Genomic DNA, 103,247 nt, shown 5'->3' on the forward strand with positions numbered 1-103,247 from the left:
AAAAAGGTGACAAAATCCATTAAGTCTGTGAACATAGTAAACAAAATATAGGGAAAAAATGGTGATAAAAAAATTAAGTCCCTAACCCTAAAAAAAATAGGAAGAAAATGGGTGAGAAAATTGAAATCCAAAAACATAGTAAAAAAATAGGAAGAAAATGGCACAGAAAAATATAAGTCCAAAAACATAGTAAAACAATAAGAAGAAAATGAGTAAGAAAATCTAAGTCCAGAAACATAGTAAAAAAATAGGAAGAAAATGAGTAAGAAAATCAAAGTCCAGAAACATAGTAAAAAAATAGGAAGAAAATGGCAGAGAAAAATTTAAGTCCAAAAACATAGTAAAAAAATAGGAAGAAAATGGCAGAGAAAATATAAGTCCAAAAACATAGTAAAAAAATAGGAAGAAAATGGCAGAGAAAAATCTAAGTACAAAAACATAGTAAAAAAATAGAAAGAAAATGAGTAAGAAAAATCAAAGTCCAGAAACATAGTAAAAAAAAAAGGAAGAAAATAGCAGAGAAAAATCTAAGTACAAAAACATAGTAAAAAAATAGAAAGAAAATGAGTAAGAAAATCTAAGTCCAGAAACATAGTAAAAAAATAGGAAGAAAATGAGTAAGAAAATCAAAGTCCAGAAACATAGTAAAAAAATAGGAAGAAAATGGCAGAGAAAAATTTAAGTCCAAAAACATAGTAAAAAAATAGGAAGAAAATGGCAGAGAAAATATAAGTACAAAACATAGCCAAATAGGAAGAAAATGGGTGAAAAAATCTAAGTCCCAAAACATAGTAACAAAAATAGGAAGAAAATGGGTGAAAACATCAAAGTCCAGAAACATAGTGAAAAAATAGGACAAAATCTGGTGACAAAAAAACTAAGTCGAAAAGAATAGGGAAAAAATAGTAAAAAATAGGTAAAAAATAGGAAGAAAATGGCAGAAAAAAATCCAAGTCCAAAAACATAGTAAAAAAATAGGAAGAAAATGGCAGAGAAAATATAAGTCCAAAAACATAGTAAAAAAATAGGAAGAAAATGGCAGAGAAAAATCTAAGTACAAAAACATAGTAAAAAAATAGAAAGAAAATGAGTAAGAAAAATCAAAGTCCAGAAACATAGTAAAAAAAAAAGGAAGAAAATGGCAGAGAAAAATCTAAGTACAAAAACATAGTAAAAAAATAGAAAGAAAATGAGTAAGAAAATCTAAGTCCAGAAACATAGTAAAAAAATAGGAAGAAAATGAGTAAGAAAATCAAAGTCCAGAAACATAGTAAAAAAATAGGAAGAAAATGGCAGAGAAAAATTTAAGTCCAAAAACATAGTAAAAAAATAGGAAGAAAATGGCAGAGAAAATATAAGTACAAAACATAGCCAAATAGGAAGAAAATGGGTGAAACAGGGCAAAGTCCAGAAACAAAGTGAAAATATAGGACGAAATCTGGTGACAAAAAATCTAAGTCGAAAAGAATAGGGAAAAAATAGTAAGAAATAGGTTAAAAATAAGAAGAAAATGGCAGAAAAAATCTAAGTCCCAAAACATAGTAAAAAAATAGGAAGAAAATGGGTGAAAACATCAAAGTCCAGAAACATAGTGAAAAAATAGGACAAAATCTGGTGACAAAAAAACTAAGTCGAAAAGAATAGGGAAAAAATAGTAAAAAATAGGTAAAAAATAGGAAGAAAATGGCAGAAAAAAATCCAAGTCCAAAAACATAGTAAAAAAATAGGAAGAAATAGGTAAAAAATAGTTATCAAACCACCAATTCCTAGAAATAGAAAAAAAATAGGCTGTCATATGCTATTTTTAATCTATTTTTAATAAAAAATAGTGTTTAAATAGGGTACATTCACATAAAAATAGGAAATAAATAGTAAAAAATAGGAAAAAAATATATTTTTCCAGAGCCCATTTTGACTAGGGTAACTATGAATGTGTGTATGATCCAAGCTGGGTTTGCGATGGTATCGATGATTGCGATAACAGCGAGGATGAATTTAACTGCACAGGTAAGATTGAAATTGTTTAAAATCACAGTAGGGGAAGGCGGGGTAAGTTGAGCATAGGGGTAAGTTGATCCACCCCCTCTAAGCCATTTATGAATGAGTCAAACATTGTGGTGGCGCCATCTATAGATGAAATATTGCATATCCCCACACCCTGCCATATTGCTTTTTAGATTGAAACAGAAACCAACGTTGCAGAGGGAAAAATCTGATTTTCTGCCATAAAAGTGAATAGGTGTGAATGAGGTAAGTGTACTTTTCTTCCATATGCAGCATAGATATAATATGGATACATGATGACAATTGTTAGTCCATTTATGGGTCTCCATGCTTGTCATAGCCTTTTACACAATGAATGCATAGAAAATGTGTGTATGTGGTGATATCTCAGAAAGTTCAGACTGGGGTAAGTTGAGCCAGACCCTATGGGGCAAGTTGAGCCATGGCTCAACTTACCCCGTAGGGTCTGACCAACTTACTAAATATTGTTGGATGAGTATTACAAAACAATTTGCATTGTATTTTGGAATTTAGAATTGAATAACAATGTTTTGAGATGGACTTTGTACTAAACATATATTTTATATCCATTATTATCTTTCAGAAGCACATGAGAAATGCGTAACTACAAGCGAAAGACGAATCGAGGACAAACTCCCCGCGATGTTATGGAACGAGCGGCTGATGCTGTTGCTGGCGGAAAGAGTGTGCGGAGTGCAGCTAAGGACTTTGCCATTGATCGAATGACGCTGAAACGTTATATTGAAAGGAGAGATGGACAACAAGGGACTGCCTATGCACCCGTCGCCTTGCGGCATCAGGTGTTTTCTCCTGACATGGAGACAGATTTGGGAGATCATGTGAAACAGTTATCAGATATGTTTCATGGTCTGTCAGTGAACAGGTGCTGTACATTGGCATATGAGTTTGCAAAACAAAACAATGTTGACGTGCCAGCCAGCTGGGACCGTGAGAAAAAGGCAGGCCAGGATTGGTGGTTAGGCTTCAAGAAGCGACAAAACCTGGCAATAAGGCATCCAGAGGCCACATCTTTAGGACGTGCCACTGCGTTCAACCGACCAGTTGTTGATAAGTTCTTTGACAATCTTGCCCGGGTGATGGACAAATACAAGTTTTCACCAAGTGAAATCTACAACACAGACGAAACTGGGTGCACCACAGTTCAAAAGCCTGCTGCTGTTGTGACCGAGAAGGGGAAAAAACAGGTCGGCGCAATCACCTCTGCTGAACGTGGGGAACTGGTAACCGTTGTGTACACTGTGAGTGCAATTGGCTCAGTCGTGCCTCCTTTATTCATCTTTCCAAGAGTAAACTATAGAGAACACTTTGTTAGAGGGGGGCCAACTCAGTGCATAGGCAGATCAACCCGTAGTGGCTGGATAAATCAGGAGACATTCGTGGAATACCTCAATCACATCATCAAGCACACCAGATGTACACCAGAGAGGAAGATTCTCCTGATACTTGACAACCATGACACCCACATTTCTCTTGATGCTGTGGACACTGCAAGATCTCATGGTGTTGTTATGCTAACATTACCACCTCACACGTCACATCGCCTCCAGCCTCTAGATCGATCAGTGTATGGGCCATTGAAGACGGCTTACAACAGAGCCTTGGATGGATGGTTACGTTCTAACCCTGGGAAAACTGTGACTATCTATGAAATTCCAACCCTGGTGAACCAAGCACAAATGCTTGCTGTGACGCCATCGAACATCATTGCAGGCTTTCAAGCGACAGGTATCCATCCATTCAACAGGGACATTTTCAATGACTTAGATTTTGCCCCTGCTGTCCCGACTGACCGTGAGCAAGATGATGCTGCTGCAGATGGCATCGAGGTGAATCCACCCCCTGTAGATGCAAGGCCACCAGGTGAGACTCCTGCTGCTGGTTCTGCCCCTGCTGCCCCGACCGAACGTGAGCGAGATCATGCTGCTGCAGATGGCACCGAGATGAATCAACCCCCTGTAGATGCAAGACCACCAGGTGGTGATGTCCAGCCACAAAGACAGCAAATAGATGGTCTTCAGCCGTCCACCTCCAGGGAACCCAGTCTGAGCAATGTTGTGCCTCGTCCATACGTATCACCATCTGGTGTTCATCCGTTTCCTAAAGCAACAGCAAGAAAGAAGACGAGAGCCGGTCGCAAAAAAGGCAGCACAAAGATTCTGACTGATACCCCAGTTCGCCAAGAGCTTGCAGCCCTATCCGAAAATCGCAAACGGAAGCCATCTGCCAAGAAACCAAAGAGATCCTTGTTCAAAGTTAAAGAGAAGAAGAAATGTCCCCCAAGATCCAAAACCCCTAGTTCCAGTGAGACAGATTGTGATTCAGAAGTTGAGTACGATGACGAATCAGATGTGGACAGTGATGGTGATATGGATATCATTGAAGGTGACTTTGTAGTTGTCAGATGTGCTGGAAAATCAAGATTTTTGCATTACATTGCTCGGGTGGATGTACTGAATGGAGAGGATTGTCAGTTTGAAGGTGTCTTCCTGCAGAAAGTTGCTGGAAAAGTCGGAACTGACCCAGTGTTTGTTCCAAACCCAGATGATAAAGCAGGCTTTGAACTGGAAGACATCTTGCGTAAGCTGCCACAGCCGAAGAGCGTTGGCAGTTCTGCCCGTTGTTCTGGACAGCTTGTGTTCAAAACTGACTTGTCACGTTGGCAGCTTAGTTGACTTGATATCTGACATGTTTAAGAGTTTCAGATGATGAAACCGACATTGATAAGCGAGATATATTGTGCCTTAATTGCCACCGTCCGATTATTGGCCTTTCTGGGTGTACTTGGCACCATTTTGTTTTAATGTGACTTGAAACTGTGGCAGCTGGATTGAATTATAAATGAACACAACTGAGGTGCATTAAAATATTTTGTTAGGTAGTGCACTTTAACTGTTTTTGAGACAGAATAATGGTTTTGTACTTCAATTAGTTTTACTTGGGGTGAAAGATAATTTAAGTATTTTGGACATATGTTTTTGAATATAACTGTTGACTTGAAGCTGTGACAGGGGGGATCTTACCAGTAAACAATGTTGTTTTTTTCTATGAGAGTGTGACTCAATATGTTTGTAACTACTGATTACTAGAACCACGAAGACAAAGTAATCATTTTGTTAAGTGTTGTAGAACATTACCACATTAAATATTTTTCAGGTGAAACAATGATTTTGTACTTCAGTTGTCTTCATTTGGGGCAATGATCAACTTACCCCTGTGTGGCTCAACATACCCCAGAGGGTGGATCAACTTACCCCTCAGGTGGGGCATGTTGAGCCATTTGACCCAAGTTTTTTCGAAGGTCACAGTGACTTTCGGTGTGGGGTTAGAAACTTAAACTAGCTACAAAATGTTTCCCAAGCATTAAATTAGAAGGTAAGCTACTCACTTCTGCAAAATCATCAATCATTTCGGTCCTAACATGCAAATACCAAAAACTGGCTCAACTTACCCCGCCTTCCCCTACTATTATGTAAATTGAATGTTGCATCACTCTTTTGCTCAATGTTGCAACACTGTTTTGTAGAAGGTTACAGCTCACTTATTTTGTATGTTGCAACTCTCTTGTTTTAATGCTGTATCACACTTATGTTAAAGATGGCAAGATTCTTAGGTTGAATATTGCAACACTTTTTCTGTGGAAGATGACAACATTCTTAGGTTGTAAAATGACTAAAATATAGCCGTTGACAAATTAATTTCTTTTATGCTAACCCTTCACCCCACAAAAGCAACAGCTTATTTATGCAATTTGCGTGCTGACATCTGTTCATGTCCTTAAAATCATTGAATACTTTTGGTTTAGGGCAAGTCAATCTGTAATGGGGCGGGGGGGGGGATTAATCTATTGGTAGAGGAAGCTGGTCAACCAAAATTTCTTGGGCCAGTTGGTTCCAACCCACAATTATATTACTTGTGCATTTAGGTTGATTAAATTTTGGCAATGATAAAGCACTTTATCAGTAAGTGATATGATCATGAATTTCTATATTTTCATGTTGACCAGGGTGTGGCAATGACTCTTTCACATGTACTAACAAGAATTACGTTCTGAATTCTCAAACTTGTGACGGTTTCAATGATTGTAATGACTTTTCTGATGAGGAGTATTGTCGTAAGGATACACATTTTTCTTCAGTTGACTTGTTCAATCTTGTGAATTTGAATTGGCATCATCCATTCCAAGTCACGAGGTCCTTTTTTCAAATTTGCAACATAGAATACCGCAAAGTTATAAAAGTCAGGGTTTGTATAAAATCATTAACTTACAAAACAATTGTAATTCATTGCGAAATGTATGTACTTTATATTTTTGCACCCCCTAGCAAACTCGTCCTGCTTCGAGTGTGCATCTAACTTTGAATGTGTGTATGATCCAAGCTGGGTTTGCGATGGTGACTATGATTGCTTTAACGGAGAGGATGAATTTAACTGCACTGGTAAGATTGAAATTGTTTAAAATCACAGTACTATTATGTAAATTGAATGTTGCATCACTCTTTTGCTCAGTTGACTTGTTCAATCTTGTGAATTGGAGATGGCATCATCCATTTCAGTTCAGCTAGAAATATACGAATAAAAACGGACTATAGCAAAACCTTTGTATAAGACTATCTAAAATTATCAAAACTGAAAGCTTTCATCTGGGCCCTCCTTCGTGAACCTTAATATTAACAATAAGAAAAGCTCAATTTTATGACAAATTTGCTCTTTGCCAATCAAATGCGTTGATTCAGTAGCTTATAACAGTTATTGTTATTTGTTATTGATAACAATTTTAATGAAATAGGGCCCAGGTGTGGAGTAAATGATGATTATGAATGAACTGCATCAGTTTAGTTGTTATTGAAGGCAAGGTCGTTATGGAGTGCAATTATTGTATGGAATTCCTTTGCAAATATCATTGTACTTATGATGATGTCTTTGTGCTTAGAATTGATTAGGATATTCGATCTTATTTTACTCTTTGAAAATGAATATTTTACTAGAATTTCCAAGGATCTTTCATCCTGCTTTTGTATAGCTTTTGTATTTCGACTCCCTGGGGAGCATTGCAGCCAGGCATCATTTTACAGACGCTCAAAATGCTGAGCATACTTCATTAACTTTCGCATCCTACCGGGTACCCATTTAACGACTGGGTGGAGTGTGGGAAATTTAGATTAACGTCTTGCCAAAGGACGTTTATGCTGGGCTGGGATTTGAACCCCATACCTTGTGATCTGCAGTTCGATGACTTATCCACTAGACCACAACACCTCTACTACCTTTCTTAACCCTATATAGCCCGGGGGTTTGGGCTTTAGAAGCCCCCCCCCCCCCCTCTACATTTTTCGCAATCATTTTTTAGTGCAAAAAACTCTTGCGCTGAAATTTTATGATTTTTTTCTTCTTCCGGGTCTTGAGCATCTTTTGAAATGAATTTTTCGAAAATCAAACCTCCTGTTACAAAGTCAGCCCCAAAATCACTCATTTTTGTGATTTGTGTAAAAACAAAAGAGATAAAACATTGGTTATTCGGTCTTGTTTATAATTTACCGGTAGGTGTTTGTTTTGGGGGTCAAAATAGTTGAATTATAGTTAAAAATGAAATAAAACAACAAAAACAATAAAATACATGAGTTAAAAAACAAAGAAAACTAGAAATTTAATGCGTCATGGGGACGAATTAGGTGGTCTGTCTTCAATTCTAATGATCATTGAAAGGTCAAAAAGAAAAAAAAGTGAAGAACAAAAATTGTTGGAGACGCCCGGACTCGAACCAGGGACCTTGAGGTCGGAAGTCAAGTGCGTTACCGATATACCAAAACGTTTCCCATAGCGATTACACGTAAACGGAAAATGAAATTCTCAAATCATACGTTGCAAGTGAAATATGAGCATGATCCCGGCATCTGATCGAGAAATAAATAGGACACTTGTGATAGCTTACTGTCTCAGCTACAACATACTCGAAGCTCAGCAAGAACGAAGCAAAAACGACGGGGATATTGCTTGTGAAAGACGGGAATGTAGAATCCAGTTTTGAGAAAAAGTCATGCCCCATAGAGAATACACGCAAAATGTGAAAAATTGACATGCCTCCTTTAATCGCAAAAATACGCCATGATACTTTCGTCAAAATGAAAATTCGTGAATACTGCATTTGTAGAGAATTGTCTCAGCTAAAACATATCAAAAATTGGAATTAAATTGATCAATATTTACAGAGATACAATCAATTTTCCAAAAATATGCTGATGTCATAATATGCATATTGAAATTTTGAGTTCGGAGGCCATTATGATGACGTCATGAGTTAATTAAGGGTCAAATGAGACATGAAATCATATCTCCAATTCATACTCTATCAAAATATGGAGAAAAAAATTGGGTTCACCTTGCATCCTAAAGTGCTACAATGGATTTTGTATAGGCATGTTTTTGCCCATGTATGCTAGGTATTACAAGAGCTCGCACGCACGGAAATTATCTTAAACGGACGCTCATTCCCTTATTAATGGGCAGAAAAAGATGAACAAGGTATCAAAATGCTTTGAAAAATGTGCCAAATATGATGACAGAGAAAATCTGGCGATTCTATGTTGAAAAATACCAGTACGCTTGAAAACGCGCACGCATGCGTGCGAGCGCGTTTTTTTGCAAAATGCTTAAAATGGCCTGAAACATATGCAAAATAAATTTGAGACGATTTGGAGCATTTTTATTTTTTGCGCGCGCGCGTTCTTTGACCTGAAATTGACCGGACGGATATTGACCTTGATCATGATAAATATGAATAAGAAATGCCTTTCCGTTATGAATATATGATCATGAGTTGAAAGAACAAAAAAAAAAAAAAAAATGGCGCCTGGATGACGTCATAAAGACTTGATGACCTTGAAAATGTTCCTGTCATGTCTTATGGCAATGACCTATGACTGTGCCAAAATTGAACGAAATTGACTGAACCGATCTTGAGTTATCATCGGAACAAAAAAGTGTGGAGAAATAAAAATAAATAATAATAATAATAATAATAAGAAAGAAAATTCTGACGAAAGCAATAGGTGATCTGTCGTAAACGACAGACCACCTAATTATCAAAGCAATAGATAACATACGGACTAACCTGGCTATTTCAAATTTGTTTGCTTTATTATTATTCCAAATGAATATATGTAGTAAAAATGAATGTTTAAATATAAAGAATATATGATTTTGGGGTAAAAAGTTAAATATTATGACCTTAGTAGCATAAATTACCATAAATGCAAACATCAGCTTATTTTCATGCAATTTGCATTCAGACAATTATTGCCAAAAGATAATAGCAAGTGAATGAAATACTTCATCACTGCACACACACGTGGGAAGAAAGCGCCTATAGATTTGAATACATTTGCTTGATAAACGACTTTGCATAGTAGGCCTATGATATCGAGCAAATGGCGATGCCTATGTTGTCCTTAGAAACTGTACATTATGCTAAGAATATCTTGTTTTATATACATCTCACATACGCTTTGGTAGGGTATCGTGTAGATTAATTGGGCAAGATTACAAGAAAATCTCTCAGAATAACTTAAGTTATTTTTAGGGGTGAGGTTTCCTTTAATCATCTTAACAGACAAAATTTATCATATTATTGTACATGGGTTTTTTTCTTTACACTACTAAATTTTCAGCAGTGCACCTGACTCTAGGAGAAATGTGTTTGATCTCATCACCAAACTATCCTTCATTATTTCATATCTTACACTTTAAACAAATATTTAAAAATAATTTTCTACATACTCTTAATTAATAGTGTTGAGAAAAGTATGTGTGTGCATATATGTGTGATTGTATATTTCTTTATTCATACTGATTAACAGGCAAAATTGAAATGAAACACGTGCCAGTGTTTTATATTTAAGCAAATAATGCAATATTCTTTTGTTTTCCTAGGTACTACAACCAATGACACGATTTCAGGTATTACTATGATAACTACTCCATTAGTAAACACGTCTTTAAACACTGCACTCAATTATTTCATATATCTTTAGACAAACGTTTTTAAATAATTTTCTACATACTCTTATTTTAGTGTTGAAAAGAGTATGTGTGTGCAAATGTATGTAAGTGTGTGCTATTTTTATGTGCAAATACCCCATGTGTCACCTGTATTTTATAACTATTTTATCTGACCTTCTTTGAACCTAAATGTGCATACCTTATATTAAGCTACATTAAGGGTTGTTGTTGATTTTATTTAGACACGGTAAAAACAAACTTTCAGCACCAAAGGCTGTGTTTCAGTATGTCCGTTTGTATGGTAATACCCAAATGAATTTGACATCAAGATTACCATACACAGGAAAAAATACAATACAATCATATGAGCAAAAATAATGTTGGACATTACGGCAAAGAGCAATTGCAGTAAATAAAAGTAAATGAAATAGATTTTTTTTTAAGAATTTAAATCTATGACTTGAACCAATTTGATGATCTGCATGTTCTTTTTTCATTTAAACAGACAAAATTTATCATCAAATTATTGTACTTGGTTTATTTCTTACACTACTAAAGTTTCAGCGGTTAACCTGACTGTTGGAGAAACGTGGTCAATTTCATCACCAAACTATCCTCATGAGTATCCAAACTACGCCTATTATACTTGGTACATCACGGCTCCATCAAACTACTCTGTGATCATCACATTCATAGCATTTAATCTGGAATCTTGCTGTGACCATCTGAGCATAGGGAATGGTCATACACCTGGGAACTTGGTGGTAAAAATTTTCTCAGGACAAGATATACCAGCGTCTTTGAGGTTTGTGTAAATGTATACATTATTTAATTTGTGCATTTTTAATGCACATGTACTTGCATTTTAACTTGAAGAAGCCATATGAACAAAATAGTGTTTCACCTATACATGTGTCTCTAAATTTGCGCATGTGTGTGTGTTCATGTAACTCAAATGTTCTGTTATGGTGGGTGTGACGTCTCATCCCAACAAATTTTGATATACGTACCAGTACATTAGTTTTTGTTGTGTGTCAGTTTCTATATTAATGCAATTTTGTCATTTTGGTCGGTCCGTTGTCAGTCGGTCTGTCAGACTTTTGTAGGTCTTTTGTCATTGTGATAAGGATATTTCTCTATTAAAGAAAGTAGGTGATCTTGCTCTCAACAGCAACTCACTTTCTCCTGTGCTACAAACTGAAAACCTCTGAGACTCTGATGTTATCTGCCATGTCTCAGATATTTAAAACCATTTTTGCCTGTACGACAGATTATGAGTTGGTGCCAGGAGGTTCCTTCACACTGGAAAAGAAAAGAAAGAAACGATGAAATCATACTTTGGGTAGTCTCTCCCAATGACATCTGATGTGGTTTTGGACCTAACACTGCTCTATGAAACGACCAACTATAATAATATGCAAATCAGGATGGTTTACAGGCAAGCTACAGTTAGATGAGTTTTGGGGTGTTCTTGCAAATGCAAACAAAAATCGAAAGGATTGCTATGACTATGAAATGTGTTTTTTTTTATGATACTACGTCATTGGTGCTGAAGTGTGAAATAACAGTGTATCCAGAACATAGTGAATAATCAGATAGTATGTATTAATATCAGAAAAAGTATTGACACAATTTTGTCTTGTTCTACAGATTGTACAGTTCTAACAGTTGGATGCGATTCACCAGTGACGATTCAGTCACGCATCAGGGATTCCAACTGCAGCTAACAGTGATCCCTAGATCTCTAGGTATGTACACACATCTAGTTTTGGTTTTGGTTTAAGCTCATCTGGCCCGATTGGTGCGATGAGCTAAACAGTATGCAATTGCATTTGGCGTCCATCATCCATCCACAATTTCTAAATGCTTCCTCTTCATAATTTCTCATCCGATTTGGATTCTGTTTGCTTTATGGATAGGGCTGGGTAGGGGGAGTGGAAACTTCTACACAGAATTGTGAAATTTGTATTAATTTTGCATATTCATGCAAATTGATTCAAAGTCACAAAAAACATTTTCTCCTTCATTCATTGACCAACTTTGATTTTTTTTTCTTTTACAGAGCTGAATGAGATCCGCAGAAATTTTTCATATAATTTTGAAAGTTTGCTTTAAAATTGCCCTCCCCCCCCCCCCAAAAAAAAAAAAAATGCAAGAAATTACAAGAAAAACCTTCTTCTCCATAATTCATTGACCAGTTTTAATTTTGTCTGTTTTCTCTAATAGAGCTAAGTTACATACACAAAAATTCTACACAAAATGTTGAAATATTGACTCAAACATCAATTATATTTTTTGCTATTACAGCAGAACCTAGCATAACGCAAAAAACAGCAGAACAGGGATAGAATGACGCTAAAATGCAGCGGAACATAGAATTACGCTGAAATACAGCAAAACGTAGAATGACGCTGATATACAGCAAAACATATAATGAGGCTAAAATACAGCAGAAAATAGAATGATGCTGAAATACAGCGGAACATAAAATGATGCTTAAAAATGCAGCAGAAAATAGAATGATGCTAAAATACAGCAGAACCTAGAATTATGCCAAAATACAGCAGAACCTAGAATTATGCTAAAAAACAGCAGAACCTAGATTTATGCTGAAATACAGCATGAAGTAGAATTATGCCAAAATACAGCAGAACCTAAAATTATGCTAAAAACAGCAGAACCTAGAATTATGCTGAACTACAGCAGGAAGTAGAAATTAGGGTGAAATGCAGCAGAACATAGACAAACAAATCAAGAGAACACAGAATTGCGCTAAAATACAGCAGAACATAAAATTAAACTAAAATATGTAGGATATGATATTTTAGTGTAATATATAGGGGAACCCTGTGTCTGCTCTCCTAATATTTCACTTGAAATCAACAAGATTTGTTACCGTTATATTGTGCTCCCCTTATGCTTGATGTCATTTAATTTCTTATATATATAACTAGATTAAAGATACTATGTCCCTTTTGCAGCCAACATCACATTATGTAGAACGTTGCAGGAATTATGAATATGTCATGAATGTCCTATCTGTGAAATTTAAATGTTAGCAGTGTCCTAGTATTCAAATTATGCAAGGAAACCCATTTACTTTCTAGACTTCCCTGTCAGACACTATTGAGTGACTGACTGACATCTTCTTTTTCTTTGGTAATAATTACATACATAAAATGAGCTGTATAGGTACATTTGTCTACATCAATAACCCACTACTTGTAATGACCAAAATCAAACTGATTGAATGTTTGTGCAGCACCAAACGTAAGACCATTCGGTACAAGGGTCTGAAAATCAGACTATTACTTAGGTGATTGCAATCACTTATGTGGATTCAACAACTAATGGTCGTTATTTTTGTAAAAAAGCAATTTTCAAACCCTTTCGTTTTGAAGGTAGTTCTAAATAAGAATTGTCTTTCAAATGCCGTTGGAATCTAACATTTTTGATTTTTTTTTTTTTGACCTGCAAATTAAATGGGACATAGAACCTTTAAAGTGTGCCACAGGTTTTGTCAAAATTTGTGTAAGAACAATGTCATTTTGACATTGCAAAAAACAAAGGTTCTAATGTCTGCCCACTCATTCACTTTACATTCAGTTCGTAATTTCAACATGAAAATCTGTCTAGGCTTGTGGATAAAAGTACTAAATCGGATATATCTCATTACTCTAGCCACACATTTATTCAAAGAAGTGTTTTGGGTGGTCTTTTAACATTAACTGTTTATGTCCGTTGGGCCGTTCAATACTTTGGATTGAGGGCAAGTCGATTAGATATTACATCTGCATTTAGGTTGATTCAATTTTTATCAGTAGTTGATTTGTTTATGAGTTTCTATATTTTCATTTTGACCAGGGTGTGGCAATGACTCTTTCACATGTATCAACAACAATTGCGTTCTGAATTCTCTAACTTGTGACGGTTACAATGATTGTGGTGACTTTTCTGATGAGGAGTATTGTCGTAAGCATACACATTATTCTTCAGTTGACTCGTATAATCATGTGAATTTGAAAGGGCATCATCCGTTCCAATTGGCGAGAAATAACTATAACGGACGATATCAAAACCTAAATCTAAAATAATCTAAAATTATAAAAACTGAAAGCTTTCAACTGTCTCAACACCTTGGCCCTGTTTCATAAAACTTTTTATCATTAACAAGTAACAAAAACTGTTACAAGCTACTGAAATCGTGGCATTTGATTGGCAGAAAGCAAAATTGGCATAGAAATTTAGCTTTTGTTATTGTTAACAAGATTTATAAAACAGGGCCCAGGTGTTGAGTTAATGATACTTATTAATGTACCTACCAGTTAGATGTTATTGAAGGCAATGGATCACAACAATTGTATTGAATTCCTTTGCAATTTTACTTTTGATGATGTCTTTATGCTTAGAATAGAATACAACACAACACCTCTACTACCTTCCTTTAAGGCATCGGGTAACATTGTTAAATCTGAGAGGCATGGTCCTACGTGTTATCAGTGTCTGTGATATGGTGTAATAATGAAGCCCTGAAAAAATTGCGCTTCAAAATGATCATGAAGTGCCTCAAAAGAGTAAAAATCTTTGAGTGACCGGTTTTACCACACTCATTTTCCCCAATAGACTGTAGTGTTATGAAAACCGTTAGGCAAACACAAAATTTGATTCCGATTTCCAATCATAAATATCTTGATAATGAGACAGGCGACAGGCTTGTAAAAGTCATGGGGTTCCTGACTGACCTATTTATAATTATCATTGCAGCATGAGCTAAATCCAGGATTTTGTTTCAGAATCTGAGACAAAGTTACCCAATCCCTTAATATTATTCAAATCGAAAAATAATCTACTACGATCTTAATCATGTTAAAATGTTGACTATTTCACCTACCCGGTATATAAGTGATTTTCCATTTATGTAGAATGCTGTAATGTAGTGGAATGTGCTATTGTGTACCATTTGAATGATTTCTTAGAGACGACCAAAATATATGACAGATCTACCTATGAATGGTTATTTTCTGCTTAGTTAGACCTGTAAGACTCTTTATCATGTATTCTACCCAAATTTAAACCAACAAGGGATTCATCTTAACTTGAGATTTAGGTTTTCCTTTTGTAAAACGTAATTTCATACTCGGGGTTTGGGATTTGGTTTACTGAATTAGTAAAACACGAAACTACATGTACATGAATATACACATACAACTGTTCATGTTAATTTTCCCCTTCTTATTATGATATTTTCTGTTTATCAAACAGCACCCTGTGTTCCTCTAGAGAATATAGGTGAATGTGGACAATTACCGTATGACAGAACATACTTCTCGAATCAGTATTCTCCAAATTCTCCTCAGGCAGTTCTTTCTTACAATTTTGTGAGTAGCTCCAGTGTGTTTATATCTTATTTCATTCTCTGGATTACACATAAATATTTCTTTACACTTGATAACTAATGTGCTGTAGTAAAGCAATTTTTTTTCAGAAAGAAATTTATGAAGGATGTTATCAGTATTATTACAAAGGAGAAACTTGCATCATAACATCCATGCTGAAAGTGTCCATATAGATTTCCTTCATACAAAAAAGTTGCTTTATGAGATGAACTAAATTTTATACAGGCCAAAACGATTGCATTGAACATACAAAATATATAACAGTAGCAATATGAGGGACTGCGGTGATGCTAGTTGCACAGTTTGTGTCGAACCTCTTTCTTATAATATTGAGTTGTAGTACATGTACCTTTACATTGGGAAACCCCATTTCATTTCATCCATCCTGCATTCATATTGAAAAGGCAATGTTTTGTTTTCTTCTCTATGCTGTTTGGGTCCATGTACTTTTGCTGTACACCTTGCCAATTAAATATTTGTATTTTTAATTACACTGTGCCATGAACCTGGGTTGAAAGGGAAGTCCACCCTGATATTAAGTTGGTTTTAAGAGAAACACGTCAGTGAAAGTTTGTGCAAAAACCAATTAAAAATAACAGAGTTTTTTATTTTTGAAATTGCTATCAATCAAACATAAATTGGTAACCCTGTGACGTATCTTGTGAGCTCTCCTTCCATTTGCCCTGTACTAAAAAACTTTCAAAAATTATATTTTCCCTGAAGAAAATTGTCAATCATACATTCACTCTAGATATAGTTATTGCACATATGTTGTATGGCAACCCATTTAAGAAACAAATGTATGCCGTCATCAATAACTAAGAAAAAAAATGAAACTTTATGAAACTTTCTGTGCCAAGCAAATTGGACAGGAGGTCTCAAGATACATCACAGAACTGCCAATTCATGTTTGATTTATCGCAACATCGCAACTTCAAAATTCAAAAAAATTCTTTAATATTTTTAATCGACTTTTTCTCAAACTCTCTCTTTCTGATCTGTTTCTCTCATTTTTCTGCTTCTATACCAAACCAACTTAATATCAGGGTAGACTTCCCCTTTAAATGTTTAAATCTTTTATCACATTCCTACCACTATTATTTTGAATGAAGATTATACACAGTTTACAAGGTTGTCATCCCAGAGCCATCGACCTTGCATGCAACTTGCTGTTTCCTGAATGCATCCATCAAGGACCTACAAATCGCCCATGCTACTCAGATTGTGTGAATATTACAGCACACTGTAGAGAACTCTTTGAGCAGCACTCGAACATGTCTTGGCCAGTAAACTGCAAAGACTTTACAGATAAAGGGAGAACACCTAATGGTTACTGCCAGGGAGCTACAGGAGGTAGGGATGATCCAACATTTCATTTCATTTATTGGTTCAACCATTTTTTTTAAACAACATTCAGAAATACAAACAATGTTCGAAGGACATATACAAAACATGTTGGACATACAAAGTAAAAATGGTTAGGGAACCCGAGAGAAGCTTAAGCTTTTAAGTGGGGTTCTCTGTACAATAAACAGATAAAATTGTATAACAAAAACCAGATAATAAACTAAGACAAAACTAAACCATAGCACCCGTCGGCATTCACTGGCTATTTTGTTACGCCGCAATAGCCGGCAGCAACTGCTCTGGGCGTTATTTCTTGAAAGATGTAGGGTTAGGGTTGAAATTGGGATTTTACGTCAGGGTTGAGGCTATGATTAGTATAGTGTTGGGTATAGTTTTGAAATCAGGAACTCTTTTAGTTTTATAGACAATAACCATAGAGCAATTATCGCAGAAGCATGTATTGAACAATTTGATAATTTAATATGGTGTCATCTTGTGTAGCACTCATGTTCATCATGCTGTGACGACCCTAGCGCTCCAACTGGTCCAGCGGTTACTTCAAATTCGTATCCTAGCTTGTCATAGATATTGCATGATTACTTCATCAGTAATAGAAAGCCAAATCCAAATCAGGAAATGTTGAATTCTGTTCATTAATTCACACCTTGTCTCTCCCTCTCTCGTTCTCACTCTTTCCTTGTCTCTTTCTCTTCCTGTTCGTTTCCTCCCATCACTATTAAACTATCTCCCATCACTATCTATCTTTCTTAATACTGAAATTCCCACTTTTCTCTCTTTCAACCCATCCCGTCTCCAAACATATAAAATACATTCCTATTATACATATTTAATCGTTCATCATTATTCATTGCATGTTGCTGTCTTCCTTTTACTAATTTGGCACATTACAGTTGACCTTTTATGCACATTTTGTCTAATTTTGTCTTTTAATCAAATTGTATTATTTCTTATGGTGATTTATATAAATACATAATACCAACTTTAAACCATTGTACTTTTCGATATTAGATAAATGTTTCTTAAGTTTTGTAAATTATTTTGCATGACTCCCTTAATACTAGTATAGACCCTATCAAAGATTCATATATCTTTCTTTACAATTTGATTCTATGTTAGACCTGTTCAAAACTGACATCTGTGGTACAAGACCAGCATATAGACAGAAATTTGCCGAAATAGTAGGTGGCGTGGATGCAAATGAAGGCGAATTTCCCTGGATGGTATATTTGAAAGATAACGGATTTGGTTTCTGCGGAGGTACTCTAATCTCTTCCGAATGGGTAGTGACAGCAGCTCACTGTGTGTAAGTTGGACCTTTGCACTTGTTTTCATAAAGCACACCGTACCAGTTATAAGGTAACCAATCAAAGGGCGTACAGCATTATTACCCTGGTCAGTGGATTGATTCTGCGATTTACAGTGCACACTCTTTACTCCGTTTGGAGCATTCCAGTAGGTAACTTTTACAGGCTTGCACATGCTAATCTAAGCACATCCCACTGGGTATCCATCTAACACTTGGATGAAGAGCAGCAATGTAGAGAAAATGCCTCGCTGAAGGACATAGTACCATGCTGGGCCTAAAACCCAGGACCTTTGTATCCCCATTCAAATGTTTAAAATACATATATGACTCCTATTTCATTCAATAATGATTTTTCAATGTTTGCTGTAGAGGTCTAAGGCAGGTTCCTGCAAAATCACAGCAATACTATATTTCCCATCCTACATTTGGTCGTGGACAACTTCAATAGCCCCTTTTCTTAAAGGAATATTCTATATAGAATAAGAAGCTCATGCAATAATTGGTTTGGTATTATTTCCTTAATAACATATTCTAGAATATAGAAAGTATTAATTGTCCTTTTGAAGTACATGTATTGTCTTCATATCACTGTGAGGCTCTAAACAGTATTACAACTGGTGATTGGATGTCCCCTCCTAGATTTAATAATAATTAATTTACGGCTCGAAAAGTATGTAGAAAGAGCAAAAATATTGTAATATACCAGGTAAACAATTTTACAAAATGGAGATATTGTTTTACTTTGATTTCATGAGCAACATACATGTATGGATTGAAGAAAGTTTGGCAGTCTATTATCTTTTGCTTCATAATACAGAACTATCACTTCCGAAACACATCAAATGTTTATCCTTTATACCGTAGATACCATTGCCAATAGAATGGAAATAAACTTCTTTTATCAACAAAGTTGTGATTAGCATTTTTGTCACAATCATTCATGAAAAGAGGTAAGAAAAACTATTCCAACTCTATGGGCAACAGTGTATGTATATGTGTATATATATATATATATATATTTGTATATGAATGTATGTTTATATATAAATATATATATATATACATATACACACATATACATATTTACATACGCTCTTGCCCATACAGTTGGAATGTTCTTTTTCTTACCTCTTTTCTTGAAATGATTGTGACAAAATGCTTGATTCTTGATAGACAAAGAATGTCTTATCACAACTTTATTGATAAATCTGTATGACTTTTCAGATTGATATATATACAGTATACATATATATGTACATATGTGTGTGTGTGTGTGTGTACACATTATGCATATGCATGTATATATGTTTTTGATCATGGAATCAGATTTAATGCACAAATTTTTGTTAAGTGCCTCGTTATTATTACAAATTATTTCATTCACCTGGTACAAAAAATTTTATTTCAAAAGTCGGAATGCGAGTTTCGTGTTGTTCGGTAGGACAAAATATAATAGCTGTGTTCCCACGATGGCAATTTTGGTTGGCGTACGGTTCATGTTTAGAGCTATTTTGGGTAAATATGGGCAACTGAATAAGACTCACTATTTAAAGTTCAAAAGAAATGTTTAAGAATAGCTACCAACTCTCATTATGTAGCACCATCTGCACCTTTTTTTATCCCCTCGCAGACGAAGTCGGAGGGGATAAACGATGTCGTGTGACCGTCCTGTCATAAAAAATCTGGTTTCCGTTCGATAACTTTAGTAACATTGAAATTAATATCGCTAGTGACATTCGTTTGTCTCGCAATGTATAGTCAGCAAGGGATCTGAAAGATCACGACGTTTCGTGTGCCACGTGTAACGTGCTAACACGACTAGAGGGTAGGGTAAGTTGACCGTGCGGATGCTCTCACATGGCACCCTGAGTATCAAAATGATAAGAAATTTGGTCCAGTCTTGGTAAAGTTACCAGCTCTGTATATATGGGACTACACAAACATGTGGCATAAAAATCAGTCACAATTTTTATGATGTTATATGCCATATTTAGAATATCAAGGCATTTGCAGATCCATGCCTTCCAGAGAACATTTTTTTCTCTGATGTTCTTCCACACTTGCAAAATACAATGATAACACTCACAAATTATTGTTCACCTCTTCCCAGAACTCAACCTTCTCTTTAAGGTTCAACATTTTCTGGGGCCCTCAAGTGGGCCCCGGACCTTACACCATAAAGGCTTTAGCACTTTGCGCGTACAATCTGTACATTTCACACCCCCCTTTTGGAAAATCCTGGATCTGCCCCTGGCTTCCGGAAGTTACGCTGATTATAAGACTGGGTCAGTGGAAGGTCGTGTTAACTTGATCGTGGCAAGTTGGTCCGAGCAAGAGGGTATGGACAACTAATGGTGTGAGTTAAATATTTATGGGATATTTACTGCTGCAGGGATTAACTTATGCCAACTAGCAAGCCCCTGTCTTAACATGGCTTATGTTTGGCTAACCTAGAAGCAATTAGTGGATGTAATTCACATTCTGACTATTGAAATACAATTATTTGTAACAGGTGAGTAAAATGATTTGTAACATGGCAGTTAACAAAGAGTTATGAATATTAAACATTTTATTACATTCCCAGAATGTTTATTACTTATCTATTAATGACTCATTTTCAATATTGATTTTTTTTTTTGGTGTGTGTTTCAGTGTTTTTCTTCACTCTGATGATCTCTACGCTATTTGTTTTAACATAATGACTGTGATATTGAACATTTTGATGTTTCAAAACATGTATGTTATGTGTTGTTTTGATGAAAGTGTTGAAATAAACTTTGAACATTATATTTCATGTCCATAGCTCTTCTGGTAGCCGCTATACTGTGGATGAGGTTGTCTTTGGGAATCTCAACATTGAAAGCACTTCACCATATCGCCTCAGCATTACACCCAGTCAAATATTCATTCATCCCGACTATGATTCTTTCACCAATGATGCAGATATAGCACTCATCCAACTCTCTACGCTAGTCAATTACACTGATTACATCAGACCAGCATGTCTTGCAAATTCATCTCAAGAAACCACTGTATACAAGCAATGTATAGTAAGCGGATGGGGAAATACTCAAATTGGTACGTTGTAGCTCAATTTTGGTCTTACAATTTATTTTTTTTTTGGGGGGGGGAGGGGGTAGGCGAGGAGGGGTGGCCATGCAGGCACCTAGTACACTCTTCCAAAATTGTCATAACACAAGGGTCCTCATATTTTAGGGATCCCTTTCAAAACAAAAGTAGGAAAACAAAATTAACATTAACGTTCATTGGGGTCCTCGAACACCTGAGCCAGAAGCTTATAGGAACCGCATCCAGTGTAGGAAAATACAAACAAACAAAAAATTTAAAAATGGAAAATGCTAAAATATTTGGTATAGTAGTGGTTAGAATGAAATAATTCTGATTTCTTCATATTTTTCACTTTTATGCTGTGTATACCGGCAGCTAGTTCACTAAAGAGTGGTTTTGAGGATAGAAATGTAATACATAAATCATGATGCTTGTTGCAAAGATTGCTGGTTTGCGAGGTCTTTTTCTATTATTTTTGTTTCTCTGTGCACGTGTGCAGAGTTGCATTTATGTTTTGTTACCAGACTCGCATTATCAGTAAAACTTGTCATTTTTTATTTGTTTAGTAATGCAAGCATGAATATTATAGTAAACATGTAAATAGATGAAGTGTCACGTTTTCCCCATTTTTAAGTAATCAGATTGACCGAGTTTTCTATCAACCTGATTAATTCTTATTGCATTATGGCTGCAGTTTTGCACAAATTCTATCACAAATCCCATTGGACAGTATCACATCTGGCATTCAAGAAGTTAAAATGGTGAATTTTTTCATATCATATTGTGTAGATGGATATCCAGACCACTTGCAGAAGGCATTCGTGGGTTTGATTAGCAGAATCACCTGTGGAAGTCTACTTGGGATTGAAAGCTTTACAGACAACATGATATGCGCAGGATATGAAAGAGGAGATATAGATACCTGTGACGTTAGTTTTTCCTCTTCTACATTTGATAGTTGAATATTAATTCATTATTTAGATAAAATAGGGTATTTGTTAGAGAGCATACTATTGGCTTGGAAGATATCAACTAGCTGACTCTCAACATTTTGTTATATGTGCATGAGCGTGAACCTTACATGCACAATATGTGTACTAAATTGAATTAGACTCTGAACCTCTCCCTGCATGTATCCATTCATTGCATTATCTTAGCTGTGAACATGTCATTCAAGGGCAACCTGAATATAATCGCCTGACTCCAGATATGAGATCGCAAATACCCCAAATTTTGTATAACAAATAACGCATGCATTGCATCGCTCAATATATAATACCCCCCCCCCCCCCAAATGCAGAATTTCCCAGGCTCATGCCTGTGGCCCCAGTGAAATATAACATCACTTGTGCAATTGTTAATTTGTCAGTGAAAATATTATATTGCATGAATATTGAATGCCAGAGCATGAAATAATAGTATAATATTATATTTTGAAGGGTGATAGTGGTGGTCCTTTAGCATGTGAAGGTCCAGATGGTAGATGGCACCTGGTCGGTGTAACCAGTTGGGGATATGGATGTGCGGAACCAGGAAGTCCAGGAGTGTACGCGAGAGTCTCTGAGCTGTTGCCTTTCATTCTAGGAGTTGTGAAAAGTATGTTTAAGTTCATAAATATCTTGGTATTGAAAGAAATTTAACATATGACAACACAAGCATTTTTTTTTAATGAATGTATCTCAGAAATATATTCTGTAAAGAGAAAGCTCTAATCTGCTCTTTAAAAAAACACCAATGAAGCAACATTGGTTTAATTAAGCAACAATATATGTATAGAAACCCAATTGTTATATGAAAATTAATCATGGAGACACAATTTTTACAATTGGTAAATCTAACTTCGAGACATGTTTAGGTGAATTTATGTAGAGGATAAGTTTTGTGCCCCCTCTATGACTTAAATTTGTTTGATTTTAGTGCAGAATAGATTCTTCCTTATTATTAACAATATATAACTTCACAAAACGTGTAATGCAGAGCGAAGAGAAAACCAAGGATATATGAAATTCCAAATTTTTACATAAATGATTTCAAGTGATCTGTCTATTATCTCATTTGAACAATAAATAATTTCTTTTTATTGCAGATTACGCAGGCAGTGTTCCACCAACATTAGGTATTGTTGTAGTTTCAGCACTTTTATCAATTAATACATTTAAAACCATATAATGCAAACAAATATAAACGTCTTTCCACTTTCTCCAACTCCTTTATTATCTCTTTAAATTCAAGTTATTAATTAGATTGCAGGCTGGTGCAGTGTGGTGGGAATTGGTATATAGGCTAGTCCCTGGTATTTCCTCTTGTGTCGCATACGTAATGATTGGGCACCTAATATTTGACTTAAAATTTGCCAATTTTTTATTAAAATTCCTTTGATGCTTAATGTGATTCTACATGTATTCATTACATTCTTTATGTTCCCACGTCTGCACACTCATTCAATTTACATGTCGCTTTGGGATATGATTCTTGAGTGGAAATTTACCATATCGAGGCTGGTGAATAGAATTGCTAAAATTTTACAGATATGTTTTACTTGTTTTTCACATATATCTCCGAGTCTATATCTATTTATGATAACAGAGACTCAAACAAATTTCTGTTCATTAGTTTTTTTATTTCATAAGAATCAGTTGCACGTATATGTATGCGTAGACATATATAGGCACTCTAGCAATACTATGATTCATGGAATTCTTGATTAAAACTAAAAAGTATCACTACCCTTGATATTTTCTTTTATATACTGCATATGAATATCCAAGGCCTCTGATTGGCCAAAACTGCAGGCATAAAATTTGAAACTGACTGCTGGACAGTGTAGCTAAACAAATATTGAATGCGCACAGTGCATATGTGAACATGCTTTAAATTTCACTAGAAAATGAGACAAATCCCTAAGTGCCATTAAAGGTCTGCATGGGTACAATGTATTCATGGGCATTGCATTGGGGACCCACTAAACACAAGAGTATTTATGCCATTAACAGCAGATACTGGAGATTGGCAATACACATCTTGTAGACTTGAAAGCGATTCTGTTTGTTTTTTTTAATTTAGGACTAATCAAATGTCAGGATACAAATTTTAACAAAAAATACAATTTTAACCAAAAAAAATTTAACAAAAATATTTGGTATTCTCTCTGACGTACTTGTTCCCATCAGCCAAAGTCTTGGAGATAAGGTCCTTGCAGGTTGATAAAACACAGTACCGGCTGTCGAAAATCCTAGCCATAAAGCTAAACTAAAACATGATTTCAACCCTAATCCTAACCTTATGTTCTTGACGAAAATAATCCTGGATCAATCGTCTGTACAGCAGCTGTCGGAGCACAGCACAGCTGAGAGCACAGACAAGATACTGCTGATAGCGCATGCACAAATATATTGAAATTCCAATTTTAAACTACACTCAGCATAACAAGAAAGTGGACACTATTTCTAATTAAGATTTTCTAATAAGTATTGGAAGTATAGTTATATTTATATATCTAAATAAATATATATAGTAATCCTTGTTTAGATGATATGCACTTGGAATTGTACCATTCATGCATGAGTGAGCATAGCCATTTACCAATAAATGAGTTTCTAAAAGAAAATTGCGAAAATGGATCATCGATCCGACCATTCAAATGATGAGCATTTAGATCTTGTAGAATGAAATGTATCAAGAAACTACTAAAAAAATGGGATTTTCTTTCATTCAATTTCTTTATTCATACTGATTACCAGTCACAAGTGAAATGAAACACATTCCTATGTTTTAACAAATAATGCAATATTCTTTTGTTTTCCTAGGTACTACTACGGCCAGTCTAACCAATGACATGATTTCAGGTATTACCATGATAACTACTCCATTGGTAAACACGTCTTAAAACACTGCACTCAACGATTTCATATCTTAAACTTTAGGCAACTGTTTTTAAATAATTTTCTACATACTCTTAATTTAGTGTTTAGGAGAGTATGTGTGTGTAGTCACCTGTATTTTAAAACCATTTTATCTGAGCTTGCTGTGATGTACATTGTTCCTTCTTTAAGCCTAAATGTGCATAATTATACTCTACATTAAGGGTTGTTGTTGATTTCATTTAGACACAGGAAAAACACACTTTCAGCCCCAAAAGCTGTTTTTCAGTATGTTCGTTTTTATGGTATTACACAAATGAATTTGACGACAAAATGACCATACACCTGAAAAATACAATACAAACATATGAACACCGTTAGGCAAACACAAAATTTGATTCCGATTTCCAATCATAAATATCTTGATAATGAGACAGGAGATCGGCTTGTAAAAGTCATGGGGTTCCTGACTGACCTATATATAATTATCATTGCACCATGAGCTAAATCCAGGATTTTGTTTCAGAATCTGAGACAAAGTTACCCAATCCCTTAATATTATTCAAATCGAAAAATAATCTACTACGATCTTAATCATGTTAAAATGTTGACTATTTCACCTACCCGGTATAAGTGATTTTCCATTTATGTAGAATGCTGTAATGTAGTGGAATGTGCTATTGTGTACCATGTGAATGATTTCTTAGAGACGACCAAAATGTATGACAGATCTACCTATGAATGGTTATTTTCTGCTTAGTTAGACCTGTAAGACTCTTTATCATGTATCCTACTCAAATTTAAACCAACAAGGGATTCATCTTAACTTGAGATTTAGGTTTTCTTTTCGTAAACGTAATTTCATACTCAGGGTTTGGGCAACAGCTTATGCAATTTGTGTGCTGACATCTGTTCATGTCCTGAAGATCATTGAATACCTTTGATTTAGGGCAAGTCAATTTGTAATGGGGGGGGGGGAGTGGGGGATTAATCTACTGGTAGAGGAAGCTGGTCAACCAAAATTTCTTGAGCCAGTTGTTGCAACCCCAAATTATATTACTTGTGCATTTAGGTTGATTAAATTTTGGCAATGATAAAGCACCTGTCAGTAAATGATATGATCATGAATTTCTATAGTTTCATGTTGACCAGGGTGTAGCAATGACTCTTTCACATGTACTAACAAGAATTGCATTCTGAATTGTCAAACTTGTGACGGTTTCAATGATCGTGGTGACTTTTCTGATGAGGAGTATTGTCGTAAGCAAACACATGTTTCTTCAGTTGACTTGTTCAATCTTGTGAATTTGAAATGGCATCATCCTTTCCAGGTCACAAGGTCCTTTTTTCAAGTTTGCATCGTAGAGTGCAGCAAAATTTTAAAAGTCTGGGTTTTTATATATTGACTACCAAAACAATTGTAAATCATTGCGACATTTATGTACTTTATATTTTTGCATGCATATGCACTAGTGACTTTTAGTTCAACTGGCATTAACTGTATAAGTGCACTTTATTCCAGCAACCCCCCCAGCAAACTCGATCTGCTTCGAGTGTGCATCTGACTATGAATGTGTGTATGATCCAAGCTGGGTTTGCGATGGTATCGATGATTGCGATAACAGAGAGGATGAATTGAACTGCATAGGTAAGATTGAAATTGTTTAAAATCACAGTACTATTATGTAAATTGAATGTTGCATCACTCTTTTGCTCAGTTGACATGTTCAATCCATACATGCCAACTGTTCAGATTAAAGAGGAACATTCCTCTTTTTGGGAGAAGATAATTATCATTTTAATGCAGGTGTTCCTCTTCCTGTACAAATTTGTCTGTAGTATTGAATAGGAGAGTTAGGATTGTTCCTCTTTTTTTTAAAAATAGCATAATTTGTACAGATTTCTGATTTTCAAATGTTGGCATGTATGTCAATCTTGTGAATTTGAAATGGCATCATCCATTTCAGTTCAGCTAGAAATATACGAATAAAAAACGGACTATAGCAAAACCTTTGTATATGACTATCTAAAATTATCAAAACTAAAAGCTTTCATCTGGGCCCTCCTTTATGAACCTTAATATTAACAATAAGAAAAGCTCAATTTCTACGACAAATTTGCTCTTTGCCAATCAAATGCGTTGATTTCAGTAGCTTATAACAGTTATTGTAATTGATAACAATTTTAATGAAACAGGGCCCGGGTGTGGAGTAAAAAAAATGAATGTTTAAATATGAAGAATATATGATTTTTTGGTAAAACAGTTAAATATTATGACCTTAATTGCATAAATTACCACAAATATGCAAACATCAGCTTATTTCCATGCAATTTGCATTCAGAAAATTATAGCACAAAAGATAATTGCAAGCGAATGAAATACTTCATCATTGCACACACATGTGGGAAGGAAGCGTCTATAGATTTGAATACATTTGCTTGATAAACGACTTTGCATAGTAGGCCTATGATATCGAGCAAATGGCGATGCCTATGTTGTCCTTAGAAACTGTACATTATGCTAAGAATATCTTGTTTTATATACCTCTCACATACACTTTGATGGGGTATCGTGTAGATTAATTGGGCAAGAATACAATAAATCTCTCAGAATAACTTAAGTTATTTTTTGGGGTGAGGTTTCCTTTAATCATTTTAACAGACAAGATTCATCATATTATTGTACATGGGTTTTCTTCTTTACGCTACTAAATTTTCAGCAGTGCACCTGACTCTAGGAGAAATGTGTTTGATCTCATCACCAAACTATCCTTCATTATTTCATATCTTAAACTTTAAACAAATATTTAAAAATAATTTTCTACCTACTCTTAATTAATAGTGTTGAGAAAAGTATGTGTGTGCATATATGTGTGATTGTATATTTCTTTATTCATACTGATTAACAGGCAAAATTGAAATGAAACACATGCCAGTGTTTTATATTTAAGCAAATAATGCAATATTCTTTTGTTTTCCTAGGTACTACAACCAATGACACGATTTCAGGTATTACTATGATAACTACTCCATTAGTAAACACGTCTTTAAACACTGCACTCAATTATTTCATATATCTTTAGACAAACGTTTTTAAATAATTTTCTACATACTCTTATTTTAGTGTTGAAAAGAGTATGTGTGTGCAAATGTATGTAAGTGTGTGCTATTTTTATGTGCAAATACCCCATGTGTCACCTGTATTTTATAACTATTTTATGTGACCTTCTTTGAACCTAAATGTGCATACCTTATATTAAGCTACATTAAGGGTTGTTGTTGATTTTATTTAGACACGGTAAAAACAAACTTTCAGCACCAAAGGCTGTGTTTCAGTATGTCTGTTTGTATGGTAATACCCAAATGAATTTGACATCAAGATTACCATACACAGGAAAAAATACAATACAATCATATGAGCAAAAATAATGTTGGACATTACGGCAAAGAGCAATTGCAGTAAATTAAAGTAAATGAAATAGATTTTGTTTTAAGAATTGAAATCTATGACTTGAACCAATTTGATGATCTGCATGTTCTTTTTTCATTTAAACAGACAAAATTTATCATCAAATTATTGTACTTGGTTTATTTCTTACACTACTAAAGTTGGAGAAACGTGGTCAATTTCATCACCAAACTATCCTCATGAGTATCCAAACTACGCCTATTATACTTGGTACATCACGGCTCCATCAAACTACTCTGTGATCATCACATTCATAACATTTAATCTGGAATCTTGCTGTGACCATCTGAGCATAGGGAATGGTCATACACCTGGGAACTTGGTGGTAAAAACTTTCTCAGGACAAGATATACCAGCGTCTTTGAGGTTTGTGTAAATGTATACATTATTTAATTTGTGCATTTTTAATGCACATGTACTTGCATTTTAACTTGAAGAAGCCATATGAACAAAATAGTGTTTCACCTATACATGTGTCTCTAAATTTGCGCATGTGTGTGTGTTCATGTAACTCAAATGTTCTGTTATGGTGGGTGTGACGTCTCATCCCAACAAATTTTGATATACGTACCAGTACATTAGTTTTTGTTGTGTGTCAGTTTCTATATTAATGCAATTTTGTCATTTTGGTCGGTCCGTTGTCAGTCGGTCTGTCAGACTTTTGTAGGTCTTTTGTCATTGTGATAAGGATATTTCTCTATTAAAGAAAGTAGGTGATCTCGCTCTCAACAGCAACTCACTTTCTCCTGTGCTACAAACTGAAAACCTCTGAGACTCTGATGTTATCTGCCATGTCTCAGATATTTAAAACCATTTTTGCCTGTAAGACAGATTATGAGTTGGTGCCAGGTGGTTCCTTCACACTGGAAAAGAAAAGAAAGAAACGATGAAATCATACTTTGGGTAGTCTCTCCCAATGACATCTGATGTGGTTTTGGACCTAACACTGCTCTATGAAACGACCAACTATAATAATATGCAAATCAGGATGGTTTACAGGCAAGCTACAGTTAGATGAGTTTTGGGGTGTTCTTGCAAATGCAAACAAAAATCGAAAGGATTACTATGACTATGAAATGTTTTTTTTTTTATGATACTACGTCATTGGTGCTGAAGTGTGAAATAACAGTGTATCCAGAACATAGTGAATAATCAGATAGTATGTATTAATATCAGAAAAAGTATTGACACAATTTTGTCTTGTTCTACAGATTGTACAGTTCTAACAGTTGGATGCGATTCACCAGTGACGATTCAGTCACGCATCAGGGATTCCAACTGCAGCTAACAGTGATCCCTAGATCTCTAGGTATGTACACACATCTAGTTTTGGTTTTGGTTTAAGCTCATCTGGCCCGATTGGTGCGATGAGCTAAACAGTATGCAATTGCATTTGGCGTCCATCATCCATCCACAATTTCTAAATGCTTCCTCTTCATAATTTCTCATCCGATTTGGATTCTGTTTGCTTTATGGATAGGGCTGGGTAGGGGGAGTGGAAACTTCTACACAGAATTGTGAAATTTGTATTAATTTTGCATATTCATGCAAATTGATTCAAAGTCACAAAAAACATTTTCTCCTTCATTCATTGACCAACTTTGATTTTTTTTTCTTTTACAGAGCTGAATGAGATCCGCAGAAATTTTTCATATAATTTTGAAAGTTTGCTTTAAAATTGCCCCCCCCCCCCCAAAAAAAAAAAAAAATGCAAGAAATTACAAGAAAAACCTTCTTCTCCATAATTCATTGACCAGTTTTAATTTTGTCTGTTTTCTCTAATAGAGCTAAGTTACATACACAAAAATTCTACACAAAATGTTGAAATATTGACTCAAACATCAATTATATTTTTTGCTATTACAGCAGAACCTAGCATAACGCTAAAAAACAGCAGAACAGGGATAGAATGACGCTAAAATGCAGCGGAACATAGAATTACGCTGAAATACAGCAAAACGTAGAATGACGCTGATATACAGCAAAACATATAATGAGGCTAAAATACAGCAGAAAATAGAATGATGCTGAAATACAGCGGAACATAAAATGATGCTTAAAAATGCAGCAGAAAATAGAATGATGCTAAAATACAGCAGAACCTAGAATTATGCCAAAATACAGCAGAACCTAGAATTATGCTAAAAAACAGCAGAACCTAGATTTATGCTGAAATACAGCATGAAGTAGAATTATGCCAAAATACAGCAGAACCTAAAATTATGCTAAAAACAGCAGAACCTAGAATTATGCTGAACTACAGCAGGAAGTAGAAATTAGGGTGAAATGCAGCAGAACATAGACAAACAAATCAAGAGAACACAGAATTGCGCTAAAATACAGCAGAACATAAAATTAAACTAAAATATGTAGGATATGATATTTTAGTGTAATATATAGGGGAACCCTGTGTCTGCTCTCCTAATATTTCACTTGAAATCAACAAGATTTGTTACCGTTATATTGTGCTCCCCTTATGCTTGATGTCATTTAATTTCTTATATATATAACTAGATTAAAGATACTATGTCCCTTTTGCAGCCAACATCACATTATGTAGAACGTTGCAGGAATTATGAATATGTCATGAAGGTCCTATCTGTGAAATTTAAATGTTAGCAGTGTCCTAGTATTCAAATTATGCAAGGAAACCCATTTACTTTCTAGACTTCCCTGTCAGACACTATTGAGTGACTGACTGACATCTTCTTTTTCTTTGGTAATAATTACATACATAAAATGAGCTGTATAGGTACATTTGTCTACATCAATAACCCACTACTTGTAATGACCAAAATCAAACTGATTGAATGTTTGTGCAGCACCAAACGTAAGACCATTCGGTACAAGGGTCTGAAAATCAGACTATTACTTAGGTGATTGCAATCACTTATGTGGATTCAACAACTAATGGTCGTTATTTTTGTAAAAAAGCAATTTTCAAACCCTTTCGTTTTGAAGGTAGTTCTAAATAAGAATTGTCTTTCAAATGCCGTTGGAATCTAACATTTTTGATTTTTTTTTTTTTTGACCTGCAAATTAAATGGGACATAGAACCTTTAAAGTGTGCCACAGGTTTTGTCAAAATTTGTGTAAGAACAATGTCATTTTGACATTGCAAAAAACAAAGGTTCTAATGTCTGCCCACTCATTCACTTTACATTCAGTTCGTAATTTCGACATGAAAATCTGTCTAGGCTTGTGGATAAAAGTACTAAATCGGATATATCTCATTACTCTAGCCACACATTTATTCAAAGAAGTGTTTTGGGTGGTCTTTTAACATTAACTGTTTATGTCCGTTGGGCCGTTCAATACTTTGGATTGAGGGCAAGTCGATTTGATATTACATCTGCATTTAGGTTGATTCAATTTTTATCAGTAATTGATTTGTTTATGAGTTTCTATATTTTCATTTTGACCAGGGTGCGGCAACGACTCTTTCACATGTATCAACAACAATTGCGTTCTGAATTCTCTAACTTGTGACGGTTACAATGATTGTGGTGACTTTTCTGATGAGGAGTATTGTCGTAAGCATACACATTATTCTTCAGTTGACTCGTATAATCATGTGAATTTGAAAGGGCATCATCCGTTCCAATTGGCGAGAAATAACTATAACGGACGATATCAAAATCTAAATCTAAAATAATCTAAAATTATAAAAACTGAAAGCTTTCAACTGTCTCAACACCTTGGCCCTGTTTCATAAAACTTTTTATCATTTTGTATAGGCATGTTTTTGCCCATGTATGCTAGGTATTACAAGAGCTCGCACGAACGGAAATTATCTTAAACGGACGCTCATTCCCTTATTAATGGGCAGAAAAAGATGAACAAGGTATCAAAATGCTTTGAAAAATGTGCCAAATATGATGACAGAGAAAATCTGGCGATTCTATGTTGAAAAATACCAGTACGCTTGAAAACGCGCACGCATGCGTGCGAGCGCGTTTTTTTGCAAAATGCTTAAAATGGCCTGAAACATATGCAAAATAAATTTGAGACGATTTGGAGCATTTTTTTTTTTGCGCGCGCGCTTACGCGCGGACGTACACATGCGCGCGCGTTCTTTGACCTGAAATTGACCGGACGGATATTGACCTTGATCATGATAAATATGAATAAGAAATGCCTTTCCGTTATGAATATATGATCATGAGTTGAAAGAACAAAAAAACAAAAAAAATGGTGCCTGGATGACGTCATAAAGACTTGATGACCTTGAAAATGTTCCTGTCATGTCTTATGGCAATGACCTATGACTGTGCCAAAATTGAACGAAATTGACTGAACCGATCTTGAGTTATCATCGGAACAAAAAAGTGTGGAGAAATAAAAATAAATAATAATAATAATAATAATAAGAAAGAAAATTCTGACGAAAACAATAGGTGATCTGTCGTAAACGACAGACCACCTAATTATCAAAGCAATAGATAACATACGGACTAACCTGGCTATTTCAAATTTGTTTGCTTTATTATTATTCCAAATGAATATATGTAGTAAAAATGAATGTTTAAATATAAAGAATATATGATTTTGGGGTAAAAAAATTAAATATTATGACCTTAGTAGCATAAATTACCATAAATGCAAACATTAGCTTATTTTCATGCAATTTGCATTCAGACAATTATTTCCAAAAGATAATAGCAAGTGAATGAAATAATTCATCACTGCACACACACGGAAGAAAGCGCCTATAGATTTGAAAACATTTGCTTGATAAACGACTTTGCATAGTAGGCCTATGATATCGAGCAAATGGCGATGCCTATGTTGTCCTTAGAAACTGTACATTATGCTAAGAATATCTTGTTTTATATACCTCTCACATACGCTTTGGTAGGGTATCGTGTAGATTAATTGGGCAAGAATACAATAAAACTCTCAGAATAACTTAAGTTATTTCTTGGGGTGAGGTTTCCTTTAATCATTTTAACAGACAAAATTTATCATATTATTGTACATGGGTTTTCTTCTTTACACTACTAAATTTTCAGCAGTGCACCTGACTCTAGGAGAAATGTGTTTGATCTCATCACCAAACTATCCTTCATTATTTCATATCTTACACTTTAAACAAATATTTAAAAATAATTTTCTACATACTCTTAATGAATAGTGTTGAGAAAAGTATGTGTGTGCATATATGTGTGATTGTATATTTCTTTATTCATACTGATTAACAGGCAAAATTGAAATGAAACACATGCCAGTGTTTTATATTTAAGCAAATAATGCAATATTCTTTTGTTTTCCTAGGTACTACAACCAATGACACGATTTCAGGTATTACTATGATAACTACTCCATTAGTAAACACGTCTTTAAACACTGCACTCAATTATTTCATATATCTTTAGACAAACGTTTTTAAATAATTTTCTACATACTCTTATTTTAGTGTTGAAAAGAGTATGTGTGTGCAAATGTATGTAAGTGTGTGCTATTTTTATGTGCAAATACCCCATGTGTCACCTGTATTTTATAACTATTTTATCTGACCTTCTTTGAACCTAAATGTGCATACCTTATATTAAGCTACATTAAGGGTTGTTGTTGATTTTATTTAGACACGGTAAAAACAAACTTTCAGCACCAAAGGCTGTGTTTCAGTATGTCCGTTTGTATGGTAATACCCAAATGAATTTGACATCAAGATTACCATACACAGGAAAAAATACAATACAATCATATGAGCAAAAATAATGTTGGACATTACGGCAAAGAGCAATTGCAGTAAATAAAAGTAAATGAAATAGATTTTTTTTTAAGAATTGAAATCTATGACTTGAACCAATTTGATGATCTGCATGTTCTTTTTTCATTTAAACAGACAAAATTTATCATCAAATTATTGTACTTGGTTTATTTCTTACACTACTAAAGTTTCAGCGGTTAACTTGACTGTTGGAGAAACGTGGTCAATTTCATCACCAAACTATCCTCATGAGTATCCAAACCACGCCTATAATACTTGGTACATCACGGCTCCATCAAACTACTCTGTGATCATCACATTCATAGCATTTAATCTGGAATCTTGCTGTGACCATCTGAGCATAGGGAATGGTCATACACCTGGGAACTTGGTGGTAAAAACTTTCTCAGGACAAGATATACCAGCGTCTTTGAGGTTTGTGTAAATGTATACATTATTTAATTTGTGCATTTTTAATGCACATGTACTTGCATTTTAACTTGAAGAAGCCATATGAACAAAATAGTGTTTCACCTATACATGTGTCTCTAAATTTGCGCATGTGTGTGTGTTCATGTAACTCAAATGTTCTGTTATGGTGGGTGTGACGTCTCATCCCAACAAATTTTGATATACGTACCAGTACATTAGTTTTTGTTGTGTGTCAGTTTCTATATTAATGCAATTTTGTCATTTTGGTCGGTCCGTTGTCAGTCGGTCTGTCAGACTTTTGTAGGTCTTTTGTCATTGTGATAAGGATATTTCTCTATTAAAGAAAGTAGGTGATCTCGCTCTCAACAGCAACTCACTTTCTCCTGTGCTACAAACTTAAAACCTCTGAGACTCTGATGTTATCTGCCATGTCTCAGATATTTAAAACCATTTTTGCCTGTACGACAGATTATGAGTTGGTGCCAGGAGGTTCCTTCACACTGGAAAAGAAAAGAAAGAAACGATGAAATCATACTTTGGGTAGTCTCTCCCAATGACATCTGATGTGGTTTTGGACCTAACACTGCTCTATGAAACGACCAACTATAATAATATGCAAATCAGGATGGTTTACAGGCAAGCTACAGTTAGATGAGTTTTGGGGTGTTCTTGCAAATGCAAACAAAAATCGAAAGGATTGCTATGACTATGAAATGTGTTTTTTTTTATGATACTACGTCATTGGTGCTGAAGTGTGAAATAACAGTGTATCCAGAACATAGTGAATAATCAGATAGTATGTATTAATATCAGAAAAAGTATTGACACAATTTTGTCTTGTTCTACAGATTGTACAGTTCTAACAGTTGGATGCGATTCACCAGTGACGATTCAGTCACGCATCAGGGATTCCAACTGCAGCTAACAGTGATCCCTAGATCTCTAGGTATGTACACACATCTAGTTTTGGTTTTGGTTTAAGCTCATCTGGCCCGATTGGTGCGATGAGCTAAACAGTATGCAATTGCATTTGGCGTCCATCATCCATCCACAATTTCTAAATGCTTCCTCTTCATAATTTCTCATCCGATTTGGATTCTGTTTGCTTTATGGATAGGGCTGGGTAGGGGGAGTGGAAACTTCTACACAGAATTGTGAAATTTGTATTAATTTTGCATATTCATGCAAATTGATTCAAAGTCACAAAAAACATTTTCTCCTTCATTCATTGACCAACTTTGATTTTTTTTTCTTTTACAGAGCTGAATGAGATCCGCAGAAATTTTTCATATAATTTTGAAAGTTTGCTTTAAAATTGCCCCCCCCCCCCCCCCAAAAAAAAAAAAAAAATGCAAGAAATTACAAGAAAAACCTTCTTCTCCATAATTCATTGACCAGTTTTAATTTTGTCTGTTTTCTCTAATAGAGCTAAGTTACATACACAAAAATTCTACACAAAATGTTGAAATATTGACTCAAACATCAATTATATTTTTTGCTATTACAGCAGAACCTAGCATAACGCTAAAAAACAGCAGAACAGGGATAGAATGACGCTAAAATGCAGCGGAACATAGAATTACGCTGAAATACAGCAAAACGTAGAATGACGCTGATATACAGCAAAACATATAATGAGGCTAAAATACAGCAGAAAATAGAATGATGCTGAAATACAGCGGAACATAAAATGATGCTTAAAAATGCAGCAGAAAATAGAATGATGCTAAAATACAGCAGAACCTAGAATTATGCCAAAATACAGCAGAACCTAGAATTATGCTAAAAAACAGCAGAACCTAGATTTATGCTGAAATACAGCATGAAGTAGAATTATGCCAAAATACAGCAGAACCTAAAATTATGCTAAAAACAGCAGAACCTAGAATTATGCTGAACTACAGCAGGAAGTAGAAATTAGGGTGAAATGCAGCAGAACATAGACAAACAAATCAAGAGAACACAGAATTGCGCTAAAATACAGCAGAACATAAAATTAAACTAAAATATGTAGGATATGATATTTTAGTGTAATATATAGGGGAACCCTGTGTCTGCTCTCCTAATATTTCACTTGAAATCAACAAGATTTGTTACCGTTATATTGTGCTCCCCTTATGCTTGATGTCATTTAATTTCTTATATATATAACTAGATTAAAGATACTATGTCCCTTTTGCAGCCAACATCACATTATGTAGAACGTTGCAGGAATTATGAATATGTCATGAATGTCCTATCTGTGAAATTTAAATGTTAGCAGTGTCCTAGTATTCAAATTATGCAAGGAAACCCATTTACTTTCTAGACTTCCCTGTCAGACACTATTGAGTGACTGACTGACATCTTCTTTTTCTTTGGTAATAATTACATACATAAAATGAGCTGTATAGGTACATTTGTCTACATCAATAACCCACTACTTGTAATGACCAAAATCAAACTGATTGAATGTTTGTGCAGCACCAAACGTAAGACCATTCGGTACAAGGGTCTGAAAATCAGACTATTACTTAGGTGATTGCAATCACTTATGTGGATTCAACAACTAATGGTCGTTATTTTTGTAAAAAAGCAATTTTCAAACCCTTTCGTTTTGAAGGTAGTTCTAAATAAGAATTGTCTTTCAAATGCCGTTGGAATCTAACATTTTTGATTTTTTTTTTTTTTGACCTGCAAATTAAATGGGACATAGAACCTTTAAAGTGTGCCACAGGTTTTGTCAAAATTTGTGTAAGAACAATGTCATTTTGACATTGCAAAAAACAAAGGTTCTAATGTCTGCCCACTCATTCACTTTACATTCAGTTCGTAATTTCGACATGAAAATCTGTCTAGGCTTGTGGATAAAAGTACTAAATCGGATATATCTCATTACTCTAGCCACACATTTATTCAAAGAAGTGTTTTGGGTGGTCTTTTAACATTAACTGTTTATGTCCGTTGGGCCGTTCAATACTTTGGATTGAGGGCAAGTCGATTTGATATTACATCTGCATTTAGGTTGATTCAATTTTTATCAGTAATTGATTTGTTTATGAGTTTCTATATTTTCATTTTGACCAGGGTGCGGCAATGACTCTTTCACATGTATCAACAACAATTGCGTTCTGAATTCTCTAACTTGTGACGGTTACAATGATTGTGGTGACTTTTCTGATGAGGAGTATTGTCGTAAGCATACACATTATTCTTCAGTTGACTCGTATAATCATGTGAATTTGAAAGGGCATCATCCGTTCCAATTGGCGAGAAATAACTATAACGGACGATATCAAAACCTAAATCTAAAATAATCTAAAATTATAAAAACTGAAAGCTTTCAACTGTCTCAACACCTTGGCCCTGTTTCATAAAACTTTTTATCATTAACAAGTAACACTAACTGTTACAAGCTACTGAAATCGTGGCATTTGATTGGCAGAAAGCAAAATTGGCATAGAAATTTAGCTTTTGTTATTGTTAACAAGATTTATAAAACAGGGCCCAGGTGTTGAGTTAATGATACTTATTAATGTACCTACCAGTTAGATGTTATTGAAGGCAATGGATCACAACAATTGTATTGAATTCCCTAGCAATTTTACTTTTGATGATGTCTTTATGCTTAGAATAGAATACAACACAACACCTCTACTACCTTCCTTTAAGGCATCGGGTAACATTGTTAAATCTGAGAGGCATGGTCCTACGTGTTATCAGTGTCTGTGATATGGTGTAATAATGAAGCCCTGAAAAAATTGCGCTTCAAAATGATCATGAAGTGCCTCAAAAGAGTAAAAATCTTTGAGTGACCGGTTTTACCACACTCATTTTCCCCAATAGACTGTAGTGTTATGAAAACCGTTAGGCAAACACAAAATTTGATTGCGATTTCCAATCATAAATATCTTGATAATGAGACAGGCGACAGGCTTGTAAAAGTCATGGGGTTCCTGACTGACCTATTTATAATTATTATTGCAGCATGAGCTAAATCCAGGATTTTGTTACAGAATCTGAGACAAAGTTACCCAATCCCTTAATATTATTCAAATCGAAAAATAATCTACTACGATCTTAATCATGTTAAAATGTTGACTATTTCACCTACCCGGTATATAAGTGATTTTCCATTTATGTAGAATGCTGTAATGTAGTGGAATGTGCTATTGTGTACCATTTGAATGATTTCTTAGAGACGACCAAAATATATGACAGATCTACCTATGAATGGTTATTTTCTGCTTAGTTAGACCTGTAAGACTCTTTATCATGTATTCTACCCAAATTTAAACCAACAAGGGATTCATCTTAACTTGAGATTTAGGTTTTCCTTTTGTAAAACGTAATTTCATACTCGGGGTTTGGGATTTGGTTTACTGAATTAGTAAAACACGAACCTACATGTACATGAATATACACATACAGCTGTTCATGTTAATTTTCCCCTTCTTATTATATGATATTTTCTGTTTATCAAACAGCACCCTGTGTTCCTCTAGAGAATATAGGTGAATGTGGACAATTACCGTATGACAGAACATACTTCTCGAATCAGTATTCTCCAAATTCTCCTCAGGCAGTTCTTTCTTACAATTTTGTGAGTAGCTCCAGTGTGTTTATATCTTATTTCATTCTCTGGATTACACATAAATATTTCTTTACACTCGATAACTAATGTGCTGTAGTAAAGCAATTTTTTTTCAGAAAGAAATTTATGAAGGATGTTATCAGTATTATTACAAAGGAGAAACTTGTATCATAACGTCCATGCTGAAAGTGTCCATATAGATTTCCTTCATACAAAAAAGTTGCTTTATGAGATGAACTAAATTTTATACAGGCCAAAACGATTGCATTGAACATACAAAATATATAACAGTAGCAATATGAGGGACTGCGGTGATGCTAGTTGCACAGTTTGTGTCGAACCTCTTTCTTATAATATTGAGTTGTAGTACATGTACCTTTACATTGGGAAACCCCATTTCATTTCATCCATCCTGCATTCATATTGAAAAGGCAATGTTTTGTTTTCTTCTCTATGCTGTTTGGGTCCATGTATTTTTGCTGTACACCTTGCCAATTAAATATTTGTATTTTTAATTACACTGTGCCATGAACCTGGGTTGAAAGGGAAGTCCACCCTGATATTAAGTTGGTTTTAAGAGAAACACGTCAGTGAAAGTTTGTGCAAAAACCAATTAAAAATAACAGAGTTTTTAATTTTTGAAATTGCTATCAATCAAACATAAATTGGTAACCCTGTGACGTATCTTGTGAGCTCTCCTTCCATTTGCCCTGTACTAAAAAACTTTCAAAAATTATATTTTCCCTGAAGAAAATTGTCAATCATACATTCACTCTAGATATAGTTATTGCACATATGTTGTATGGCAACCCATGTAAGAAACAAATGTATGTCGTCATCAATAACTAAGAAAAAAAATGAAACTTTATGAAACTTTCTGTGCCAAGCAAATTGGACAGGAGGTCTCAAGATACATCACAGAACTGCCAATTCATGTTTGATTTATCGCAACATCGCAACTTCAAAATTCAAAAAAATTCTTTAATATTTTTAATCGACTTTTTCTCAAACTCTCAATTTCTGATCTGTTTCTCTCATTTTTCTGCTTCTATACCAAACCAACTTAATATCAGGGTAGACTTCCCCTTTTAATGTTTAAATCTTTTATCACATTCCTACAACTATTATTTTGAATGAAGATTATACACAGTTTACAAGGTTGTCATCCCAGAGCCATCGACCTTGCATGCAACTTGCTGTTTCCTGAATGCATCCATCAAGGACCTACAAATCGCCCATGCTACTCAGATTGTGTGAATATTACAGCACACTGTAGAGAACTCTTTGAGCAGCACTCAAACATGTCTTGGCCAGTAAACTGCAAAGACTTTACAGATAAAGGGAGAACACCTAATGGTTACTGCCAGGGAGCTACAGGAGGTAGGGATGATCCAACATTTCATTTCATTTATTGATTCAACCATTTTTTAAACAACATTCAGAAATACAAACAATGTTCGAAGGACATATACAAAACATGTTGGACATACAAAGTAAAAATGGTTAGGGAACCCGAGAGAAGCTTAAGCTTGTAAGTGGGGTTCTCTGTACAATAAACAGATAAAATTATATAACAAAAACCAGATAATAAACTAAGACAAAACTAAACCATAGCACCCGTCGGCATTCACTGGCTAATTTGTTACGCCGCAATAGCCGGCAGCAACTGCTCTGGGCGTTATTTCTTGAAAGATGTAGGGTTAGGGTTGAAATTGGGATTTTAGGTCAGGGTTGAGGCTATGATTAGTATAGTGTTGGGTATAGTTTTGAAATCAGGAACTCTTTTAGTTTTATAGACAATAACCATAGAGCAATTATCGCAGAAGCATGTATTGAACAATTTGATAATTTAATATGGTGTCATCTTGTGTAGCACTCATGTTCATCATGCTGTGACGACCCTAGCGCTCCAACTGGTCCAGCGGTTACTTCAAATTCGTATCCTAGCTTGTCATAGATATTGCATGATTACTTCATCAGTAATAGAAAGCCAAATCCAAATCAGGAAATGTTGAATTCTGCTCTTTAATTCACACCTTGTCTCTCCCTCTCTCGTTCTCACTCTTTCCTTGTCTCTTTCTCTTCCTGTTCGTTTCCTCCCATCACTATTAAACTATCTCCCATCACTATCTATCTTTCTTAATATTGAAATTCCCACTTTTCTCTCTTTCAACCCATCCCGTCTCCAAACATATAAAATACATTCCTATTATACATATTTAATCGTTTATCATTATTCATTGCATGTTGCTGTCTTCCTTTTACTAATTTGGCACATTATAGTTGAGTTTTTATGCACATTTTGTCTAATTTTGTCTTTTAATCAAATTGTATTATTTTTTTATGGTGATTTATATAAATACATACAGGTGAATTAAACGGGTACCTCCTTGAAATGCTAGAGCGCCGTATGACAGCCGTGCTAAAGCCAGGGTAATAATCGGGAGCGCCAGGAGGGTCAAATCTGACTGACATGAGCGCTATACAAGAACCCACTATTATTATTATTATTATTATTATACTACCAACTTTAAACCATTGTACTTTTCGATATTAGATAAGTGTTTCTTCAGTTTTGTAATTTTTTTTGCATGACTCCCTTAATACTGGTATAGACCCTATAAAAAATTCATATATCTTTCTTTACAATTTGTTTCTATGTTAGACCTGTTCAAAACTGACATCTGTGGTACAAGACCAGCATATAGACAGAAATTTGCCGAAATAGTAGGTGGCGTGGATGCAAATGAAGGCGAATTTCCCTGGATGGTATATTTGAAAGATAACGGATCCGGTTTCTGCGGAGGTACTCTAATCTCTTCCGAATGGGTAGTGACAGCAGCTCACTGTGTGTAAGTTGGACCTTTGCACTTGTTTTCAAAACACACCGTACCAGTTACAAGGTAACCAACCAAAGTGCTTAAAGCATTATTATCCTGGTCAGTGGATTCTGCTATGATTCTGCAGTTTACAGTGCACACTCTTTACTCCCTTTGGAGCATTCCAGTCGGTAACTTTTACAGGCTTGCACATGCTAATCTAAGCACATCCCACTGGGTATCCATCTAACACTTGGATGAAGAGCAGCAATGTAGAGAAAATGCCTCGCTGAAGGACATAGTACCATGCTGGGCCTAAAACCCAGGACCTTTGTATCCCCATTCAAATGTTTAAAATACATATATGACTCCTATTTCATTCAATAATGATTTTTCAATGTTTGCTGTAGAGGTCTAAGGCAGGTTCCTGCAAAATCACAGCAATACTATATTTCCCATCCTACATTTGGTCGTGGACAACTTCAATAGCCCCTTTTCTTAAAGGAATATTCTATATAGAATAAGAAGCTCATGCAATAATTGGTTTGGTATTATTTCCTTAATAACATATTCTAGAATATAGAAAGTATTAATTGTCCTTTTGAAGTACATGTATTGTCTTCATATCACTGTGAGGCTCTAAACAGTATTACAACTGGTGATTGGATGTCCCCTCCTAGATTTAATAATCATAATTGCTGTATCATTAATTTACGGCTCGAAAAGTATGTAGAAAGAGCAAAAATATTGTAATATACCAGGTAAACAATTTTACAAAATGGAGATATTGTTTTACTTTGATTTCATGAGCAACATACATGTATGGATTGAAGAAAGTTTGGCAGTCTATTATCTTTTGCTTCATAATACAGAACTATCACTTCCGAAACACATCAAATGTTTATCCTTTATACCGTAGATACCATTGCCAATAGAATGGAAATAAACTTCTTTTATCAACAAAGTTGTGATTAGCATTTTTGTCACAATCATTCATGAAAAGAGGTAAGAAAAACTATTCCAACTCTATGGGCAACAGTGTATGTATATGTGTATATATATATATATATATTTGTATATGAATGTATGTTTATATATAAATATATATATATATACATATACACACATATACATATTTACATACGCTCTTGCCCATACAGTTGGAATGTTCTTTTTCTTACCTCTTTTCTTGAAATGATTGTGACAAAATGCTTGATTCTTGATAGACAAAGAATGTCTTATCACAACTTTATTGATAAATCTCTATGACTTTTCAGATTGATATATATACAGTATACATATATATGTTCATATGTGTGTGTGTGTGTGTGTACACATTATGCATATGCATGTATATATGTTTTTGATCATGGAATCAGATTTAATGCACAAATTTTTGTTAAGTGCCTCGTTATTATTACAAATTATTTCATTCACCTGGTACAAAAAATTTTATTTCAAAAGTCGGAATGCGAGTTTCGTGTTGTTCGGTAGGACAACATATAATAGCTGTGTTCCCACGATGGCAATTTTGGTTGGCGTACGGTTCATGTTTAGAGCTATTTTGGGTAAATATGGGCAACTGAATAAGACTCACTATTTAAAGTTCAAAAGAAATGTTTAAGAATAGCTACCAACTCTCATTATGTAGCACCATCTGCACCTTTTTTTATCCCCTCGCAGACGAAGTCGGAGGGGATAAACGATGTCGTGTGACCGTCCTGTCATAACAAATCTGGTTTCCGTTCGATAACTTTAGTAACATTGAAATTAATATCGCTAGTGACATTCGTTTGTCTCGCAATGTATAGTCAGCAAGGGATCTGAAAGATCACGACGTTTCGTGTGCCGCGTGTAACGTGCTAACACGACTAGAGGGTAGGGTAAGTTGACCGTGCGGATGCTCTCACATGGCACCCTGAGTATCAAAATGATAAGAAATTTGGTCCAGTCTTGGTAAAGTTACCAGCTCTGTATATATGGGACTACACACACATGTGGCATAAAAATCAGTCACAATTTTTATGATGTTATATGCCATATTTAGAATATCAAGGCATTTGCAGATCCATGCCTTCCAGAGAACATTTTTTTCTCTGATGTTCTTCCACACTTGCAAAATACAATGATAACACTCACAAATTATTGTTCACCTCTTCCCAGAACTCAACCTTCTCTTTAAGGTTCAACATTTTCTGGGGCCCTCAAGTGGGCCCCGGACCTTACACCATAAAGGCTTTAGCACTTTGCGCGTACAATCTGTACATTTCACACCCCCCTTTTGGAAAATCCTGGATCTGCCCCTGGCTTCCGGAAGTTACGCTGATTATAAGACTGGGTCAGTGGAAGGTCGTGTTAACTTGATCGTGGCAAGTTGGTCCGAGCAAGAGGGTATGGACAACTAATGGTGTGAGTTAAATATTTATGGGATATTTACTGCTGCAGGGATTAACTTATGCCAACTAGCAAGCCCCTGTCTTAACATGGCTTATGTTTGGCTAACCTAGAAGCAATTAGTGGATGTAATTCACATTCTGACTATTGAAATACAATTATTTGTAACAGGTGAGTAAAATGATTTGTAACATGGCAGTTAACAAAGAGTTATGAATATTAAACATTTTATTACATTCCCAGAATGTTTATTACTTATCTATTAATGACTCATTTTCAATATTGATTTTTTTTTTGGTGTGTGTTTCAGTGTTTTTCTTCACTCTGATGATCTCTACGCTATTTGTTTTAACATAATGACTGTGATATTGAACATTTTGATGTTTCAAAACATGAATGTTATGTGTTGTTTTGATGAAAGTGTTGAAATAAACTTTGAACATTATTTTTCATCTCCATAGCTCTTCTGGTAGCCGCTATACTGTGGATGAGGTTGTCTTTGGGAATCTCAACATTGAAAGCACTTCACCATATCGCCTCAGCATTACACCCAGTCAAATATTCATTCATCCCGACTATGATTCTTTCACCAATGATGCAGATATAGCACTCATCCAACTCTCTACGCTAGTCAATTACACTGATTACATCAGACCAGCATGTCTTGCAAATTCATCTCAAGAAACCACTGTATACAAGCAATGTATAGTAAGCGGATGGGGAAATACTCAAATTGGTATGTTGTAGCTCAATTTTGGTCTTACAATTTATTTATTTTTTTTTGGGGGGGAGGGGGTAGGCGAGGAGGGGTGGCCATGCAGGCACCTAGTACACTCTTCCAAAATTGTCATAACACAAGGGTCCTCATATTTTAGGGATCCCTTTCAAAACAAAAGTAGGAAAACAAAATTAACATTAACGTTCATTGGGGTCCTCGAACACCTGAGCCAGAAGCTTATAGGAACCGTATCCAGTGTAGGAAAATACGAACAAACAAAAAATTTAAAAATGGAAAATGCTAAAATATTTGGTATAGTAGTGGTTAGAATGATGAAATAATTCTGATTTCTTCATATTTTTCACTTTTATGCTGTGTATACCGGCAGCTAGTTCACTAAAGAGTGGTTTTGAGGATAGAAATGTAATACATAAATCATGATGCTTGTTGCAAAGATTGCTGGTTTGCGAGGTCTTTTTCTATTATTTTTGTTTCTCTGTGCACGTGTGCAGAGTTGCATTTATGTTTTGTTACCAGACTCGCATTATCAGTCAAACTTGTCATTTTTTATTTGTTTAGTAATGCAAGCATGAATATGATAGTAAACATGTAAATAGATGAAGTGTCACGTTTTCCCCATTTTTAAGTAATCAGATTGACCGAGTTTTCTATCAACCTGACTAATTCTTATTGCATTATGGCTGCAGTTTTGCACAAATTCTATCACAAATCCCATTGGACAGTATCACATCTGGCATTCAAGAAGTTAAAATGGTGAATTTTTTCATATCATATTCTGTAGATGGATATCCAGACCACTTGCAGAAGGCAGTCGTGGGTTTGATTAGCAGAATCACCTGTGGAAGTCTACTTGGGATTGAAAGCTTTACAGACAACATGATATGCGCAGGATATGAAAGAGGAGATATAGATACCTGTGACGTTAGTTTTTCCTCTTCTACATTTGATAGTTGAATATTAATTCATTATTTAGATAAAATAGGGTATTTGTTAGAGAGCATACTATTGGCTTGGAAGATATCAACTAGCTGACTCTCAACATTTTGTTATATGTGCATGAGCGTGAACCTTACATGCACAATATGTGTACTAAATTGAATTAGACTCTGCACCTCTCCCCTGCATGTATCCATTCATTGCATTATCTTAGCTGTGAACATGTAATTCAAGGGCAACCTGAATATAATCGCCTGACTCCAGATATGAGATCGCAAATACCCCAAATTTTGTATAACAAATAATGCATGCATTGCATCGCTCAATATATAATACCCCCCCCCCCCCCCCAAATGCAGAATTTCCCAGGCTCATGCCTGTGGCCCCAGTGAAATATAACATCACTTGTGCAATTGTTAATTTGTCAGTGAAAATATTATATTGCATGAATATTGAATGCCAGAGCATGAAATAATAGTATAATATTATATTTTGAAGGGTGATAGTGGTGGTCCTTTAGCATGTGAAGGTCCAGATGGTAGATGGCACCTGGTCGGTGTAACCAGTTGGGGATATGGATGTGCGGAACCAGGAAGTCCAGGAGTGTACGCGAGAGTCTCTGAGCTGTTGCCTTTCATTCTAGGAGTTGTGAAAAGTATGTTTAAGTTCATAAATATCTTGGTATTGAAAGAAATTTAACATATGACAACACAAGCATTTTTTTTTAATGAATGTATCTCAGAAATATATTCTGTAAAGAGAAAGCTCTAATCTGCTCTTTAAAAAAACACCAATGAAGCAACATTGGTTTAATTAAGCAACAATATATGTATAGAAACCCAATTGTTATATGAAAATTAATCATGGAGACACAATTTTTACAATTGGTAAATCTAACTTAGAGACATGTTTAGGTGAATTTATGTAGAGGATAAGTTTTGTGCCCCCTCTATGACTTAAATTTGTTTGATTTTAGTGCAGAATAGATTCTTCCTTATTATTAACAATATATAACTTCACAAAATGTGTAATGCAGAGCGAAGAGAAAACCAAGGATATATGAAATTCCAAATTTTTACATAAATGATTTCAAGTGATCTGTCTATTATCTCATTTGAACAATAAATAATTTCTTTTTATTGCAGATTACGCAGGCAGTGTTCCACCAACATTAGGTATTGTTGTAGTTTCAGCACTTTTATCAATTAATACATTTAAAACCATATAATGCAAACAAATATAAACGTCTTTCCACTTTCTCCAACTCCTTTATTATCTCTTTAAATTCAAGTTATTAATTAGATTGCAGGCTGGTGCAGTGTGGTGGGAATTGGTATATAGGCTAGTCCCTGGTATTTCCTCTTGTGTCGCATACGTAATGATTGGGCACCTAATATTTGACTTAAAATTTGCCAATTTTTTATTAAAATTCCTTTGATGCTTAATGTGATTCTACATGTATTCATTACATTCTTTATGTTCCCACGTCTGCACACTCATTCAATTTACATGTCGCTTTGGGATATGATTCTTGAGTGGAAATTTACCATATCGAGGCTGGTGAATAGAATTGCTAAAATTTTACAGATATGTTTTACTTGTTTTTCACATATATCTCCGAGTCTATATCTATTTATGATAACAGAGACTCAAACAAATTTCTGTACTTTTTTTTTTTTTATTTCATAAGAATCAGTTGCACGTATATGTATGCGTAGACATATATAGGCACTCTAGCAATACTATGATTCATGGAATTCTTGATTAAAACTAAAAAGTATCACTACCCTTGATATTTTCTTTTATATACTGCATATGAATATCCAAGGCCTCTGATTGGCCAAAACTGCAGGCATAAAATTTGAAACTGACTGCTGGACAGTGTAGCTAAACAAATATTGAATGCGCACAGTGCATATGTGAACATGCTTTAAATTTCACTAGAAAATGAGACAAATCCCTAAGTGCCATTAAAGGTCTGCATGGGTACAATGTATTCATGGGCATTGCATTGGGGACCCACTAAACACAAGAGTATTTATGCCATTAACAGCAGATACTGGAGATTGGCAATACACATCTTGTAGACTTGAAAGCGATTCTATTTGTTTTTTTTAATTTAGGACTAATCAAATGTCAGGATACAAATTTTAACAAAAAATACAATTTTAACCAAAAAAAATTTAACAAAAATATTTGGTATTCTCTCTGACGTACTTGTTCCCATCAGCCAAAGTCTTGGAGATAAGGTCCTTGCAGGTTGATAAAACACAGTACCGGCTGTCGAAAATCCTAGCCATAAAGCTAAACTAAAACATGATTTCAACCCTAATCCTAACCTTATGTTCTTGACGAAAATAATCCTGGATCAATCGTCTGTACAGCAGCTGTCGGAGCACAGCACAGCTGAGAGCACAGACAAGATACTGCTGATAGCGCATGCACAAATATATTGAAATTCCAATTTTAAACTACACTCAGCATAACAAGAAAGTGGACACTATTTCTAATTAAGATTTTCTAATAAGTATTGGAAGTATAGTTATATTTATATATCTAAATAAATATATATAGTAATCCTTGTTTAGATGATATGCACTTGGAATTGTACCATTCATGCATGAGTGAGCATAGCCATTTACCAATAAATGAGTTTCTAAAAGAAAATTGCGAAAATGGATCATCGATCCGACCATTCAAATGTGATGAGCATTTAGATCTTGTAGAATGAAATGTATCAAGAAACTACTAAAAAAATGGGATTTTCTTTCATTCAATTTCTTTATTCATACTGATTACCAGTCACAAGTGAAATGAAACACATTCCTATGTTTTAACAAATAATGCAATATTCTTTTGTTTTCCTAGGTACTACTACGGCCAGTCTAACCAATGACATGATTTCAGGTATTACCATGATAACTACTCCATTGGTAAACATGTCTTAAAACACTGCACTCAACGATTTCATATCTTAAACTTTAGGCAACTGTTTTTAAATAATTTTCTACATACTCTTAATTTAGTGTTTAGGAGAGTATGTGAGTGCAGTCACCTGTATTTTAAAACCATTTTATCTGAGCTTGCTGTGATGTACATTGTACCTTCTTTAAGCCTAAATGTGCATAATTATACTCTACATTAAGGGTTGTTGTTGATTTCATTTAGACACAGGAAAAACACACTTTCAGCCCCAAAAGCTGTTTTTCAGTATGTTCGTTTGTATGGTATTACACAAATGAATTTGACGACAAAATGACCATACACCTGAAAAATACAATACAAACATATGAACACCGTTAGGCAAACACAAAATTTGATTCCGATTTCCAATCATAAATATCTTGATAATGAGACAGGCGATCGGCTTGTAAAAGTCATGGGGTTCCTGACTGACCTATATATAATTATCATTGCACCATGAGCTAAATCCAGGATTTTGTTTCAGAATCTGAGACAAAGTTACCCAATCCCTTAATATTATTCAAATCGAAAAATAATCTACTACGATCTTAATCATGTTAAAATGTTGACTATTTCACCTACCCGGTATAAGTGATTTTCCATTTATGTAGAATGCTGTAATGTAGTGGAATGTGCTATTGTGTACCATGTGAATGATTTCTTAGAGACGACCAAAATGTATGACAGATCTACCTATGAATGGTTATTTTCTGCTTAGTTAGACCTGTAAGACTCTTTATCATGTATCCTACTCAAATTTAAACCAACAAGGGATTCATCTTAACTTGAAATTTAGGTTTTCCTTTTGTAAAACGTAATTTCATACTCAGGGTTTGGGCAACAGCTTATGCAATTTGTGTGCTGACATCTGTTCATGTCCTGAAGATCATTAAATACCTTTGATTTAGGGCAAGTCAATTTGTAATGGGGGGGGGGAGTGGGGGATTAATCTACTGGTAGAGGAAGCTGGTCAACCAAAATTTCTTGAGCCAGTTGGTTCCAACCCCAAATTATATTACTTGTGCATTTAGGTTGATTAAATTTTGGCAATGATAAAGCACCTGTCAGTAAATGATATGATCATGAATTTCTATAGTTTCATGTTTACCAGGGTGTAGCAGTGACTCTTTCACATGTACTAACAAGAATTGCATTCTGAATTGTCAAACTTGTGACGGTTTCAATGATCGTGGTGACTTTTCTGATGAGGAGTATTGTCGTAAGCATACACATTTTTCTTCAGTTGACTTGTTCAATCTTGTGAATTTGAAATGGCATCATCCTTTCCAGGTCACAAGGTCCTTTTTTCAAGTTTGCAACATAGAATGCAGCAAAATTTTAAAAGTCTGGGTTTTTATATATTGACTACCAAAACAATTGTAAATCATTGCGACATTTATGTAGTTTATATATGCATATGCACTAGTGACTTTTAGTTCAACTGGCATTAACTGTATAAGTGCACTTTATTCCAGCAACCCCCCCAGCAAACTCGTCCTGCTTCGAGTGTGCATCTAACTATGAATGTGTGTATGATCCAAGCTGGGTTTGCGATGGTATCGATGATTGCGATAACAGAGAGGATGAATTGAACTGCATAGGTAAGATTAGAAATTGTTTAAAATCACAGTACTATTATGTAAATTGAATGTTGCATCACTCTTTTGCTCAATGTTGCAACACTGTTATGTAAAAGGTTACAGCTCACTTATTTTGAATGTTGCAACTCTCTTGTTTAAATGCTGCATCACACTTATGTTAAAGATGGCAACATTCTTAGGTTGTAAAATTACTAAAATATAGCAGTTGACAAATTAATTTCATTCATGCTAACAGTTCACCCCACAAAAGCAACAGCTTATTTATGCAAATTGCATGCTGACAACTGTTCAAGTCCTTAAGATCATTGAATACTTTGGATTTAGGGCAAGTCAATTTGTAATGGGGGAGGGGGGGGGATTAATCTACTGGTAGAGGAAGCTGGTCAACCAAAATATCTTTGGCCGGTTGGTTCCAACCCCAAATTATATTACTTGTGCATTTAGGTTGATTAAATTTTGGCAATGATGAAGCACTTATCAGTTAATGATATTATCATGAATTTCTATATTTTCATGTTGACCAGGGTGTCGCAATGACTCTTTCACATGTACTAACAAGAATTGCATTCTGAATTGTCAAACTTGTGACGGTTTCAATGATTGTGACTTTTCTGATGAGGAGTATTGTCGTAAGCATACACATTTTTCTTCAGTTGACTTGTTCAATCTTGTGAATTTGAAATGGCATCATCCTTTCCAGGTCACAAGGTCCTTTTTTCAAGTTTGCAACATAGAATGCAGCAAAATTATAAAAGTCTGGTTTTTATATATTGACTACCAAAACAATTGTAAATCATCGCGACATGTATGTACTATATATTTTTGCATGCATATGCACTAGTGACTTTTAGTTCAACTGGCATTAACTGTATAAGTGCACTTTATTCCAGCAACCCCCCCAGCAAACTCGTCCTGCTTTGAGTGTGCATCTGACTATGAATGTGTGCCTGATCCAAGCTGGGTTTGCGATGGTATTGATGATTGCTTTAACAGAGAGGATGAATTGAACTGCACAGGTAAGATTGAAATTGTTTAAAATCACAGTACTATTATGTAAATTGAATGTTGCATCACTCTTTTGCTCAGTTGACTTGTTCAATCTTGTGACTTTGAAATGGCATCATCCATTTCAGTTCAGCTAGAAATATACGAATAAAAAATGGACTATAGCAAAACCTTTGTATATGACTATCTAAAATTATCAAAACTAAAAGCTTTCATCTGGGCCCTCCTTTATGAACCTTAATATTAACAATAAGAAAAGTTCAATTTCTACGACAAATTTGCTCTTTGCCAATCAAATGCGTTCTTCTTCTTCTTATCGTGTCACTACACAAGTCCCGTCCAGTGGTAGTTACTAAAAGAAACTTGAGTAGTGTGGTTGAAGGATTCGCAGATTTTCATCTGACGGACCGCGACGTGAACGCTCCTTCAATGGCCCCACTGTTTTTACTGTTCTCCTACACTTAACTATAGTCTGGATACAGTACAGGTGATTGATCTGCAGTAACCTCTAAATAAGCTATATGGTAATGCAGCAGAATTAATGATAGTCTATCGTATATATTTTGAGGAGGTATCAGCAAGGTAGACTAAACTATAAAAAAAAAAAAATTAAAAAAAGATAAAGACGTATGACATAAAAAAATATAATCGAAATGTCCGACTAGGTTCCGTGGCACAAACTCGGCATTATTGGACAAACCTACCATTGGAGAAACCTAACAATTACAGAGCTTGGTCTTGTTGCTCTGTTCGCCAGCAGTTTAAGGATATGAAACCCCGCGGCACACTACTCACAAGAGCTCTAACAAGCCAAGCTTATACAGAGCCTAAAAGTAAAATAAAATAATACCGCGTATGTACCACTCACCCAATCGATTCAAGAACAAATTATGATTAAGTTAATCACGTAAAACAGGAAAATATAAAAACAATAATTGAATAAACACCAAATTGTGAACTATAATAATATTATCAGCACTCAAACACACTCAACGCACATATCAGTACAAAGCGTAATATATATATCTTTACAAATCCAGTAATATAATTATTTATTATTATTATTATTATTATTCATTTATTTATTTATTATTCATATTATTTCATATTATTGGTAACATAAAATGTTCATATTGTATTCCTCTGCGCGTACTTCAAATGCGTTGATTTCAGTAGCTTATAACAGTTATTGTAATTGATAACAATTTTAATGAAACAGGGCCCAGGTGTAGAGTGAACAAAATGAATGTTTAAATATGAAGAATATATGATTTATGGGTAAAAAGTTAAATATTATGACCTTAATTGCATAAATTACCATAAATACATGTATGCAAACATCAGCTTATTTTCATGCAATTTGCATTCAGAAAATTATAGCACAAAAGATAATTGCAAGCGAATGAAATACTTCATCACTGCACACACACGTGGGAAGGAAGCGTCTATAGATTTGAATACATTTGCTTGATAAACGACTTTGCATAGTAGGCCTATGATATCGAGCAAATGGCGATGCCTATGTTGTCCTTAGAAACTGTACATTATGCTAAGAATATCTTGTTTTATATACCTCTCACATACACTTTGATGGGGTATCATGTAGATTAATGGGCAAGAATACAATAAATCTCTCAGAATAACTTAAGTTATTTTTTGGGGTGAGGTTTCCTTTAATCATTTTAACAGACAAGATTCATCATATTATTGTACATGGGTTTTCTTCTTTACGCTACTAAATTTTCAGCAGTGCACCTGACTCTAAGAGAAATGTGTTTGATCTCATCACCAAACTATCCTTCATTATTTCATATCTTAAACTTTAAACAAATATTTAAAAATAATTTTCTACATACTCTTAATTAATAGTGTTGAGAAAAGTATGTGTGTGCATATATGTGTGATTGTATATTTCTTTATTCATACTGATTAACAGGCAAAAGTGAAATGAAACACATGCCTATGTTTAAGCAAATAATGCAATATTCTTTTGTTTTTCTAGGTACTACTACGGCTAGTCCAACCAATGACACGATTTCAGGTATTACCATGATAACTACTCCATTGCTAAACACGTCTTTAAACACTGCACTCAATTATTTCATATATCTTTAGACAAACGTTTTAAAATAATTTTCTACATACTCTTATTTTAGTGTTGAAAAGAGTATGTGTGTGCAAATGTATGTAAGTGTGTGCTATTTTTATGTGCAAATACCCCATGTGTTACCTGTATTTTAAAACTATTTTATCTGACCTTCTTTGAACCTAAATGTGCATACCTTATATTAAGCTACATTAAGGGTTGTTGTTGATTTTATTTAGACACGGTAAAAACACACTTTCAACCCCAAAGGCTGTTTTTCAGTATGTCCATTTGTATGGTAATACCCAAATGAATTTGACGTCAAGATTACCATACACCGGAAAAAACACAATACAATCATATGAGCAAAAATAATGTTGGACATTATGGCAAAGTGCAATTGCAGTAAATAAAAGTAAATGAAATAGATTTTTTTTCAAGAATTTAAATCTATGACTTGAACCAATTTGATGATCTGCATGTCCTTTTTTTATTTAAACAGACAAAATTTATCATCAAATTATTGTACTTGGTTTATTTCTTTACACTACTAAAGTTTCAGTGGTTAACCTGACTGTTGGAGAAACGCGGTCAATTTCATCACCAAACTATCCTAATGAGTATCCAAACAACGCCTATTATACTTGGTACATCACGGCTCCATCAAACTACTCGGTGCTCATCACATTCATAGCATTTAATCTGGAGAGTGGCTATGACCATCTGAGCATAGGGAATGGTCATACGCCTGGGAACTTGGTGGCAAAAACTTTCTCAGGACAAGATATACCAGCTTCTTTGAGGTTTGTGTAAATGTATACATTATTTATATTTGTGCATTTTTAATGCACATGTACTTGCATTTTAACTTGAAGAAGCCATATGAACAAAATAGTGTTTCACCTATACATGTGTCTCTAAATTTGCGCATGTGTGTGTGTTCATGTAACTGAAATGTTCTGTTATGGTGGGTGTGACGTCTCATCCCAACAAATTTTGATATAAAGTACCGGTACATTAGTTTTTGTTGTATGTCAGTTTCTGGATTAATGCAATTTTGTCATTGTGATAAGGATATTTCTCTATTAAAGAAAGTAGGTGATCTTGCTCTCAACAGCAACTCACTTTCTCCTGTGCTACAAACTGAAAACCTCTGAGACTCTGATGTTATCTGCCATGTCTCAGATATTTAAAACCATTTTTGCCTGTACGACAGATTATGAGTTGGTGCCAGGTGGTTCCTTCACACTGGAAAAGAAAAGAAAGAAACGATGAAATCATACTTTGGGTAGTCTCTCCCAATGACATCTGATGTGGTTTTGGACGTAACACCTGCTCTATGAAACAACTAACTATAATAATATGCAAATCAGGATGGTTTACAGGCAAGCTACAGTTAGATGAGTTTTAGGGGTGTTCTTGCAAGTGCAAACAAAAATTGAAAGGATTGCTATGACTATGAAATGTTTGTTTTTTATTCGTAAAAAAGCTAACCTTTAATAATACTATGGCATTTGGTTATGAAGTGTGAAATAGCAGTGTATCCAGAACATAGTGAATAATCAGATAATATGTATTGATATGATGAAAGGTGTTTTACAATTTTGTCTTGTTCTACAGATTGTACAGTTCTAATAGTTGGATGCGATTCACCAGTGACTTTTCAATCACGCATCAGGGATTCCAGCTGCAGCTAACAGTGATCGCTGGATCTTTAGGTATGTACACATATCTGGTTTTGGTTTTGGTTTTAGCTCATCCAGCCCGCATTGGTGCGATGAGCTAAACAGTATGCAATTGCATTTGGCGTCCATCATCCATCCACAATTTCTAAATGCTTCCTCTTCATAATTTCTCATCCGATTTTGATTCTGTTTGCTTTATGGGTAGGGGGAGTGGAAACTTCTACACAGAATTGTGAAATTTGTATTAATTTTGCTTATTCATGCAAATTGATTCAAAATCACAAAAAACATTTTCTCCTTCATTCATTGACCAACTTTGATTTTTTTTTCTTTTACAGAGGTGAATGAGATCCGCAGAAATTTTTCATATAATTTTGAAAGTTTGCTTTAATATGATAATTTATGCCATTTTTTCCAAAAATTGCCCCCCCCCCCAAAAAAAAAAAAAAAGAAAGAAATTACAAGAAAAACCTTCTTCTCCATAATTCATTGACCAGTTTTGTTTTGTCTGTTTTCTCTAATAGAGCTAAGTTACATACACAAAAATTCTACACAAAATGTTGAAATATTGACTCAAACATCAATTATATTTTTTGCTATTACAGCAGAACCTAGCATAATGCTAAAAAACAGCAGAACAGGGATAGAATGACGCTAAAATGCAGCAGAACATAGAATTACGCTGAAATACAGCAAAACGTAGAATGACGCTGATATACAGCAAAACATAGAATGAGGCTAAAATGCAGCAGAAAATAGAATGATGCTAAAATACAGCGGAACATAAAATGATGCTTAAAAATACAGCAGAAAATAGAATGATGCTAAATACAGCAGAACCTAGAATTATGCCAAAATACAGCAGAACCTAGAATTACGCTAAAAAACAGCAGAACCTAGAATTATGCTGAAATACAGCATGAAGTAGAATTATGCCAAAATACAGCAGAACCTAAAATTATGCTAAAAACAGCAGAACCTAGAATTATGCTGAACTACAGCAGGAAGTAGAAATTAGGGTGAAATGCAGCAGAACATAGACAAACAAATCAAGAGAACACAGAATTGCGCTAAAATACAGCAGAACATAAAATTAAACTAAAATATGTAGGATATGATATTTTAGTGTAATATATAGGGGAACCCTGTGTCTGCTCTCCTAATATTTCACTTGAAATCAACAAGATTTGTTACCGTTATATTGTGCTCCCCTTATGCTTGATGTCATTTAATTTCTTATATATATAACTAGATTAAAGATACTATGTCCCTTTTGCAGCCAACATCACATTATGTAGAACGTTGCAGGAATTATGAATATGTCATGAATGTCCTATCTGTGAAATTTAAATGTTAGCAGTGTCCTAGTATTCAAATTATGCGAGGAAACCCATTTACTTTCTAGACTTCCCTGTCAGACACTATTGAGTGACTGACTGACATCTTCTTTTTCTTTGGTAATAATTACATACATAAAATGAGCTGTATAGGTACATTTGTCTACATCAATAACCCACTACTTGTAATGACCAAAATCAAACTGATTGAATGTTTGTGCAGCACCAAACGTAAGACCATTCGGTACAAGGGTCTGAAAATCAGACTATTACTTAGGTGATTGCAATCACTTATGTGGATTCAACAACTAATGGTCGTTATTTTTGTAAAAAAGCAATTTTCAAACCCTTTCGTTTTGAAGGTAGTTCTAAATAAGAATTGTCTTTCAAATGCCGTTGGAATCTAACATTTTTGATTTTTTTTTTTTGACCTGCAAATTAAATGGGACATAGAACCTTTAAAGTGTGCCACAGGTTTTGTCAAAATTTGTGTAAGAACAATGTCATTTTGACATTGCAAAAAACAAAGGTTCTAATGTCTGCCCACTCATTCACTTTACATTCAGTTCGTAATTTCGACATGAAAATCTGTCTAGGCTTGTGGATAAAAGTACTAAATCGGATATATCTCATTACTCTAGCCACACATTTATTCAAAGAAGTGTTTTGGGTGGTCTTTTAACATTAACTGTTTATGTCCGTTGGGCCGTTCAATACTTTGGATTGAGGGCAAGTCGATTAGATATTACATCTGCATTTAGGTTGATTCAATTTTTATCAGTAATTGATTTGTTTATGAGTTTCTATATTTTCATTTTGACCAGGGTGTGGCAATGACTCTTTCACATGTATCAACAACAATTGCGTTCTGAATTCTCTAACTTGTGACGGTTACAATGATTGTGGTGACTTTTCTGATGAGGAGTATTGTCGTAAGCATACACATTATTCTTCAGTTGACTCGTATAATCATGTGAATTTGAAAGGGCATCATCCGTTCCAATTGGCGAGAAATAACTATAACGGACGATATCAAAACCTAAATCTAAAATAATCTAAAATTATAAAAACTGAAAGCTTTCAACTGTCTCAACACCTTGGCCCTGTTTCATAAAACTTTTTATCATTAACAAGTAACAATAACTGTTACAAGCTACTGAAATCGTGGCATTTGATTGGCAGAAAGCAAAATTGGCATAGAAATTTAGCTTTTGTTATTGTTAACAAGATTTATAAAACAGGGCCCAGGTGTTGAGTTAATGATACTTATTAATGTACCTACCAGTTAGATGTTATTGAAGGCAATGGATCACAACAATTGTATTGAATTCCTTTGCAATTTTACTTTTGATGATGTCTTTATGCTTAGAATAGAATACAACACAACACCTCTACTACCTTCCTTTAAGGCATCGGGTAACATTGTTAAATCTGAGAGGCATGGTCCTACGTGTTATCAGTGTCTGTGATATGGTGTAATAATGAAGCCCTGAAAAAAATTGCACTTCAAAATGATCATGAAGTGCCTCAAAAGAGTAAAAATCTTTGAGTGACCGGTTTTACCACACTCATTTTCCCCAATAGACTGTAGTGTTATGAAAACCGTTAGGCAAACACAAAATTTGATTCCGATTTCCAATCATAAATATCTTGATAATGAGACAGGCGACAGGCTTGTAAAAGTCATGGGGTTCCTGACTGACCTATTTATAATTATCATTGCAGCATGAGCTAAATCCAGGATTTTGTTTCAGAATCTGAGACAAAGTTACCCAATCCCTTAATATTATTCAAATCGAAAAATAATCTACTACGATCTTAATCATGTTAAAATGTTGACTATTTCACCTACCCGGTATATAAGTGATTTTCCATTTATGTAGAATGCTGTAATGTAGTGGAATGTGCTATTGTGTACCATTTGAATGATTTCTTAGAGACGACCAAAATATATGACAGATCTACCTATGAATGGTTATTTTCTGCTTAGTTAGACCTGTAAGACTCTTTATCATGTATTCTACCCAAATTTAAACCAACAAGGGATTCATCTTAACTTGAGATTTAGGTTTTCCTTTTGTAAAACGTAATTTCATACTCGGGGTTTGGGATTTGGTTTACTGAATTAGTAAAACACGAACCTACATGTACATGAATATACACATACAGCTGTTCATGTTAATTTTCCCCTTCTTATTATATGATATTTTCTGTTTATCAAACAGCACCCTGTGTTCCTCTAGAGAATATAGGTGAATGTGGACAATTACCGTATGACAGAACATACTTCTCGAATCAGTATTCTCCAAATTCTCCTCAGGCAGTTCTTTCTTACAATTTTGTGAGTAGCTCCAGTGTGTTTATATCTTATTTCATTCTCTGGATTACACATAAATATTTCTTTACACTTGATAACTAATGTGCTGTAGTAAAGCAATTTTTTTTCAGAAAGAAATTTATGAAGGATGTTATCAGTATTATTACAAAGGAGAAACTTGTATCATAACGTCCATGCTGAAAGTGTCCATATAGATTTCCTTCATACAAAAAAGTTGCTTTATGAGATGAACTAAATTTTATACAGGCCAAAACGATTGCATTGAACATACAAAATATATAACAGTAGCAATATGAGGGACTGCGGTGATGCTAGTTGCACAGTTTGTGTCGAACCTCTTTCTTATAATATTGAGTTGTAGTACATGTACCTTTACATTGGGAAACCCCATTTCATTTCATCCATCCTGCATTTATATTGAAAAGGCAATGTTTTGTTTTCTTCTCTATGCTGTTTGGGTCCATGTATTTTTGCTGTACACATTGCCAATTAAATATTTGTATTTTTAATTACACTGTGCCATGAACCTGGGTTGAAAGGGAAGTCCACCCTGATATTAAGTTGGTTTTAAGAGAAACACGTCAGTGAAAGTTTGTGCAAAAACCAATTAAAAATAACAGAGTTTTTAATTTTTGAAATTGCTATCAATCAAACATAAATTGGTAACCCTGTGACGTATCTTGTGAGCTCTCCTTCCATTTGCCCTGTACTAAAAAACTTTCAAAAATTATATTTTCCCTGAAGAAAATTGTCAATCATACATTCACTCTAGATATAGTTATTGCACATATGTTGTATGGCAACCCATGTAAGAAACAAATGTATGTCGTCATCAATAACTAAGAAAAAAAATGAAACTTTATGAAACTTTCTGTGCCAAGCAAATTGGACAGGAGGTCTCAAGATACATCACAGAACTGCCAATTCATGTTTGATTTATCGCAACATCGCAACTTCAAAATTCAAAAAAATTCTTTAATATTTTTAATCGACTTTTTCTCAAACTCTCTCTTTCTGATCTGTTTCTCTCATTTTTCTGCTTCTATACCAAACCAACTTAATATCAGGGTAGACTTCCCCTTTAAATGTTTAAATCTTTTATCACATTCCTACCACTATTATTTTGAATGAAGATTATACACAGTTTACAAGGTTGTCATCCCAGAGCCATCGACCTTGCATGCAACTTGCTGTTTCCTGAATGCATCCATCAAGGACCTACAAATCGCCCATGCTACTCAGATTGTGTGAATATTACAGCACACTGTAGAGAACTCTTTGAGCAGCACTCAAACATGTCTTGGCCAGTAAACTGCAAAGACTTTACAGATGAAGGGAGAACACCTAATGGTTACTGCCAGGGAGCTACAGGAGGTAGGGATGATCCAACATTTCATTTCATTTATTGGTTCAACCATTTTTTTAAAACAACATTCAGAAATACAAACAATGTTCGAAGGACATATACAAAACATGTTGGACATACAAAGTAAAAATGGTTAGGGAACCCGAGAGAAGCTTAAGCTTGTAAGTGGGGTTCTCTGTACAATAAACAGATAAAATTGTATAACAAAAACCAGATAATAAACTAAGACAAAACTAAACCATAGCACCCGTCGGCATTCACTGGCTATTTTGTTACGCCGCAATAGCCGGCAGCAACTGCTCTGGGCGTTATTTCTTGAAAGATGTAGGGTTAGGGTTGAAATTGGGATTTTAGGTCAGGGTTGAGGCTATGATTAGTATAGTGTTGGGTATAGTTTTGAAATCAGGAACTCTTTTAGTTTTATAGACAATAACCATAGAGCAATTATCGCAGAAGCATGTATTGAACAATTTGATAATTTAATATGGTGTCATCTTGTGTAGCACTCATGTTCATCATGCTGTGACGACCCTAGCGCTCCAACTGGTCCAGCGGTTACTTCAAATTGGTATCCTAGCTTGTCATAGATATTGCATGATTACTTCATCAGTAATAGAAAGCCAAATCCAAATCAGGAAATGTTGAATTCTGCTCTTTAATTCACACCTTGTCTCTCCCTCTCTCGTTCTCACTCTTTCCTTGTCTCTTTCTCTTCCTGTTCGTTTCCTCCCATCACTATTAAACTATCTCCCATCACTATCTATCTTTCTTAATACTGAAATTCCCACTTTTCTCTCTTTCAACCCATCCCGTCTCCAAACATATAAAATACATTCCTATTATACATATTTAATCGTTCATCATTATTCATTGCATGTTGCTGTCTTCCTTTTACTAATTTGGCACATTACAGTTGAGTTTTTATGCACATTTTGTCTAATTTTGTCTTTTAATCAAATTGTATTATTTTTTATGGTGATTTATATAAATACATAATACCAACTTTAAACCATTGTACTTTTCGATATTAGATAAATGTTTCTTAAGTTTTGTAAATTATTTTGCATGACTCCCTTAATACTGGTATAGACCCTATAAAAAATTCATATATCTTTCTTTACAATTTGTTTCTATGTTAGACCTGTTCAAAACTGACATCTGTGGTACAAGACCAGCATATAGACAGAAATTTGCCGAAATAGTAGGTGGCGTGGATGCAAATGAAGGCGAATTTCCCTGGATGGTACATTTGAAAGATAACGGATTTGGTTTCTGCGGAGGTACTCTAATCTCTTCTGAATGGGTAGTGACAGCAGCTCACTGTGTGTAAGTTGGACCTTTGCACTTGTTTTCAAAACACAGTTACAAGGTAACCAACCAAAGTGCTTACAGCATTATTATCCTGGTCAGTGGATTCTGCTATGATTCTGTGATTTACAGTGCACACTCTTTACTCCCTTTGGAGCATTCCAGTCGGTAACTTTTACAGGCTTGCACATGCTAATCTAAGCACATCCCACTGGGTATCCATCTAACACTTGGATGAAGAGCAGCAATGTAGAGAAAATGCCTCGCTGAAGGACATAGTACCATGCTGGGCCTAAAACCCAGGACCTTTGTATCCCCATTCAAATGTTTAAAATACATATATGACTCCTATTTCATTCAATAATGATTTTTCAATGTTTGCTGTAGAGGTCTAAGGCAGGTTCCTGCAAAATCACAGCAATACCATATTTCCCATCCTACATTTGGTCGTGGACAACTTCAATAGCCCCTTTTCTTAAAAGAATATTCTATATAGAATAAGAAGCTCATGCAATAATTGGTTTGGTATTATTTTCTTAATAACATATTCTAGAATATAGAAAGTATAAATTGTCCTTTTGAAGTACATGTATTGTCTTCATATCACTGTGAGGCTCTAAACAGTATTACAACTGGTGATTGGATGTTCCCTCCTAGATTTAATAATCATAATTGCTGTATCATTAATTTACGGCTCGAAAAGTATGTAGAAAGAGCAAAAATATTGTAATATACCAGGTAAACAATTTTACAAAATGGAGATATTGTTTTACTTTGATTTCATGAGCAACATACATGTATGGATTGAAGAAAGTTTGGCAGTCTATTATCTTTTGCTTCATAATACAGAACTATCACTTCCGAAACACATCAAATGTTTATCCTTTATACCGTAGATACCATTGCCAATAGAATGGAAATAAACTTCTTTTATCAACAAAGTTGTGATTAGCATTTTTGTCACAATCATTCATGAAAAGAGGAAAGAAAAACTATTCCAACTCTATGGGCAACAGTGTATGTATATGTGTATATATATATATATATTTGTATATGAATGTATGTTTATATATAAATATATATATATACATATACACACATACCATACGCTCTTGCCCATACAGTTGGAATGTTCTTTTTCTTACCTCTTTTCTTGAAATGATTGTGACAAAATGCTTGATTCTTGATAGACAAAGAATGTCTTATCACAACTTTATTGATAAATCTCTATGACTTTTCAGATTGATATATATACAGTATACATATATATGTACATATGTGTGTGTGTGTGTGTGTGTGTACACATTATGCATATGCATGTATATCTGTTTTTGATCATGGAATCAGATTTAATGCACAAATTTTTGTTAAGTGCCTCGTTATTATTACAAATTATTTCATTCACCTGGTACAAAAAATTTTATTTCAAAAGTCGGAATGCGAGTTTCGTGTTGTTCGGTAGGACAAAATATAATAGCTGTGTTCCCACGATGGCAATTTTGGTTGGCGTACGGTTCATGTTTAGAGCTATTTTGGGTAAATATGGGCAACTGAATAAGACTCACTATTTAAAGTTCAAAAGAAATGTTTAAGAATAGCTACCAACTCTCATTATGAAGCACCATCTGCACCTTTTTTTATCCCCTCGCAGACGAAGTCGGAGGGGATAAACGATGTCGTGTGACCGTCCTGTCATAACAAATCTGGTTTCCGTTTGATAACTTTAGTAACATTGAAATTAATATCGCTAGTGACATTCGTTTGTCTCGCAATGTATAGTCAGCAAGGGATCTGAAAGATCACGACGTTTCGTGTGCCGCGTGTAACGTGCTAACACGACTAGAGGGTAGGGTAAGTTGACCGTGCGGATGCTCTCACATGGCACCCTGAGTATCAAAATGATCAGAAATTTGGTCCAGTCTTGGTAAAGTTACCAGCTCTGTATATCTGGGACTACACAAACATGTGGCATAAAAATCAGTCACAATTTTTATGATGTTATATGCCATATTTAGAATATCAAGGCATTTGCAGATCCATGCCTTCCAGAGAACATTTTTTTCTCTGATGTTCTTCCACACTTGCAAAATACAATGATAACACTCACAAATTATTGTTCACCTCTTCCCAGAACTCAACCTTCTCTTTAAGGTTCAACATTTTCTGGGGCCCTCAAGTGGGCCCCGGACCTTACACCATAAAGGCTTTAGCACTTTGCGCGTACAATCTGTACATTTCACACCCCCCTTTTGGAAAATCCTGGATCTGCCCCTGGCTTCCGGAAGTTACGCTGATTATAAGACTGGGTCAGTGGAAGGTCGTGTTAACTTGATCGTGGCAAGTTGGTCCGAGCAAGAGGGTATGGACAACTAATGGTGTGAGTTAAATATTTATGGGATATTTACTGCTGCAGGGATTAACTAATTATGCCAACTAGCAAGCCCCTGTCTTAACATGGCTTATGTTTGGCTAACCTAGAAGCAATTAGTGGATGTAATTCACATTCTGACTATTGAAATACAATTATTTGTAACAGGTGAGTGAAATGATTTGTAACATGGCAGTTAACAAAGAGTTATGAATATTAAACATTTTATTACATTCCCAGAATGTTTATTACTTATCTATTAATGACTCATTTTCAAAATTGATTTTTTTTTTTTTTTTGGTGTGTGTTTCAGTGTTTTTCTTCATTCTGATGATCTCTACGCTATTTGTTTTAACATAATGACTGTGATATTGAACATTTTGATGTTTCAAAACATGTATGTTATGTGTTGTTTTGATGAAAGTGTTGAAATAAACTTTGAACATTATATTTCATCTCCATAGCTCTTCTGGTAGCCGCTATACTGTGGATGAGGTTGTCTTTGGGAATCTCAACATTGAAAGCACTTCACCATATCGCCTCAGCATTACACCCAGTCAAATATTCATTCATCCCGACTATGATTCTTTCACCAATGATGCAGATATAGCACTCATCCAACTCTCTACGCTAGTCAATTACACTGATTACATCAGACCAGCATGTCTTGCAAATTCATCTCAAGAAACCACTGTATACAAGCAATGTATAGTAAGCGGATGGGGAAATACTCAAATTGGTACGTTGTAGCTCAATTTTGGTCTTACAATTTTTTTTTTTTTTTTTTTTTTTTTTTTTTTGGGGGGGGGGGGGGGGAGGGGGTAGGCGAGGAGGGGTGGCCATGCAGGCACCTAGTACACTCTTCCAAAATTGTCATAACACAAGGGTCCTCATATTTTAGGGATCCCTTTCAAAACAAAAGTAGGAAAACAAAATTAACATTAACGTTCATTGGGGTCCTCGAACACCTGAGCCAGAAGCTTATAGGAACCGCATCCAGTGTAGGAAAATACGAACAAACAAAAAATTTAAAAATGGAAAATGCTAAAATATTTGGTATAGTAGTGGTTAGAATGAAATAATTCTGATTTCTTCATATTTTTCACTTTTATGCTGTGTATACCGGCAGCTAGTTCACTAAAGAGTGGTTTTGAGGATAGAAATGTAATACATAAATCATGATGCTTGTTGCAAAGATTGCTGGTTTGCGAGGTCTTTTTCTATTATTTTTGTTTCTCTGTGCACGTGTGCAGAGTTGCATTTATGTTTTGTTACCAGACTCGCATTATCAGTAAAACTTGTCATTTTTTATTTGTTTAGTAATGCAAGCATGAATATGATAGTAAACGTGTGAATAGATGAAGTGTCACGTTTTCCCCATTTTTAAGTAATCAGATTGACCGAGTTTTCTATCAACCTGATTAATTCTTATTGCATTATGGCTGCAGTTTTGCACAAATTCTATCACAAATCCCATTGGACAGTATCACATCTGGCATTCAAGAAGTTAAAATGGTGAATTTTTTCATATCATATTCTGTAGATGGATATCCAGACCACTTGCAGAAGGCAGTCGTGGGTTTGATTAGCAGAATCACCTGTGGAAGTCTACTTGGGATTGAAAGCTTTACAGACAACATGATATGCGCAGGATATGAAAGAGGAGATATAGATACCTGTGACGTTAGTTTTTCCTCTTCTACATTTGATAGTTGAATATTAATTCATTATTTAGATAAAATAGGGTATTTGTTAGAGAGCATACTATTGGCTTGGAAGATATCAACTAGCTGACTCTCAACATTTTGTTATATGTGCATGAGCGTGAACCTTACATGCACAATATGTGTACTAAATTGAATTAGACTCTGCACCTCTCCCCTGCATGTATCCATTCATTGCATTATCTTAGCTGTGAACATGTAATTCAAGGGCAACCTGAATATAATCGCCTGACTCCAGATATGAGATCGCAAATACCCCAAATTTTGTATAACAAATAATGCATGCATTGCATCGCTCAATATATAATACCCCCCCCCCCCCCCCCAATGCAGAATTTCCCAGGCTCATGCCTGTGGCCCCAGTAAAATATAACATCACTTGTGCAATTGTTAATTTGTCAGTGAAAATATTATATTGCATGAATATTGAATGCCAGAGCATGAAATAATAGTATAATATTATATTTTGAAGGGTGATAGTGGTGGTCCTTTAGCATGTGAAGGTCCAGATGGTAGATGGCACCTGGTCGGTGTAACCAGTTGGGGATATGGATGTGCGGAACCAGGAAGTCCAGGAGTTTACACGAGAGTCTCTGAGCTGTTGCCTTTCATTCTAGGAGTTGTGAAAAGTATGTTTAAGTTCATAAATATCTTGGTATTGAAAGAAATTTAACATATGACAACACAAGCATTTTTTTTTAATGAATGTATCTCAGAAATATATTCTGTAAAGAGAAAGCTCTAATCTGCTCTTTAAAAAAACACCAATGAAGCAACATTGGTTTAATTAAGCAACAATATATGTATAGAAACCCAATTGTTATATGAAAACTAATCATGGAGACACAATTTTTACAATTGGTAAATCTAACTTCGAGACATGTTAAGGTGAATTTATGTAGAGGATAAGTTTTGTGCCCCCTCTATGACTTAAATTTGTTTGATTTTAGTGCAGAATAGATTCTTCCTTATTATTAACAATATATAACTTCACAAAATGTGTAATGCAGAGCGAAGAGAAAACCAAGGATATATGAAATTCCAAATTTTTACATAAATGATTTCAAGTGATCTGTCTATTATCTCATTTGAACAATAAATAATTTCTTTTTATTGCAGATTACGCAGGCAGTGTTCCACCAACATTAGGTATTGTTGTAGTTTCAGCACTTTTATCAATTAATACATTTAAAACCATATAATGCAAACAAATATAAACGTCTTTCCACTTTCTCCAACTCCTTTATTATCTCTTTAAATTCAAGTTATTAATTAGATTGCAGGCTGGTGCAGTGTGGTGGGAATTGGTATATAGGCTAGTCCCTGGTATTTCCTCTTGTGTCGCATACGTAATGATTGGGCACCTAATATTTGACTTAAAATTTGCCAATTTTTTATTAAAATTCCTTTGATGCTTAATGTGATTCTACATGTATTCATTACATTCTTTATGTTCCCACGTCTGCACACTCATTCAATTTACATGTCGCTTTGGGATATGATTCTTGAGTGGAAATTTACCATATCGAGGCTGGTGAATAGAATTGCTAAAATTTTACAGATATGTTTTACTTGTTTTTCACATATATCTCCGAGTCTATATCTATTTATGATAACAGAGACTCAAACAAATTTCTGTTCATTAGTTTTTTTATTTCATAAGAATCAGTTGCACGTATATGTATGCGTAGACATATATAGGCACTCTAGCAATACTATGATTCATGGAATTCTTGATTAAAACTAAAAAGTATCACTACCCTTGATATTTTCTTTTATATACTGCATATAAATATCCAAGGCCTCTGATTGGCCAAAACTGCAGGCATAAAATTTGAAACTGACTGCTGGACAGTGTAGCTAAACAAATATTGAATGCGCACAGTGCATATGTGAACATGCTTTAAATTTCACTAGAAAATGAGACAAATCCCTAAGTGCCATTAAAGGTCTGCATGGGTACAATGTATTCATGGGCATTGCATTGGGGACCCACTAAACACAAGAGTATTTATGCCATTAACAGCAGATACTGGAGATTGGCAATACACATCTTGTAGACTTGAAAGCGATTCTGTTTGTTTTTTTTAATTTAGGACTAATCAAATGTCAGGATACAAATTTTAACAAAAAATACAATTTTAACCAAAAAAAATTTAACAAAAATATTTGGTATTCTCTCTGACGTACTTGTTCCCATCAGCCAAAGTCTTGGAGATAAGGTCCTTGCAGGTTGATAAAACACAGTACCGGCTGTCGAAAATCCTAGCCATAAAGCTAAACTAAAACATGATTTCAACCCTAATCCTAACCTTATGTTCTTGACGAAAATAATCCTGGATCAATCGTCTGTACAGCAGCTGTCGGAGCACAGCACAGCTGAGAGCACAGACAAGATACTGCTGATAGCGCATGCACAAATATATTGAAATTCCAATTTTAAACTACACTCAGCATAACAAGAAAGTGGACACTATTTCTAATTAAGATTTTCTAATAAGTATTGGAAGTATAGTTATATTTATATATCTAAATAAATATATATAGTAATCCTTGTTTAGATGATATGCACTTGGAATTGTACCATTCATGCATGAGTGAGCATAGCCATTTACCAATAAATGAGTTTCTAAAAGAAAATTGCGAAAATGGATCATCGATCCGACCATTCAAATGTGATGAGCATTTAGATCTTGTAGAATGAAATGTATCAAGAAACTACTAAAAAAATGGGATTTTCTTTCATTCAATTTCTTTATTCATACTGATTACCAGTCACAAGTGAAATGAAACACATTCCTATGTTTTAACAAATAATGCAATATTCTTTTGTTTTCCTAGGTACTACTACGGCCAGTCTAACCAATGACATGATTTCAGGTATTACCATGATAACTACTCCATTGGTAAACATGTCTTAAAACACTGCACTCAACGATTTCATATCTTAAACTTTAGGCAACTGTTTTTAAATAATTTTCTACATACTCTTAATTTAGTGTTTAGGAGAGTATGTGAGTGCAGTCACCTGTATTTTAAAACCATTTTATCTGAGCTTGCTGTGATGTACATTGTACCTTCTTTAAGCCTAAATGTGCATAATTATACTCTACATTAAGGGTTGTTGTTGATTTCATTTAGACACAGGAAAAACACACTTTCAGCCCCAAAAGCTGTTTTTCAGTATGTTCGTTTGTATGGTATTACACAAATGAATTTGACGACAAAATGACCATACACCTGAAAAATACAATACAAACATATGAACACCGTTAGGCAAACACAAAATTTGATTCCGATTTCCAATCATAAATATCTTGATAATGAGACAGGCGATCGGCTTGTAAAAGTCATGGGGTTCCTGACTGACCTATATATAATTATCATTGCACCATGAGCTAAATCCAGGATTTTGTTTCAGAATCTGAGACAAAGTTACCCAATCCCTTAATATTATTCAAATCGAAAAATAATCTACTACGATCTTAATCATGTTAAAATGTTGACTATTTCACCTACCCGGTATAAGTGATTTTCCATTTATGTAGAATGCTGTAATGTAGTGGAATGTGCTATTGTGTACCATGTGAATGATTTCTTAGAGACGACCAAAATGTATGACAGATCTACCTATGAATGGTTATTTTCTGCTTAGTTAGACCTATAAGACTCTTTATCATGTATCCTACTCAAATTTAAACCAACAAGGGATTCATCTTAACTTGAAATTTAGGTTTTCCTTTTGTAAAACGTAATTTCATACTCAGGGTTTGGGCAACAGCTTATGCAATTTGTGTGCTGACATCTGTTCATGTCCTGAAGATCATTAAATACCTTTGATTTAGGGCAAGTCAATTTGTAATGGGGGGGGGGAGTGGGGGATTAATCTACTGGTAGAGGAAGCTGGTCAACCAAAATTTCTTGAGCCAGTTGGTTCCAACCCCAAATTATATTACTTGTGCATTTAGGTTGATTAAATTTTGGCAATGATAAAGCACCTGTCAGTAAATGATATGATCATGAATTTCTATAGTTTCATGTTTACCAGGGTGTAGCAGTGACTCTTTCACATGTACTAACAAGAATTGCATTCTGAATTGTCAAACTTGTGACGGTTTCAATGATCGTGGTGACTTTTCTGATGAGGAGTATTGTCGTAAGCATACACATTTTTCTTCAGTTGACTTGTTCAATCTTGTGAATTTGAAATGGCATCATCCTTTCCAGGTCACAAGGTCCTTTTTTCAAGTTTGCAACATAGAATGCAGCAAAATTTTAAAAGTCTGGGTTTTTATATATTGACTACCAAAACAATTGTAAATCATTGCGACATTTATGTAGTTTATATATGCATATGCACTAGTGACTTTTAGTTCAACTGGCATTAACTGTATAAGTGCACTTTATTCCAGCAACCCCCCCAGCAAACTCGTCCTGCTTCGAGTGTGCATCTAACTATGAATGTGTGTATGATCCAAGCTGGGTTTGCGATGGTATCGATGATTGCGATAACAGAGAGGATGAATTGAACTGCATAGGTAAGATTAGAAATTGTTTAAAATCACAGTACTATTATGTAAATTGAATGTTGCATCACTCTTTTGCTCAATGTTGCAACACTGTTATGTAAAAGGTTACAGCTCACTTATTTTGAATGTTGCAACTCTCTTGTTTAAATGCTGCATCACACTTATGTTAAAGATGGCAACATTCTTAGGTTGTAAAATTACTAAAATATAGCAGTTGACAAATTAATTTCATTCATGCTAACAGTTCACCCCACAAAAGCAACAGCTTATTTATGCAAATTGCATGCTGACAACTGTTCAAGTCCTTAAGATCATTGAATACTTTGGATTTAGGGCAAGTCAATTTGTAATGGGGGAGGGGGGGGGGATTAATCTACTGGTAGAGGAAGCTGGTCAACCAAAATATCTTTGGCCGGTTGGTTCCAACCCCAAATTATATTACTTGTGCATTTAGGTTGATTAAATTTTGGCAATGATGAAGCACTTATCAGTAAATGATATTATCATGAATTTCTATATTTTCATGTTGACCAGGGTGTCGCAATGACTCTTTCACATGTACTAACAAGAATTGCATTCTGAATTGTCAAACTTGTGACGGTTTCAATGATTGTGACTTTTCTGATGAGGAGTATTGTCGTAAGCATACACATTTTTCTTCAGTTGACTTGTTCAATCTTGTGAATTTGAAATGGCATCATCCTTTCCAGGTCACAAGGTCCTTTTTTCAAGTTTGCAACATAGAATGCAGCAAAATTATAAAAGTCTGGGTTTTTATGTATTGACTACCAAAACAATTGTAAATCATCGCGACATGTATGTACTTTATATTTTTGCATGCATATGCACTAGTGACTTTTAGTTCAACTGGCATTAACTGTATAAGTGCACTTTATTCCAGCAACCCCCCCAGCAAACTCGTCCTGCTTTGAGTGTGCATCTGACTATGAATGTGTGCCTGATCCAAGCTGGGTTTGCGATGGTATTGATGATTGCTTTAACAGAGAGGATGAATTGAACTGCACAGGTAAGATTGAAATTGTTTAAAATCACAGTACTATTATGTAAATTGAATGTTGCATCACTCTTTTGCTCAGTTGACTTGTTCAATCTTGTGACTTTGAAATGGCATCATCCATTTCAGTTCAGCTAGAAATATACGAATAAAAAATGGACTATAGCAAAACCTTTGTATATGACTATCTAAAATTATCAAAACTAAAAGCTTTCATCTGGGCCCTCCTTTATGAACCTTAATATTAACAATAAGAAAAGTTCAATTTCTACGACAAATTTGCTCTTTGCCAATCAAATGCGTTCTTCTCCTTTAATCGTGTCACTACACAAGTCCCGTCCAGTGGTAGTTACTAAAAGAAACTTGAGTAGTGTGGTTGAAGGATTCGCAGATTTTCATCTGACGGACCGCGACGTGAACGCTCCTTCAATGGCCCCACTGTTTTTACTGTTCTCCTACACTTAACTATAGTCTGGATACAGTACAGGTGATTGATCTGCAGTAACCTCTAAATAAGCTATATGGTAATGCAGCAGAATTAATGATAGTCTATCGTATATATTTTGAGGAGGTATCAGCAAGGTAGACTAAACTATAAAAAAAAAAATTAAAAAAAAAGATAAAGACGTATGACATAAAAAGAATATAATCGAAATGTCCGACTAGGTTCCGTGGCACAAACTCGGCATTATTGGACAAACCTACCATTGGAGAAACCTAACAATTACAGAGCTTGGTCTTGTTGCTCTGTTCGCCAGCAGTTTAAGGATATGAAACCCCGCGGCACACTACTCACAAGAGCTCTAACAAGCCAAGCTTATACAGAGCCTAAAAGTAAAATAAAATAATACCGCGTATGTACCACTCACCCAATCGATTCAAGAACAAATTATGATTAAGTTAATCACGTAAAACAGGAAAATATAAAAACAATAATTGAATAAATACCAAATTGTGAACTATAATAATATTATCAGCACTCAAACACACTCAACGCACATATCAGTACAAAGCGTAATATATATATCTGTACAAATCCAGTAATATAATTATTTATTATTATTATTATTATTATTCATTTATTTATTTATTATTCATATTATTTCATATTATTGGTAACATAAAATGTTCATATTGTATTCCTCTGCGCGTACTTCAAATGCGTTGATTTCAGTAGCTTATAACAGTTATTGTAATTGATAACAATTTTAATGAAACAGGGCCCAGGTGTAGAGTGAACAAAATGAATGTTTAAATATGAAGAATATATGATTTATGGGTAAAAAGTTAAATATTATGACCTTAATTGCATAAATTACCATAAATACATGTATGCAAACATCAGCTTATTTTCATGCAATTTGCATTCAGAAAATTATAGCACAAAAGATAATTGCAAGCGAATGAAATACTTCATCACTGCACACACACGTGGGAAGGAAGCGTCTATAGATTTGAATACATTTGCTTGATAAACGACTTTGCATAGTAGGCCTATGATATCGAGCAAATGGCGATGCCTATGTTGTCCTTAGAAACTGTACATTATGCTAAGAATATCTTGTTTTATATACCTCTCACATACACTTTGATGGGGTATCATGTAGATTAATGGGCAAGAATTCAATAAATCTCTCAGAATAACTTAAGTTATTTTTTGGGGTGAGGTTTCCTTTAATCATTTTAACAGACAAGATTCATCATATTATTGTACATGGGTTTTCTTCTTTACGCTACTAAATTTTCAGCAGTGCACCTGACTCTAAGAGAAATGTGTTTGATCTCATCACCAAACTATCCTTCATTATTTCATATCTTAAACTTTAAACAAATATTTAAAAATAATTTTCTACATACTCTTAATTAATAGTGTTGAGAAAAGTATGTGTGTGCATATATGTGTGATTGTATATTTCTTTATTCATACTGATTAACAGGCAAAAGTGAAATGAAACACATGCCTATGTTTAAGCAAATAATGCAATATTCTTTTGTTTTTCTAGGTACTACTACGGCTAGTCCAACCAATGACACGATTTCAGGTATTACCATGATAACTACTCCATTGCTAAACACGTCTTTAAACACTGCACTCAATTATTTCATATATCTTTAGACAAACGTTTTAAAATAATTTTCTACATACTCTTATTTTAGTGTTGAAAAGAGTATGTGTGTGCAAATGTATGTAAGTGTGTGCTATTTTTATGTGCAAATACCCCATGTGTTACCTGTATTTTAAAACTATTTTATCTGACCTTCTTTGAACCTAAATGTGCATACCTTATATTAAGCTACATTAAGGGTTGTTGTTGATTTTATTTAGACACGGTAAAAACACACTTTCAACCCCAAAGGCTGTTTTTCAGTATGTCCATTTGTATGGTAATACCCAAATGAATTTGACGTCAAGATTACCATACACCGGAAAAAACACAATACAACCATATGAGCAAAAATAATGTTGGACATTATGGCAAAGTGCAATTGCAGTAAATAAAAGTAAATGAAATAGATTTTTTTTCAAGAATTTAAATCTATGACTTGAACCAATTTGATGATCTGCATGTCCTTTTTTTATTTAAACAGACAAAATTTATCATCAAATTATTGTACTTGGTTTATTTCTTTACACTACTAAAGTTTCAGTGGTTAACCTGACTGTTGGAGAAACGCGGTCAATTTCATCACCAAACTATCCTAATGAGTATCCAAACAACGCCTATTATACTTGGTACATCACGGCTCCATCAAACTACTCGGTGCTCATCACATTCATAGCATTTAATCTGGAGAGTGGCTATGACCATCTGAGCATAGGGAATGGTCATACGCCTGGGAACTTGGTGGCAAAAACTTTCTCAGGACAAGATATACCAGCTTCTTTGAGGTTTGTGTAAATGTATACATTATTTATATTTGTGCATTTTTAATGCACATGTACTTGCATTTTAACTTGAAGAAGCCATATGAACAAAATAGTGTTTCACCTATACATGTGTCTCTAAATTTGCGCATGTGTGTGTGTTCATGTAACTGAAATGTTCTGTTATGGTGGGTGTGACGTCTCATCCCAACAAATTTTGATATAAAGTACCGGTACATTAGTTTTTGTTGTATGTCAGTTTCTGGATTAATGCAATTTTGTCATTGTGATAAGGATATTTCTCTATTAAAGAAAGTAGGTGATCTTGCTCTCAACAGCAACTCACTTTCTCCTGTGCTACAAACTGAAAACCTCTGAGACTCTGATGTTATCTGCCATGTCTCAGATATTTAAAACCATTTTTGCCTGTACGACAGATTATGAGTTGGTGCCGGGTGGTTCCTTCACACTGGAAAAGAAAAGAAAGAAACGATGAAATCATACTTTGGGTAGTCTCTCCCAATGACATCTGATGTGGTTTTGGACGTAACACCTGCTCTACGAAAGAACTAACTATAATATGCAAATCAGGATGGTTTACAGGCAAGCTACAGTTAGATGAGTTTTGGGGTGTTCTTGCAAATGCAAATAAAAGTTGAAAAGATTGCTATGACTATGAAATGTTTGTTTTTTATTCGTAAAAAAGCTAACCTTTAATAATACTATGGCATTGGTTATGAAGTGTGAAATAGCAGTGTATCCAGACATAGTGAATAATCAGATAATATGTGTTGATATCATGAAAGGTGTTTTACAATTTTGTCTTGTTCTACAGATTGTACAGTTCTAATAGTTGGATGCGATTCACCAGTGACTATTCAGTCAAGCGTCAGGGATTCCAGCTGCAGCTAACAGTGATCCCTGGATCTTTAGGTATGTACACACATCTAGTTTTGGTTTTGGTTTAAGCTCATCTGGCCCGATTGGTGCGATGAGCTAAACAGTATGCAATTGCATTTGGCGTCCATCATCCATCCACAATTTCTTTGGAAGCTCTTTGGAAGTGCATAGAGATGTTATTTCATAACATATGCGCTATACAAGAACCGAACTATTATTAATGATAATGATTAATGATGATAACACTTATAATGATAATGATAATAATAACAATAATAATGATAGTAATATTAATAGGATTAATATTAACAATTAAAAGCAAAAACTTTATTTTTTCAATATGAACCTGGACTATAGATTGGGTTATTAGTATTTGAGTCCTATCGGTGGTACTAACATCTTTTGGCAATTCATTTATCTACATGTGCCATTTGCAATAGGCACAAGATGGAGATTTTTTTTTTGTGGAGATTACAGTGTACCAATCCAACAAATTTTCTATTATGTTTGCTAGGCATGTCAGTGTCATTATACTATAATTAAGATATGAGTTTCAAAGATAACTTCAATAAAGAGGTATCGCAATCAACAAATTATTGATTTGTGAGGAGACTACTCAACATGTCCATACACACTCGCAAAGAATAAGAACCACACGGAACCCAAGTCTGACTTTAGTTCCATGCACGTGGTATTCTGTTTATTCTAAATTGTCTTCATACTCCTATCCATTGGCTTATGCTGGGCAAAAAAAATACTATGTAGATTTTAAACATTCTTGCTACAAATATTTTTTGTGTGTGATTGGAACAGGGTTTTTTTTAAAACCATTTTTGTGTGTGAGTGTCATTCATAAAATTATCAGTATCATGGTCGAGAGTAATGCTATGCAGTCATCATAATTATTGTTACCTTCATAATAATAGTATCAATTTTTAATGATTTGCTTTATATTTCTATAAAATTTAACAGACCTTGTTGTTTGCCCCGACGGAACTTCTTATAATTCTACTGCTCGGTGCAATTCTATTGATGATTGTAATGATGGCAGTGATGAAAACAACTGCAGTAAGTATTTTGTCTTTTTTTAATGATAAGTTACATCTTTATATTTGAGGATGAAAAGGTATCCATATAATAATACGCTAAGGCGTCGAGGGGGGTATCCGGGCTCCATTTTACGGCGCCCAGATCTCCCCTCCCGCCCGCCCCCGGGCGCCGCCGGGCGGTCCCGCGGACGGACGGCGTTTCAATCTACGGAATTGGCCACGTCCCGGCCCGGTGCGACGTCCCGGTCGTCGTCGACGTCGTCGATGCGTCCGCACGTCCTACTTATCCGTCACGAATTTCATGCTATAGCATGAAACGGAAGTGGACGAGCGGTCTGAGGCGCCGGTTGCGTTCGATTCGCCGGCAGCTCTTGCACTTTTTGCACGCACGGGTTCGATCCCGCCTCCGTCTCAAGTTTTTTTTTTCTTCCCCGTGTTTGTTTTGCATATTTTAGATGTTGTAATCTTTACCATTTCTTTTATTTTAATTAAAATGTAGACCTGATATTTAAAATTTAAACGAGTTGAGTCTTTATTTGATATTTATTAGCTTATTTCATGATCAGCGCAACAGATGTCTTCCTATATCCACGTCCAAACTTAGAGACCTATTTCCATCATTATTGCCGGGATTTTTATATAGTTTTCGTGAGTGGAGGTATGAAATCAAAGCTTATTTTGTGATTATTCTGGCCATGTTTACTCAGTTTTGATTATCATTTATTAAAGGAAAGTTTTCACAAGAAAATCAGAGAAAAACATCGTTCAGTTTCAAGAGCTCTGCCGTACGCATACAGTGTGTAGTGCAGTGCAGCTGCGCTGGCTGCTCGACCGAGCTGAGTGAGTGAGTGAGCTAGCTATTTTTATAAAATGGCTCTAGTATTTTAAGCATCGTGATTGGTCAATACGCGTCACATGACATTGAAAAAATTTTGATGCAAGCACGATTTTGCAGAAATGAGTGCAGAAAAAGCGCAGTAAAAAGTTATATTGCACGGTGCGTACGCGTGACCATGGAGATCCAGTGCGCGCGCGTACGTGTAGTACGCGCTCCCTCGAGTTGCATTGCAATTATTGTAGGCTACGCGTAGCTAATATTGTACGCTCCACCATGATCCCCAGCGCAGCAACGTACGCGTAGCTAGCTCTAGCTAGCTAGCTAGAGCGGCCAGCGGGGTATTATTAAAAAGCAAATTTTTATTTTACTTTTGCCTTGGATTTAGGCCTGTTTTGACTTTTGGATTTTATAATGAAGCCAGGAATTTCAGCTGTCTGATGTAGACTCGTCTCTAGACCCACTGTATGGATTTTATTTTTAATCAAGGCAATGAATCCCATTGACTTTTTGGTAAGCCTGCAAGGTCTTAGTCTAATTAGAAGTAGAACCAACATAACTCTAGATCTAGATCTAGATCGAACTCTCGTAGACTCTAACTTATTAGATCTAAAGTTTCGTTTTTGCTATTTGTGTCGCTATTTTATAAAACAAATAACGCACTTGACCCTGTTGTGCAAAACGTAAATGCAGTAAACGCTCGGTTTCTTCAGATGGTTCGCACTGTCAACTCGCCGCAAGCGGCTCGTTGCACAGAGCGGCACCAATCTAAAGAAACCTCGCGCGTACTGCATTCACCGCTATTGCACTCTGGGACGTGCGTTATTTGTATAAGAGTCGAAGAGACTATGAAGGGCCAAACATGCCAATATTCGACAACTATACGCTATATTATGTATCCATCCATGCGACTATTTATGTCTATCCATTCATTGAAGTAGGCCTACACGTGAACACAACAGCGGGCAGGCCGAAGTGCCATAAGATCGTTGGGGAGGGGGGGGGGGGGGCAAAATACTTTTTTTTGCATCTTACATGTTACAAAAAAAATCTGCATCTTACATGTTACATGCAGACCCCACAAAACATTTTTCAAAGTGTGGGGGGGGGGGGGGATCAGGTAGATCGAAGCGAGTTGAGTGTAGGCGTGGGGTCCACGGGTTTCAAGGGGCCATAAACCCCCGAAAGCTCGGGGGGTTTAGGCGTTTAATTAGGGTCAGATGAGCATATTTTCAATACTTGGCGTGGGGTCAATACGTAGAGTTGCGTAGTGTTGCGTACCAACTACGCTGACCTACGTTACTATATGCTGGGGGACGGAAAGGGGTACGCAAGATGAACGAAAACAATTCAACATGTTTAATTTTTTTCGCGTACTTTCGGCGTAGAAACTTGACGCAGAAAGTACGCCTTTTTACGCAACAGTACGCTACCCTACGCCAGATTGACAAAGCAGTAAAAGCTTTCCACACAGTAAGCAACCATAAGCAAACCTGTACGCCAGCCTACGCATAACCTACGCAGGGACTATTTTCCCATTAATACGCAGCCTAATTTCTGCGTAGTCGGTACGCCACACTACGGAACTCTACGCAGTTCCAGTGGCTTAAAGAATAACTACCGGTATAGTTGGATCGTTTTTGTTTTTTTATATAAGGCCAAATTAAAAAAAAAACATGTTTAGCGTCCTGTTTTTTCGAAAAATGGGAAGGAGGCCCTTTTTTTCTTTTTTTTTCTTTCAAAATGGCCGCTCCGTACATTTTCCCTGACATTCAGGCTATTTTTCAAGATGGCGGCCGACAATTTTTTTTCTTTTTTAAAATCAGAAATACATTTTAGCAGTGCTTTTCATGTTTTTTTTTCTTTCAAAAAAAAAAAATAATAAAAAAAAATAAATAAATAAATTTTAAAAAAATAGGAGGCGGCCCCCAAAAAGGAAGCAGGCGGGAACGCTGTTTTTTTCTTTCAAAAATAAAAAAAAAAAAAAAAAAAAAATATTTTTAAAAAAAGCGGGCGGGGACGCTAAACATGTATATTTTTTTAATGGCCTGAATGGCAAATAAAGCTCTTGGTGGTTTTAATTTAGACAGTCTTTATATATCTATTTACACCCCCCGCCCCCCTCTAGAATCCCGCGGATTTCCGCGGGTCCTGCTAGTCTATATAATAATACTCTAAGGCGTCGAGGGGGGTATCTGGGGGGTGTTTCGGCTCCATTTTACAGCGCCCAAATCTCCCCTCCCGCCCGCCCCCGGTCGCCGCCGGGCGGTCCCGCGTACGGACGACGTTTTAATCTACCCATTTGGCCACGTCCCCGTTCGATCTTCGGTCGCGGTCGCCGTCGACGTCGATAAAGGCGGTTTCGGGGTCCCGGGGAGGACGGGCGGACGAGGGCACGGCGGGCGTCGCGGATTGCAAGGAGGCGACGAACCCGCGAGAGCGAGTCGGCAAGGCGTGCATCCGCCCTCTGTGCAATCAACAAAGAGACACACAGCGGACGAGCATCTACTCTGTCAATGGATGTAGCACATCACGTAGTAACGGTTGTGGCTTACCCCGAGTTTAGGCCTCTTGCTATAGGATACGCTTTGTAGCATGTAAGAGAAATACACATTAACAGATGACTCACTCGGGTGAGGGGATGTAAGAAATGCACGCTCTCACGGGTTGGGCTTACCCGTGTTATGCGTCTTTTTATATGATATGCTTTGTAGGCCAGCCGGACCTGCTGCGTGTACGAACGTACGTGTATAATGTATGCGATGATTCTACGCTCACCGTCACACGCACAGCTCAGTCGCTTCGTCTTTGATTCTATGATGATTGCCGTGATTTATATATAGTTTACGTGAATAGAGGTATGCAAGCAGGGTTAGACTCTACTTTGGTATTATCCTGTTCATGTTTACTGAATATTGAAAATCATTCTTCAAAGTAAAGTTTTCACAAGAAATTCATCGTAACTGACAGTTCAGTTGCAAGCTAGCTGCCATGAGGCACGGGCAGTGCAGTGCGCCACTGCTTCCGAGCACTGTCGGAACTGTGACTGTGTGTGAGGTGAGGTGAGCTGAGCTGAGCTATTATAGAGTAGACTCGACAACATTTTGAAATTGCTCTTATTGCCCCTATATTTCAATATAGTTTCGTGACTATAGAGGTATGAAACCTGAGCTTAGATTGTGATTATTCTGTCCATGTAAAGTTGTATGCTAAATTTCGATAATCATTTTTCAAAGTAAAGTTTTCACAAGAAAATCAGACGGTCGTTTAAAAACATAGCCATTGGCATTGTCTATAGCTGGATAGAATACTTTTACTATGATACAGTTCCTTCATCAAATCAATGCATTAAAACGGGTATTACGGTGCGTCATTCATGGTCAAACAGCGTTATAAAAATCGTCTAGATTCTAGGCCTAGACCTTATAATATATATATGTGATGTAGTAGAAATAGGATGTGATGTTTAATGGAAAAAAATAATCAGTAATCATAGCTATCTCTAGCCCTTTTCTTCCCCAGAACTCTGGGGCTTAAAACCGGCCGTAATTGCAGCAGATGCTGTATTTTCTGAGCTGAAGTGAATTTTTATTTTTTTAAATTGAACCGGTTGATATATTTCATTGACGTTTCTTACAGGTATTCGAACAATGATCCCGGTCAACTTGATACCTCATTCATGAATAACGGAGCTGTATTTCTTGCGTACGCGAAGAAAATGACCGAAAAGAAGCTCGCCACGCAAACACAGAAATTTATGAATATCAATCAATATTTTTAATTAAAATATAATAGGTCTATTTTAAATTTAAATCAGTCAAGTCTTTATTTGATATTTATTAGCTTATTTTTAATTAAAATATAATATTTTAAATTTAAATCAGTCAAGTCTTAATTTGATATTTATTAGCTTATTTCATGATGAAATCAATTATAAATACAATTGTAAATAGAATTGTTATATATGTCAATCTTTACGGAACCTAAAGGCTGAAAAGTTTGATGCCGCGGACGAACGCAAAATGGCTGCCACAGCAAAGAGCGCCCGTTTAACGGGCGCAAACAGCTAGTCTATATAAGTAATACGCTAAGGCTCCGCGGGGGGCGCGACGTCTCGGCGAGCCTTTGTATTCTATTGTTTTTTAATGAGATCGCCGACCGAAGTTGGTGCGGCTATCTCCTCCTGAACCCTCCCCTCGGGGTACCCGTGCCGGGTGCCATCGTCCGCGGGAGAGTCTACTCTGTGGAATTGGCTATACTCCGCCCGAGTTCCTCCTCCGTGTCGACGTCCAGGGCGAAAATAGACGCGATATGCATAATGCAGGACATGCGTGACGACAGAGATACCTCATGGATATTCAACATTGACACACGACCGATGACTATCCGTATGAAATTGTATACACAAAAATCGGTCGTAAAAAAAACTCGAACCATATTCCATACCTTACCTGGCTTACCATGTAGCACGCAAGTACGCCAAAACACGTACATTTTCGCAGTTGCGAGATCGAGACGGAGCGTAGGGCTCGAGTTTTTGGCGGTCGATTTTGTTTTGGTAGAAGCTGAATCTAGACCATGAACCACTAAACATCGCGAAACTGCAATCAATTTCCATCACGAATTCACGATTGCTGCAATATTATAAAGTTTCCATAAATAGAGGTATGAAATTAAAGCCTATTTTGTGATGTTCTCGCCATGTTTACGTAATTTTGATAATCATTTCTTCAAAGTAAAGAAAATCAGACAAAATCACCGTAACTGACACGCATACAATAGTGCATTGCCACTGTGTAGTGTGTGTGAGATGAGCTGAGCTACGCTGCAGTTATGCAGCAGTGTGTGAGTTGAATTCGAGTCGAAGAGATTTGACACTTTGAAATTGTTATCTGTTGGTTTGCATCATTATTGCCGCAGGGACAATTTTCCCATTAATACGCAGCCTAATTTCTGCGTAGTCAGTACGCCACACTACGAAACTCTACGCAGTTCCAGTGGCTTAAAGAAGAACTACCGGTACAGTTGGATCGTTTTTTTTTTTTTTTTATATAGGCCAAATTAAAAAAAAACATGTTTAGCGTCCTGTTTTTTCAAAAAATGGGAAGAAGGAGGCCCTTTTTTTTTCTTTCAAAATGGCCGCTCCGTACATTTTCCCTGACATTCGGGCTATTTTTCAAGATGGCGGCCGACATTTTTTTTTTTTTTTTTAAATCAGAAATAAATTTTAGCAGTGCTTTTCATGTTTGTTTTCTTTCAAAAAATTCAAAAAAAATTCAAAAAAAAAAAAAAAAAAAAAATAGGAAGCGGCCCCCAAAAAGGAAGCGGGCGGGGACGCTGTTTTTTTACCTTTCGAAAAAAAAAAAAAAAAAAATGGCAAATAAAGTTCTTGGTGGTTTTAATTTAGACAGTCTCTATATATCTATTTACACCCCCCCCCCCCCCCCCTCTAGAATCCCGCGGATTTCCGCGGGTCCTGCTAGTCCATATAATAATACGCTAAGGCGTCGAGGGGGGTATCCGGGGTCCATTTTACGGCGCCCAAATCTCCCCTCCCGCCCGCCCCCGGGCGCCGCCGGGCGGTCCCGCGGACGGACGGGGTTTCAATCTACAGAATTGGCCACGTCCCGGCCCGGTGCGACGTCCCGGTCGTCGTCGACGTCGTCGATGCGTCCGCACGTCCCACTTATCCGTCACGAATTTCATGCTTTAGCATGAAACGGAAGTGGACGAGCGGTCTGAGGCGCCGGTTGCGTTCGATTCGCCAGCAGCTCTTGCACTTTTTGCACGCACGGGTTCGATCCCGCCTCCGTCTCAAGTTGTTTTTTTTTCTTCCCCGTGTTTGTTTTGTATATTTTAGATGTTGTAATCTTTACCATTTTTTAAATTTTAATTTAAATGTAGACCTGATATTTAAAATTTAAATGAGTTGAGTCTTTATTTGATATTTATTAGCTTAGGCCTATTTCATGATCAGCGCAACAGATGTCTTCCCATATCCACGTCCAAACTTAGAGACCTATTTCCATCATTATTGCCGGGATTTTTATATAGTTTTCGTGAGTGGAGGTATGAAATCAAAGCTTATTTTGTGATTATTCTGGCCATGTTTACTCAGTTTTGATTATCATTTATTAAAGGAAAGTTTTCACAAGAAAATCAGAGAAAAACATCGTTCAGTTTCAAGAGCTCTGCCGTACGCATACAGTGTGTAGTGCAGTGCAGCTGCGTTGGCTGCTCGACTGAGCTGAGTGAGTGAGTGAGCTAGCTATTCAGAGTCGAAGAGACTATCAAGGGCCAAACATGCCAATATTCGACAACTATACGCTATATTATGTATCCATCCATGCGACTATTTATGTCTATCCATTCATTGAAGTAGGCCTACACGTGAACACAACAGCGGGCAGGCCGAAGTGCCATAAGATCGTTGGGGGGGGGGGGGGCAAAATATTTTTTTTTGCATCTTACATGTTACAAAAAAAATCTGCATCTTACATGTTACATGCAGACCCCACAAAACATTTTTCAAAGTGTTGGGGGGGGGGGGTCAGGTAGATCGAAGCGAGTTGAGTGTAGGCGTGGGGTCCACGGGTTGTGCGGGGGGGCGAGGGGGATCAGGTAGATCGAAGCGAGTTGAGTGTAGGCGTGGGGTCCACGGGTTTCAAGGGGCCATAAACCCCCGAAAGCTCGGGGGGTTTAGGCGTTTAATTAGGGTCAGATGAGCATATTTTTAATACTTTATTTGGCGTGGGGTCAATACGTAGAGTTGCGTAGTGTTGCGTACCAACTACGCTGGCCTACGTTACTATATGCTGGGGGACGGAAAGGGGTACGCAAGATGAACGAAAAAAATTTCAACATGTTTAATTTTTTTTGCGTACTTTCGGCGTAGAAACTTGACGCAGAAAGTACGCCTTTTTACGCAACACTACGCTACATGACTACGCAACAGTACGCTACCCTACGCCAAATCGACAAAGCAGTAAAAGCTTTCCACACAGTAAGCAACCATAAGCAAACCTGTACGCCAGCCTACGCATAACCTACGCAGGGACTATTTTCCCATTAATACGCAGCCTAATTTCTGCGTAGTCGGTACGCCACACTACGGAACTCTACGCAGTTCAAGTGGCTTAAAGAATAACTACCGGTACAGTTGGATCTTTTTTATTTTTTATATAAGGCCAAATTAAAAAAAAAACATGTTTAGCGTCCTGTTTTTCGACAAATGGGAAGGAGGGGGCCCTTTTTTTTTTTCTCTCAAAATGGCAGCTCCGTACATTTTCCCTGACATTCGAGCTATTTTTCAAGATGGCGGCCGACAATTTTTTTTTTTCTTTTTTAAAATCAGAAATACATTTTAGCGGTGCTTTTCATGTTTTTTTTCTTTAAAACAAAAATAGGAGGCGGCCCCAAAAAAGAAGCGGGCGGGGACGCTAAACATGTATATTTTTTTAATGGCCTGAATGGCAAATAAAGTTCTTGGTGGTTTTAATTTAGACAGTCTCTGTATATCTATTTACACCCCCCGCCCCCCTCTAGAATCCCGCGGATTTCCGCGGGTCCTGCTAGTCCATATAATAATACGCTAAGGCGTCGAGGGGGGTATCCGGGGTCCATTTTACGGCGCCCAGATCTCCCCTCCCGCCCGCCCCCGGGCGCCGCCGGGCGGTCCCGCGGATGGACGGGGTTTCAATCTACGGAATTGGCCACGTCCCGGCCCGGTGCGACGTCCCGGTCGTCGTCGACGTCGTCGATGCGTCCGCACGTCCCACTTATCCGTCACGAATTTCATGCTTTAGCATGAAACGGAAGTGGACGAGCGGTCTGAGGCGCCGGTTAATTGCGTTCGATTCGCCGGCAGCTCTTGCACTTTTTGCACGCACGGGTTCGATCCCGCCTCCGTCGCAAGTTTTTTTTTCTTCCCCGTGTTTGTTTTGTATATTTTAGATGTTGTAATCTTTACCATTTTTTTAAATTTTAATTAAAATGTAGACCTCATATTTAAAATTTAAACGAGTATTTGATATTTATTAGCTTATTTCATGATATCTAGGCCTAAAATCAGCGCAACAGATGTCTTCCCATATCCACGTCCAAACTTAGAGACCTATTTCCATCATTATTGCCGGGATTTTTATATAGTTTTCGTGAGTGGAGGTATGAAATCAAAGCTTATTTTGTGATTATTCTGGCCATGTTTACTCAGTTTTGATTATCATTTATTAAAGGAAAGTTTTCACAAGAAAATCAGAGAAAAACATCGTTCAGTTTCAAGAGCTCTGCCGTACGCATACAGTGTGTAGTGCAGTGCAGCTGCGTTGGCTGCTCGACTGAGCTGAGTGAGTGAGTGAGCTAGCTATTCAGAGTCGAAGAGACTATCAAGGGCCAAACATGCCAATATTCGACAACTATACGCTATATTATGTATCCATCCATGCGACTATTTATGTCTATCCATTCATTGAAGTAGGCCTACACGTGAACACAACAGCGGGCAGGCCGAAGTGCCATAAGATCGTTGGGGGGGGGGGGGCAAAATATTTTTTTTTGCATCTTACATGTTACAAAAAAAATCTGCATCTTACATGTTACATGCAGACCCCACAAAACATTTTTCAAAGTGTTGGGGGGGGGGGGGGTCAGGTAGATCGAAGCGAGTTGAGTGTAGGCGTGGGGTCCACGGGTTGTGCGGGGGGGCGAGGGGGATCAGGTAGATCGAAGCGAGTTGAGTGTAGGCGTGGGGTCCACGGGTTTCAAGGGGCCATAAACCCCCGAAAACTCGGGGGGTTTAGGCGTTTAATTAGGGTCAGATGAGCATATTTTTAATACTTTATTTGGCGTGGGGTCAATACGTAGAGTTGCGTAGTGTTGCGTACCAACTACGCTGGCCTACGTTACTATATGCTGGGGGACGGAAAGGGGTACGCAAGATGAACGAAAACAATTCAACATGTTTAATTTTTTTCGCGTACTTTCGGCGTAGAAACTTGACGCAGAAAGTACGCCTTTTTACGCAACACTACGCTACATGACTACGCAACAGTACGCTACCCTACGCCAGATTGACAAAGCAGTAAAAGCTTTCCACACAGTAAGCAACCATAAGCAAACCTGTACGCCAGCCTACGCATAACCTACGCAGGGACTATTTTCCCATTAATACGCAGCCTAATTTCTGCGTAGTCGGTACGCCACACTACGGAACTCTACGCAGTTCCAGTGGCTTAAAGAATAACTACCGGTATAGTTGGATCGTTTTTTTTTTTTTTATATAAGGCCAAATTAAAAAAAAAACATGTTTAGCGTCCTGTTTTTTCGAAAAATGGGAAGGAGGCCCTTTTTTTCTTTTTTTTTTCTTTCAAAATGGCCTCTCCGTACATTTTCCCTGACATTCAGCCTATTTTTCAAGATGGCGGCCGACAATTTTTTTTTTCTTTTTAAAATCAGAAATACATTTTAGCAGTGCTTTTCATGTTTTTTTTCTTTCAAAAAAAAAAAATAAATAAATAAAAAAAAAATAGGAGGCGGCCCCCAAAAAGGAAGCAGGCGGGAACGCTGTTTTTTTCTTTCAAAAATAAAAAAATAAAAAAATTAAATATTTAAAAAAAAAGCGGGCGGGGACGCTAAACATGTATATTTTTGTAATGGCCTGAATGGCAAATAAAGTTCTTGGTGGTTTTAATTTAGACAGTCCCTATATATCTATTTACACCCCCCGCCCCCCTCTAGAATCCCGCGGATTTCCGCGGGTCCTGCTAGTCTATATAAGTAATACGCTAAGGCTCCGCGGGGGGCGCGACGTCTCCGCCAGCCTTTGTATTCTATTGTTTTTTAATGAGATCGCCGACCCAAGTTGGTGCGGCTATCTCCTCCTGAACCCTGCCCTCGGGGTACCCGTGCCCGGTGCCATCGTCCGCGGGAGAGTCTACTCTAGCGAATTGGCTATACTCCGCCCGAGGTCCTCCTCCGTGTCGACGTCCAGGGCGAAAACAGACGCGACATGCATAATGCAGGATATGCGTGACGACAGAGATACCTCATGGATATTCAACATTGCATCCGTAGACACACGACAGACGACGAGCACCTCACATTAAGTTGCGTATTAAATGCACGATGCACACGGTCGGGCTTACCCGAGTAAAGCATCTTTCTATAGGATATCCTTTGTAGTAGCTGCACAAGCCACAGAGATACACACGAAGCTTCGATCCCGTCCACGTCCAAACTTAGAGACCTATTTCCATCATGATTGCCGCGATTTTGATATAGTTTTCGTGAATGGAGGTATGAAATCAAAGCTTATTTTGTGATTACTACGGCCATATAGTCTAGACCTATACTAAATTTTTATTATCATTTTCTAAAGGAAAGTTTTCACAAGAAAACCATTGGACTGACAGTTTAGTCGCAAGCTGCCTTCATACAGTGCAGGGCTTCTGTTCAGTGTGTGTGAGTTGAGACGAGCTTGCAGGAAACTCCAACACCGGCACCGAGCACCGCAGGCGTCCGACGCCTGCGGCGCCGGTGTTCGAGCTATGGAGTTACGCTGTAGTGTGTGTGAGTTAAGCTGAGCTGAGCTCGAGTCGAAGAGATTTGACACTTTGAAATTGTTATCTGTTGGTTTGCATCATTATTGCCGCGATTTCAATATAGTTTCGTGAATAGATTTACGAAACCTGAGCTTAGAATTAGTAAAAGTATTACTCATGTCTACGTTTTTAAACGACTACTTGATTTTCTTGTGAAAATTTTACTTTGAAGAATGATTATCGAAATTCATGGTCAGAAATAATCACAATCTAGGGTCTATTATGTTACAGTTCTTGCATCAAATCAATGCATGAAAACTTAGTTATTGAACTAGAATTTTTTTTTTTTTTTAAATAGGCAATTATGAAGTAGGTAGCCTAAAACCTGAGCCTTCTAAACAAATCTCAACAAAGTGAAGGCCTATATCCTTTGATATATTAATGAAAAAGTAGCCCCAGAAAAAAGAGCCCCCGAAAGTTGAAAAAAGTAGCCCACGAAAATTTTTCCAAAAATTTGAAATAGAGCCCCCGAAATGAAAATCTTAATTTTCTGCCTGCGCCCCCCTCTAGAATCCCGCGATTTCCGCGGGTCCTGAGTTGAGTGTATATATAATATAGGCGTGGGGTCCCCGGGTTTCAAGGGGCCATAAACCCCAAAAAGCTTGGGGGTTACGTTCTTCAAAGTTGGGGGGGGGGGAGAGATCAGATCGCAGCGAGTTGAGTGTATATACAATATAGGCGTGGGGTCCACGGGTTTCAAGGGGCCATAAACCCCCGAAAGCTTGGGGGTTTTAGGCGTTTAATTAGGGTCAGATGAGCATATTTTTAATACTTTATTTGTGACACTTGCGGGTCACTAATTGGCGTGGGGTCAATACATAGAGTTGCGTAGTGTTGCTACCAACTACGCTGGCCTACGTTACTATATGCTGAGGGACAGAAAGGGGTACGCAAGATGAACGAAAACAAGTCAACATGTTTAATTTTTTTCGCGTACTTTCAGCGTAGAAACTTGACGCAGAAAGTACGCCTTTTTACGCAACACTATGCTACCCTACGCCAGATCGTCAAAGCAGTAAAAGCTTTCCACACAGTAAGCAACCATATAAGCAAACCTGTACTCCAGCCTACGCATAACCTACGCAGGGACTATTTTCCCATTAATACGCAGCCTAATTTCTGCGTAGTCGGTACGCCACACTACGGAACTCTACGCAGTTCCAGTGGCTTAAAGAATAACTACCGGTACAGTTGGATCGTTTTTTTTTAAATTTTTTATATAAGGCCAAATTTAAAAAAAAACATGTTTAGCGTCCTGTTTTTTCTGAAAAATGGGAAGGAGGAGGCCTTTTTTTTTCTTTTTTTTTTTTTTTCTTTCAAAATGGCTGCTCCGTACATTTTCCCTGACATTCAGGCTATTTTTCAAGATGGCAGCCGACAATTTTTTTCTTTTCTTTTTTAAGATCAGAAATACATTTTAGCAGTGCTTTTCATGTTTTTTTTCTTTAAAAAAAAATCAAAAATCAAAAAAAATCAACAAAAAAAAAAATAAAAAAAAAAATAAAAAAATTGGAGAGGCGGCCCCCAGAAAGGAAGCGGGTGGGGACGCTGTTTTTTTTTCTATCAAAAAATTCAACAAAAAAAAAAAATTCAACAAAATTTCAAAGAAAAAAAAAATAGGAGGCGGCCCCCAAAAAGGAAGCGGGCGGGGAAGCTGTTTAAAAAAAAAAAGGAAATATAGGAGGTGGCCCCCAAAAAGGAAGCGGGCGGGGACGCTAAACATGTATATTTTTTTAATGGCCTGAATGGCAAATAAAGTTCTCGGTGGTTTTAATTTAGACAGTCTCTATATATCTATTTACACCCCCCGCCCCCTCTAGAATCCCGCGGATTTCCGCGGGTCCTGCTAGTCTATATAAGTAATACGCTAAGGCTCCGCGGGGGGCGCGACGTCTCCGCCAGCCTTTGTATTCTATTGTTTTTTAATGAGATCGCCGACCGAAGTTGGTGCGGCTATCTCCTCCCGAACCCTGCCCTCGGGGTACCCGTGCCCGGTGCCGTCGTCCGCGGGAGAGTCTACTCTAGCGAATTGGCTATACTCCGCCCGAGGTCCTCCTCCGTGTCGACGTCCAGGGCGAAAACAGACGCGACATGCATAATGCAGGATATGCGTGACGACAGAGATACCTCATGCATATTCAACATTACATCCGTATCAAATAGACACACGACACACGACGAGCAATCCCGTCGACGTCCAAACTTAGAGACCTATTTCCATCATGATTGCCGCGATTTTGATATAGTTTTTGTGAATGGAGGTATGAAATCAAAGCTTATTTTGTGATTATTACGGACATGTATACTAAAGTTTGATCATCATTTTCTAAAGGAAAGTTATTACAAGAAAACCATTGGACTGACAGTTGAGTCGCAAGCTGCCTTCAGTCAACACACAGTGCAATGCTGCTGTGCAGTGTGTGTGAGTTGACATGAGCTTGCAGGAAGCTTCAACACCAGCACCGCGCACCGCAGGCGTCCGACGCCTGCGGCGCCGGTGTTCGAGCTCATGGAGTTACGCTGTAGTGTGTGTGAGTTCAGCTGAGCTGATTTGACACTTTGAAATTGTTATCTGTTGGATTTGCATCATTATTGCCGCGATTTCAATATAGTTTTGTGAATAGATTTACGAAACCTGAGCTTAGAAATAGTAAAAGTATTACTAATGTCTACGTTTTTAAACGACTGTCTGATTTTCTTGTGAAAATTTTACTTTGAAAAATGATTATCGAAATTCATGGTCGGAAATAATCACAATCTAGGGTCTATTATGTTACAGTTCTTGCATCAAATCAATGCATGAAAACTTAGTTATTGAACTAGAAAAATGTTTTTTTTTTTTTTTTAAATAGGCAATTATGAAGTAGGAAGCCTGAAACCTTATAGCCTACTAAACAAATCTCAACAAAGTGTAGGCCTATCCTTTTATGAATTAATGAAAAAGGAGCCCCAGAAGAAAGAGCCCCCGAAAGTTGAAAAAGTAGCCCCCGAAAATTTCCCAAAAATTTGAAATGGAGCCCCCGAAATGAAAAACTTAATTTTTTGCCTGCGCCCCCCTTTAGAATCCTGCGGATTTCCGCGGGTCCTGAGTTGAGTGTATATATAATATAGGCGTGGAGTCCACGGGTTTCAAGGGGCCAGCATAAACCCCAAAAGCTCAGGGTTACGTTCTTCAAAGTTGGGGGGGGGGATCAGATCGCAGCGAGTTGCGTGTATATATAATATAGGCGTGGGGTCCACGGGTTTCAAGGGGCCAGCATAAACCCCCAAAAGCTCGGGGGTTACGTTCTTCAAAGTTAGGGGGGGGGAGAGAGATCAGATCGCAGCGAGTTGAGTGTATATATAATATAGGCGTGGGGTCCACAGGTTTCAAGGGGCCATAAACCCCCGAAAGCTCGGGGGTTTTAGGTGTTTAATTAGGGTCAGATGAGCATATTTTTTTCATACTTTATTTGTGACACTTGCGGGTCACTAATTGGCGTGGGGTTAATACGTAGAGTTGCGTAGTGTTGCGTACCAACTACGCTGGCCTACGTTACTATATGCTGAGGGACGGAAAGGGGTACGCAAGATGAACGAAAACAATTCAACATGTTTAATTTTTTTTCGCGTACTTTCGGCGTAGAAACTTGACGCAGAAAGTACGCCTTTTTACGCAACACTACGCTACATGACTACGCAGCAGAACGCTACCCTACGCCAGATCGACAAAGCAGTAAAAGCTTTCCACACAGTAAGCAACCATAAGCAAACCTGTACGCCAGCCTACGCATAACCTACGCAGGGACTATTTTCCCATTAATACGCAGCCTAATTTCTGCGTATTCGGTACGCCACACTACGGAACTTAAAGCTTAAAGAATAACTACCGGTACAGTTGGATCGTTTTTTAAATTTTTATATAAGGCCAAATTAAAAAAAAAAACATGTTTAGCATCCTGTTTTTTCGATAAATGGGAAGGAGGAGGCCCTTTTTTTTTTTTTTCCTTTCAAAATGGCCGCTCCGTACATTTTCCCATGACATTCGGGCTATTTTTCAAGATGGCGGCCGACAATTTTTTTTTTTCATGTTTTTTTTCTTTCAAAAAATTAAAAAAAAAAAATTTAAAAAAAAAAAAAAATTAAAAAAAAAAAAAATAAATAAATAAATTTTAAAAAAAAATAAATAAAATAAATATAGGAGGCGGCCCCCATAAAGGAAGCGGACAGGACGCTGTTTTATTTTCTTTCAAAAAAAAAAAAAATCAAACAAATTTCAAAAAATAAATAAATAGGAGGCGGCCCCCAAAAAGGAAGCGGGCGGGGACGCTAAACATGTATATTTTTTAAATGGCCTGAATGGCAAATAAAGTTCTTGGTGGTTTTAATTTAAACACTCTCTATATATCTATTTACACCCCCGCCCCCCTCTAAAATCCCGCGGATTTCCGCGGGTCCTGCTAGTCTATAATAGTAATACGCTAAGGCTCCGCGGGGGGCGTGACGTCTCCGCCGGCCTTTGTATTCTATTGTTTTTTAATGAGATCGCCGACCCAAGTTGGTGCGGCTATCTCCTCCTGAACCCTCCCCTCGGGGTACCGGTGACCGGTGCCGTCGTCCGCGGGAGAGTCTACTCTAGCGAATTGGCTATACTCCGCCCGAGGTCCTCCTCCGTGTCGACGTCCAGGGCGAAAACAGACGCGACATGCATAATGCAGGATATGCGTGACGACAGAGATACCTCATGGATATTCAACATTGCATCCGTAGACACACGACCGATGACCATCCACTCACATTAAGTTGCGTATTAAATGCACTATGCACAGGGTCGGGCTTACCCGAGTAAAGCATCTTTCTATAGGATGTGCTTTGTAGTAGCTGCACAAGAGATACACGGGGCTTCCCGTCGACGTCCAAACTTAGAGACCTATTTCCATCATGATTGCCGCGATTTTTATATAGTTTTCGTGAATGGAGGTATGATATCAAAGCTTATTTTGTGATTATTACGGCCATGTATACTCAATTTTGATTATCATTTTCTAAAGGAAAGTTTTGACAAGAAAACCATTGGACTGACAATTCAGTCGCAAGCTAACTTCAGTCACCACACATCACAGTGCAGTAACTCAAGGAATCTCCAACACCGGCACCGGGCACCGCAGGCGTCCGAGGCCTGCGGCGCCGGTGTTCGAGCTTCATGGAGTGGCGCTGGAGTGTTATGTGTGTGAGTACAGCTGAGCTGAGCTCGAGTCGAAGAGATTTGACACTTTGAAATTGTTATCTGTTGGTTTGCATCCTTATTGCCGCGATTTCAATATAGTTTCGTGAATAGATTTACGAAACCTGAGCTTAGAATTAGTAAGAGTATTACTAATGTCTACGTTTTTAAACGACTGTCTGATTTTCTTGTGAAAATTTTACTTTGAAAAATGATTATCGAAATTTATGGTCAGAAATAATCACAATCTAGGGTCTATTATGTTACAGTTCTTGCATCAAATCAATGCATGAAAACTTAGTTATTGAACTAGAAAAATGTTTTTTTTTTAAATAGACAATTATGAAGAAGGAAATCTGAAACCCTGAGTTGAGTGTATATTTGTTTCAAGGGGCCATAAACCCCCAAAAGCTCGTGTTACGTTCTTCAAAGTTGGGGGGGGGGAGAGATCAGATCGCAGCGAGTTGAGTGTATATACAATATAGGCGTGGGGTCCACGGGTTTCAAGGGGCCATAAACCCCCGAAAGCTCGGGGGTTTTAGGCGTTTAATTAGGGTCAGATGAGCATATTTTTAATACTTTATTTGTGACACATGCGGGTCACTAATTGGCGTGGGGTCACACAGTAAGCAACCATAAGCAAACCTGTACGCCAGCCTACGCATAACCTACGCAGGGACTTTTTTTCCCATTACTACGCAGCCGAATTTCTGCGTAGTCGGTACCCAAAATACGGAACTCTACGCAGTTCCAGTGGCTTAAAGAATAACTACCGGTACAGTTGGATCTTTTTTTATTTTTTATATAAGGCCAAATTTTAAAAAAAAAACATGTTTAGCGTCCTGTTTTTTGAAAAATGGGAAGGAGGAGGCCCTTTTTTTCTTTCAAAATGGCCGCTCCGTACATTTTCCCTGACATCCAGGCTATTTTTCAAGATGGCGGCCGACAATTTTTTTTTTCTTTTTTAAAATCAGAAATACGTTTTAGCAGTGCTTTTCATTTTTTTTTTCTTTCAAAAAAAAAATAAAAAAAAAAATAAAAAAATAAAATAAAAAAAAATAGGAGGCGGCCCCCAAAAAGGAAGCAGACGGGAACGCTGTCTTTTTTTACTTTCAAAAAAAAAAAAAAAAATCAAAAAAATCAAAAAAAATTCAAAAAAAAAAAAATAGGGGGTGGCCCCCAAAAAGGAAGCGGGTGGGGACGCTAAACATGTATATTTTTTTAATGGCCTAAATGGCAAATAAAGTTCTTGGTGGTTTTAATTTAGACAGTCTCTATATATCTATTTACACCCCCCGCCCCCCTCTAGAATCCCGCGGATTTCCGCGGGTCCTGCTAGTCTATAATAATAATACGCTAAGGCTCCGCGGGGGGCGCGACGTCTCGGCGAGCCTTTGTATTCTATTGTTTTTTAATGAGATCGCCGACCGAAGTTGGTGCGGCTATCTCCTCCTGAACCCTCCCCTCGGGGTACCCGTGCCCTGTGCCATCGTCCGCGGGAGAGTCTACTCTGTGGAATTGGCTATACTCCGCCCGAGGTCCTCCTCCGTGTCGACGTCCAGGGCGAAAACAGACGCGATATGCATAATGCAGGATATGCGTGACGACAGAGATACCTCATGGATATTCAACATGACATCCGTAGACACACGACCGATGACTGTCCACTCACATTAAGTTGCGTATTAAATGCACGACGCACAGGGTCGGGCTTACCCAAGTAAAGCATCTTTCTATAGGATATCCATTGTATAGTAGCTGCACGAGCCACAGAGATACACACGAAGCTTCCCGTCCACGTCCAAACTTAGGGACCTATTTCCATCATTATTGCCGCGATTTTTATATAGGTGTCGTGAATGGAGGGTATGAAATGAAAGCTTATTTTGTGATTATTACGGCCATGCTACTAAATTTTGATTATCATTTTCTAAAGGAAAGTTTTCACAAGAAAACCATTGGACTGACAATTCAGTCGCAAGCTGCCTTCAGTCAGTGCAGTGCTGCTGTGCAGTGTGTGTGAGCTGCAATTTAACTCCAGCAAGCTCCAACACCGGCTCCGCGCACCGCAGGCGTCCGAGGCCTGCGGCGCCGGTGTTCGAGCTTTCTGGAGTTACACTGTGTGTGTGTGTGTGAGTTCAGCTGAGCTGAGCTCGAGTCGAATAGATTTGACACTTTGAAATTGTTATCTGTTGGTTTGCATCATTATTGCCGCGATTTCAATATAGTTTCGTGAATAGATTTACGAAACCTGATCTTAGAATTAGTAAAAGTATTACTAATGTTTACGTTTTTAAACGACTGTCTGATTTTCTTGTGAAAATTTTACTTTGAAAAATGATTATCGAAATTCATGGTCAGAAATAATCACAATCTAGGGTCTATTATGTTACAGTTCTTGCATCAAATCAATGCATGAAAACTTAGTTATTGAACTAGAAAAATGTTTTTTTTTTAAATAGGCAATTATAAAGTATAGGAAGCCTGAAACCTGTCCTGTCCTGTGTAGGCCTATCCTTTTATGAATTAATGAAAAAGTAGCCCCAGAAAAAAGAGCCCCCGAAAGTTGGAAAAAGTAGTCCCCGAAAATTTCCCAAAAATTTGAAATGGAGCCCCCGAAATGAAAAACTTAATTTTTTGCCTGCACCCCCCTCTAGAATCCCTCGGATTTCCGCGGGTCCTGAGTTGAGTGTATATATAATATAGGCGTGGGGTCCACGGGTTTCAAGGGGCCATAAAAACCCCAAAAGCTCGGGGGTTACGTTCTTCAAAGTTGGGGGGGGGTGTGGGAGATCGAGATCAGATCGCAGCGAGTTGAGTGTATATATAATATAGGCGTGGGGTCCACGGGTTTCAAGAGTCCATAAACCCCCGAAAGCTCGAGGGGTTTAGGTGTTTAATTAGGGTCAGATGAGCATATTTTTAATACTTTATTTGTGACACTTGCGGGTCACTAATTGGCGTGGGGTCAATACGTAGAGTTGCGTAGTGTTGCGTACAAACTACGCTGGCCTACGTTACTATATGCTGAGGAACGAAAAGGGGTACGCAAGATGAAAGAAAACAATTCAACATGTTTAATTTTTTTTGCGTACTTTCGGCGTAGAAACTTGACGCAGAAAGCAGCCTTTTTACGCAACACTACGCTACATGCCTACGCAACAGTACGCTACCCTACGCCAGATCGACAAAGCAGTAAAAGCTTTCCACACAGTAAGCAACCATAAGCAAACCTGTACGCCAGCCTACGCATAACCTACGCAGGGACTATTTTCCCATTAATACGCAGCCTAATTTCTGCATAGTCGGTACGCCACACTACGGAACTCTACGCAGTTCCAGTGGCTTAAAGAATAATTACCGGTACAGTTGGATCGTTTTTTTAATTTTTATATAAGGCCAAATTTAAAAAAAAACATTTTTAGCATCCTGTTTTTTCGAAAAATGGGAAGGAGGAGGCCCTTTTTTTTTTTCTTTCAAAATGGCCGCTCCGTACATTTTTCCCTGACATTCGGGCTATTTTTCAAGATGGCGGCCGACAATTTTTTTTTTTCTTATTTAAAATCAGAAATACATTTTAGCAGTGCTTTTCATGTTTTTTTTCTTTAAAAAAAAAAATAAAAAAATAAAAAAACAAAACAAAACAAAAAACAAAAAAAATAGGAGGCGGCCCCCCAAAAAGGAAGCAGGCGGGGACGCTGTTTTTTTTTCTTTCAAAAAAGAAAATAGGAGGCGGCCCCCAAAAAGGAAGCGGGCGGGGACGCTAAACATGTATATTTTTTTAATGGCCTGAATGGCAAATAAAGTTCTTGGTGGTTTTAATTTAGACAGTCTCTATATATCTATTTACACCCCCCCCCCCCCCGCCCACCTCTAGAATCCCGCGGATTTCCGCGGGTCCTGCTAGTCTTTCTTCTATCCATATAATAATACGCTAAGGCGTCGAGGGGGGTATCCGGGGTCCATTTTACGGCGCCCAGATCTCCCCTCCCGCCCGCCCCCGGGCGCCGCCGGGCGGTCCCGCGGACGGACGGGGTTTCAATCTACGGAATTGGCCACGTCCCGGCCCGGTGCGACGTCCCGGTCGTCGTCGACGTCGTCGATGCGTCCGCACGTCCCACTTATCCGTCACGAATTTCATGCTTTAGCATGAAACGGAAGTGGACGAGCGGTCTGAGGCGCCGGTTGCGTTCGATTCGCCGGCAGCTCTTGCACTTTTTGCACGCACGGGTTCGATCCCGCCTCCGTCTCAAGTGTTTTTTTTTCTTCCCCGTGTTTGTTTTGTATAGTAGACCTCATATTTAAAATTTAAATGAGTCGAGTCTTTATTTGATATTTATTAGCTTATTTCATGATCAGCGCAACAGATGTCTTCCCATCCACGTCCAAACTTAGAGACCTATTTCCATCATTATTGCCGGGATTATTTATAGTTTTCGTGAGTGGAGGTATGAAATCAAAGCTTATTTTGTGCTTATTCTGGCCATGTTTACTCAGTTTTGATTATCATTTATTAAAGGAAAGTTTTCACAAGAAAATCAGAGAAAAACATCGTTCAGTTTCAAGAGCTCTGCCGTACGCATACAGTGTGTAGTGCAGTGCAGCTGCGCTGGCTGCTCGACTGAGCTGAGTGAGTGAGTGAGCTGAGCTAGCTATACAGAGTCGAAGAGACTATGAAGGGCCAAACATGCCAATATTCGACAACTATACGCTATATTATGTATCCATCCATGCGACTATTTATGTCTATCCATTCATTGAAGTAGGCCTACACGTGAACACAACAGCGGGCAGGCCGAAGTGCCATAAGATCGTTGGGGGGAGGGGGGGGGGGCGGCAAAATATTTTTTTTTGCATCTTACATGTTACAAAAAATATCTGCATCTTACATGAACACATGCAGACCCCACAAAACATTTTTCAAAGTATGGGGGGGGGGGTCAGGTAGATCGAAGCGAGTTGAGTGTAGGCGTGGGGTCCACGGGTTTCAAGGGGCCATAAACCCCCGAAAGCTCGGGGGGTTTAGGCGTTTAATTAGGGTCAGATGAGCATATTTTCAATACTTTATTTGGCGTGGGGTCAATACGTAGAGTTGCGTAGTGTTGCGTACCAACTACGCTGACCTACGTTACTATATGCTGGGGGACGGAAAGGGGTACGCAAGATGAACGAAAACAATTCAACATGTTTAATTTTTTTCGCGTACTTTCGGCGTAGAAACTTGACGCAGAAAGTACGCCTTTTTACGCAACACTACGCTACATGACTACGCAACAGTACGCTACCCTACGCCAGATTGACAAAGCAGTAAAAGCTTTCCACACAGTAAGCAACCATAAGCAAACCTGTACGCCAGCCTACGCATAACCTACGCAGGGACTATTTTCCCATTAATACGCAGCCTAATTTCTGCGTAGTCGGTACGCCACACTACGGAACTCTACGCAGTTCCAGTGGCTTAAAGAATAACTACCGGTATAGTTGGATCGTTTTTTAAATTTTATATAAGGCCAAATTAAAAAAAAAACATGTTTAGCGTCCTGTTTTTTCGAAAAATGGGAAGGAGGCCCTTTTTTTCTTCTTTTTTTCTTTCAAAATGGCCGCTCCGTACATTTTCCCTGACATTCAGGCTATTTTTCAAGATGGCGGCCAACAATTTTTTTTTTTCTTTTTTAAAATCAGAAATACATTTTAGCAGTGCTTTTCATGTTTTTTTTCTTTCAAAAAAAAAAAAATAATAAAAAAAAATAAATAAATAAATTTTAAAAAAATAGGAGGCGGCCCCCAAAAAGGAAGCAGGCGGGAACGCTGTTTTTTTCTTTCAAAAATAAAAAAAATAAAAAAATAAAATATTTTTAAAAAAAGCGGGCGGGGACGCTAAACATGTATATTTTTTTAATGGCCTGAATGGCAAATAAAGTTCTTGGTGGTTTTAATTGAGACAGTCTTTATATATCTATTTACACCCCCCGCCCCCCTCTAGAATCCCGCGGATTTCCGCGGGTCCTGCTAGTCTTCTATAATAATAATACGCTAAGGCTCCGCGGGGGGCGCGACGTCTCCGCCAGCTTTTGTATTCTATTGTTTTTTAATGAGATCGCCGACCCAAGTTGGTGCGGCTATCTCCTCCTGAACCCTGCCCTCGGGGTACCGGTGACCGGTGCCGTCGTCCGCGGGAGAGTCTACTCTAGCGAATTGGCTATACTCCGCCCGAGGTCCTCCTCCGTGTCGACGTCCAGGGCGAAAACAGACGCGACATGCATAATGCAGGATATGCGTGACGACAGAGATACCTCATGGATATTCAACATTGTATCAAAGAGACACTCGACAGACGACGAGCAACTCACATTATGTTGCGTATTAAATGCTCTATGCAGAGGGCGGGATTACCCACGAGAAAGCCATCGTGCTATAGGGTGTGCTTTGTACTAGCTGCAAAAGCCCGAGAGATCATACACGGGGCTAATTCCCGTCGACGTCCAAACTTAGAGACCTATTTCCATCATGATTGCCGCGATTTGTATATAGTTTTCGTATATGGAGGTATGAAATAAAAGCTTATTTTGTGATTGCTACGGCCATTTATACTACATTTTGATTATCATTTTCTAAAGGAAAGTTTTCACAAGAAAACCATCGGACTGACAGTTCCGTCGCAATTAGCTGCCTTCAGTCTACGTACACATACATACATTACACACAGTGCAGTGTAACTCCGGAAAGCTCCAACACCGGGACCGCGCACCGCAGGCGTCCGACGCCTGCAGCGCCGGTGTTCGAGCTAAATGGAGTTACGCTGTAGTGTGTGTGTGTGAGTTGAGCTGAGCTGAGCTCGAGTCGAAGAGATTTGACACTTTGAAATTGTTATCTGTTGGTTTGCATGATTATTGCCGCGAGTTCAATATAGTTTCGTGAATAGATTTACGAAACCTGAGCTTAGAATTAATAAAAGTATTACTAATGTCTAGACTGTCTGATTTTCCTGTGAAAATTTTACTTTGAAAAATGATTATCGAAATTCATGGTCAGAAATAATCACAATCTGGGGTCTATTATGTTACAGTTCTTGCATCAAATCAATGCATGAAAACTTAGTTATTGAACTAGAAAAATGTTGTTTTTTTTAAATAGGCAATTATGAAGTAGGAAGAATGAAACCTTAGCCTACTAAACAAATCTCAACAAAGTGTAGGCCTACCCTTATATGAATTAATGAAAAAGTAGCCCCAGAAAAAAGAGCCCCCGAAAATTTCCCTAAAATTTGAAATGGAGCCCCCGAAATGAAAAACTTAATTTTTTGCCTGCGCACCCCCTCTAGAATCCCGCGGATTTCCGCGGGTCCTGAGTTGAGTGTATATATAATATAGGCGTGGGGTCCACGGGTTTCAAGGGGCCATAAACCCCCAAAAGCTCGGGGGTTACGTTCTTCAAAGTTGGGAGGGGGGGGGATCGAGATCAGATCGCAGCGAGTTGAGTGTATATATAATATAGGCGTGGGGTCCACGGGTTTCAAGGGGCCATAAACCCCCGAAAGCTCGGGGGTTTTAGGCGCATAGGGTCAGATGAGCATATTTTTAATACTTTATTTGTGACACTTGCGGGTCACTAATTGGCGTGGGGTCAATACGTAGAGTTGCGTAGTGTTGCGTAACAACTACGCTGGCCTACGTTACTATATGCTGAGGGACGGAAAGGGGTACGCAAGATGAACGAAAACAATTCAACCTGTTTAATTTTTTTCGCCAGCCTACGCATAATCTACGCAGGGACTATTTTCCCATTAATACGCAGCCTAATTTCTGCGTAGTCGGTACGCCACATTACGGAACTCTACGCAGTTCCAGTGGCTTAAAGAATAACTACCGGTACAGTTGGATCGTTTTATTTTATTTTTATATAAGGCCAAATTAAAAAAAAAACATGTTTAGCTTCCTGTTTTTTTTTAAAAATGGGAAGGAGGAGGCCCTTTTTTTTTCTTTTTATTTCTTTCAAAATGGCGGCTCCGCACATTTTTCCTGACATTCGGGCTATTTTTCAAGATGGCGGCCGACAATTTTTTTTTTTTCTTTTTTAAAATCAGAAATACATTTTAACAGTGCTTTTCATGTTTTTTTTCTTTCAAAAAAAAAAAATAAATAAAAAAAAAAAAAAAAAAAAAAAAAAAATAGGAGGCGGCCCCCAAAAAGGAAGCAGGCGGGGATGCTGTTTTTTTTTTCTTCAAAAAAAAAAAAAAAAAAAAAAAAAAAAAAAAAAAAAACTCTTCAAAAAAAATTTCAAAAAAAAAAATAGGAGGCGGCCCCCAAAAAGGAAGCGGGCGGGGACGCTTAACATGTATATTTCTTAATGGCCTGAATGGCAAATAAAGTTCTTGGTGGTTTTAATTTAGACAGTCTCTATATATCTATTTACACCCCCCGCCCCCCTCTAGGATCCCGCGGATTTCCGCGGGTCCTGCTAGTCTATAATAGTAATACGCTAAGGCTCCGCGGGGGGGCATGACGTCTCCGCCAGCCTTTGTATTCTATTGTTTTTTAATGAGATCGCCGACCCAAGTTGGTGCAGCTATCTCCTCCTGAACCCTCCCCTCGGGGTCCCGGTGACCGGTGCCATCGTCCGCGGGAGAGTCTACTCTGTGGAATTGGCTATACTCCGCCCGAGGTCCTCCTCCGTGTCGACGTCCAGGGCGAAAACAGACGCGACATGCATAATGCAGGATATGCGTGACGACAGAGATACCTCATGGATATTCAACATTGACACACGACCGATGACTATCCGTATAAAATTGTATACACAACAATCGGTCGTAAAAAAACTCGAACCATATTCCATACCTTACCTGGCTTACCATGTCGCACGCAAGTACGCCAAAACACGTACATTTTCGCAGTTGCGAGATCGAGACGGAGCGTAGGGCTCGAGTTTTTGGCGGTCGATTTTGTTTCGGTAGAAGCTGAATCTAGACCATGAACCACTAAACATCGCGAAACTGCAATCAATTTCCATCACGAATTCACGATTGCTGCAATATTATAAAGTTTCCATAAATAGAGGTATGAAATTATAGCCTATTTTGTGATGTTCTCGCCATGTTTACGTAATTTTGATAATCATTTCTTCAAAGTAAAGAAAATCAGACAAAATCACCGTAACTGACAGTGCATTGCCACTGTGTAGTGTGTGTGAGATGAGCTGAGTTGCAGTTGAAAGTGTGTGAGTGTAGACCATGAACCACTAAACATCGCAAAACTGCAATCAATTTCCATCACGAATTCACGATTGCTGCAATATTATAAAGTTTCCATAAATAGAGGTATGAAATTAAAGCCTATTTTGTGATGTTCTCGCCATGTTTACGTAATTTTGATAATCATTTCTTCAAAGTAAAGAAAATCAGACAAAATCACCGTAACTGACAGTGCATTGCCACTGTTTAGTGTGTGTGAGATCAGTGAGCTGAGTTGCAGTTGAAAGTGTGTGAGTTGAATTCGAGTCGAAGAGATTTGACACTTTGAAATTGTTATCTGTTGGTTTGCATCATTATTGCCGCGATTTCAATATAGTTTCGTGAATAGATTTACGAAACCTGAGCTTAGAATAAGTAAACGTATTACTAGACTCTAATGTCTTCGTTTTTAAAAGACTGTTTGATTTTCCTGTGAAAATTTTACTTTGAAAAATGATTATCGAAATTCATGGTCAGAAATAATCACAATCTAGGGTCTATTATGTTACAGTTCTTGCATCAAATCAATGCATGAAAACTTAGTAATTGAACTAGAATTTTTTTTATTTTTTTTTTAAATAGGCCTAGGCAATTATGAAGTAGGAAGCCTGAAACCTAATAGCCTACTAAACAAATCTCAACAAAGTGTAGGCCTATCCTTATATGAATTAATGAAAAAGTAGCCCGAGAAAAAAGAGCCCCAGAAAATTTCCCTAAAATTTGAAATGGAGCCCCCGAAATGAAAAACTTAATTTTTTGCCTGCGCACCCCCTCTAGAATCCTGCGGATTTCCGCGGGTCCTGAGTTGAGTGTATATATAATATAGGCGTGGGGTCCACGGGTTTCAAGGGGCCATAAACCCCCAAAAGCTCGGGGGTTACGTTTTTCAAAGTTGGGGGGGGGGGGAGAGATCAGATCGCAGCGAGTTGAGTGTATATATAATATAGGCGTGGGGTCCACGGGTTTCAAGGGGCCATAAACCCCCGAAAGCTCGGGGGTTTTAGGCGTATAGGGTCAGATGAGCATATTTTTAATACTTTATTTGTGACACTTGCGGGTCACTAATTGGCGTGGGGTCAATACGTAGAGTTGCGTAGTGTTGCGTAACAACTACGCTGGCCTACGT

The 103,247-nt window shown here is 36.7% G+C and overlaps 2 protein-coding genes across 2 annotated transcripts; both read left to right on the plus strand.

The window, feature by feature from the left end:
* The first annotated feature begins 1,956 nt into the window (after window positions 1–1,956).
* Window positions 1,957–32,183, plus strand: LOC585530 (enteropeptidase-like). The gene is made up of 19 exons (XM_030984631.1): window positions 1,957–2,007; window positions 6,369–6,482; window positions 9,973–9,999; window positions 10,600–10,846; window positions 11,692–11,789; window positions 13,906–14,013; window positions 15,304–15,419; window positions 16,550–16,790; window positions 17,922–18,108; window positions 20,915–21,189; window positions 21,970–22,109; window positions 22,620–22,776; window positions 23,267–23,296; window positions 24,987–25,025; window positions 26,563–26,688; window positions 28,023–28,049; window positions 28,650–28,875; window positions 29,721–29,818; window positions 31,935–32,183. Exons 5-19 carry the CDS (start codon window positions 11,714–11,716, stop codon window positions 32,162–32,164), a joined length of 2,076 nt encoding a protein of 691 aa, XP_030840491.1. The 5' UTR covers window positions 1,957–2,007; window positions 6,369–6,482; window positions 9,973–9,999; window positions 10,600–10,846; window positions 11,692–11,713; the 3' UTR covers window positions 32,165–32,183.
* Window positions 32,184–34,394: 2,211 nt separating this feature from the next.
* Window positions 34,395–76,336, plus strand: LOC105443260 (atrial natriuretic peptide-converting enzyme-like). The gene is made up of 18 exons (XM_030984630.1): window positions 34,395–34,657; window positions 35,503–35,600; window positions 37,721–37,828; window positions 39,121–39,236; window positions 40,367–40,607; window positions 41,893–42,079; window positions 44,902–45,176; window positions 45,961–46,100; window positions 46,614–46,770; window positions 47,261–47,290; window positions 48,984–49,022; window positions 50,555–50,680; window positions 51,571–51,696; window positions 71,328–71,453; window positions 73,445–73,483; window positions 74,085–74,331; window positions 75,143–75,240; window positions 76,180–76,336. The coding sequence occupies exons 2-18, from the start codon at window positions 35,525–35,527 to the stop codon at window positions 76,296–76,298; spliced, it is 2,250 nt and encodes a 749-aa protein (XP_030840490.1). The 5' UTR covers window positions 34,395–34,657; window positions 35,503–35,524; the 3' UTR covers window positions 76,299–76,336.
* Window positions 76,337–103,247: the final 26,911 nt, after the last annotated feature.

Source organism: Strongylocentrotus purpuratus, unplaced genomic scaffold (genome assembly GCF_000002235.5).
Source record: "Strongylocentrotus purpuratus isolate Spur 01 unplaced genomic scaffold, Spur_5.0 spur5_scaffold_14, whole genome shotgun sequence".
Lineage (NCBI taxonomy): Eukaryota > Metazoa > Echinodermata > Echinoidea > Camarodonta > Strongylocentrotidae > Strongylocentrotus > Strongylocentrotus purpuratus.

What these genes read in the sequence shown, in the direction of transcription:
- LOC585530 (XM_030984631.1), top strand. Translation starts at nt 11,714, where the DNA reads ATGCGATTCACCAGTGACGATTCAGTCACGCATCAGGGATTCCAACTG. An exon ending in CAGTGTTCCACCAACATTAG is followed by an intron (nt 23,297 to 24,986) that starts GTATTGTTGTAG and finishes TTGTTTTCCTAG; the next exon opens with GTACTACTACGGCCAGTCTA. An exon ending in AACCAATGACACGATTTCAG is followed by an intron (nt 28,050 to 28,649) that starts GTATTACTATGA and finishes ACACTACTAAAG; the next exon opens with TTGGAGAAACGTGGTCAATT.
- LOC105443260 (XM_030984630.1), top strand. Translation starts at nt 35,525, where the DNA reads ATGCGATTCACCAGTGACGATTCAGTCACGCATCAGGGATTCCAACTG. An exon ending in ATGGGGAAATACTCAAATTG is followed by an intron (nt 45,177 to 45,960) that starts GTATGTTGTAGC and finishes CATATTCTGTAG; the next exon opens with ATGGATATCCAGACCACTTG. An exon ending in AACCAATGACATGATTTCAG is followed by an intron (nt 49,023 to 50,554) that starts GTATTACCATGA and finishes ACTTTATTCCAG; the next exon opens with CAACCCCCCCAGCAAACTCG.